Source organism: Mercenaria mercenaria, chromosome 18 (assembly GCF_021730395.1).
Source record: "Mercenaria mercenaria strain notata chromosome 18, MADL_Memer_1, whole genome shotgun sequence".
Lineage (NCBI taxonomy): Eukaryota > Metazoa > Mollusca > Bivalvia > Venerida > Veneridae > Mercenaria > Mercenaria mercenaria.
This window is the reverse complement of record NC_069378.1, coordinates 41,542,625-41,665,593: the sequence shown is the minus strand read 5'-3', so window position 1 is coordinate 41,665,593 and position 122,969 is coordinate 41,542,625. Positions and strand designations below refer to the sequence as shown.

General features: G+C 34.4%; 5 protein-coding genes across 6 annotated transcripts; 3 read left to right on the top strand and 2 right to left on the bottom strand.

Moving 5' to 3' along the window:
* Positions 1–6,634: 6,634 nt before the first annotated feature.
* LOC123539472 (uncharacterized) lies at positions 6,635–13,321 on the top strand. The gene is made up of 3 exons (XM_045324113.2): positions 6,635–7,075; positions 8,748–9,508; positions 12,879–13,321. Exons 1-3 carry the CDS (start codon positions 6,867–6,869, stop codon positions 13,319–13,321), a joined length of 1,413 nt encoding a protein of 470 aa, XP_045180048.2. The 5' UTR covers positions 6,635–6,866.
* Positions 13,322–23,145: 9,824 nt separating this feature from the next.
* On the bottom strand, positions 23,146–39,681 carry LOC128550553 (fucolectin-like). Its single transcript, XM_053529795.1, has 4 exons — positions 39,678–39,681; positions 36,674–36,829; positions 35,114–35,326; positions 23,146–23,375 (listed from the first exon to the last, which is right to left on the bottom strand). Exons 1-4 carry the CDS (start codon positions 39,679–39,681, stop codon positions 23,146–23,148), a joined length of 603 nt encoding a protein of 200 aa, XP_053385770.1.
* Positions 39,682–61,004: 21,323 nt separating this feature from the next.
* On the top strand, positions 61,005–69,769 carry LOC128550763 (kelch-like protein 8). Of its 2 annotated transcripts, XM_053530509.1 has the most exons (4): positions 61,005–61,135; positions 61,507–61,601; positions 64,985–65,366; positions 67,162–69,769. In XM_053530509.1, the coding sequence occupies exons 3-4, from the start codon at positions 65,056–65,058 to the stop codon at positions 68,321–68,323; spliced, it is 1,473 nt and encodes a 490-aa protein (XP_053386484.1). In that variant the 5' UTR covers positions 61,005–61,135; positions 61,507–61,601; positions 64,985–65,055; the 3' UTR covers positions 68,324–69,769. The 2 variants fall into 2 exon arrangements, with proteins under 2 accessions (XP_053386484.1, XP_053386483.1); XM_053530508.1 differs by lacking the exons at positions 61,005–61,135; positions 61,507–61,601 and adding an exon at positions 62,495–62,631.
* Positions 69,770–74,329: 4,560 nt separating this feature from the next.
* On the top strand, positions 74,330–78,947 carry LOC123539289 (lactose-binding lectin l-2-like). The gene is made up of 6 exons (XM_045323857.2): positions 74,330–74,464; positions 74,865–74,965; positions 76,325–76,415; positions 76,869–76,955; positions 78,366–78,492; positions 78,858–78,947. The coding sequence occupies exons 1-6, from the start codon at positions 74,407–74,409 to the stop codon at positions 78,883–78,885; spliced, it is 492 nt and encodes a 163-aa protein (XP_045179792.2). The 5' UTR covers positions 74,330–74,406; the 3' UTR covers positions 78,886–78,947.
* Positions 78,948–101,441: 22,494 nt separating this feature from the next.
* Positions 101,442–103,743, bottom strand: LOC128550857 (glycoprotein 3-alpha-L-fucosyltransferase A-like). The gene is made up of 2 exons (XM_053530776.1): positions 103,636–103,743; positions 101,442–102,523 (listed from the first exon to the last, which is right to left on the bottom strand). Exons 1-2 carry the CDS (start codon positions 103,702–103,704, stop codon positions 101,456–101,458), a joined length of 1,137 nt encoding a protein of 378 aa, XP_053386751.1. The 5' UTR covers positions 103,705–103,743; the 3' UTR covers positions 101,442–101,455.
* Positions 103,744–122,969: the final 19,226 nt, after the last annotated feature.

Genomic DNA, 122,969 nt, shown 5'->3' with positions numbered 1-122,969 from the left:
ATTTTTTGATATATCATATGGATATCGCTAATTCATTTTATGATATCACTGGTTATATTTGGATATCACCAAATGCATTTAAAATTATCACAAAATAATCTATAGATATTTTTAATTTGATTATTTGATATTATTTTATGAAATTCAATTAAATGATATCTTTAATTCTATTTTATGATATTGTTAAAACATTTTTGATATCACAAAATTGATTTAAGATGTCATTACATAACATTGAAAATATCACAAAATAAAACAATTCTGTGATAACAAAACTCCATTGAAAGATTAACATTTAATGAAACATTGGTATTTAAAAATAAAGAATAATTTGGATATCTTAAAACTTATGATGTGATGACTTTCAATAAGTAAAAATCGTAAAATAATACTATTGTGTATCAATTATTGATATCCGTCAATCGATTTCAGTTTATCATGAAATCAAACACAGTTTGAGTTATCCTTGATTACTAATGATCATTTATACTATTTCGTTATTATTTTTATATGATTTGATGGCAAAATATTTTTGAGATATAAAAATGAATTTAGAGTATTAGGATACGTTAAATGAATCATAGTTAGAGATATCCAATATTCTATTTTGTAATTCATCATATAATACCTTTACATCATTTCATAATATCAGAACATTTATTTAATGATATCTTAAAATAAAATTAGGGATATCCTTAAATACACTATGTTCTAAGATATTACCAAATGCATTTAATGGTATAAAAATGAAAAATATTTAATGATAGAGTAAAACGAATTTGAGTAATCACAAATAATTAACAAATAGTAAAATTGCAACCCAAAAGTATCAAAATGAAATGACCGACACTGTAAAGTTCGGAATATGACTGAGATTAAGACACAGGTTTTGTGCACGATTAACCGGTTTAAACTTTTGTCACTGACCGTTTTAAGATGGTGTTAGTCGCTTTTCCCTTACGTCATAATTCTCTAACTGATCCATTGAAATAGAAAATTCGATAACGGTGTCAAAAGTATAAATTTCTGGTGTAAGGAAAAGGACGAACAGCCTTATTTCATTGTGTGCTTATATCATGCGTACATGGTTTGTTAAAACGATTTCGTACACGCTGGAGAAAAAATATTACGAAAATGAAATAGACATAAAAATAGCACGCGTTTGTTGGAGGTAAAAGCACGTGCATGAGTCATGCTCATGCCGGCAGGGGATTCTCCTCACTGGAAATTTTTGAAATTATACAGGAATGGAAAAAAAGTGGCCTCTGATACATTTTAGGTCTAAATTTTGAGGCAAGGGAGTGTTACTCCCCTCATGATAATTAATAATTTTGAAATATAGGTATGAAATGGTGACCTTTGGTGTGTTTCTGAGTCTAAATTCATGTCGTAAAAACTGGGTCTTTACCTATTATGGGTCTTTTTTTGTTCTATTCAAAACATATATAGTAGTAGAGACCCGGCAACTTTTGTATAACTTGTTAGGTCTACAATAAGATTCATTCCGTACCTGTCAGATCTCTGCCTATTTCTTGTGTCTTCTTTCTTTTGTTACCAGCCGTTTATTGGGTCTTCAAAGGACCCAATATATATGTATATCTAAACATATATATACTTACCTTATTATGTGATTCTAAAATACTAAATGTAAATGGAGATTCAAAGCAAAGAATGTGGCTTTCAGAGCAATGGGAATATCTCTTTAAAAACTCTGACTTGGAGCTAGAACTGTTTCAGTGATTAAGAAATCAGTTTTTTAATATGTTGTAATATTTTTTTCAAGCAAAACAAAAGACAGGACTTTTTTTCGAAACAATTCCAGCATCCTCCCTTTGAGAATATTACATGGCCGGCCCAAAAACTGTGCTATATTTAGCTCAGTGTAACATTCAAAATATCATTACATGAAAGTATATTAGCAGTGTCAATACCGGTACTATCAACATCTTTTATAAGATTGATAAAACTCTGTTCAATTTTCTTTAGGTAATGTTAATTTTCTTCCCCATTGTAGTTTGCATATGAACTAGACGTATACAAGAGTAGTTTCTTTCTATTTTTGTAAGTAATCGACAAATTTCCCTGAATTTGTTAACTTAACTGCTATAGATGGTATAGAATTTGACAAGTTTATAGTATCTTATTTTTTTTCAATACGAAATATCCACGCAACTATGAAATGTCCCTTTAGCTTTCAAGTCCACTGTCAATATACTTGATCAGTACCTTTGATATCACTAATGACACACTTCTTTCCATACATTTAGAAAGATAAATTGTAACTATCATATTAATGCTTGATGTTATGGCTTCATTTGATTTATTTCACTACTTGAAATCAATTCTAAAGAGCAACAAAAGTAAACATTAATTTCTAGAATTAAGAAACGAACAAATTTAGTTAAAAAACTGGAAAATAATATCAGAAACAAAATAAATCCCTTATCCTGTCTTATATTTGAAAGACATTTAAATTTGGTTTGATATTCGAGTACTCTATATTCTTATAAACGCTATTTGATCGTTTCATTTAAATTCTACTTTTATGTGTACCGTGAGTTACTAAAGTAGTGTAGAGGTTGTAAAATAAATGTTATGGTGTCTTTGTTCCAAACAATGTTGTGGAAATTTTGGTTTTCTACTAATAAAGTTTGTTTCTAAACTTGTATTAATTTTTGATTTATTAACGTCATATATTAGAATATATTGACAAAATATCCGAGGGTACTAAAAGATTCTATTAGAATATATCACTGTTCATTACAATAAACGTTCACTAAATTATCAGGCCTACAAATTATAATATTCTCTTAATCAGCTTGCTTCAAGTTCTCATGAACAGACTCAACAAAATCGAGTCTGCTATTATTTTGCTTGGTTGCATTCTTTACTTCCGAAAGATTTTCATATAGATTTTATTATTCGTTTGGCAAGGATAGTTTAATTCATCAACTAACACAAACTGTTTTTCTTTGTCCTTTGATAAAAATATTATTATGTTAATAAAAATGGACAACTGATGCATAGGTTTTTCAAAGGTTTGATAATTCAGTGTAGAATAAGTTCACTTTGATCAGTTTGTTTGAATTGTTCAATATGGCCTCTCAAAAAAAAAAAAAAAAAAAAAAAAAAAGAAAAAAAAAGAAAAAAAAAAAAAAAGAAAAAGAGCAATCAAACATTTTTGTAAGTTTTATTTCCTTCCTGTTTTTTTTCAAACACTGACACAACGATTTGAATGGTAGTTGGCATTGAAAACTAAGAAGATGGTTATGTAAACACTTCTATGGATGTTTTTTCAGATAGTAACATTAACATTCTAGAAGTAAAAAAAGATGTCGACAAAAGCTGAAATGGGTAAATCTCCGTTATTGATACAATACCCAACTGTTTTGAAACTTGTCGAATACCTTCTTTATGGACAAAAAGTATTATAAATCCTATACCCAAGTCTAAAACAACAGACTCAAAAGATCCATTGTCATATACAGAGGTATAACACTAGCGGCCAACCATGTATAAAATTTACACCTCCATTCTAAATGAAAGAGTAGTCCACTGGGTTGACACTTAACATCTTTTAACTGAATAACAAAATGGGTTTCGAAAAAGACGAAGTACAGTTGATCATATGTCAAGTCTCACAAATCGTATCGAGGCACGAAAAAAGGATAGAAAATCCACATTCTGTGCGTTCATTGATTTCTGCACAGCATTTGACTCTGTAAATAGATCTCTATTATGGGCAAAACTTAATACCGTAGGTATATCTAGTAAAATGCTTTTGCCAGTTAGATCACTATGAATTAAGTTTCATCATGCGTCCTTGTAAACGGTCACACCACTCATTGGTTTTCTGTAAATTCAGGCTTATGACAAGGATGTTCACTCTCGCCTGTACTCTTTATTATTTTTATAAACGACTAAGCAGTGTCATTTAAACAATTAAAAAGATATTTGTATAGAAAATAAAAATATTAGTATTCATTTGTATGCAGACGATGTCGTTTTGATCGCAGATAATGAGGCAGGCTTACAACAAATGCTGTCAAAACTTAATGATTTATGCACATTAAATGGAATGGCTATAAATGATAGTAAAAGTAATGTTGTGCACTTTCGACCAAATTCTGTTAACAAATCTGATTTTATCTTTAAATGCGGCCAAAACAGCATTGCCTATGTTGATAGATATGTAAACCTAGATATTGTGATAACAGAAAATCATGAATACAATATAACGGCGAAGTTTGTCGCTCAAAGTGCAAGTCGTGCCTTAGGACTTCTAATGGTTAGATTTTAAAAACTGGCGATTTTCCTTATGATGTTCATACGAAGTTCTATACTTCCGTGGTTGTCCCTGTCATTTCATATGGAGCTGCTTTGGGGAACAAACCCTTTCTCTTGTATAAACGCAAAACACAACAGAGCAATGAGATTTTATCTTGGCACAGAAAAATGCACACTTAATGCTGCCTTTGCTGGTGAAATGGGGTAGCAACCAGTTGTAATCGATTGAGCAAATGGAAAAATGTCTGCAACCATTAAAGCTGCTGTCATAGCCAGTCTAATAATAGGTTAAGCAAAAGAATATTTCAATGGGCTTTAAATAAAGGAGACGAAAGATGCAAGAACTGGCTCTTTTTGTTAAAGAAAAACTAAAGAGTTTTAAACTTGGAAAGATTTATTCAACCCTCCTCGTCTGCTTTAGACCTTAAGTGAAGAATCACAACGTCTATCATGGATGTACACATGGATAAAATGGTTTAATGACTTTAACCAAGTTGGTGGTATTAGTGGACAAGGAAATAAAATGTTGAGACTGTATATAGACAATTTAAAACAGTATACAGGGCAGAACATTATTGTAAAATTAGCATGCCTTATTCCCACAGATCTGCACATTCGAAGTTGCTCCAATCCGCAGATATGAAAATTTGCCCGTACAAGACAGAACCTGACCATGTTGTAAAGATTGTGTGGAAAATGGGTTGCATGTCTTAATTTCCAGCCCTTTATACACTAGTTTAATAATAGATTTATTCAACAAAGCTGAACGCCTTTGTAAAAGATTTTCTCTGCTGGAAAATATAGAAAAGCTGAAATTTCTTTTCACAAGTGAGAAACTTACAAGAACATTTTCCAAAACCTGCTATGATATTTTAAAAGATAAAAATAACTTTTAAACAAGTAACTCTATAAATACAGAAGTGTTTAATAATTTTACTTTTTAGCAAAATAGTATCTATTTTGATTCTATTATAAAATCAATCTTGGTGTTCACATGTACAAATAAAGCTCCCCGAAACATATACTTTGATTGGAGCTATATGTATTAACTACCACCATACCACATTCTGTCCTGTCTTTAGTGCAATAGTAATATTTCATACCTGTGAGTGCATTATTTAACAACTAGTTTTACAAAAAATAGCATTTTACTTAAATAGTCGCACAGCATTGAAAATCATTTAAATCGTATTATCTAGATTTATATTAACAAAGTTTTAAATATTTTTTTTTCTTTTACATTAACAATGGACTCACAAAGTTAATCATTTTATCAGCAACGTCTGTAAATTACAGGTTTTATGTAATATGCCAATACCGCTTCGAAGGAATATATATCTAATGACCGTTAAATGGATATTTATAGTAGAGGCAATTTTACGGCATGCCAAACGTTGCTAAATTAAATATGTATGTTATTATTATTGTATGTTTGTTACTGTTATTCAATGTCGTGTCATTCATATTCTAAAATTTGCTATTGTTATTGTATATGTCGTTATTCTTATGGTATGTTCGATATTCTTATGGTAAAAGTCATTATTGTTATTCTATGTTTCGTTATTGATATGTCGTTATTCTTATTGTATGTTCGATATTCTTATGGTAAAAGTCATTATTGATATTCTATATTTCGTTATTGTTATTGTATCTTTGATATTGTTATTCAATGTCTTGTCATTCATATTCTAAGTGTTACCATTGTTATTCTGTATGTCGTTATTCTTATTGTATGTTCGATATTCTTATTGTAAAAGATGTTATTGTTGTTGTATATTAATCATTGTTTTTGTAAGCTTGATATTCTTATTGTATGTGCGATTTCCCGCGATATAAATAGCACAGCGACGCTATACAAATACAACCACATAACATAGAATAAGAATGACACGTTTTGCAAATAGATTCGTCAGATATTGAACAACAATGATGACTTTTACCATAAGAATATCGAACATACAATAAGAATAACGACATATACAATAACAATGGTAACACTTAGAATATGAATGACACGGCATTGATTAACAATATCAAAGATACAATAAGAATAACGAAATATAGAATAACAATAATGATATTTGCCATAAGAATATCGAACATACAATAAGAATAACGACATATATAATAACAATGGTAACACTTAGAATATGAATGACACGACATTGAATAACAATATCAAAGATACAATAACGAAATATAGAATAACAATAATGACTTTCAGAATATGAATGACACGACGTTGAATAACAATAACAAACATACAATAATAATAACATACATATATAATTTAGCAACGTTTGACATGCCATACAATTTACTTCACGTAAAACGTTATCGATTTTCAGATAACTCGAGTTTAGATAAAGTATAGGTACAAGTAGTTTGAAAATATTCTCTTAAAATTTTAAAGGATATTCTGTTATCGTTTAAAACATTTGGAACAATGTTTGTTTTTAGCTTTCTAGCATTTAGTAATTAAAAATACGGGATAACACATAGGGGTTATATTCGGCTCTACGGCTGAAAATTGTATATCATCAATAGTTTTGTTTTCGTGCAGGGGGCTCTTTTTAAATATGGCGGCTGTGAGAAATATGAGGCGTAGTGAAAAACACAAAAATTATGTATGTGCTCTTGTAGCAGTGAACAAAACTGGAGAAGCTTTAGGAAGTGTTACCGAACAGGGACTTCAAACTGTTCATAATCAAATCCAACACAATTTAAGATATCTAAATCTACCTCAATGCGTTCAACAGTGCAGTGTCAACATTCATGATCGAAACAGGTAAACTCATATTCTGTAGATTTATTGATTAAACCGGAAACAAATATATATATTATGAATACTTACGACATGGTGTTCGCTATAAAAGATTTTGACAACAAATCCAAAAATGTTCATGAAATGGTTACAAAAAGATTCAATTTAAGATATTATCAGGGAATTATCATCTTGTGGAGGAAATCAACATGTTACCGTCATTTATTTTCCCTTGAAATTTATATTATTTAGATAGTATAAACACACATTCATAGGTGAAAATGTTTATGACCTGTCAGCAAGTATATGTAGTTGAAAATAAGTTAAACACAAACATCTTCCTTTCGATCATCTATTAGATTTGTAGAAAAATCATTGGGAAGTAGAACGCTACTAAAGATTTGATACCGTATGTGATAAACATCTATCAAATATATATAGTTAAGCGATTAAGAAAAATATTGATAGCGAAAAGTCAGCTTTTTAACTTGGTATCCTGAAACATTCCATTTGGTAATCTAAAAAGTTATTTTGTCTTTTCCAGGCCACATGCCGGTATTAATGTCATCGTTACTTCCTGTTTATTTTTTGGATGAAGGTTATTTACCAACTGATCAAAACTGTACATTTTGATTGGTGGATGAAACATTTCACAGGCTTCTAGAATGGAATAGATAGTATTTTCTTAAGGGATATGCAGGTGCTCTGAACAATACAGTATAATCCGGTGCAAGGCTTTTGTAAAACATCATAAACCTGAATGCTGCGGCAGACTACGACTCTGCCACTCTGATAGAGAGTGATCTCCTGTAAACGATTTAAAGTCAACTCGTCCTAAGCTACATTTTGTTTTGCTTTATAAATGCCCCATCGTATTTTAAAGTGCAGAGTGCATGCACGTTTCGTTGCTTAAAATGTGCATTGGGTAATGCGCCCGTTTGTCATTTTTAAAGCTATTTCTTGTTTACTTTGCAAAGAGAAGATTTCAAATCATTCATTTGAATTTGACAAGTTTTATCAGTGGTCGATTGATCAAATAAATTTATCTAAAAATCAATGGTTGTAAAGTGTGTTTTAGATTAAAATGCGCTGTTGATTAACTCGTTTTCCAGTTGACTACGGAAAAATGCGATGAAAAACTACTGTTCAGTTACAATATATACAATTAAGCTGTCCCTTAATAAGATATTGATTAATATTTTCATTTTGGCCCCTTTCGTTGACGTAACATGCACCAAATGACATTAGTCAAAGTTCTTAGCTGTCCATTTGCGAATGGAAACGGCCGCATTTCTCTGAAACTCCACTGAATTCAAGGGTACAACTCGAAGGACTAAGGTCATACAGGACTCAAGATTTAGCTAGAATAAACAAAATGTGAGCTGTTTGCAAGAGTTTTGAACGTCTGTAAATGTTTCAGGTAATGGCAGTCGTCGATGACTTTTATGTAAAAAACAAAACAAAACAAAGTCTATGCTTCATTTGCTTATTTATATTCGCAATAAATAATCTTTTACAATATAACTAAATTTATTGTATTGGCCTGTCAAAACATTTTTCTGGCTTTCATGTTAATCTTATGTAGGCGTGAACAGAATACAATGAAAGCCGGGAACATGTTTTGACAGGTCAAATAAATTGTACAATACATTGTATTTATATTAATTTAATCTAATAATTGCTGCTTATATTCAAGATGGTGTCCAACATGTAGTAGCTGGCGCCAAGAACTAGAACAATACATCGTACAAGTTCGACGGCGGAATAGAGTACGTTGGTCAGCAATGAAATCGTGGACATGGCCGATAGATAGCCTAAATATAGCCGAAATATTCTCACCTGACTACAATGCAAACAACTTGAAAGACATCTCGACAATACTCAACATTTGGGAAAGGTGTTCAATCTTTCAAAGGCAGGTCCAAGTTGCTGATCCTCTGAGACAATCTCGAAATGAGCTAATACACCAGTACAACGCAAAAATGAAAATTACAAATGCGAAGAAAATTGAAATATTTCAGAACATAAGTAATGTTATCACACATCCAGATATTCAACCTCTAATACCAAACCACAATGATTTAGTACAAACTATCGGTCACCTTGAACAAGGTGATCTATTTCGGTATGAAACCGATATCATGGATGCTTTAAGGGATATTGGAATGCAAAATGCAGACATTTATGCTAGACTTGACAGAAATGCTCTAGGGCTCCATGAAACACATACAAAACTTGAAAAGAATGCTCTAATAATACAAAAATTAACAAAGCATGTCTTTTGGGTAATTGTTATTTCGATTATGATTATGTTTAATCTTTGTGTCTTATCCTTATGTGGGTTTGTCTGGTATCTAAATACTCCAGCATGTGTACCTCTGAAGGACATTGGGATTAAAAGAGACACACATACCAGCGAGTTACCTAAAGCTCCCTATACGTTAGAGTCAACAGAAGGTAAACATTGGTATTATTTGTTATGAAGCATGCAATCTGCTTTCGCACCAACACAACTCAATATGACATATTTCCAACACAACACAATATGACATATTTCCAAACATAAGAAATGTTATAACACGTCCAGACATTCAGCCGCAATACCAAACCATAATGACATAAGGTATTACTACACCTAATGGTGAATATTTCAAAAGTTCAAAACAATGTTACAGCGATATACTGTATCCAGCAAGAGACTCGTATGCAAACTTTAAACAACTTTTACAGTGCCGTTATTTTTTTAGCTCACCTGAACACAAAGTGCTCGGGGTGAGCTATTGTGATCGCTCACCGTCTGGCGTCCGTCCGTCCGTCCGCCCGTCCACACTTTCCTTTAAACAACATCTCATCCTAAACCAACAGGCCAATTTTGATGAAAGTTCACAGGGATGTTCCTTGGATGGTCTTCTTTAAAAATGGTTCAAAGAATTGAATTCCATGCAGAAATCTGGTTGCCATGGCAACCAAAAGGAAAAACTTTAAAAATCTTCTCCAAAACCAGAAGCCCTAGAGCTTAGATATTTGATGTGAAGCATTGCCTAGTGGACCTCTACCAAGTTTGTTCAAATCATGACCCCGGGGTAAAAATTGACCCCGCCTCAGGGGTCACTTGATTTTACATAGGAAAATCTTAAAAAATCTTCTTCTCAAAAACCAGAAGCCCTAGAGCTTAGATATTTGATATGTAGCATTGCCTAATAGACCTCTACTAAACTTGTTCAAATTATGACCCCGGGGTCAAAATTGACCCCACCCCAAGGGTCATTGATTTTACATAGGAAAATCTTCAATTTTTTTTCTAAAAATAAACCAGAAGGCCTAGAGCTTAGATATTTGAAATTTAGCATTGCCTAGTAGATTTCTACATAATTTATTCAAATCATGACCCCCGGGATCAAATTGACCCCACCCCATAGGGTTACTTGATTGTACATAGAAAAATCTTCAAAATTTTCTAAAAAAAACAAGAAGGCTTAGAGCTTAGATATTTGACATGTAGCATTGCCTAGTGGACCTCTACAAAATTTGTTTAAACCATGACCTCCGGGGTCAAAATTGACCATGCCCCAGGGGTCACTTGATTTTACATGGGAAAATATTCACAAATTTTTTAAAAATAAACCAGAAGGCCTACAGCTTAGATATTTCACATGTAGTATAGCCTAGTGGACCTCTACAAAATTTGTTCAAATCATGACCCCCAGGGTCAAAATTGACACCACTCCAGGGGTCACTTAATTTTACAAAGGGACAATCTTCAAAATTTTTCTTAAAATAAACCAGAAGGCCTAGATCTTAGATATTTGACATTTAGCATTGCCTAGTAGACTTCTACAAAATTTGTTCAAGTCATGACCCCCAGGGTCAAATTGACCCCGCCCCATGGGGTTACTTGATTATACATAAAAAAATCTTCAAAATTATCTAAAAAAACCCAGAAAGCCTAGAGCTTAGATATTTGACATGTAGCAGTGCCTAGTGGACCTCTACAAAACTTGTTCAAATCTTGACCCCCAGGGTCAAATTGACCCAGCCCCAGGGGTTACTTGATTGTACATAGGGAAATCTTCATAAATTTGCTAAAAATAAACCAGAAGGCCTAGATCTTAGATATTTGATATGTAACATTGCCTAGTAGACTTCTACAAACTTTGTTCAAATCATGACCCTCGGGGTAAAATTGGCCCTGCCCCAGGGGTTACTTGATTGTACATAGGAAAATCTTCTAAAAATGTTCTAAAAATCATCAGTTTGACATTTGAAACATGTAGCTCATATTACTCTGGTGAGCGATCCAGGGTCATCATGACCCTCTTGTTTTGTTTGTTTTTTTAAAGCTTTAGCAAAAAACTTTGTTCAAGCAGGCATCTTAACTCAGGTGAGCGATATAGGGCCAACATGGCCCTCTTGTTTTATAAATTTTGTATAATTTATGATATTTACTCATGCTCAAATACAGACAAATTTCAATGTGCTAGCAACTATCCGAAATGTTTGCAGACAATTCATTATAACATTAATTTTGAGAAAAGAAACGCTAAATTATTGGTAGTAAGACCAAAGTTGAATTTGGATTATGGTCAGTGAAGTCAAGGTCAAGGTTACTGTAAGATAAAATAGCAGAAAACAACAACCCCAGTTTCCTCTGAATAGCTAAAGTTTCGATTGTTGTATTGAAATTAAACTTGGCATATAAGTTTCGTAAAAACAAACTAAGTATTGGATTCCATATGTGGTCAGTGTGATCAGGTTCAAGGTCTGAAAAAGTGCAACCTGTCTGTCACAAAGTTTGTTCACGCAGCTCAAGTAACATCACTGCTGGATTAACACCAGACTTCACTGAACGGATTATTGCTAATAAATAATATTTAATATTTAGTGATTTTCTCTAAAGTTACGACCCCTAAGTCGTGGTATTTTACATTTCTGCATAGTAAGTGGTGGGAGACATACGAATTTCTTAGAAATCAATCACTAGTTTTATTTTATTTCAGGAATAAGTGTTCTTGTTTTGTCACATTATTGATCTATCAATTTAGCAAGAATGCAACTTTCAAGATTAGTATTTGTGTTTTAATTGTTGGAAATGTTTCAAAGCTTGTAAAACACTATCACTATCTTTATCTAGTTCGGAAAAGCTTATATACAAGAACTGTTTAATACATTTGTACATTGCTATACATAACTTTTGCAGGGAAACATTTATTGAAACTATATTGTCAATGGGTATGAATCTGCGTTTGGCTAGCACACCTTATACCTCAACGGCCGTTCTGAGATACAGTCTTACTTTCTTTCGTCTGTCAATCGTTTAAATAGTTATTTGTTTAAAAAACAATGAAATCTGACAGCATATCTACGGATCGCAGGGTAGTGAGTGTTTTTCCTGGGTAAGGCATACGTCCTCAACGACCGATTTTATAATAAACAATGTGTCTTAAATCATTTGTCCTCCAACTCATGTGAAGTGGACGGGTTAGTATTGGTACAGAATCCAGGAACACTGGTTAGAGTAAATGACCGTGGTTACATGACTGAAATACTTCTGCAAACTGCGTTACCCCACCCCCGCCCCCCAAAAAAACAAATCCCCCCAAAAAATAAAAAAAACAAAGACAAACAAACAAACACACATGATAGATCTGACCAGTACATACTAGTCCGGTATTTTAAGCAAGTGTTGTAAGAAATGAAAACATTAAGCCTCTTAGATTAACATCCTTTTGATTGTAACTAGAATCCGCACGATGAGTGCGGCACTGTGTCAGACTTATCAGAAAACAGGACATAGATATACTGATATTCACGACCTTACATATTTCAGGCTGCCTTCCAGAGAACTTGTCTTATGTCAACTCCGGGAGAGTGTTTCTATTTGAATATATTTCACACCACAAGAATTTTACAGGAAGAAATTGGTTGTTTAAGATAATTGAAGAAGAGCTGCTAAAGATGACAGACGAAAATCATGGACTATTATTACAAGCCGACATGGGCTACGGGAAGTCTGCGCTGATTAAGCAAATAATATGTTCTTCGAAAAACAACCCAGCAAGCAGAATAAGAAGACGTCTCGTGGCTTATCACATTTGTAGATTTGATGTTTTAACATCTAAACAAGCATATATATTCATTTTTCGTTTAATTTCAATGTTTTTATCTCAGATACCAGCTATTGGCGAGAGTATGAGGGCTTGTCTGGAAGTTTTTGACAGAACTTTGTGTGAAAGAGATCCGAATGGATGCTTAGATCAGTGTATTTTCTGAACAAGAACCGGTAATAATAATCATCGACGGATTAGATGAGTGTTACAATTCTTACCGCCATGAAAACGAATTATATGTTCTACTTAGGTACAGGATACATCGTTTTCCGTTTTGGGTAAAGTTTTTGATATCAAGTCGGAATGTATCTGAACTAAAACACTTTAGTAAATACTTATGGTTTCTTAATCTGAACGATGATGATTTAAGAAACACGAATGATATAAAATTATACTTACAGCAAGCGAATACGAACATTTCAGAAAAAGAATTTGTAGAACTTACGATGTCAAATGTTTCAAACTTTTTAATTGCTTCCAGTTTAAATGAATGTTTTCATTTTGAAGAAGGAGAGGTCATTGCTCATTCTTTAGACCATTATTACGACGAACAGTTTCGAAGGTATTTCATTGCGACTTCAAATCCTGGGTTCGGCGCTACAAAACGGATACTTGAAGTGATATGCACCTCATTACACATATTAACGGAAGACGAATTGCAGAACATTTTGTTTAACTCATTAGGTATGTCAATGGAAGCTTATGCAGAGGCTAAAACACGATTAAGAACATTCATTCAAAACACTGGCAACGGAATCTTTCTCAAACATTTTTCCTTGCAAAAATGGCTGATGAATTCGACTAATGAAGATTTTTCAATTAACATAGCAAATGGCCACAGACTACATGCATTACAGATATTCGAAAAAATAGAAAGGAATGATTACAAGTTCGATGTCGTAGATCTAGCCATTCACGTGAGTCATTCTACTGATTTCGGTCTTCGCCATAAGTTTTTGAATCTTTCGAAAATGGAGATTGATTACATACGCTATGACCAATATCCCTTGATAAGTCTAGCTTCGAGAGTAGATGACTATATAAGTACAGACATCCTAGCTTCACATTTCAGGGAGGTTGATCAAAGGGATAAAAATAATTTCACAGCTCTTTTTATAGCCGCTTCTTTGGGTCATATACATACGTTTGAGGCTTTACTTAAACGAGGTGCAAATATATCATTCAGAACTGATTCATTTAGTTGTGTTATAGACTTTGATCGTGCTTTTCAAGTTTCATTTGAATACAAGCTTTGGGGATATGGCGTGTTAGATATCGCTGCTCAAAATGGACACAATAAGCTGGTTCATTATATAATTGCAAATGACGGAAAAATGTTTGATTATCCCATGAGAAAACTGAATGCAGCAAATCTTTTACCGATTCATTTAGCTTGTAAGAGAGGACACTTGGAAGTTGTAAAACTTATCCAGGAAAGTTATCCTTTCATGTTAGACTGGCAGTGTATGTACTATGGGGCAGCCATGGGTGATATAGATTTACAAAATTTTTTAGTCAAAAGCAATGTAACCGATGGATGTCGTCGATGTGAAAATTATCTACACTGGATTCCTGAAAACAAATTACGTGTACAAGGGCAAATTATTGGCAATGACATCAACAAATATGAATATGTTCTCTTTGACGACTGGAATAACATTACTTGCGAATCGGCCTTGCATGTTGCTGTACGGGAGAATAAATCGGAGGTCGTAAAGCTGTTAGCAGGTCAGTTGATAAATGCTGCTAGCTGCTTTGATAGGGGTGGTAGAACTCCCGTCATTGCAGCATTACAATATGGATACAAATCTATCATTGAATATTTTGCCAGTATTGGAGTTCTACAAGGAAATGAAACATGTGGGAATGTTTTTTATTTAAACGATTCTCTAAAACTGCATAGAAATGAAATAGAAAAACTGAGAACTTACTTTTGTGAGAGAGGTCTTCAAATATTACATATTGCAGCCAAATTTGATCATGTTTGGTTCGCAACATTGCTTAAGTCATATAGTTTGGAATCAAGTTGGAATAGAAAGGATAGTGGAGGATGCTATGCCATCTATAAAGCAGCTTGTCATAACAGCCTGAAAATGTTGACATATTTAAATGAAATTTTAGGCGAGAATGTTAACGTTTTGAAGTGTCGAAATGGGTCGATGCCTTTGCATTCAGCAATTTCATGTACATCCGTGTCTACTTTCCAGGTACTGTTTCTTAAGCAAAAAGAATACGTCGGTATATCTGCGTCCTTAAGAAAGTCTATGTTAATGCTTGCTATCAGTAAAGACGTTAATACGGAATTAGCTAAAGATATTGAAACAATGGAAAGGGATACTGCTGCAATATTTTCAATGCTGTTGACAGATAAAAAGGATTTACAATATACAGACATCAGGAACAGAAACATTTTACATATTGCCATTGCTAAAGGGCATTTTCATGTTGTTTCACATATATATTCCAAATACCCAGAAACATCAGTAGCCCTTTTAAATGAAAAAGAAATCAACGGTAAGAAACCATTACTATATAGCATTGATCAATTAGAAATGGTTTCAAATTTTCATGTATATAGAGATTTATTTTTCAATTACAGTTCTTTAAATACGTTAAATTCACCTCTTAACCATATGGGACCTAAGGAATATACAATATTTCTATCAATAGAATTCAAGAATCCTGATTCTTGCGTTCAAATGGTATTTGAAAGATTGATACAAAAGCAGTGTCTACATGCTATGCTTCACTTTTTGACAAAATGCAAATATGACCATTTCGATATTTCAACTGTTATTGTTAAAAAAGATCAATATGGACTTTTAACATTGAGTTACTATACATTATTAGTACAAAGTATAATCCATCAGTTGAAGCCGGATATATTTAAAATGCCAATTATTTGTATGACTTGCGATGAAATTATACATAAATGCAACCTGCATAAAAGAGCACTAGAATATCTTAAAATTACAAAAATGTTATCTAGTTTGCATTTAGACATAATGCATGACATAATACTGGAACTTCTTTTTCCAAGTCGCCTATCAGTTTTAATGAGCAATTGTTATGATGCCATGGGTTTTAATGTGTTGGAATGTGCTATACAAGGAGGCAGTCCCCATTTAGTTGAACACCTTTTAAAAGCAGGTGTTAGCAGTGAAATGGAAAAGGATAAACTGTTATACATGCCACTTAATTCATTAGATTACCGGCAAAATGACACATATTTTGTGTACAGCATTATTACGAATGCCGGGCTTTTTAAATTGACATTTATACAACATAACAAGTTTTTAAGAAACATTGATCCAGATAGAGGATATTCTGAAATGTCGATGAACATTGATATAGTGCTACTTAAGAGGTATGTGGGTTCAAAATTTGAATATTTCACACATGATAACAGAAATATTACGGACGTATTGATATCTGCATTGATCAAAGTGTATCATACTGATCTGAGGAAAGAGCAAATTTGTTTTCCGAAAAGGAGACAATTTTCGCTTATTCATAGATTTGCGTTTGAAGGTTTTCGGAAAAGCATAGCATTAGTTGTCAAGTATTGGGGATCTAGTATTCTTAAATGCAAAAATACCGATGATTTCACGCCTTTATATCTTTTTAAAGTCTTGCATGGTAAATCTGATACTTATTTCATGACAAAGTATGGACTATCATTCATTCCACCGAATAAACGAGCTGAAACTTACTTCTTATTCAAGTTACAATATAAATTTATCTTTTCTGTTAAAAAAAGAAATCAAATCAAGTGTCTTATGAAATATTTTAGGACAGTACCCACCAGTATATACATGATAACTAAAATGTATAAATGCGCCAGTAAATTCTATAGTATTTCCAGAACTAAAATAGTGAAACGAAAAATGAATAAAATAAAATGGGGGATGTCTGTTTTAACGGAGCTAGATGTTTGGTCAAACTTTGAAAGAAAATTTTTACACACATTCGGAAATAATACTTTCCTTTTGTACAATGCTAAAATGTATATTCAAACTATGCTGGCGCAACATCCTTACACACTTCTTATCAAGCAGTATGCATCTTTTATTAACAGTCTTGATCAACAGAATCGTATTTGTGACTTTCTTCGAACGTCGTTGAAGAAACTAATTTTGGTTGAAATGGAAGATAATACGTTATCCGTAAAGGTGTTTAAAAACCAGGATTATGCAAAACAGTATCTCAAAATTATTGAAAAATACCAATGGGGTATGGTAAACTGTACTGAGCTATATTATACGTATTTTGTACAATTTTGGAGGAGAAATCTTACTGACAAGTTCATAAGGCAGACATTTAATTCCCTAAGTTTCGACCTCATGCACATGGCACTAAATCACTCTATATATTTTTCACATATCATAGAAAGGTCACATATATTTAATACTGTCAGTAAAAATGAAAACACATTACTTTTATGGCTCAAATTGTACAAACATTACAATTATATGAATGAGTTAGATACATCTCAGATTTATAGAGAATCATATAGGTACAGGAGTGAAAACTTAGCTACATTCACACAACATGTAAAAACTATTTCACATACTATACAGTTTTTGCTGTGGCAAAGAAATGCAGAAGAAATAGTAGAAAAGTTTCTTAAAAAAATACATAGAAATATGTACTAATATATAAAGAATTCGTATGAAACATTTTGTGCTTTTTTTTGATTTTGAAAATTCTAAGATGATGAGCAATTTTAATTTATTGCGTTAATTAACAAAATGAATTCTAGTACCTGTAATACTAATACTGTTCTGTTTCATTACCGTTTATAGCGTTGCATATAATAATTATGTTTATTATGTCCGTATAATACATGTTTAGTATTTACTGCTTTAAAAACGGCTTCAACAAATTGGAATATAATTTACTTCCAAATAAAGTTGAGAAATCTTCATAAGGCTGTATTTTAATCTTCCTCTATTTATATCTTTTTAATCTGACTCTATCAAAATGATGTAAATTCATGCATAATTCAAAATATGCCAACGGCTATTATTGAGAATCTGGTCGATCTGAAGTAAATATTCCTTTTTATGTTTTATTACCACATTTTTAATAGCGAAATGAATAAAAGGGGGTTCATTGGTTGTAGATTGATTTAATTTACATATTCTGTTCTTTTTATCAGTAAAATGTGTTTTGTTGTGTGATAAGAGGTATGAATAATAATTGAGCACAGATATCTCTGCAATAAATTGTTGTAATCATTTTAATTTTCAGGTCCTTGTAATTGTTACGTTTATTTAATAGCAATATCTTGAAATGTTTAATAGTGTTAGCTAAATGTTAATACAAATTGTATTATTTAACGGCACTAGTTTTAACGTTGACTTTTATCACTTTTAACTTTGTCATAGCATTTGCAATAGATATGAATTAACTCCAAATTGTTTTGTTATCTGCATTGTATCCCCGTAATGAAAGCTTTGATATTTTTCTTTATTATAAACTATACTAAAACTGGAAATAAAAAAAAACGTTTAAAATGGTCATTAGGCCTCAGTTAATAAAATTCATAATGGCGTAGAGCGCCTCACATGCCATAATCATAATGGTTCCGGATAACCAGAACGTCAGCGCGTTCTGACGTTGACGTCATGTAACAACGTCATTATGGCGCGTGAAAGGGTACTGAATCATTTTCAGAACGATTGTCAAATATTGATGACCTTCTAGATAGAAAAATCAATACAAATTATGCTTACACCCTATAAGTTTGTAGAAAAAATATGTAATTTGAAAATACCAAGATGAATATGAAGCGAAGGTATATAATAGAAAGGTCAGTAAACGGTTGGTTGTGCCTTAACACATAATAACACACACCACACAGTTTCATAATGGCTTTTATAATGACCTTCGGGTCAAAGCCTTCGGGCAATTATGAGTCTAGGTGAGCCATTATGGCAAGAAGGCACAACCATTCCGTATACTAACCCTTTGAAAAAAATGATTCATATGTGGTTTCATATTAAACAAATGGCCTTTGTATTAAATATCGAATGTACGAGGTCAGATTCAAAGAGTAGTTTTTTGTGTGATAGTTCGAAGGACCAATTTGACTTAAGTACTTGATCTTCTAAACGAAGATCTGAGAACGCCCCATTCACATACGTCTTCTGTATATTTTGGATTTCCAGTATTGCTATATCTATTTAAACCAATCAGACGTCTTGTTCGAATGTCAAGTAAGTAAGAAACATGTGCAGTCATTCCAGGGCTCGAACCCGGGACCCCTTGCTTACAAAGCAAGTGGTCTACCGACTGAGCTAACCGGCTATCTGACACATTAAAGAAATAATAGAATTGTAAATATCAAAAGTCAAGGCTACAGGAAGATTTGCAAAATGTTGTAAGTCAGAACGAGGCCATGAATAGGTCGTTCTCATATCCTATGCGTATAGTAATAGGAGATGTACTTTAGTCAGATTACTCAAAGGACTTTCTTGTAAATGTTATTAAAGGTGATTAATCACATAATCACGCAACATTATTTGACATTTTTCATGATTCCATTAAAAGATAAACATAACAAAAAAAAAAAAAAACATTATGAAATATTTACTAGAAATTTATCTTTTATGACTTTTTATCAACGTTTGTAATTACCCCATCCCCTTTATACAAATTGTATAAAATATTCGGACTTAAACACATAAACAATTTTTCCACAATAAAGCTCATCGAAAAAGGAACGCACACATATCAAATTGATGCTAGTTTATGTCCATGAACGGTCAATATTCAAGTTAAAGGCGATCGCTACCTTTTTTTTCGGACGGGTCGGTTGTGTTTCTTATCGATGTAGCTCACTGTAGAGTTGGGGTGGTCTTCTGCGCATGCCCGGAGATGATTATCTAATGTCGCATATGGCAAAAATTCTCAACTTATTATATGTTCGCATGCATTTAATGTATAATATGTATAATATACTGACTAAAGGTTAGGGTAAGTATCACCATGGTTACAAAATATATACATTTAAAGTACTTTTAGCTCAAATTGCTTCAATCCGACATATACTGGAGTCTGTTATTTATACAGCGCTCCAACTCTGCATTGAGTCACAGCTGTTTCTTATCCCGTACCGTATCACACCGTACATCCGTATTCGTAAACTATAGGTTTTGTTCGGAGAAAGGCGAAAACTTTCATCGTGTTATGACATCAAAATGCTTCAGAAACACCTTAAAATCCGCTTATTAAAAAATCTGCCGTTTGATAATTTGATGTATCTGTAAGTCATTTGTTCAATCAAGAGCCGCTCGCTTAGCTCAGTAGGTAAGAACGTTGGTGTACGGATCGCGGGACCGTGATCTCGGGCGGGGCGCATGTTCTCCGTGACTATTTGATAAAAGACATTGTGTCTGAAATCATTAGTCATCCACCTCTGATTCATGTGGGGAAGCTGGCAGTTACTTGCGAAGAACAGGTTTGTACTGGTATAGAATCCAGGAACACTGGTTAGGTTAACTGCCCGCCGTTACATGACTGAAATGCTGTTTTAAAACGGCGTTAAACCCAAAACAAACAAACAAATCTGCACAAACACTGAAAGAGTATTTCGTACCTGCGTTAAATGCCCGCCACACCCCACCTCCTTGTAATTTGATTTAAGCGAAATCTAATATGGTGACCAATCAATTTTCTTTTTGTTTTAGATTAGGTAGACATGACCAAAGGTATGTCTAGAGTTTGATTAAATTCTATTATAAATGTGAAACCCGATAAAATAGCAGAAGTACCAACTTAAAACTGTCAAAAATATTCAAAATAGCCCATGAAAATGCACTTTATTTGATGTAAGCATCTAGTTGTTTTTACTTTGTACAGGCAATTACAACAAGTAACAAAAACAACAACATAAATGCAAAGTACAGTAATGAATGTAATTTATGACAATCTTGTATTTAAGCATTTGCGTTATATTTTGTTGCGACGATCCATCTTTATAAAAGTAAAAACAAAATGTTCGTTGCTATAGCAGTCAAATGAGGCAATCAACAAAATCAAATGTCTTTAATTTAAAACGTAGTACTGCCTACCACTAGTATATATTGGCATAATTTGTAACATTGAACAGATAATATTGTTGATAGAGAAACACTATGACTTAGTTACCAACTGCATCATCTCTTAACAGATCGAGGTCTGCCTTCAACTTCATACTAACAAAGGACATTGTATTGCAGTACTTGCATCATTATACTTAGTCTAGTACATTTATCTAAATAAATATGTTAAGTTTGTCCATGTCGTTAATATTGAATGTGCATTCAAATACTACGTATTCTCTGACCTTGCATTTGGTAGTGATATGTTTATGTCTATACTGGAAATCAAGACCGACAAAAGCTTCATGAATGCTTTGAAAGTTTTCCAGCATATCATTCCCTTTTCTAGGAGATGGCAAGTTCTGTGGTAAAGCAACGCGTTCGTACTATTTTCAGTTCGGTACCCGGAAGTATCTAATGAAATAACTAACTTCTTAAATTGTTCAGTTGTAAGAACCTCCTCTGTCACTGAGCTAGCACGGAATACACGTTCTGGTTTTGAGTGACATAATGAAGGATGGTAACAAAACACTGAAATAGTGTCAGTGTTTAGTTTGACCCAGTGTTTCCTTAACTCAATTGTCTCTTTAACTGTAAAGATTTTCAATACAAATTCTCTGTCGTCCCCATCGATAACGGCAACAAACCCTTCTTCTTCTAGGCCTTTCACTTTCACTTTCACGTAATCTCCTATCTCGATATCGCTTTTGAAAACAACATCTTTTTCTCTAATAAGCCAAGAACTTAAGTTTTTTGAGTCTGTTTGACTGTTAATGTCCTGCATCAGAATTTGATCATCTTCATCGATCTGTTGTTCGTTCACTTTAGCCCAAAAACAAAGGTGATCAGACCGGTTTCTAGTCCAATGCCATTTTTTTTCACCGATTCGTTTTCTTGCGCGATCTACTGTTTCCTCGGGCGAATACGTTTTAAGATGTTTACAATCATGCTTCTTTAAGTAGTAGGAAAAATATAGGTAAGAATGCAGGTTAACGTGAAAGACATCCTCACGAATCTCTCTATCTCTTGTCAAGATATTATTCAATGCGTAATGAATGGCCCGAACCGTACAATGTTTGTCATTTTGCTCAGTTCGAATTTCCGTTATGAGGACGACATGCGGAAGACCACAATATATCAGTGAGACTATATCTCCCTTGTGTAGGTCTTTCAGACTAGCTATTGCATTTCTGTTGCATCTATAAGGCGATACTAAATCTTTGATAAATGGTTTATCACTTTTAAATTTGAAGAGGAGCACAAGTAGGAAAAACAGTTTAAGAACTTTTTTAAAAGAAACACATCCACTTTCCATGAAAGGTGTAAGACTAGAAGTACCACAAAACATTGCAAGCTTGTACCATAGCTCACAGCCGTTTACAATGACACATGACTTGCATATCTCATTCAAATAGTATTTCAATGCATAGTAAACATTAACGACCACGCAATAAAGAATATAGGTGTGAAGACGTATATTTCGATTAACATTATCTAAACCTGAAAACAAGTCTGGTAAAGTATTTCTCAGGTGGTGAACTAGTTCATATGGTTTTTTGAACAGCTTGATAAAATAGTTTGCTACCCTACTATCAGGACCGAGTATGTAATTAAGACATACACCAACACGTGGTACCAGTTCTGCAACTTGGAAACTGTTACCGATGTCCAAAACACCCCGATATAACGTTTTCCACCATTGCTTCATGTTATAGTCTTCATCTTTGCCAACAACACACCATGTAGCAAAGTGCTCACAGGTCAAAAGAGGAATTGGTCTGACACAGTTTAATCTTTTCATTCTCGTTTGGGCTGTACATATGTACAAGGTTAACTTCAATTTGTTGGCTTCCCTCATTTCTTCTTATTATGTCTACCACTATAGCATGATGCTTGTAAATCATTTCTTTTCTCTTCTCCTTTTCATCATATGCAAGGAATTTCTTCCCTGAACTGCTATATGTTGCCCACTTTGTAGCTGAGACACTTTTTCAACCCTTATCTGTTCCGCACAATGAACACAACTGCTAGAAATTTTACTGTCATCGTTAGATGTACTATCAATATGGTTAGTGTCCCTCTGCGTGACTTTAGTATTGGTATACCCTTTACTCTCTCTCGATAGTTTGGCTGCAATAAATAAATTGTTAACGTTTCATTATAAAAGATAACAGAAAGTTCAAATGTCAAAAGGCATGAAAAATCATTCTACATATTTCATTTTTTATACTTTTTTTTTGCTTACTCTGACGTCGATATGAACTCCTGAGAAAGATTAAATTTCGGTGATTGTACCCTTCCCTTGTAACTTGGCCTGTTTTGATTTTTAAATATTAAATAAAATGTTTAACAAATAATACAAGTAATTTATTTCTTATTGTTACTATAACTTGTACAGTATAAGATATGTAACATTTAAAATGGTTTATGAAATAACAGTGGTCGTAGAATTCATTTAACTGTGTATGTATACTTAAATATATTTTAGTTGCGCATGCTTTGTTGGTTTTTAGTTCAGATGTCTTTACATGAACTTGATCTCAGATTTGGGAAATAGATTTTAGTTTTGCATGATTGGTTGGCAAATAGAACACGGTTTTTAGTTCAGATGCGTTGTAATGTAACCACTTCGGCCTTCGTGATTAGATAATTACGCGTCTGAACTAAAGAAAAACGTGTTTTACTGAAGTGATTAGATTACTGTGCATCTGAACTAAAAGCGTGTTTTAACTGCTAACAAAGCACGCAAAACTAAAATCTATTTCCAAAATCTGAGATCAAGTTCATGTTAAGACATTGCATTATATGCAAGACCTTACGCAAATATCTAAATATCTAAAAAGACACATTTTCTCATTAAAATATTAAAACGTTTTGGAATATGATACTTATAAAACATTCGCAAAGTAATGTTTTAGAGAAAGGGGGTACAAGACATATCTAAATAGAAACTTAAAGAATCAGTGATGGTTCCTACTTTAGCATCAGCAGAATTTTCTACTGATACTAAACTAATTTCAAACAGGAAAATAAATTGGGTCGTGGTATTTTGTCTATTGTAAATATGTGAGTGAGACACGGTTTACATAATGTTAAAGCGGGAAATACTGGTATTTCCCAGGATGATGGGAAATACAGAGATTTTCGGGAAATACTGGTAACTCTCAGAAAATACTTGGTTAATAACATCAAGGTGCGAAGTCAGTGACAGTATACAATACACTCATTAGTTGGTAAGGATCACAGTTGGTAGGGATCCGTGACAATAATACACAATGCATACGGCACTGGTTAACGATATCACATGATACATACAATTTACAAGCACCTGTTTGTATGATTTCAGTAAATCATTACAAAATTCCACCGCCCTCTACATATATACTTCTTTCTTAACAAATCTGTTTTGCTGTACGTCGTATACCATTTGGCTTATATCACTTAAAATACAGAAAAAATCCGCATGTTATTTTAAGTGGCATGCGCCTATGAGAAAAAAATCAAAATAAAACACGATTTAGTCGATTGTTATTCATATATTAACCTTAAAATGTTTAAAACAATATGAAAGAAAATTTACTTTACCTGTTCATACGCAAGGTAAACTTTTTGAAGATGGTGGCCTCCACAAATAAGACGTGACTCTGACGAGGCCCTCGAATATTTAGATATATAAATTATCAGCAAGCTTATCGGTATTAACATGGGATTCTGCCTTATATGGAGATAATCGGTGTTTTCCAAAGATGACCTGATATACGAGATATGCGATAAAAATAGAACACATAGTATTCAAACATAGTACATAACATCATACGTGAAGAGCGATCTTTAAAGATACCTAATGCATAGCTTTTACTAAAATAGCTTGTCGTCGAGCTGAAGATTTGCCCTGGCAGTTAGGTAGCCCTGGCTCAAGAGATATATCAAGCTAATTCTGGAAATACAAACTGATCTTAGTTGACCATAGATTCTGCTGAAAGTAATAGAAATTTTCTGCATTGACTTATACCATGTTATACTACAGCAAACAGTAACAATGCTATATCATATAATTTATTTATATTGAAAGTAATTATTTCTTTTTGCCGTGGTCTAATCAGAAGAGCGTGTTTCAGCAGCGTTTATCATGCCGTATGTTAGGGTATATCGGGTTTAATAATTTGTACATTCATATTTAAATTATTGTATAATTTTTATCTCATTTTTTGCTAGCTTGCAGACAGACATCATGGCATTAGTTTTAAATGTTTTCTTCCTGTGTTATTTTCACATGTCATCTAATAAAATACAAGTTATCCTGAACGGATTAATTCAGTATTATGTATAAATTTAAAAAAAAGCTGAATGTTTTTTTTTTGAAATATCTCGAGTACACATTATAATTCTGATTAATAGCAGAACGATCTTGGGAAGTTTGTATAGACGTTGTTTTTTTAAGAAATTACTAAAAAAATGTTCTTGTACATACTAAATCAGAGAGGCAAGGGGAGAAAAACACATGAATTTTCATTTAAAGTTGAATGTATTGAAAATAATACTTCTTAGGCACTTTTTTTCTGGTAAACAGCAAGAAACTATTATTTATTTTCTTACACTTGGAAGAATTCTGAAATTTGTTAGCTATCGTCTATACCAAGAAGCACTGTATATCTAATTGTGGCGATTCATAGACCGCCCGCTTAGCTCAATAGGTAAGAGCATTGGTCTACGGATCTCGGAGTCGCGAGTTCGATCCTCGGGCGGGGCGTATGTTCTCCGTGACTATTTGATGAACGACATTGTGTCTGATATCATTAGTCCTCCACCTCTGATTCATGTGGGGAAGTTGGCAGTTACTTGCGGAGAACAGGTTTGTACTGGTTGAAAAACGGCGTTAAACCCAAAACAAACCAAACCAAACCAATCATAAGGACATATTTTAGAACATTTGGACTTTAATACTCTATGTGCACATAGATAACACTTTTGGCTATTTTTGAAATATTGGAAAAGCTATTTATACGGCTTACGCAATATAGCGATATCATAAAGTTGGTTTGTTTGTTTGTTTTGGGTTTATCGCCGTTTTTCAACCAGTACAAACCTGTTCTCCGCAAGTAACTGCCAACTTCAGTCATGTAACGGCGGGCAATTGACCTAACCAGTGTTCCTGGATTCTGTACCAGTAAAAACCTGTTCTCCGCAAGAAACAGCCATCTTCTCCACATCAATTACCAGAAGTGGATGACGAATGATGTCAGACACAATCTCTTTTAACAAATCGTCACGGAGAACATACGCCCCGCCCGGGGATCGAACTCGCGTCCCTGCGATTGGAGCGGACGTGGTTGTTCAGTGGTAACACTGTCTTGCTAAGAAACAAGGGGCCGTGAATTCAAGCCCGTGTTTCTCTAACTATATTTTACTACCATTTGGATAAGTGTTCCGTGAATTGAATTCTTTTCGGTATTTTGCACCAGCATCCTACTAAAATAACCAGCAGTCTTCTTAAGGAGTCGCCCATATGGGTTACCGATGGCGCCTACAGATAAGCTTTCTCTCACGCATGCGCGCGCACGCACGCACGCACGCACGCACGCATCTACATAACTATGCTGTAAAATAGAATAAATACTGATATTACCAACTATTGCCTGTTGCGATTATTGTGTAAACACTGACAGTTATCATGCGCGTGATATACAGTTGTCATATTTGTCCAACATTTCAATTAAACTGATAATATTGAAAAACAAGAGGTAACATTTTATCTTGGCCACCACTTTGAATTGATAGTTGGTATATTTTCGGACCCTTTGTGATTATGAGGTCCATTCTATATTTGTACGATAGAGTTGTACTTGAGCCGGTGTAAGGGGACGCAAAAGCTGTTGCATATTTGAGTCAAAAAAGAAAAGTTTAAACCCACAGGTCGTCCAACACGACAGAAATGAAAATGTTGCAAATTTGGTTTGATTGAGCCTGTTCATGCACGATAGTAGAAACATATAAAAATAAAATTTAGAGACATCCTCAGATGTGTACACGAAACCATCAGTCTCCTTAATCTCCTATCATTTTCTTCCTCGCGTTCTATGCTTCCGTGGGATGTCCTAATGGATTTAACTGACTGCCGCAACTAAAGTCTTGAAGTGCCATGTAGCAATAGTTGCAAAAACGTAACCGCAGTGTTGTTATATTTTCTGGTCTTTTTTGGATCATCAAGTTCATTCAATGAGTGTTTAATAGAGTTTAAATAAGCCGTTGTTTTGGGATGTGAGTGGTATTGCAAATTTCATATTCAATAACAGGCGCCAACAAACAGAGTCTACTTTTATTTCTACGCTTTCAAACTTTCTTCCAATAGCTTTTATTTATTTGTATCTAAGTATGGAGGACGTTGAATAAAGGTCCGGGGAAGTACTCACATATCCACATATATCATGAAAAAGATAAATTAACTTTTATATAATATAGATAATGAAATGTTAAGTTATTGTCAAAAGAAATGATTTTCTTTTTTAAAAGTATTAATGAAAATCTAGTCACCAAGGCAACGTCATGTTATTCGGCCCAATTCGATACATTTCTTAATCTATATTTTAAATAGAACTCGCCATTTACGTATTTTTCATGGTACGTTTTCCTTTAACAGATTTGTGATTACGTGGAATGATGACATCAAATTACAAATGCAAAAAGATTAGAATTGGCAGGTATATTAATGATCTGAAATTTGTGAGTGCATGGTCCTATCAAATACGTCCTAATTTAGCATATTTTAAACCGAAATACTTAGAAAAACAACATTTTTCTGTTCTTACATGTGTCTGTAGTCAAGTATATTTAAATATAACCAAATCACTGAAATTACAGAATAAGAAATGCTTTCTAATACTGTTTTGTAAATAGGAAACGCACAGACAGATGCTTCATAACACCAGGTTTGAGCAGCTAGAGTTCGAGTATTATAGCCCGAGTAGTCAGCCTAATGAATGTGATCGACACCTATACCTAACAATAACATCTTTGGGAGTAATGTTAGACAGAATTTAATAACCCTAAATAATGGTACGATATCACCATGTGACGCTTAGAAAACAACAATAAGACAAGTGTATAAGTCCGTAAGAACCGATCCGTCATTTGAAAACTTATGGGAACTTGGAAATATACAGAACGTTTGTTATTTGGTGACATTACAATAACGTCTTAATTGCGTTGAAGTAAAAACATGTAGTACATGGTTAGCCGTTTATGAAAAATGACTTTTACAGACAACTATATTTTGAAGAGCTCCATCTCAATCTTTCATATATCGAACAAAGGTTTAATGGAGGTGGCTATCAGGCATAAAGACATTTTGAGAATATTTTTTTGTAAAGTGTAAATCCATGTAAATTTTGATTATTGTACAAAGTGATGTTGATAGATAATTATAATTACTTCAGACACTGAATCAAAGTAAACATTTGACTCATAGCAGTGAGTTAGCAGTAACTACACATCACAAATGAATAAAAATGCACACATACTTTGCCGTGGCAATACCAACTGAATGGTATAAGTTGCATTATTTTTGTATTTTGTGTTTCTTGAATATATTTTAAGACTATTTGCCTTGAAGTGGTAGTGGGGAATCTAGAATTGCTGTTTATATATTTGTCTACTAGAATTTATCTGCACACCAAACTCATTCCAGCCAACACACCCCAACCAATACACTCTAACCTAACCGCAATCATTATTTTTACATGTGCAAGTTTCGTATAATTATCGATATCGTATCTTAATATGCCGTCATACTATGTCCCCTGCACACATTACTCACCCCTCACCCACCCAAACCCCACACACCCTCATATTCATACTGTCCCTGTTTTAGAATATTGTGCTTTTTTAATACGTTACCCCAGCACATTATCCGCCCCCTTCCCATTTTGAATTATTTTTTCATACTTTGCATGTTTTAAGATCTTTAGTATATACTGCATATGAAGGAAAAAAGGTAGGTCGAAGCAGTACTTTTCATTCTACCGGCCATTTTCTACCCTACTGTTCAGACAAAAGTGAAATTTGAAGAAAAAAAAAAACTGGTAAAATGGGGGTACATATCAGAACACAAAATGTCTTTACCAGTTTTTTAAAAATGTATTTCCAACAATTATTTTTGTATGTATAAAGAAATCAGCATGAATATTGTTATAATTTTCATATACTACTGGGATTTACTTTCAAAAGACAATATCAATACTCCACCCACTTTTTCCTTATGAAAACAGTACTTGTATCAGTGTAAAGATTGCATAATTTCATTGATTTTTGAAAAAAAAAATCCGTATTTATTCTGACTTAAAACATTACTTCAAAATAAGGAGTGGGTGGGGGTGGCGGGGTGCGGAATCGGGGGTCACTACACATATTAGAGAGATATTCAGTATTTCATCGTAAAAGTACCAACATTTTAAATATTGGGGTTGGATGGGAAATAAGCCACAAGTATAAATTTTTACACTAAAACACACACTAACACAATAGGAACACTGGTGCAAAACATAATTTTGAATAAAAAAAAAATAGTTTCAACCCTTTACACATCGACATTTCATCATAAAATCGAAAAGAAAATGAAAAATTACGTGAATTATATGACTTTGTTTACACTCTGGAATTATGTGCCCTTGATATAACACAACAGTTGTCTGTTGACAGTACGCTCGACTATTCAAAGAATTGATATTTAGTCAACACAGACGAGAATCATGATGGTACATAATTTTGTAAAACTACAAAACAGGGTTATCGAAGCTGCAAAATACTTACCAGCTCATAACAGTTAACAAGTGTGTTAAATTTCAATCCATTCCCATAAGTGGGTACTGAGATACCAGCTTACATACAACAAGAGGGCCAAATGGTCCTAGGTCGCTCACCTTAAAACAGCTTGATCAAATTTTATAAATATTCTGCTTAATATGCATAGGCAAGGTATTTCTTTGATTTGACCATGTGACCTGGTTCTTCGCCCATATTTAAACTCGATCTAGCTTTCTTCAAGACAAACATTCTGCTTAAATTTCATGAAGATGCACTTAAAATGTAGCCCCTATTGCATACACAAGGTTATTATTTGATTTGACCTGGTGACCTTGTTTTTGACCCAACATGACCAATATTTGAAATTTACCTAAATTTCATCAAAGCAAACATTTTCATCAAATTTCATGAGCATCCTTCCTAAAATGTAGCCCCTATTGCATTCATAAAGTTTTTTTTAATTTTACTGGGTGTTCTAGTTCTTAAATCCAGATGATCCATTTTTGAACTCGGCCTAGGTTTCATCAAGACAAATATTCTAATCAAATTTCATTAAAATCCAGTGAAAAAATAAGCTTTTATTGCTAACACAAGGATATTCTTTGATTTGACCGGGTGACCTAGTTTTTGATCCAACGTGACCCATATTTAAATTGACATAGATTTCATCAAAGCAAACATTTTGGTCAAATTTCATGAGCATCCTCCCTAAAATGTAGCCCCTATTGCATTCAAAATGTTTTCCTTTGATTGTACTTGGATGACCTAGTTTTTGACCCCAGTTAATCCCTATTTAAACTCGACCTAGACTTCATCAAGACAAACTTTGTGATCAAATATCATGAATATCCGGTGTCAAATGCAGTCAATATTGTATACACAAGGTGTTTCTTTAATTTGACCGGGCGGCATAGTTCTTGACCACAGATAACCCATATTTGAACATGATTTAGATTTCATTATGGCAACCATTCTGACTAAATTTTATGAATATCCAGTTTGAAATACATATGCACCTATTGCGTACGCAAGATTTTTTCTTTAATTTGGTCGGGTGACCTAGTTTTTGACCAAATGACCCATATTTGAACTTGACCCAGACAAATATTGTGATCTAATTTCATGCAGATCCGGTGTAAAATGCAGTCTCTATTGCATACACAAGGTTTTTCTTTGATTCGACCTAGTTTTTGACCCAATTATTCGCCGTACGTTGCTTAAATCTTGGAAAGAGATCCGCATGAAACACTTGCGCCCTCTTGAATAAATATTGCTGGATGTTACTTAGCAGTAACATTTTCGTCGCATATTAAGAGATGAATATCAACTTATTTCTCTAGTCTGATAAAAGCAAGCAAAGCGCAGCATTTAACAAAGTCACTGTTAAAGAAAATACGTTACCTTTGTAACCTACATGAATTATTATTAATACTTAAAAACGATAGTTCAAGCAGAAATCGAGAAGCGATGAGACGGTTTGTAACCTGAGAATATATCAACATTTTGTTGATAAAATGTTTGAAATCTCCTTTACCTGTAAAAAAATCTTTATAGTTTTGTGCAAGTTTAACAGTTAAATACTCCTAATCTGACAGAATTATTAATCTTGCGTGCCATCATGAAAAGTACTAATGATATCCTAGAAAACTGAAAATCACCTCTCCGAGTTGAAACGGTACGCTGGTAATATTAACATATCATTTAATTCTAATGAAATCAACTGAGCACAGCTCCAAAGTATAGATATCATATTACTAAGTCTGTTTGTGTTTTTCACGCTTCAAGCTATCCTTTTTTGTTTTTAAAAAGAGTTTGTAAAATATTTATTAATTCTGTGAAGTTCAGTTGTTTAGGGCTACTTTCTGAGATTGCTTAACTACTTTCATCTTAACTGATAATTGCTTGCTGTACTAAAACGGATATTAAAGGCAAGACAATTTCTTCAACTAACGCAATAATGTAATGAATTTTTAAACACATGCCCGCTAAGGGAGGGTGGGGGTGGGGAGTGTGATTATTGTTCCATATATGTAAAACCTATATGAAAAACATAGTATGTAGTAAAATTTTAGAAATTGTCTTGTCAAACTGCTGCATCTCCCCCTCTCCCTATACCAATCCCTTGTAACTATTTGACAAATGTTGCTTTGATAACCCTTTATTCGTGTTGATCAATTTATTATTTTTCGTTAAAGAACAGTGCCACTGGTCGCCAGAGGGAGCTGTTACTTTTCCGTTAAAATATATAATTGGAACTTAAAAATATATTCTTATTACAAACATATAGAGCTAATTAAAAAAAAAAAAAAAAACAAAAAAACTTCACACAGACACTCATGACCTTTACCTATTCTTTTTATTCAAATTTACCTTATTCGTCAAAAATGATTGCCAGTAGTCGTTGTCACATTTTTGTGATTTTGTATAAATAGTTGACGCTTAAACATGTTTAAAAGGTCTTCTTGTCTGCAAATACTGTTCTGGTATGATCTTAAAAATAATTATTTCTTGGATGATGCTTGACCAAGATTAATCAAGATCTTTCGATATGTAAAAGAATGGCAGCTGAAATTACCTTCAAACAACATCTGTTCCTAAATCACTGGCACGAATCCGAAATAATTTTACACAAATAATTTCTAAGCGCACTTCTAGCTAGATAGTTTAAATTGTCGAACATGGCAACCAACGGACATGGTCACTTTCGCCCATAGAACTACAGTTGGATCTTAATAATCTTCTAGTCAGAAGCTGCCGTCCCTATATCTAAATAATTCCATACAAAATTCCTTTTGTTTTCTAATATTTTAATATTTTCGATATGTGAAAAAGTATTGCCGCTATGCATATAGTTGGAATTAAGCAAATATTATTGTCTGCTGATTGCAACAACAATATTCTTTGTGAATGTTAAAGTAGGTATGATTTCTCAAAAATATGGCCGCAAAAGCTAAAATTGATAACTGAATCACAACATTTCAGAAAATCAATAATAGTGCGTTTGCGACCAGCATGGATCCTGACCAGCCTTCGCATCCGCGCAGTTTGGTTAGGACCCTTGCTGTTCGCTTTCAAAGCCTATTGCATTTAGAGAAACCGATAGCGAACAGCATAGATCTTGACCTGACTGCGCGGAAGCACTATGTTGGTTTTCTCTTGGAGCGGCTCAATACTTTTCATCACCTTATTTATCTAAACCATTGTTGGGATTACTAAATATTTTCACTGAAATGTTTCTTAGATGACCATCTTCTCACAATGATTATCTGTTAGTAAAATTTTAAATTGTCGTAAAACATGGCTGCTGGACGCCGAGGCTTGCTTTCCCTATATACATGTAGCTTTCTGGGTTTTGCAAATATTCTCTTTAGAATCTTCAGTGCAGTTTTCAAAGTAATTTGCCAGAATGTTTTCCAGATGACTTTCTACAGAAAGCATTAAATATCTGAGTTTTGAATCTCTTGCGAGTGATCTACGGCCATAATGATAATGAAGCGATGAGAGTCAGGCTGACGACTACTATGTAATCTATCATAAATATTTAGTACACAAGATGGTCTAAAGCACAAGACAATTGCAAAACATTGGTTTTATCTATTCTTATACGGTTACAGCAAAGCTAAATGTAGAACAGAGCAAAGCAATGTATTGCTCCTTCGTGTATTGATGTGTTTGTATAACTTTAACATTTTCTTTAAGTATAAGTTTGAAAATTATCACAAAAGAACTTGTCACTCTCTTTCTTTAATATATAGGCAATAAGATGAGAAACAATGTTTTCTTTTTAAAACCAATACAAGTACGGTAGATACTAAAGCTGTCAGTACTATTTTATTAGTATTGTTTACAATGCATATACAATTTGTCCATTTTACATCATATTTCTATTCAGTCAATCACGCTATTGATATCTGTTTTTATTTTAATTTATAAATACATACTATCTAACGATCATACAATTGTATAAGCGAAAGAATGCGTCATTCTCTACCTTTTACGACAGTCATACATACGGCGCGGATAGCTACGTTTAGCTACGTATCGATCCGTACCTGAGCCGTACGGACTGGTACGGATTGATACGGGTTACTACTTTAAGGTACGGCTCAGGTACGGATCGATTCGAGTTACTACGTTTCTTTCCGTGGATAGACGTAGCTATCCGCGCCGTATGTGTGACTGGGGTATTTGATGGATAAGCCATAGATTTCTTTTTAAAACATGTACGGCAAATACTAAACATTGAAACGTTAATGAGTATAGTAGTAGACAGTGCATATAAAAATTATGCGTGTATATATATCAAATATACAAACGAAAATGATGCAGAACAAAATTGAAGCGTCATGAATTCCTGGTCCTTTACATCACATATTTATTCAGTCACACATACATTTTTGACATAGGTTTTGCAATTTTATCAATGCATACTATCTAACAATCATACAATTTTATTACTTTTAGTTTTATGTAACCAAACAAGCACTTTAAATTTCGTAACATTAACATACACCTAAAGACATGTCTCGCTAGCAATGCTCAGTACGAATCATATTTCCCTTTGTGAAAACCAATATCTTAATTCAGTTATACAATGTAAACTGTTCAGTTATTTCACCAGTTGACGGTTGTGCAATAACCATCATGGTACAAACAGTACAATGCACATGTTTACCAAAGCTTTATTTCAACCTTACGTATCCTAACATATTTGCTGCATTCATTCCAAACATTATTTAAGGAATTCTAAGTCTTAGAACGTAATTCATTTTTGGATAAACATTGTTCCAGCTACAGCCTCCTGCGTATTATTGGACGCCAACAGATCACACATACGCGTATCTTCATGATATCTTGCATCCTCACATCCGTCTGTTTTGTGACATATATAAGCGCAGTGTTGGGTCGATGCCGTCCTTGTCGAAGCTTGTATGAATGTCTCTGTACCCATCAAGGAATTTTCTATTATAAAGACTGAAAAAAGATAATTAGTAAAATTAACAAAATAAATTGCAAACCTTACTAATTAATTAACAATTAATATTGCAGTTTATGAAAGTTACACTTACACTTAGCAGCATTGAATGCAAACACCTGAACCTCGCAAAGTGTCAGGTAGTCAACTACAGACAGAATTCTTGTTATCCGAACCCACTGTCCAATGACGGATTCTGCTAGCTGGAACGTATAATCTGAACCAACAACTCCTTTGTGATAACCATATCGTTGATAATTGCTTTTCGTCAGGCCGACATATAGCTCTACATCTCTCAACCTATCCGCTGGAATTCAGAAAGCATATATCAATCAAAAGCACAATAATAAGTATTATCATAATATCGCATTTGAAAGTTTGACAAGACAATGTAATGCCGGAGTTATTATACACAAATCTTTGCTGAAAATGTTTAATATTCTAACAGAACTTTAAATATCATAATGAGAAGTTATAAGAAAAAAATACATTCATTATCTTGAGATTGTCTTAAGGTATCCAATCCACATATTAGCAAGTTCTATATACAAAGCTATCAAAATATATCAAATATTGATGCCTGGTTAGCTCATAAAATTTTGGTATCATTTAAAAGCATATTGTCTACTAATAAAGAAAATATAAATTACATGACAAAAATATACTAAAGAAGTTTTATCTTTTACATTAAAGTGTTCTATGATACTTCATCAGAAATCAAGTTATTACAGTGTAAGGGGCCTCCTTAGCCAAGTGGTCAAGGTCGCTTACTTCTAATCACTTACCCCTCACCGATATGGGTTCGAGTCTCACTAGGGGCACTGAATTCTTCATGTGAAGAAGCCATCCAGCTAGCTTACAGAAGGTCGGTGGTCCTTCCAAGGTGCCCGCTCATGATGAAATGATGCACGAAGGAGCATATCAAAGCTGGGAAGTCGCCATATGGCCTATAATTGTGTCGGTGCAACGTTAAACCAAACAAAGCGAAGTATTACAGTATAAAAATACACCATTTCGAAGTCACAAAACATGACCCTAGTGATTCGTACATATCATGTATGGTCATATTATTCACTGATTCTTGTTCAGGAGACAAAACTCTTTCAAATGATACCCAAAAAATATGGGGTCACCAGGCATCAAAATGATACCTATTTGTGGATCGGATACTTTAATGTCTTTTTAATAAAAAATATTGTTCAAGAATGGTATCGTGTCCATTGTTTTCTAAACATTGTCGTAGTTTTATTGAAAACTTTGATGTTTTTTTTTTAATTTGTTAATCCAATTGAGTATTTTACAATTGCAAAACGAGTGGTAAAATGAAAAAGTAAATATAAAAAATATAAAGACGTTTTGATATTGAACAGAACTGTTTTTTTCTTTGACTTTAAAAACGAAGTCAAATAATATTAACGACCGAAAACACGCAAGTTCTTAGACACAACGTTGTTATTTTATTTTTAATGCATTTGTATTTGAGTTTACTTGATGTTTCGCTTATGGCAGTGCTAGGTGTTTGAGGAGTGTTTTACTTTCGTTTACACTCTTGCACAGATTAGCAAACATGTGCAAAATAATACAAATGGAAGAAAATTACATATCCAATCCTGGCGGTTGAAGATGGTCACGTGGTCAATGAAATATTTTCTACCCAAATCAACCTCCCAGTAGGCATTTGCAGTGTTATGTGTGTGAGTGCATGAACCACTGTAAAGGGAGTATGACAAGCCCCCATCCACAGCTCTGCTGGCATCGAAACCCTCGAAAATGTTGGTCTGGTAAGATTTCTGTTGAAGTGCAACATTCTCTAATACAAAAATATATAGATGGTTAAAATGACGATAAAACAAAAAAAAAAAAAAAAAAAAAATACTCTAGAGTCACAGTAATAAGTCAACATTATTACTGATTTATATTCGATATGAAATTGAATAAAATATATTGCAAATACATTCAATGAAACATAATGTTACCTAATACAGTTAACTCAACTGCTCCAAAACTAAATGTTTGTATTATAACAAACAAAGCCTTTGAAAAGAGCATTATGTCCACAATATGCACTATGAGTAGCAGATTTGAGAAAATTCACAATATCACACGTTATCATCAAAGTGAAGAAATGGTGAATAACGTCAAAAATACAATGAACGCTTGATCACCTTATTGTAACACTCGATTCCAGACTAATTAGAAGACAATCCTTCCGTTACCTTATGAATATTTACTGTTAATCTACATGAAAGCAAATCAATCACCCAAAGTTGAAAAAAAAGTTTGTGCAATTAAACATTAATATAGGCATGCGCTTGGGAATCGCTTGATCAGTAAGATCTAATTGTCAACATTTTTTTCCCAGAAGAAATAATAATGGTTGCAAGATCGTAAATTTATCCCACATCATATGGATTTTCAAGACACTATATCCGATTCCTCACATACTTTAGAGCAATACTTCATAGGTCAAATAACAATTAAGAGACATTCGCAGATGTATTAATAGGCGGTGTACATTTTATTTGTTTAGAATCTTTCAATATTCAATAATACACAGAATTCAAATCTATGAAAAGTGGCATATGGTCCCTAGTTAATATAATGTGTGCCTTGAACGAGAAAGCAATAGTCAGAAAAATATCAGTGAAAGGATCTGAGGTGATGGAGCCTGCATATCACAGAAACAACCAAAAGATAAAATTATAATGCAGGAATGCAGTTACCATATCAAGGCGATGATTACACATTACCAAAAGCTATTTAATGGGGAGTAATGGAACCACCTTGCCAAAATGTTGAAGCTGAATATATAACTTTGCACTAGCACAACATAAATGTCATGCTGAACGATATGAAAAGATTAAAGCATAACAGCTCTGGCTAAATGTACGGGGAGACTTTTTACGCCCCCATCCCACACACAACAAAGCTGCTGTGGTAATGAATTAGTAAAAGTCATATCACTACCCAGTTTAATCTCTTTGACGTTCACGTAACGAAACAATTGGTGTTGGATCGCGTCACGTTACATCGTATTAGCAAAATGTTTAGAAAATGAAATGTACACGCAATGCACAAAGACGTCATACGGTTTTCATGATGTTCCAAGCGGCACGTCTCTAAATGCCTTAAAAGACTTACATAAAAGCATTGTACGTCTAAAAATAGTGGAGTCTTTCTTCTTTTTTCTTATTTGAAAGGTAAAATAGTGATCTTTATGAATATTTTGTGATCTTATTGTCAGTTAAATACAATTTTTGTCATAAAACGACCCTAGTACTTTCTCGTTAGATAAATGATATGATATCTTTGCTAAAAGCTACTATAAAAGTTCGGAGTAAGATTTATACTTTCCGCAAAACATGCAAATGTCGTCAAATACACATCACAATAGTTATACTGATCACTGCGCATAACTCTAATGAATTAAAACATTTTAATGGTGTGTATAATCATGTCAAATTATTCAACCTATTGTTTAATCCATAAAATAACCTCTCCCATTAAGATCATTCACCTGTTAGTAAGGAATTTCTATTGGAGTTACAAGATATTTTACGTAAAAATGTAATATCATTTCGTAAAAACATATTATTTAGTAAAAACGTAATATTATTTCGTTAAAACGTAAACATATCCGGTGGAAATATTTCACATTGGGCGACAAAACTGCGGTGTGGAAGTTAGAGGTCAAGCTTAAGAGGAGGTAAATATATTCGATCATTTTGAAATATTTTATTTGTTTAGAATCTTTCAATATTCAAAACTGCGACAGTCAAGACCATTTCTTAGGGCGGTCAAAGTCAGCTGTGCCATGATTATGAGACTTGGTATGGATATTAACCAAATATACGTTATTCATTGTTGTCTTGAGACAATCTGCACTTTTGTCCGAAGTACATAATACATGTACGTGGTCGCATTCATGTACATTTACGCCGAAAAGGTCAAGTAGAGATTTCAGCTTACTTCGACGCGTACTGCTGACCGCGCACTGCCGACCTACTATAGGCGTTTTATCAAACTGTATACAAGAATGTTATGCATAACTGAATAGTGGCATATTTAGCATCCAGTTCTAATGCCGTAATACTGTTTCTATTTAAAACGCTATCATTTTTTTTGTCGCAATGCTAGTGAGCTAATATTTCACGTCTCTTAAAATCATATATCATTTACTTTTAAATATCTCTTGCATATCTCAAGCAAGGGTCTCTTAAAATTAGCTCGAAAGTAAAAAAGCGCGAGTCATAAAAATACCACGTACTTTGAACTGATAATGTTCTATCCAAATTATACAAATATTTACTCATCAAAGTACGTTAATATCTCCATTTGCAGATCTTGCAATTTCTTTTCGTGCTGCAGTGTCTCGGATTTTGTTTCCATTTGAATAATTTGCATCATGCATTTACATATCTTATTTACCTGACTATACGTACCGGTTTTGAAGTTAAAATGTTGTCAATATTGAACGTCTACGTAGCGTCACAAATAGCGGTATATAGTCAACTAAACATCGCTTTAAAGTACCTGGATAACTCTCCCTGGACCTAAATTCGCAGTTGTAAGTAAGTAAAGGTACCACACGCGGTGCGTTACAATATAATGGAGGAGAACTCATGTAACCGTGTCATCATGTTTGCTGGAGTAATTACCCATTTTATACCCATATATCAATTATGCTTTTAACACTTTTGTGGCCTATTTACAGTCTATAAATAGCATAGAACTTATTATTTAAGTCTGTAAATAGCCTTAAACAACCCAATTAACCATAGATACCGACACTTCTGAGACAACAAATCGCATATTCGCATCTGAAAAGATCAGTAGTTATTTCCTATATTAAGCAGTTAATTTTTAATGTCGATGACCAAATAATGAATTGGATCTCTATTATACACATTCAATTTTATACGTCTTTCACTTCTTAGTTTAAATTTTGTAGTTTATGCTCATTTCGTTCTATCGTTTTCGGATGGGCGGATCTGCCCCATTGCAGCAAATACTTTAATTCAAGACGGGTGGCTCAACTACTGATAATCAGATATCATCTTCCTTAAACACGGAAAGCCACGACATAAATAAAAAGCGCCATCCAGTCACACCTTTTTATACGATCATTTACACATACACGCACAGCCTGTTACGGTCAGAACCTTCATTCGTAGATACATATATTCATACATATATGATACTTTTGCCTCTGCTCCTTCGTATCTCTGTAAACATACACCCACATCCTGGACCCAACAGTACAATTTCATCCGACAGTCTTTTTGTTATTCATCTAATATTCAAAGTCTCTATCCTAAAATTGACATTATCGAAATAGAAGCACAGCCTTATGATATAGTTATCTTCACAGAATTCTGGCTATCTCCTGCAATATCAAAATGACGATCTTCTAAATACTTATTTTCAAACACTGTTTTGCGGTATTCGTAATGCTCGCACAGGTGGGGAGGCGTCACTACCTATATTCGAGATGGCCTTCTCGTCAAACATCGTGGCGATCTTTCAGTTTCTGGATTATAGGCACTCTGGCTTGAAATAAATTTCAGACATCGTGTCATCTTTGTAGGAGGTATCTATTGATTCAAATAATCAACAATGGCTTCTTCTGGAACAGTCTATAGACCAAGCTTTTAACCAATCTTGTGATAATATCCTAGTTACTGGTGATTATAACATCAATATCCTAAACACTAAGGTAAACAGGATATCAAATATCATTTTCACATACCACATCGAACAACTAATATCATCACCAACCAAGTTTACAGAAAACTCATCCTCCTTATCGATCTCATTTTTGTTAAAAATAAAAATGAAGTGCTATCAAGTTTTGTTGCCGATCCAGTCATTCCTGACATGACTCGATTCCAATGCCTTATTGTTGCTGTCTTTAAACTAGACAAGCCCACACACATTACATTCAAAAGAAAAAGTATAGTTGTATGACAAAGCTAACTATGATCAATACAATACAGTACTGCACAATGCTAACTGGGACACCATAATAGAAAACACTGACCATAACAAAGTCACTGAATACATCACACACACAATTTTAACTGCAAACTGAACAACAATCAATTCCAACTAAAACAGTCACAATAAGACTTTCCTTGGCTAAATAATACAATAAAAAAGGCTATTAGGAAACATGTTACATAAAACAGAAAAGCGACTAAACACTTAACAAGCTTGGACAAACTTTAAAACAATACGCAACGAAGTAAAAAACAAATAAGAATAGCAAAACAAAAACTACCAATACAAACTCATTGAACAAGTAAACTCAAACACAATATTGGCGAAACTCTTGTTCAAAACTGCTAAGAAACTAACAAACAAACAACAGCTTAGACAATTCTAACACTACAAGACCAAAATACACAAACATCAACAGACCAAATAAAGAACATTTTAACCGTTTCATTTGCTCAAAAACCACCGTAGGTGACAAAAACGAATCTTTGACACCATCCCCATCCTCTACTACTACTACAATTACCCTATCAAATATTTATATAACACCAACAGACGTTTCTAATGCTATATCCCTCATTGATCCTAATCTGAATAGTGTGGTCCTGATCTCATTAGCCCCAAAAACAAAGTAAAGCGGAACTTTGTGAACCTCTTTCACAGTTCTTCAACAAGTTATTGATGAATGCCTTCTTCCCTTCATCCTGGAAACTAGCAAATGTTACACTAGTTTTTAAAATATCAGATCCCTCTTAACGTTCGAACTATCGACCAATGCCCCTTCTTAGCTGCATAGGCAAAACTTATAACCTTTGTAACCTGCAACAAAATTTCCCAAAGACCTGACTGCAAGCTACTTATATAGAATGGTCGAATCGTTCAGAATGTATATATTAGAAATTGCTGTTGTGCAAAAATGTTTAATGGGTGTCCCTAATTCTCTAGATCATTTCGCTATTTTAAACATGGCCGGCTGTAACAGAACTTTTAAAAATCACCTTTTTAGGAACTGATAAGTTGATTTCAATTTAATTGTACGGAAAGTCCCTAAAATATATCCGAAGTCAGATTCGGGTTCGGCATGCATCGGATTAATTCGCAAATGTATACTACCCACATTTAAGCTGTCCGTTTGGAAGATATTCCATAGTAATGACCTGTCAGACAAAAAATCTCTTAGAAGATACATGACCCCTACTTTTCTTGGTATTTTTTGTGGATTATATGTCATTGTGGAACATCTCAACTACCATGCATTCTTTTTGATACAAATTGGCGGGCTAAAGATATATTGATAAAACAGTAGAGTGGTTAAAAGCGGACTAAATTAGCAATTTGTCCACCATGTTTATGACGTAGGTTGTTTGATCTATTTGTAGCTTTCGTTGTCCTTTGAAATAAAATCTTTTCACACATGAAAAGCTAAGTTTATCAATGAAAAGATTTAGGCAAATATTAAAACCTATTATATTTAACAGAGATGGGTAATTTGATTTTACTCTTTAACGACATGATAGGGAGTCGTTGCTTTTGTATAGTAAAACATGAAATTTGATATAAAATTTTAGCGATACACTCTTTGATATTGCAATTTTATATTCCTAACCCAATAAATGATTTACATAATGCAATCAAATTGCTGACTTGAACACTGAATGGTTTTTTGTTTTTTTTTTACTAAAAACAGTTTAGAACGGCGATTCTAATGCATTTGATATCTACCAAATGTGTTAGTTTTTTTCTATTTTGAAATACTAGTGTCTATCGTAGCATGTGTGAATGAGATTAAATCATGCGTACATGGTGACGGTATATAAGTTCTGTTATATGTTCCAGTGTTTATAAGTATTTCAGTGTTAATTGTACATGTACTTGCTTTTTTTTTCAGAAAGCCTTATGTGAAATTAAATGTACAAGGTATTTTATATATTTCTAAGGGTGTTGCCGTTTTTAAACAGATTATAATTCATGTCATTAAAATATTCATAATAACACCCAAGATCTCCATTTAGACTCCTTTGAAGAACACGAATTAGACCTCTATATAGCCATGCGAATGTTAGTCGACCGGGCGGACATGTGACAGATTTTTTTTTAAAAAGTAAGGAGTTCTGCCGATCAACATGACTTCCAAATTAAAACGTCGATCAAAGTATCGGGCGGTCAGTCATATAGATACAGAATAAAAGATATATAGCGTTGCTATTATCTATTGGGAAGCGGGTGATCGAACCTGCAAAGCCCGTTACCGCAGTCCAGTTTTAAACAACACAGTCTTTCACAGGGAACCCTAGATCCTGTCTTGATGTTTTCGCATTTCATTTAGCCTGATGAACGTTGAACTTGACTATGTAATATGGAAATCTATTTCAAAACAGTGAAGTAAAAAGTATTTGTACTCGTTTCTACTCGTAGTCGAAGCTATGAGGATGAAAGTCGAACGACCGATGGTGAAAGTCAAAACCACTATAATGAACACGAAACAACGATGGTGAAAATGCGTTTCGTGTTTCATCATCGTAATTTCTTAGTTTCGACTTTCACCATCGTAGTTCGTGTTTTTGCCATCATGAATTCGACTTCCACAATCGCGGTTTCGACTTTCGATGTATGCAGTTCAGGAATAAATTTCTCGATGGAACAAACGAACACCGTAAGTTCAACTGCTGACTCGTCTCAGTATTTTGTTAAAACTGTTCTTTTTGTATTTATCCTAAATTTGTTCATACCTTCATTTACACGCATCTTCTTTGTAGCACGTATGTACTTAAATAATAAACATTAAGCCTTTATTATAACACAAACATAAAGTATAGATATTCCAAAGTCATCCTCGCACAGCAAAGTATACAACAAACTATTGTATTGTGTTTGTAGTTTTTAAAAAATAAAAAAAGAACGAAGAAAACGTTTCTTATAAATTTGTACATGCAATTCTGTTGTTAAACATTGCTGTCGATGTGCCGCTCCAAGGAATTGTTTACTGTGTATATATCTTAAATCTAGTATCTTAACATTGTCCTGAAAAAAGACATGTATGTAAATCTCATGAGACTGGAATAATACCGTTTTATTGGAGAAAAAATAGTGTAAGCTCTTTTCAAAGAGTCTAGAACCGCTGATACAAGAGACCCTCTTCAATATCGAGCCATTAGATACTATGCATAAACTGTATGCAGGTGTTTGTATTAACAGATTGTCACGCTGGTCGGCGTTAAAATTAATACTTCTAGGTTCTAAAATTGTGGCTAAACAGAATCTCTTTCGAAAACATGATAGTAGAATAGATTACATTTCTACTCAGTAACTCACAAATATAGATGTTCATAAAGAATTACGTAAATCAACATACAGTTTCGTCGTCGATTTTAGACGTATTTATAGATTGTTACTGTGACAGAGGTTGTAACATGTTATCAGCAAAAAGAGTCTTTTTAACAGTTTGTTAAAAACTTTTGTGGTTGTCAACAATATAGGAAATACACGACAGAACAATAAGACTGTAATTGTTCTGTGAAATATATACACCAAAAGCAGCAATAGAACTCTTTGTCTTCTTATAAGCAGAACATAAGTCTTGGTGCACAATATCGTTAGTAAAATGTTTAATTCAGCTTTTTGACAAGTCATCTTCTTTACCATGCCACTTGGGATACTCGATGATATGCTTCAACCTGTATGTATCAATGCATTAGATGTGTTTCCTCGACGTGATGGACAGCATTTAGAAAACTATCTGTGGTAGAGTTTATCATACGCGGCCATACTCAGGTCACTTTAGTGAGCCAGAACGTCGGTGTAGAAGTACGGACAGGCTTGAAGCATGTCCGGTTCATCCTAGATGATTGATCGTTTGACGTGTGAGGTTAAGATGTTCAAAGTTTATTGTAAACATTTTGAATTGTGCCGTTGAAATTGTTTTTCTATAACTTTTGATAAAAGTCCAATATAAACAGTTGAAGCTTTCTTTATGTCGCAAGGATAGCGATCAGGATTAATTATTTATTGTGTTTAGGGATTCTTATGTGTGCATGCGTTATAGAATTTCATAATGCGAAGTCGAAATGAAAAATTGCACCTCAAACACCAAACGCCACTACACAGCGTGTGTTACACGTCTACGAAACCCTAGCGCCACCACAAAAGTGGTGATAAGGGAAAGAGCTATCGACATTTCCGTGGTGCATCTATCACCGTTTTAAAAATGTAAACATGTGAGTAAAATTTATATTTTACGTTACAGTTTCGTTGAAATAAATTATTTTAAAGATAGGAGAATGTAGTTACCCGTAAAAGCATTATTACTACTGGTTGACTGTAATTTCGTTAAGATATAAATCGTGGTGCTAAGAGCTTTATTTTATTTGGGTTTTACGGCGCAACAACACAGACTGTCAGTATAGGTTATATGGCACCAAACAGGACTACAAATTTTGGTTTCACATCTCATTTACATCGAAATAAAAACATGAGGTATGGAATCAAAATCCACACCCTATAAACGACTGTATTCTCCTCTTTCTCTTGCGAGTGATCAAAACAATAAACTGACAGCTAAAAGTTGAAAAACAGCATTTCAAAATGACTGATTTGCTTTGAAGGTATTTATATTTACATTTTATCGGAAGCTAAACATTTTTTGTTTCTGTATATAATGTGTTAGTCTGGTGACAGGTAGAATTATAGCAAAAAACTCGATTGATCACTGATTTTGTCCAGAAATTGTACATTGTCGGCGTCAAAAGTACTTATTTTCTTGCTTGAAGAATGACCTACATCATGTAAATTCCACTGTTTCATGAATAAAGAAACAATACTAGTTTGGTAAAATAAAATCAAATCATTGATAAATTCTCCAGTTTGTTTACAACCGTAAATGAAAGAAGATTCGGTGTTATTTTCTGACTGTATGCACGCTTGCTTAATTACTGTACAAGTGCTTGCGAGTTTGGTAAAAAACTGTATGCCTGTTTGTGAGTGACTTCTTTATAAAATATCGGCGTTTCCTATGCTCCTGTAGTATTTCTTCATATTTAGCACCCGCAAACAATGTTTGAAGGAGGGTGGTATAAAGCAGTCACCATGCGGTCTGTCTGTTCGGTCTGTTTGTATATGTGTCCTCATATATTTGGTTGTGCAATTACTTCAATGCTATTGCACCTACCTCTCTCAAAGTTTACATACAAACATCAGCCATATGTTGTTAATGTCCATCTTATTATTTTCCTTTTTCTTTTTAAAATGACACTTAAAGGTGAAACATGGTCTGTTTTTCGTGTCAGTGCCATAACTTCTTTATGCATTAAGGGATTTTGAAATAACTTTGCACAAATGTTCACCATCATGAGACCGTAATGCGACGATGTGTCGCATACAAGACTATATTTTCTAGAACTTCAAACCGTTGAAACCAATATATATTCGCAACTGCAATTAATAAGGTGTGGAAATATGAACAGTGAATGGAGTGATTTGGAATGAACGGCGCCAGATTGAATCCACTAATCCTTTGTGGGTCGCTTTCTTGACAGTGTCGCACAGTAAACAGCTCTATTTTAGTTTTGTCTTTGTATTTGCCATAAACACATGAACTTTAACACGAAACTTGTCTTATTTTACTGAAAATACATTCTGCGAATGATATAAGTCCCCATTTTACAAGCAGAAGTGCCATTAGAGGATAAAATGAGGGTTTATTACCTCACCTGAGCAAGACGTGTTCAAGGTGAGCTCTTGTGATCACCCTGTGTCCGTCGTTGTCGTCCGTCGTCAAAAATTTGACTGTTAACACTGAGAGGTCACACTTTTGGTCAAGTCTTAAGGAAACTTGGTCAGAATGTTACCCTCAATAGCATCTTGGACGAGTTCGATATTGGGTCATCTAGGCTCAAAAACTAGGTCACCAGGTCAAATCAAAGGGAAAGTTTGTTAAAAGTCTAGAGATCACAGTTTGGTCCAATGTTATTGTAACTTGGTCTGAATATTACCCACGATAAAATCTTGGACCAGTTCGACATTGGGTCATATGGGTTCAAAAACTAGGTCACCAGGTCAAATCAAAGGAAAACCTAGTTAACACTTTAGAGGCCACATTTATGATCATTTATTAATGAAATATTTTTTCAAAATGTGCTTTTGGTAATATCTAGGTCGAGTTCAAATCTGGGTCAGATGGGTCAAAAACCTGGTCACCAAGTCAAATCATAGGAAAAGCAAGTTAACACTCTAGAGGCCACATCTATGACCATATCGTAATGAAACTTAATATTAATCTTGATAATCTATAACTGACTTTAAATATGAGTCAAGTGGGGTCAAATACTAGGTCACCAGATAAAATCAAAGGAAAAGCCTGTTAACTCTCTATCGGCCATAAATATGGCAATATCTCTAATGCCTACCCACGACTACCCGCTGTGATTTGATAATCAGTTCCCATACATTTTTACTTACCAAATAACATACAGTTTTCGATATAAATGTCGGAATTTGCCGATCATACTGAAACCAAGACGTGGTACAACTCACGCCATTTCTAAAACAACGGAAGTGGATTGAGCAAGGCCTAGCAATGAAAACCACCAAATCCGTAAGGACAGACTCCCGGCGTGTGTGCGTTATCACTATCAAATGTGAATTATTTCTAACATGAGAAATAGCGGTAAATCTTGAGAGGTAGTAAACACGACGGCTGTATTTGTAACGATAACATGTTTATTTTATTATTGAGGAAGGGGGAATCGGGTAGTTAAACTATTAGGCCATTCAACTATTTTGTACTACTTTTGAATGTTGTTGACTGATTTACCATGAAGTAAACTCTGAATTACTAATAAGGACTTAATCGACTTTTCCGATACTATTTATACGTCCATTCGCAGGATACTTGTGGGTGAAATATTGTTTTTAAAATCAGAGGATCATTTTGTTGCAGACGGACAGACAGATGAGGGTTAACCTATAGTCCTCTCCTGTCTCATCTCATCGTTATTTTGAAATCGTAAGGCAACATTTCTTCGTGTGATTTCCATAGGGAATCGACGGTTAATTTCTTGCAAGACATAGTACGGACCCTGTATATACATTCAGTTTCTAATTCGTATTTTATGATAGTATAAGTGAGTAAAACCAACACTGAACACTTGCATGTAAACGACGCTAAAGCATTCAATTAATTATTTATTTAAGTAGGATAGCGAGTCACAGTCACTCCACCCCACCCCACCCCAATGGATTAGTACAAGCATCGCATGGGGGGTTCGACATTAAGTGACATTATAAACATGACAACTGATCAAAAGAAACAATTTTGTATGCATATTTTTTATTTCATTTACGCCTTTTTAAGGACATAAATCGCCTATTTTACTCGCAAGATGGAATACAGTATCATTCACAAATACGCATTCAGATCAAATATCAAAATTTGCAAGTCGGCATACAGTAAATGTTTTTTTACCGACTAGATAAAAATTAATTTTATTCAAAAACGCAACAGAAACGAAACATTTTATTTACATATATTTATGGAGTATGCATACTTATTACAGAAAACATCATGGAATCAATTTGGCGTGATATTCATCAGTTTCGTGACTTGGTCGAGTGAATTTCCACGCAATAAGTGTGATCAGTCAACATTTTTTAAACATTACCTGTCAGTTTCATCTATTATATCACCATATACACATATTTATGTTAGACTTATCGTTTAACTTAAATACACATACAGTGTAAAGCCAAATAATGAATTTGAAGATGATTCTTACCTTTTGTGTGTCCGTTTATTGTTTTGATCACTCGCAAAAGGAAGAGGGGAAATACAGCCGTTTATAGTGTGTGAAATTTGTATACCTGCTGGAATCACAGAGTTACAGCAAAACCAAGTGTTAAGACCCTATAAGTCGCCTCTTACGATCATGCAAGGGTAAGGCAGTAGTTCCAATTCTTTTCATACACAGATCGTCCCAGAACCACATGAGACGGTGCTAAGAGCTTTTCTGCTGATTCCGACGTTTGTAAATTTTGACATCTGTATGCATTTCAGCTAAATTACGATGCATAGACACACTATATGAACGTTATCGCGCTTGCAAATTGTCTACACACACAGACATACACTAATGTTAATAAAATGTTCTGTAAATGACATACACCAGCATTTTTAAAAGTGGTGGTGCTTTCACATCAATGATGGCGCTATACAGTAGTGGTGGCGCTGTGGCAGACGGTTAGCGTTAGAACGTCTGACAACAAATAAGTAATTGTATTCATAACAAATGAGGTATGATTACATGGATTGTTATTTACCTTTTTAAATCTAATGTCTTAAAGTACTTTTGGAGCATGTGTGTGAATAATGTGTGTGAATAATGATTGGACGACTATTTGTTTAATCAAATTATACAATTTTTATATATTCAAGTATTACACAGACACTGTTTATCCGTTGCAGATAGGAGGTCTTGGGCGAAAAGGGAAAAGTGGATCTCTCCTAAAAACATAAATGAAGGACAATATCTTGCCAAGCCTTTTTCTCCGAAGAGATTAATTCAAATAAACACAATCATCTGACTGAAGGCAATTCTACAACAAGAACACATACTCCTCCAAAATACCGTTACTCAAAAAATGGCTTAATTTGTTCACCGATCAAATAATAAGTCATAAAACTGATATCACATTCCAAGTAAAACAAAACTTTTGACAAGTCAGTCGAATTAAAATCAAGAAACATTTAAGACATGTGGTAGATGTTGATGAAAAAATACTTCACACACAGACTCAAAGTAAACATTCATTGAACTTTTATAAAACACCACAAATGAATAAAACTTCACTCACTACTTTGCCATGATAATACCAACTGAATGGCATATGTTGCATAATTTCTGTGTTTTGTCTTTCTTGAATATATTTTGATATTACTTGCCTTGAAGTGGTAATGGGGAATATAGAAATGTTGTTTATACATTTGTGTGTCCGTCTATTTATCTGCACACCCAACACACTCCAACCCACCCATAAGCATGTTTTACATGTTTAGATTTCATATGACTATCAACAGTGTCTCTTAGTATCCCGTAATATGTCACCTGCACATATTACTCCCCCCTCCCCCATCCAAACCCCACCCACCCTCACATGCATCCAAGTGTTTTGATATTGTGCTTTCTTATTCTATTATCCCCGCACATTACCCCTCCCTATTTTTGTGTCTTGTGGTTCTAAACATTTTCACTTAACTGTGTATGGTTTCTTACTCAACCAAATTCCATCAACCGAACATTCCACACTTAATGGTCGATGTAACTCATTGCAGACTTGGAGCGGTCTTCTGCGCATGTCCGAAAGTGATTATCAATTGTAGCGCACAGCAAAAATATTCATATTTTTGCATGTCCGCATGCATTTAGTGTACAATATGCATAAAACCCTGACTAAAGGTTAGGGTTAGTATCACCATGGTAACAAAATATATATTTAAAATATTTTCGTTCAAATTTTGTTAATCCGGTATTTATCGGAGTCTGTAATTTAAACCGGCGCTCCAAGTCTGCATTGAGTCACAGTCCTTAATGACAAACCCACGTTGAGAATGTGCTCTTTAAAAAAAACACCTTTTTTATCTTTTGCGGTGCTGACTCTAATTCAACAATTTACTTGGAACTACTTTTTCATAACTCCGTTCAATATTTTACTTTTTAATAATTAAAAAGTCAAAAGAGTCAAATAAACCCAGATAGACATCTTTAACCACGAAGAAGTGTGCGAACAGATTAAATTTGGGGATAAGACCAGATAAATTCCAATAAATAGGTAATCTCGGGATAAAGATTACCGAAATAACATTTCTGTTCTCTCAACTTGACAAACCTTTAAACCATTGTGTGTTGAAAAGAGGAAATTAAACGTGCACATATCGTAATTTCAATTTTCATTTACAATACTAATTATAACCAATTCTCAAAGACAACGGAGTGCTCAGTTTTACAGATTTTCAGGTTATATAAGAATACTAAATACCTAACATTTTAGAATCTCGATATAAGCTTCTCTATGAGTGATGTTTCAATTCGCTAAATATTTGTAAATTTTCGTCTTTCATTTTAAAAAGTGTTATAAGATAATAACAATTTCGTTTCAATAAATTTCTATTCCAAAAAATGATTTTACAATGACTTAAACTTTGTATACACGAAACTGCTACGTGATCAATATGAAATTTGAAACCTTTTTTTATTTAGGAGTATACCAATCGTTGCCGCTAGTCTACAAAGCGGCCTTATGTGCTGAATGCCTTATGTGCTGAACCATGATCGACTTAAATCAGATAAAACTTGATTTACTTATTAATAAATATTGAAGTATCTGCTACCTTTCTCAATTCATTATTGCGAATATCGCTGTTAGCAATAGAAAAATAAACAATTTACTGAACAGTTTTTGACAGAATTCAAAGGGATAAGTAAACACAAGTAAGTATCATTTTATTTCTCATTATTTTAGATATTAATTTGACATAGAACATAATATGGTTATGTTACAAGCGGTGTTTTCTTTTGTTCAAACAATTTAATTACTATACGCAAGATCAACAGCTAATGATTTTAAGGAGTGCCAGTAACTTGGCGTAAATTACATGTATTAACCGACCTCACTGGTAAGTATAACAAGACATACCTTTAAAAAGACATAATTGGCGGGGAATTAATATTTTGAAAATGTTGCAATATAGATAAAGAAGTTTAACAAAGTTTTTCTTTTATAATATGCATGCTTTCTAGCGCTGTCCTCTTTAATCATGTAAAGTTTCAATAAAATCACTATAACTGTTTTCAAACACTTTGATTTTAGCAATGGAAAGTAGTATATATATAAATATATAAACGTAGGAGATAGCATTACTTGCGGAGAACAGGTTTGTACTGGTACAGAATAAAGGAACACTGGTTAGGTTAACTGCCCTCCGTTACATGACTGAAATGGCGTTAAACTCAAAACAAACAAACAAACTAAGTCCTACGTGCAAGATAGTAAGGCGTACGTAAGACAAATTTAAATCTCTACTGGCACCAGGACGCTGCCATATGTCCTGTCCCCCTGTTTTTACTGGAATTTACAACTTTATTGTCTAAATTTAGCATAAATAGCTACGTCGAAGAAAGAGTTGTTAGCAAGCATTGTAGATGTAAATATTTGTATATACTGCTGCATTAATTCGAATAGATGAGGGAAAAGTTGGTGTTGCGCATGCAAGTACAGGAAACAAATGATTAAAATGGCAGTAGCCAATTTCATATTGTGGCCCGGGTACATTTTTTATGCTCCCCGAGGAGGGCAGCATGTAGTCGCCACCTTCTCCGTCCGCCGTCCGTCTGTCCGTCCATCACACTTCTTATTTGAAATGTTGAAGATACCAAGTTGTAACTGAATACTATGACAGAGCTGATTTAGAGGAAGTGCAACGACATAGAGCTGTAACACTAGGCGGTCCTATTTTTCAATTATCTCCCTTTTTTGAAGACCTTGTCTGGGGTATAACTCGAATACTGTGTAAGATATTGACTTGATACTTTGTCAGTATGAGGGAGTGTAGTGACAATGAACCATAACTCTTGATAGCTCCATTTTTGAATTATCTTCCCTTTTTAGAAAATCTTGTTCGGGGCATAACTCGAATTGACTTGATTCTTTACAGATTCATAGAGGTCAGTGAGAATAGTCTGTGGCGAATTGTAATCATGTGGATTTCTTTCCTATATTTTGAAAAGTTATGATTTTATGACAGCTTATTTGATACCTTTTAAGAATTCCATTGGTAACATTTTTCGGCCATCAATGTGGCAGCCATTTTGTATTTCAAAATGGCTGCTATATTTCAGTAAGTGTATCCGTACGTATTCAATCTAGCCTTCAAACGAACCTGTTTTTTTCTAGCTAAGACATGGAAATTTATATTTGTAAACTCCTTTAAAGATTTAATCAAGTATTGATTTTTTATATATGAAAAGCATAATTTTCAAATGCAGTTATAGGTAGAAAATCGTCTTTTTTATACATCTAATTCTTAAATCGTAAAATGCGGTCATTTTTAAAAAGAAATAGTATATTTATCCAAATACATGCTTATGACGACATTCATCTTAATTATATTATCAATTAGTTAAAGACATTGTATTTATAAATCAAAATGGACAGGGTGTAGCAAAAGCCCCTGTTGCAATGAATACCTGTTATAATGCAAGAAAACACAAATATGAGGATGAAATTAGAGTGACTGTTGTTATCTGATTTTCCTTTCATTTAAACATCATCACACAAACTAGAATATTCTTTACATTTAAGAGTACAGTTTTTTTCCAAAATCTAATACGGGAAGCCTGCTACAAATAAAATATGATAGTGTCATTAATTGGGATACTGTTGTAGAAGGCAACATGAATTTGCATTAGCAGTTTTAAATTACTGTATGTATAATAGCTAGATATGACTTGAATAAACTGTCTGCAGCATTACACAAGCAAGCATTGTTAATAGTTAAATTTCATTATATGAACTTGTTGGTGTAACATGTGTGCATCTAAATTTGGATATAGATAAACATATCCGTATGAAATATGACGCATTTAACCCCACCCATTTCCCTCACACACTCACTGTATTTGATAACTTTCATTCTAACTGTAAATAATTTATAGTCTCAGATATCTATATGAATTAGAAATCCATTGTGCTACGGAAGGTTTCAGTCAAACTGTGAATAAATGCATGCCGTTTAACTACAAAATGTTATATTTTTTTCACACACAGAAACATTTGATACGCCTATCTTCGTGATTTGATATTTAATCCAATATCTTAAGACAAGTGAGTATTAACAAGCGCAAAAATGGAACTTTAGTATCGCAATCACCCAATGAATGAAACAACGGAATCGGCAGGCTGAAAATGTCACATGATGAAGTGCTACGTACATGTAGTACACTCGCTCTTCACTTTCCCTGACATTGCTCACAGTTGTATTTTTAATATTGTACAGGTATCAACTCAATTTTGTGTATTTTTTCAAATTTATTGTCCCCTGTCCCTACCAAACAGTTGGGTCCATTAGAATTGGGACAGGGATGGGTATAATAATTGGAGAGTTGGTATAACGGGTTGCTTCTTGCCTGTAATTATAGAAAGAAATTATTTATATAAAAAACTTCTTCAGCTAGAATAGGAAAGAGGGTTGCTTTAATCAAAACAACAAGTTCTTAAAGTAAAGAAAGTTTACATCATGGTTTGCGTCCGTAAGGATAGGAAAATGCGCATCAAATTTATCTATTCAGGGATTTGCACACTTCTTTGGTTTTAAACATATCTAACTTAAGTAAATTCATGAATGATTTACAATAACAGTGGTAACGGAATTGGACAGAAAGCTAATTAGCTTACGGTTGTCCTTTCTCCGACACTTCTTTAATATGCTAGACTTGTGTTCTGCACGCCCGCTTAGCTCAGTAGGGAGAGCACACATTTACGGATCGCGGGGTCGCGAGTTCGACCCCCGGGCGAGGCGTATGTTCTCCAAAACGATTTGATAAAAGACATTGAGTCTGAAATCAATTGTCCTCTACCTCTGATTCATATTCGTTTGTTGACAGTTCTTTGCGGAGAACAGGTTTGTATAGTGGTACAGCATCCAGGAACACTGGTTAGGTTAACTGCCCGCCGTTACATAACTGAAATACTGTTGAAAAACGACGTTAAACCCAAAACACATAAACAAACAAACAAAGACCTGTGTCCTTTGGCTGTACACACTTCAAATTCTTTGATATTGCACGGGTTTTGTTTATTTTGTAAAAAAAGGAAATAATCCCTTTTTTTAATTTTAAAAAAAAACCTTTTTACTAAGATTTTCGAAACAAAAAAGCAGAATTTTTAAAAATTTTAACCTACCATAAACCCCGGGAAAAAATTTAACATTAAAAACTCATAAAATAGCAAAAACATTTTTTCAAAAGACCCGGGGTTTTGGGAAAAATTCAGTTATTCAAATAAGGGGGGTTTAACTTTTGTCTTTGAAATTCATAACTATTTAAAATGTCAGCGAATACAAAAAAACCCACTTGTTCAGGGAAATTTTAAATTTTTGGGTATCAATTGCAGTGTATAAAGGCTTTTTAAAGGCAAAACCATTTTTAAAAAAGGGGAAGTTTTACGATACAAAAAGGGCGGCATGCAATAAAAATTTGTTCAAACTTCCCTTGGGTTAAAAAACGCCCATTGCAGGGAAGAATGAAAAATTTTTTACCTTTACCTTAAAAATTTTGGGCTTTTCTTTTCATTAATTGAAAAAAATTTTGTAAAAAAATTTTCCTTTTAACTGGTGTTTAATCAAATTTTTAAAAAATTTCCATTCCCGCTTCTTTGGGATTATTCCCTTTGTGCCATCCTCGCTAGCCCTCAATTGGAAATTTCTAATTTTTATTTCATAAAAGAAAAACCGTTTTTAAAACATGTATATTGTTACATTTGAAAGGGTGCAAAAATATCTAAAATTTTAAAGTTTAAAAAGAAAATCCTTTAAAGCAAAAAATACAACCAAGAAAAATGAAAGAAAAATGGGTTTTGGTTGGGTTTCTTTTTCGTAAAGGGGTTTTTGGGCCATGTAACACCGTGAGGGGCCTCCCCCCAACAATTCTATTATATATAGATATGCTTTTTTTAAAAAAAGCAAATGCCCTCCCCCGGAAAAAAGAAAAAAAAAAGGGGGAGGACCCAAAGAAACCATAAAAATTTGGCTAAGCGATTGAAAACAATAGGATTTTCTAAGCATTTTTTTTTGGGAAAAGTTTTTCAATTTTCCGGGGCCCCCTGTGGTCAAGGGAGGGGAAAACAAAACTACAAAAAAGGGGCCAATCACCTGGGTGTAAAGGGTTTCGGTGTCAAGTGGTTCTCAATTTGTAATGGGAAAATTTTTTTCCATGCCCTGGGGCCATCGGCGCTCGCTTTGACCTAAATTTAAAATAAAAAGGGGGTCTCAAATTGGCCCTTCCCAATTTTAAAGGTTTTCAGGGGTTAATTTGTTCCAAAATGGACCCCCCGAAAAGGGTTTTCATGTTTCAGGGCCCTTGAGCTAAACCCTTTCCCTACTAAACCCCAAAAAATCATTAGGATCACTGTTCTGGTCTTTAAGACGTTATTTGAAGATTACAGCTAGAATAAATTGTAACCACACACAAACACACACACACCACACAAAGCTTACACATCAGGACAAAACGAACAACACAAACACACACACACACACACTCAAAACCAACACATAAGGACAAGACGAACAATAAGCATACACACACGCGCGCACACAAAGTCAACACACAAGGACAAAACGAACAAAACAAAGGAACACAGTGGGGCACCGCCTTCGAACGGTCAGTGGCAAAAACACCACTGGGGAGCTTAAACCGGTTAATGGTGCGCACCCAACCTCACTCTTACCCCCACCATGTTCCAAAGACATGGGACAGTGTAAATAAAAGTAATCCCCTCCAGGTGAATCTCTAACACATGTAATGGAAACAAAAAGGCATGGCATGTAAAACACAAAACTGCTCGTGTATAAATATATAAAAAGCAAACCTTAAGAACCAAAAACGTATGTACTCAATGCCTTTTCAGAAGACAGAGCAACAAGAGAAACACCCTTAAGGGCCCGACGAAACAGGAAAGAAGACAAATATCAAAACAGTTCAGTCCTGGTAGGATTTAAAAACTGCTCATCATAGAGTCCTCCCCCTCTTCCGTCAGACGCAATCAAAGAGGGAAGCGTACTGTCCAATTGTAAACGGGTTGAACACTAAACATGCGGTATGTCTCAAAACAGTTGGGTTGTAACCTCTTTTAATAAAACGTTTGATAATCTTTTCAAATACATTTGGAAAATTACCATGACCCAAGATCTTACGAAGTTTGTAAACCACATCCCCATAAAAAACGGGTTTAGAAATACCTTCTCGCAGAAGTGTCTTTAAATTACTATTGAATTTTAAAACTAAATCAGAATTACGATAATAAAATTTAGTAAAATATTTACGCAATTTGTAATAACGGTAGCCTTGCTGAAGAAGTTTACTTGTAATATATTGATTACGTTCATTGAAATGCTTGACATGACTACACGCTCTGGCAAACCGAATTAATTGAGAAATATATACCCCATAAGATGTAGCCTGAGGTACATCCCCATCCAAATGGGGAAAATTTACAATACTAAAATTAAAATCATCCCTCTTGTCATAAATTTTGGTATGCATAATATTGTCATAAATAGAGAGATGTAAATCTAAAAATGAAGCATCAGTATCCGAATTGTTAGTTTTAATTAAGTGAAGCTCCCTAGGATAAATAGTACCCACCAAATGACCAAAAAACGGATTATCCATATTAAGAATATCATCCAGATAGCGTGATGTATTATTAAATGCAGTTATAATATCTGCTTGCGCATCTGGAGAAAGGCTCAACATAAAGTCTCTTTCATAACAATATAAAAACAAATCTGCGACAAGGGGTGCACAATTTGTTCCCATGGGAAAACCAACAACTTGTCTAAAAACTGCATTCCCAAACCTGATGTAAATGTTGTTCAATAAAAAGGAAAGGGCTTTACAAACTTCGTCACAGGTCCACATAGTATAATGTTTAATAATATTGCTAGTAAAAAAAGCTTTATCAAAATTGCAAGCGATAAATGTAGCATTCTCTCTGGCAAAAGTCTTTTGAATTAGGGCAGTTAATTTGTCATTTATTAAGTTATGTGGTAAAGTGGTATACAAAGTAGAAAAATCGTATGTACTGACTGTAGATACCTTGTAATTATTAACTTTCAACTTATCCAGGATTTCGCCAGAATTTTTAATCGACCAAAATAAGTGTTAACCAGAGTTTTCGTATACTTTATCGCAGTATCTTTCCACGTGGGCTTTTACAGCAGTTAGACATGATGTTAATAGTTTTGAAATATTTGTAGTTGTACAAGAGCTTGAATTAGCGATAAAGCGAGCTTTATATGGTTGTTTATGCAATTTAGGAATCCAGTACATGGTCGGTAGTTTAATTTGTTGATCGTCTATACGAACTTTTAAATTAGAAACATCAGTGATGTGATCAGTAACCAACTTGTTTTCAACAGAAGGACTCAATGTATAAGTTTTAGTGCTATTTAGTTCGTTTTGTAAAACATTAATATAATGCAGGCGTCAAATGATGATAATATTGTTGGCCGCCTTGTCTGCCAGGCTTAGACATACTTAGAATGAAATTCTTGGATTTCCTTTTTCAAATGTCTTAAAGTAAACTTTGGTTTTGGTGGAAGTAGGTGTACATTAGTTTGATAAAATTTTATTCGAGAATCAACAATGTTAAAAATATTTCGTTTCCAAGACGTTAATGCATTGGGATCAGCGTTCTCACGACGACACCATTTAACACAGAAGGTTTCAATGGATTCTGCAATGTGACCACGACAAGCATTAAAATCAATAGTTGAAGAAATTCTATATTTAGGTCCTTTAAAAAATAAATTACGAATACGTTTGTCTTTAATAATATAAAATTACCAGTGATGACATGACCTGCATCAGAATACAAAAATTTTGAGTTTTTACATTCGCAGTAAGAAGGAGTATTTGTTTGAACATCTAAGTCGGAAACAATTTTATTGAAATTGAAAATAACATTTCTTACAGGTGTTTTATATTTATAACAGATAATAGGCACTTCGGAGTTTCTGAAATATTTAGGCACAGAATCAATGACACGTTTATCCCGAAATATACTAGGTACATCGATGAAGTCAATACCTTTGTTCATGAAATATATTTTAAGAAAATGTCTCTCATGGTCAGATTGGATGTCAATATGTGGACGGAGAACATGTTGTGTGTAACTTTGAATAAGATATGATACAGTGTAAAACGGATCTGTTTGAATAACATACTGGTCCGCTTCCTCGTCCAGCTTTTTAAGAGACTGTACAGATAAAGATGAAAGACGAGAAAGCATTGAATGTCTACCAGAGTTTGAAAGAATTAAATCGAGGTCAGCAACAGATATATTGACTTTAGATTTGCGTTTAACATTACCATTTCGTCTAATTCCATGAGACCTGGATTTACGTTTCCTAATATTTAAAATAGAAAAGATATCGATATTAGGGTTTTTAGAGATATTACCGTCCTGATGAGTATTATCATTTAAGCCCAACGGAAACGGTGACTGTAAATTTTTAATCCATTTGAATTCTGCTACATGTCTGGCTTTAATTTTAAAACTAGATGTGGAATTAATATCATATACGATTTGCTCTACTGGTTGCATTGTTACCTGATCAAATGTATGGCCAGATTTACGAAAGTGTTGGTATAAAAATGTAGTAAACTTGTTCCGACTACGCATTTTGTATGAATGTTCACGGAAACGAATTTTTAAAGAACGCCCCGTTTGGCCAACATATTGAATACCACAATTGGATGCGTTTCAAATCAGTACATATATCATGTGGGACGCATTTCAATCAACGTCAGAATTAAGTACCACATTAAAAGTTCTGCCGTTAACGTTTGAGGTAATTGTAGACCTGTGCGATAAATGATTGCAACAACCGCACCTCTTAGAATTGCATTTGTTAATAGAACGGTACTCTCTACATCTCTGTGGAAAATTTGTATGTTTAATTTTATATTTTTTTTCAGTATAGTAGAAGTTAAAGGTGATAGACAAATACGTAGATTATTACGAAAAACAGCTGGATAGTTTAAACTAGTACATGGAATATAAACTGATTGAACAGAATGTAGCTTAAGTGGAGAAAGACTGATCGATGGTGTATGTCTTAAAAAGTACTGTTATCGTTAGGCAGATGAACAGAAGATGCAGAATGTAACCGAAGAGGTGAAAGAATTAATTTCGGTACTCTATTATATATACTCATGAATTGTAATAATTGTAATACCATTCTGTGAAAAGTGGCGTTCGGATAGATCAGTCATCAGTTTCAATTCGTTAAGTGAAAATGTTAAGCGCCAGTTAAAAAGGCACTGGAGGTCCCAGAATATAAAAGGACGGGATAACTAGCATGGACCCGAATGTCAGTGAACACAAAACCTTCAACGCGGTATAAGATAATTTGTAGCGATTTTGATAAAAGCATCAATAAGATTTTATTAAGCTGAAAAAGAAAGAAAAACGTTCGAGAAGTCAGACAAATAGTTGATTCGGATTCAGAGAATAATATAGAACTGAGATCGGTTAAAAATCTTTCAAATTGATTGTGATGGTGTGAAACATTTTTATTTAATAGTGGCATCTAGGGTCAAAACCCTCACATTTTATATGACTTTAATAGTTGGGCAAACTTTTACATTTTTGCAGTTCAATTTTGTTACATCTCTCGATTATTATCTTTTACCGGTTTTCCTGATATATACAGATATATAGTTTTATGTACAATCTGTGTTGTTCAGAGACAATCGATCTTCCAGCACTTTCACTCCTTTGATTAAGTGTGTATAAAATAAGTCTTAACTTCCTTAATTCCTTAATTGCTAACAGAATTTATATCAATGTTTTAGTATATTTAACAAGATTTAGGAACGTTGTCAAAACAATACGATGAAATGATATTTAAATACCATTTTTTCCAGTGACATTAAATTTTCTTTAAAGAAATTTGAAGACAGACTTTGTTAAAAAATTCAAAAGATCCACTATATTGCATTCTTTTAAAATGCCTACAACAATGTTGGACACGCTAAGCATTTTGAAGGTAAATTACTTAGGTTAGAATTTTATCTGAATTTGCCAAAACCAAGAAATGCATGGTAGTTTGGCATTTAAATATTAACAAAAACTTCTTACAATGCCTTCTTGATAAAAATCTTAAGTTTTGATCTATTCCAAAGCATTCCATCTAAAAACAAATATCTATATCGAGTGACGATATTATTTCTTCGTACGTCACCAGCATTGATATGTCCAGGATGTAAAGTTAGGAACTTAAAAAAATAAACTAGTGTAGTCTGAAAGGACTTACTAATACTCGAAATAAAGGCAAAGACTGTGCTAAGTATGTTTTGTTAATTGCATATTACGGTAATTGTTTAGTTAATTATTGTAGGCAATATCTTGCGAATGTTGGCAGTCATATGTTTAAATACTTAAATGTAAATACCATTTTAATTCAATCTGTTCTGCATATATGATGAATTTAAGCACCGTTTTACATTTAAAACATTTAATTACTTCACTGAACTGAACACTGTGTACAAGATGAATAGCACTGTGTCACAATACATTTACATTTAATCACGCCATTTCTGTAAAATACGTTAAAAATTTTGTATGTCCTAAAATGATAATCTTATAAAGTAAAACCATTCTGGTGGTGGTGTGACTAAGCTTTAGTAATATTTCTATCAATAATATTTCTGCTTGCAGGACTGGTCACTGGACCTAATTGCCAAGACAGCTTGGTGAGATATAACAATTCATGTTTCTGGTTTTCACGAAACCACGCATCATCCTTCACCGAGGTAAGAGAAATGAACTAACTCAAGCATTTGTGATAGTGTATAATTATTATAATATATTTTAAGAATTAAATGATTTTTTTTGCGTTAAGACGTGTACAAATAAATCTACAGAAGTAAAGAAGGCAACCAAGCAAACTTTAAAAACCACTCGGTCACGGAGACCCCTACTCGATCATTTGAATATTGAGGTCCAAATATTTCATAATGTGGACTTGCTTCTGAGGAGGAAATCATATTATACACCTACAAAATCTCTCGATATTCGTCCTGCTCCAAACAAAATGAAAAGCTTCACAATGATCGCAACCCCTTTCTGGTTTGTATTCGAGTACACGGCATTCAAGCTTCTGCAAAGGGACAATGCTCAATAGGCCGTTTCACGCCAGCAAATAAAACAAAATGTCAAAACATGAAGAATGCTTGTTGTACACAACTTTTACAACTACACTTTTATATTAACTATCCTCGCTGATGCTGCAAAGCTAACGTTTTTCGAAATACTAAACTTCGGATGTAAGGAAAATGTAACGTTGTTGTTAAAGACGTTTTCAATCTTTTTTGTATCAGGTTATTATTTCCATCTCATGAAATTTAAAAGAAAAACATATTTCAGTATACCATTCGATGAAAATATATAAAAAAAAAACAAAAAAAAAAAAAACAAAAAAAAATAATTTAATGTAACTTCAATGAATAGAGCGAATTGAATGGACCGACTATTCACAGGCAAATCTGACAATGTAATTCTTTTAATAGATGATAAGCATACATTAAAGTGTTATGTGATCAATAAGAAATTTGAAACCCACTGTGATATATGTGTTGATCACTACAAATCGTTGCCGCAAATCGACAAGACGATCTTGCAAGGTTGATTAACTTAAATCAATAAATGAGATAAAACTCGTTCTACTTACTGATTTATATACTTTAATTTCATTCCTGCATGTATCGCCTTTAGCAACATACTAAACAGTTTTTAGAAGATTTATCGGACAGGATTCAAGGGAAATATTAAACTTAAACACATGTCAGTATGATTTTATTTTGTCATTATTTTAGGTATTAGTTTGACCAAATGATTATTTTGACAGGGGTAGTTTTATGTTCAAACCAGTGAGATGTACAGTAACAAGACAAATAAAAATTGATTTTAGAACCTTTTCAATAATATTGTGTTACGTATTGTGTCTGTAAATTTATAGATACATCTACGTACAATTAGAATAGGAATATATATATATATAGAGAGAGAGAGGGTGATAAGGGATATTGTTGACCTGAGAAAAGTAATTAAACCCGAGACCGGAAGGCGGACAATATCCCATTTCAGCCAAGCAGGTCTGTATTATTTGTAAGTATAGTAAAAAGGAGTAGGTATCAAGGATTGTACATGTAAATGTTAGAGAAGTATTTGTTTAATCATCTGCCTCAATATTCAAAAAGGTGGGGGAAAGTTTGGTAGGTTAGTATAGTCAAAGAGCTGGTATGGTGTGTTTCGCATGTAAATATAGGACAAATTGATATTTATATGAAACAGTTGCGTCAATTATAATATGAAAAGGGACTGGTATAACTTGTAAGCATAGTAAAGACAGTTGGTATTACATGGTGCGTCTGCTTGTTGCGTCTGCATGTAATTATTAGAAGAAATGATTTACATCAAAAGCTCAGTCAGTTGGGATAGAAAAGTGGGTTGCTGTGATTGAAGCAACAGGCCGTAATAGAAAACAGAGTTGGTATCAATGGTTGCGCATGTAAAGACAGGAAAATGTGAATTAAACTTATCTGTTCAGAGCGATTTGCACATGTATTTGATACATAACATTAAGACGTATGGTCAGCAACTGTACCCCGTTACATGCCAATTCCTTGTTACAATAGTTTTATTCGCTTGGCAAAAGAAGCAACAATGCAAATTAAATTTTGAACAAAAATATATATTCTATAGCTGACAAACAGATTATAAAGATAGCCTAAGATATTGATATCGGTTCAAACATTCAGAATGTCAAAACTTGAATTAATTGCTTAATTTGTCAAATACTTAATAGATAACTGTGGTCGAGGAATGTCACAGATAAAAAGATTGAGGTTTTGATGACTCGGATATTTAAATGAACTGGATATCTTTTGAAAACAGTTATCTTTGAAATGTTAAATGACAGCGCAAAACATTTGTACACTTGTCCATGGATAAACTTAAGTATCTTAAATTGTTATCAATAACCGTATTAAAGGCCTTTGATGCATAACATTTATTTAAAGAAGATACGGAATACTTTAATGTCGCATGCGACAGAAATTTGATAAAACGTGTCTTCGTGACAACGCAACTGCATGTAAACTGTTACAAATAAATCTGTAATTCAACTTTATCTGAATAGAAATTGCTTTCTATTTCATTTATTGCGTAACAGTTAGAGTACAATTCCATATTAAAACTCGTTTGTGGTGTTTGATTAAAATGTCAACTTTTTGTAAACTTGTGTTTACATTTCTCTCTTATACATCAGTTTGAAAAATCTTTAAATTGACATATAAGTCTAATCGCTCAATAGATCATATATAGTTCAGCCTGCCTTGCGGCCACCTGTTTCAAACAACCAATTGCCTTAAGCATCCAATCAGGTAACTTTCCAAATGGATATTTTGTTCTAATTTCAACTTGTTTTAAGCAGCCAGATTGCGTTGATTCCTTGACTGTCTGCTTACTACAGGTTTAACTGAAGTTGACATATACTCAGTTCCAAAAGAAAGTGTGCACTTTTTAAGTTTAAATATTTCAAAAAATTCCCCGACGTTTTTGTTTCATTTTTTCATACACTAACTCTCAGGTATAACTCAAAATCTAAAATGCACACCAATTTGTTTACGAACTGATTTAAATTTTGGTACCAAACATTATAAGTGTTCATGAAAATAACCGAGAAAAAATAACAGAAAACTAAGGGCACACTTTCTTTTGGAACTGAGTGTATGCAAACAAAATGACTTAATATAACCTATAAGAAGATCTTTTGGAAGCAGAGAGCGGAACCAAGAAAAATTATTTTTCTGTGTATGAGAAATGACATATGCAACGCCACTGACGGCCCCCATCCCTAGCACCGGCTTGCTTAAACGAAATTCCATTGTACATAAATATTAAATGAATTCCATTGTTCCAAAGGACCAGAAAATCTAATAAAACTTACATTTAATTCTTCATAGTTTTTTTCAGAAACATTTAGGAACTGTTTCATAGGTGTTTGAGCATACATACTATTCTTACGACATTTTGTAGAAGAATTCCATTACCAAAAAGTCTTATAATAGTCCGTTTGGGCATCTTTATTATAATGTATAAAGTTACATCAATCATGAAATTGATTTAATTTCAGAATCTTTGTTCAAGCACCGATAACTTAAGTTAAATATCTACCAGAGACAGGGAAATAAGGAAATTGAGAAGATGGAGGAATCATCGAGTCCAAACAATTTGACAGAACATAAAGCAAATGATAACACATTGTACTGGCAGACTGAACAGAAGCTCGGGACATGTATGCTTCATTTATATATCAACAATATGTGGACAGATGTAACGTTCAGATGTCAAGACCATGAGGAAGATGACAAAGCGGACAGAATTCGTGCGCACAAAATAGTCCTTGCAGCAAGAAGTCCGTTTTTTCAGGGAATGTTTTTTGGTCAGTGTTCAGAGAGCAAAGCAGAATTCGATCTACTTACCACTCAGTCAAAGATATTGGATTTAGTGTTGCGGTAATCATTATGGTCATTTGATTTAGAAATCTTTTCTTGAAAATTGCTTCCTGGTATAAGGAATAGCATTCAATATATACTCAGTTAGAAAAGAAAGTGTGCATGACTCTCTCTTGTAATTTGTAACCAATCTGCCGATGTTTGTCAGATTTTCAGCACTAATACAATTTACTTGCACTCAGTTGAGGTCATTTTGACCTTTTCATTGTCCTGTAAATTGGCGTTATTTCTTGTTATGCCAACGTGGACGTTCCTTCCAACAAGAAAACACATACTATTACAAACTTTATCACAAATAGCGATGCTCCGCCTTAGCAAACAAAAGAAACTGTAGGGGCTGTACTGCTGGCGTCTTGAACTTCCGTTCATGACATTGCACGGCAGTTGAATTGTCATAAGAATACACTTTCAAGCCTCAATATTCAATTCAACAACTTAGAGACATTTCTGACAGGTCCACGTCAGGTAGACCGGTGGTAACAACGGCTAGGCAAGACAGTTAATCTTTACGCAGTTACGTCAAGTTTCTAAACGGCGTCGAGTACTGCAGTTCAGCTTGGTGTCAGCATGTAAACAGTATTGAACCGTTTGCGGGCCGACGGAGTTCCGAATAGACCAAGGTGACCGTTTGTTTGAAGTATCATAACCGGACGTAATCGCAGGTTACGCCTGCTTGTGACGTTGCGTCATATACGCTTGACACGTGCGCTGTGGGTAAGAGAGCTTTTAGCGACGACTAAAACTTCTTTTAAAATTTTGCAGACAGATGGACTCGTGTTTACTATTGAAGAAAAATTAAGGAGGTCTGCTAATAACTATCTTGAACGTGACCGTTTTGTTAGTGGTAGTATCATGCATGGTCCGGAGGTGCCATGTAGTTGCCCATTTTTTTTGCAGTACAAATCGTTCATGTTTTGCCATGGCCCGCGTATTCGCCAGATTGTAATCCCTCTAAAGCATGATGTTGAAAATGCACAGAATAGAATGTAGATATGTACTGTACAAGATTACAGATGACGTCATCAGACGTTACGTCAGGTCAATGCAGTCTCGCTTATTAGCGATTTTACGTCGAAGAGGCGATCACACTAGATATTAAGATATTAGCTAGTTTTAGGAAAAAATCGCTGTGTTAAACCTATCCTACGGCTTTCTTGTTACTTTCTGTCAAAGCTACGACTTTCAAAATTGAGCTCTATCTTACGTTCTTCTGCAAAATACATAAAAATATCAATGCCATCATATGTACCATAAAATAAACTTTAATGTGGTACCAAAATATGCGTATGTGTAAACTTTGTATTTTCTTAAATGGTTGTCTAAACCCTTTGAACACTTTCTTTTTGACTGAGCATAGGGAGCTTTGGTAATTATGTATGTTATTTGACAAAAATAGCGACAAACTCTCTCTTGTAATTTATAGAAACTATAACTATTTCTTTGGTATGCAAGTTTATATAGATGTACACTGCCTAACATCCACTTTGCTTAATTCATATTCACTTATATAATATGGGAGTGGAGTAGAAAGAAATTTCACCCTTGAATATCTACTCACGTACCTTTACTGCTTCACTCGGTGGTATAAGAAATGTGTGCAGAATAATACGCGTCAACGGTAATTATTCATGGGTTTTAAATCGTTTCGCAATAAAATGTCAACATTAAAAAAGGCAAAATACCGTTCTTGTACATTACTACTATAGAAAGTAGTACATTATTACATTTTATTAGAGTGTTATATGGTCTTTACACTAATGTCTTAAACAATCAAATGAACCTCTTTTTATCACAGGTATATTTACAGTGATGAGACTACTCTGGAGGAAACTACCGCACCAAAAGTCATGGAGCTGGCACATTTGTACCAAATTTCATGTTTAGTAAACTACTGCGCAAGATTTTTGACTACTTGTTTACGACCTGACAACGCTTGCGAACTATTAGAATTAGCGTTGTTGTATAACCTAACCGAGTTAAGGGACGCTGCATGTGTTTCTATTGATGACAACGCTAAACAAGTACTAGATTCAGATGGTTTCCTTCGAATCTCGAATACCTGCTTGACCTACATTCTGAAAGGTGATACTTTTTTCGAGGATGAGACATATGTATTTAACAAAGCTATTGAATGGACTGAGCGTCAGTGTGCACACAATGATCTGACAGCCAATGGGAAAACCATACGTAATACCCTTGGTGAAGCATTTTATTACTTGCGACTTCCGGCGCTTGAGAATCTGGAGTTTTTGAAATGTGTGAAGGGCAAAGGTTTCTACACAATGCAAGAAATGGAAAATATCATTGAAAATATAAATAATAAAGAAGGCGACGCGGTTCCATGTCACCGTGTTTGTAAACGAGTGAAACGAAGAATATATGTGATTGTTCCACCAGTTCCAGATAATGACGGATTGGGAAAATCATTCGAAAACGAAATAGAATGTACGCTTATAGCCAAAGTTTCGAGAGATTGTGCAATTCGTGGGCTTTCCTTGCAAAACATTGAACCACTTTTATTGGAAGATGAAAATAAAGGTACATATCGATCTGCTAAATACTCTTACAAAAAAGACACAACTGTTGAAATCACTTTAGAGTGTATGTTCTATATAGAAGATATCAAGTTTGAGAAAACATTTCATGTGAATCAACAGAAGAACATGTCAGTAGAGTTATCGGAATCACTCCTGTTACCAAAGAGAGATACTCCTTACACACTGAAATTTAAAATGAAATATTCTTCTGAGCGTTCTAGCATTCATTTAGAAGCTATCTGTGATCCAAGTTTTAATAACACGGGTCAAGGAGCAGTTTACACAGGTGCCTTTTCAAACAAGCTTGCAAGTCATACATGCATTAACTTTCACTACAGTTCAAATCATGTTAATTGCATTAAAAGTGTTTGGATAGATAATTTTCCCAATAGGAAGACTGAGGGTCCACGTATTTGTTGATTCTAGTTAATACTGAAGGAGGCGATACTGTAGAAAAAATATGACATGGCAGTAGTGATATTTTTTGATATGATCACCTAAAAGGAGTAGAACCTAACGTGTGTAATAGGTGTTAATATAATCTTAGAAAAATACAACTCACAACAATCTTATTTGATGTTTCATTGGATGAAACCGATTTTATATGCATTACAACCTTCATCAATTATAACATTCTTATTTGTCTTCGTCTGTCGGGTGTAGTATCCAGTCAGTTTTAGTGTACAGCTTGTTCGTCTATATATATTTCGTTTTATTGTTACTGAGCTTTGACACAATGTCATCTTTGATTTGAAAGTTTTGACCTTACACACATTTTTATAATGGGAGTTTATGAGAACATCATAATTTTGAAAACATTTTCGCGAATAGAATTTTATGCAATGTAGATTTTAATGAAACTTTTCACAGTCGTAAATACATGGTGAAATAACATGTAATGGTATGTGTGCTAGTTTCTGAGATAACTGTCCATGACTAAATAGATCCGCGCATTCAAGCTGATTTTAAGACTTTTTTTTGAATTATTGAACACGTCATATTATAACTTTAGAAAGATAGTACCTTTGCCGTTTAAATAATTTACTCACCGGTTGCCAATAATTCATTCCGTACGCCGAATCCAGGCTTTATTTAACAAATAATTAAGGCCTTCGAGTGGTTTATCGTCTGATTTACCACGGTTCAGAGTTCAGATGCGTAGGAATTGAACCACGAGGGCGTTAGCCCGAGTGGTTAAATACTGAAGCATCTGAACGATGAACAGTGGTAAATTAGACGATAAATCACAAGAAGCCATTGATTGTTTTCATTCTGACATGATCATTGCTATATTTTAATAAATATTATGCTGAACTTCAATTACACGAGGAGTAATGTATCGGACGTCATGCGGCAATTTGACGCCATAATTGACGTCATAATGCTCGCTTACCGGTCCGCGCGTCAACCGTTGTTTATCGCAGAATATACAGAGCTTGATCTTTCTTTCTTCAACTGGAAATCAAATCATGTTAGAATCTACGTTATAAATGACGTTACGCCATTACTTCTGGTTGAACTGTTTAATCAAACTGGATTACACATGTGAATGTGCACGAGCAATATCGATTTCACATTTACTCTTGTTGGTTATTTTGATTCAAAAATCAAATCTACGGAACTAAGGTTTTGTAATAGAGGATATTTCAATTGTAGGGTTAGACTTAGCTTTCAGAACCTGGCAATATTTCAATACACAAAATCGCTTTGCAACTTTCTAGTTATTGTTTATGTTATGTTCCTTCTTATATGAATAAACCTGTGCAGTCCTAGAATTGTAGTTGTTGATGTTTTATGTTTGAATGAGTTTCAAGTAATTCCGGTACAATTCAGGTCATATGTCAATTCCCAAGGCTCAGTGGTAACTCTGGGAAGAACCGAAATATCAATCCGGAGATTGATAGGCGGGCACATGCATTATTTTATAACCTAACTTCATTCAATTTGGTGAAAGGCGAGTAATTCGGAGTTAATCAAAGGTTTTAGACTCGGCTTGAAAAATGGTTACCTAAAGACCAGGTTTAAAATAGTAAGAGTGGTTGCTGTAATCGAACAACAGGTTATGGTAGTAAAGAAAGTTGGTACATGTAATACGGGGAAAACTCCCGTAAGAATAGGAAAATGCGAAACAAACTTTTCTGACACGTGTTTGATATATAACGTTAAGACGCATGTTCTGCAGTTATACTCCGTTACGCGCAAACTCTTTGATATTGCACACGTATTGTTGCATGCCAAAAAGCAATAATGCCAATTAAGTTTTGAACAAAAATGTCTAGAATATTCTATACCTATACAAAGAATAATTAAAGATAACCTAAGATAAACCCTAAACAAAATTGGTTTAGTCATTCAGAATGCCAATACTTCAGAAAACAGTAATTATGTTTAATAGTGATAGTCGACGAAAGTCCCCATCTGGAATAAATGGAACAAACTTATTTCTAACCGAGCACACAGCAGGTGTCATATTTACCTCCCCAGCATCCAGTCAAGGCCGATACTGCTGAAAACAGTACCAATTTAAGTAAATCACCAAGCACTGAACACAAGTCGGAGTATCATCTGCGACCGGGAATCGAACCGAACCGCTGGCGTTGTAGTCAAACAAGCTAACTAATGCGCCACTGATTTCCTGATTTCAGGAATGTTATAGATATTATAACTTAGTCCAGAAGTTTAGATAACTTGTTATTTAAATAACTTTGTAATTTCATTTGTTCACGTACATTAGATGCGGTTTGTGGTAACCTAAAGACAAGTTTAAAAAAGAAGTGGAAACAACTTTAGCATTTGTTTTTGACGAGTTGACAAATGAAAACATGTTCAAAGTCAATCGTCCGCTTAAAGTATGTGAAACATCCTGGCCTTAGCGTAACTGGTCTTGAAAAATAAGAAAAAAAAAACAAAACAAAACAAAAAAAAAAAACATACAATCGAATGCTTGTATAAGGCTTTGACACATTGTTGCTACTTGCCGCTAAATATTTAGTTTAAGACAAAAGATTTATTTTTATTTTACGGGCAAATGATACAATAACTAAAACTTTGCCAAATAGTAACGCATTGCGAAACTATTCTGCTCGTAATTCGCATGATGTGTTATAAAAGAAGCAGGCGGATTTACTGAGAATTTTCGCTATTAAGTACATCTAAAATTTTGCAAATTTTCTGCTTAAAGTTTCTTTTGCTGCCAAGTTTTGCAACGATAATTTCTTCAGCTAAAACTGGCCTTCATAATCCTTTATGCTACTTATATCATAGTATTATAAAATCGGAATAGTAGTTTACATATTGTTTGTTGTGCCCTGGCCACTTCTATACAATAGCACAAAGAGGTGGGTGAACGATATGCACTTTGTTTTGTTCAGCTTTTAAATAGATGGGTGTACATGTATGCTAAATAAATTTCACTGATTTATACTTCTACTAAAAATCCCTTAGCATCACAAATTGAGTTTTGTTTAGTGTTGTAGATTTGTTTATATATATTTATATATTTGTTTATTTGCATTTTCATGGAGGGCAATATTGGAAACAAGTTGAGTGTACACTATGGACTCTTAAAATGTCACCTTAAAATAAAGTTACTTTGTTCATTGAACTGTCTTCATTATCATAATATTTTATATCTTACATATATCTTACATGCACTTCGGTTCCGAAAATTCTAAGTTTTACCTGCGAAATATTTGACAAGCTAGAAAGCATAGCGAATGGACTTTTAAAGATTAACTTTCCATGTAAGAGTATGAAAATGTAGTAAATGAGCTTCTTTCAGTTTATTAGCACAATATTCATCAAAAAGTTGGATTACAGTGCCATAGAAATAGTATCGGTGCAATTCAAATTCAAGAAACATAAAAAAACGACTTGCAACCGACTACTGTTATTGAGTCCATCACTTGGATTATCCCAAACGTCAGTTTACCGACACAAAGACAGTCGTCAGCCAAGTAAGGACTTTCTCTCGAAACGTTTAACACTGTTTTTTTCCTGAAATCGCAGAGCAAATTTGCGGAACATTGCAGAATTCATCACTTCAACATTTCACAAGTCAACAAAAAGGGCAAGTTCCTGGAAGCTATATAGAGAATATGCAGTCATATAATAGCAAACGATAAAAGGTAACAATTATTTCTTTGGCCAAAACCGTTAATAAAACATTCGATGAGGCTATGATCCTTTAAGGTGAAACATAAAGGCAATGAACGGTATGCAATATCAGAAAAAGTGACAATTATCGCAAGAAACGGAAGACCGTTAAGCTTGATTAGTTCGCATGGGACGGAGTATTGTTTCAATGCAATACTGTAACTGAGATTGGATTTGTCAACAAACGAACTTCATGCAGTCCCTTTCCGGAATTCAATACATATATAAGTAAATTGACAATGGTTTTGTAGAATAATATCAATGTTTATAAAGAATTTGTCTCACAAAATTTCAGATTTTGTAATGTTTCGTTTATTTTATGTAATAGTGACAGACGCCAGTCTATTTTAGAGATTTTCTAAGAGAACTGATTGTAATATCATCATGATACTGGACATTAGATATAGACTGGCCTTATTCACAATTTTTAAAATAAAATAATATGTCATAGTCCAGGAGATTATATTTGATAGTACAAACCAATTTTTAAACATCTGGAAATAAATCTTGTAGTTTTAGTAAGGCAGTCCCTGTAGTCTATGATAATGCAGAATCCTGGAAGCAGACTATAAAATTAAAAAAAAAAACTATCGAAGATACTGAGCTCCTAAACTATTAATACATCTTTTGTCTATGTCTTAGCTTTGAAGCCTGATTTATTATTGTAACGTATCTCAAAGCGAACATTTGTTTCAATATAATACAGATCAGATAACACCTCCCGTATAGGTATGTCATTGGCTTTTTTGTTGAAAAAAAAATTGAATGGTCAAATGGTTATTTTTTAACAGTCCTTAATAATAGGTAAGGTTAATCGAATACTGTCCAATTATAATCCTTCTCACAAGTCCTCGACATAATCTTAGAATTGCTTTGTATGTTACGTATCAACATATTGACATTGAAATGACTTGATATACATTGTAACCGACACCCGTCACTCTATGCTCTTGTTTACAAGTTCAAATCTGGTGCTAAAATTCCTGGTAAATACATTTTATTTACATAAATTATATATTAAATAGCCGCGTTGTTCTTGAAAGTAAGTGAACAACAAAAGAAGAAATGTTTTGAGTGCAAAGTCGATTACAAATTGAAATTGTCATACGGCCATTTACAATGCTTGTAGGTATATGCTGTCCCATCCCTCTCTTCAACATTGACTTTAAGCGAAAGAACGACCTACGTTCTTGAAACAGTTATGAGATAAAAATGCAAACACGACCTCAATATTTACAATTAGCCGTTCACGACCCCCCCCCCCCCACCCCTCCACCCAAAAAAACAAAAAAACAACAACATTTAATTCTCCGCATTTGAGGCAAAACTTACTGGAAAGACTCTAGCCTGTTTTAAATTTGATATAACTTTTCAATATCAAAGCAATGATTAAAGTACAATAATACTATACAGATTGATTCATGTATATTAATCTTCTGAAACACCTTGAAAAACGATACTAAACCCTGAGTCATAAAAATTACATTTAGTAAATAAAAAATTCAAATATACTAACCAAGATTAATAAAAAAATACAAATGAGGAAGAATAACCGCGATCATTTTTCTTGGGGATGGATATAAAAGTCCGAATTTTGGATGCAAAATGGTGGTTGACGAGTTTGTAATCGACTTTAATATGTAAGTTGTGAATTTTGTTTGGCTTTCAATACAGTGCTATTTACACCTGCACAGGCGGTAACGATAACGGTACAAGCATAACAAAAGAAACTATGATATTGGATCAGATTCAGTTAATAAAGATAATTGAACATCGGAATATTTAAATACAAATAATTACCATATAATGATGCAGTGTTTGTAAAGTCATTGACTATATTGCAATATATTTTCTTTCAACGAGTTAGCTTACTATTAGTGTATTACAGATATATAAAATGGATTTGGATCTCAATAATAGCTGTAGCTGTAATGATGCAGTCGTAACAGAATAAAAAATATAAGCAGCCAGACTTGAACTCGAATTCGGGGCCTCTGAAAACCATTTCGAGATTTACTCTCGTTGATACTCCGCATGTCCATCCGTCAGACTAATGTCCAAGATTTATGGTCATTGATAGTCAGTTGTGGTACAATAAATGAGACAGATTTAACTCAAAAGAGATTTAAAAAGATTCTTTCTCTTTGCTTGACATGAATTTGACTATCACTACTTCTGTGGTTATTTCTTAAAGAATAAAAGTTGACGACAGTACTAAAGAATTTTCACTGATAAATAGAATATGAACTTAATGAAAAGTAAAATGACCTCTTTATCGGCGTTGAAACGGGAATGTTCACAGATAAGTTAGGGACGTCTATGTATATGTATTAATATAACAGAGAAAAATGGTCAATACTAAAACAATGGTTGTGCTACAAGTTGTTATTTCTTTCATATATTACGGTAAGGCTTTATTTGATTACATTATTCAAAATTGTTTAATCACGATTATATATACAGCATTTCTTGTAAGAAAACACAAATCATTCTGCATATACGGTAATGTATAATATATTAGCAAATAAATAAAATAAAATATAGAACTAGAAAAATATAGATTGTCAAACGTTTTCTCATGATGCCGGAATCGTATGTATGACGTCATTCCGACTGCATGGCTTTTAAAATGTTAAATAAAACGTAACAAATGCGTTGCGTATAATTACAAACGCTTCAGAAATCTTGACTGCATACAACATTTTAGAGATGATGTAAATGGTATTCTGTAATATTTCCAGTAACATATTGAAAAATTTAGATTTTGTTAAAAATGCATTCTTACCTTTGATTTTGTCGACCGTAGGAGTGGTCACAGGAACAAATTGCAAAGATGGCTGGATGGCATATCACAATTCATGTTACTTGTTTGCACGAAACCACGCGTCGACCTTCACTGAGGCCGAGGTAAAATAAATAAAAAAACATTCTGCCATTCTATCATTTCATTCTTATTTATCGCAACATTTTTTTTGTATAATGAAAGGTCTAATGGTTAATCGCTATTTTTGGAAATTAAATTGAAGGAAAAACAAAAATGATCCGTGAGAAATATGTAAGAACTAAACGATGCCCCCACCTTACCGTTATTTTTCATGACCTACACCATCAAGCCGAGACTGCTATTACTTTGTCGATTGTTTTTTATTCTTCTGCGCTATCTTCTTATAAATTTGTTAAACATGGTAAAAATGTAATATAGACTAGATTCCTGCATGTATGTGATCGTTCTAGTCTAAAATTTCTCGTCACTTTTGCTCTCAATACGATTGCCAAACGATGTTTTACTGATGAATTACAGGGAATGAACATGTAACAAGAACAAGAAAGGAGAGAGTTTCAAATAAGCTTCAAATAAGCTTAGCTTTCTGCTCAATCCGCAATGCCTTAATAATGTAGCTTTTGGTATATATTGTAAACCAAGAATAAGAACGACTAACACACTACTTATTTAAATGAAATAAGTAATTTTTCAAATTTCCGTATGTCTTCGGTCAAAATACTTGCCGGCCAATTTAAAAGTATCAAAAAGAAATGTTGTCGCGGTTGTATCATACATGTAATTGAAAAACATTACTATACTAACTAAGCAATATCGGTCCTACAGTTAACGTAAAACTTTGGACAGTTTCTGCCGAATAATGGTTGCCAAGATCACAAACATGTATGGGTTTGCCAATATTGGCCTGATATACAAATAGTTACTTGGATATTTTTCGACATATAGTTTAACCCGTCATTATAATCAAATCTGCTTCAAATTGTTGATTATTTGTACGGAAGATATAATTGAGCCGCGCCATGAGAAAACCAACATAGATGGTTTGCGACCAGCATGGATCCAGACCAGCCTGCGCATCTGCGCAGTCTGGTCAGGATCCATGCTGTTCACTTTTAAAGCCTATTGGAATTGGAGAAACTGCTAGCGAACAGCATGGATCCTGACCAGACTGCGCGGATGCGCAGGCTGGTCTGGATCCATGCTGGTCGCAAACCCACTATGTTGGTTTTCTCATGGCACGGCTCATATGTACGTATACAGTTGAACCTTGTTCGCTCGAATTCGAAGGGACAGGCAAATGTTTTTCGAGTTATCGGCATTTCGAGCCATAAAATATATACATAATATAGATAATTTGCCGGACCTGACGATGAGTTCGGGTGGTGTACGATATTATCTGAGTTCAAGCGAACAAAGTTTGACCGTAAATGTGTAAAAAGTTTAGCCCTTCAGTATTGTACACACTCCAAACATAATTATTCAAGCATTACTGTCGGCAACACGGAGGTAATCTCGTTACCATAGAGACAAAAGCTGAAAATCTTTTTATCAGAGACTATCTACGCGGTCTGAAAGGTAACTGATTTGCAATATTACGAACTTTAAGGTTTAGGCTGTTTTCAAAGGTATGCAAGCTGAGCCTACACAATAGGTTTATGAAGTATTGAAAAATGTTTCAAAATATTTTTTTGGTCTTTCTATAAATTTCATGAGATTTTTAACACATGTTCAGCTAGGTTTATTAGTTTAGTTATTAGAATAAATTCAGAGTCCTAATCCTAACTATGTAACAGCTTTGATTCTCTGGGTATTTATTGTAGAATTTTGGAATATACCAAACATTTTATTACGTACTTTTCGACAAATATATGTATATATTTGAGTTTTACTTTTGATCAAGAAGGAAGATATTCTACAGATGAGTTTGATAGAAACAAAAATACTTACCATTTTACATAACATACAGCATATCATGTTGTTTTTGCAATAAAACAATTCTATCATTTAGCATAACAACATCTTTTCTAGACGAGCACCACTGGTTAGGTCTAACTGACGAGATGGTAGAAGGAATTTGGAAATGGTATTCCACAAACACAGATGCGACATACACAGGTTAGGGATACTTGATTCTCTACGACGCGTCTGTATCATATTAATCAAGAACAACACCTACAAAAATTGAAAACAGTAATTACCAACTGATTGATTGAATTTACCATCAATGAGAGCATAGAGTCAAAATAATAATATTACGGACTTATTGTTCATTGTGCAAAGATTGCAGAAGTTTATGCTTAAATAATTTAGACGAACATGCATATCACGTTTGTTCCGAAATACAAGAAAATGTTAATACCATGTATTTGGATCTACACACATCAAGTGCACAAATCAAAGCTTGTCTTATCATGGCATTTTAAATTAGATCATTTGTTACATTTTCAGTTAATTTCAATCGTTGAATAATGTGTAAAAATACAAAACATTCAGTATAATACTTCTTATGAATACCTTCAGCGAAGCTCCCTTTTTCAAAGCTTCCGTACTAAACTCCTTAACATTTGTTTGCATGTAAACATTAGCGGTTGGTTATGACCTAGCTACTTCGAATTCATGCACTATTTATGTACTTTTAAGTAGTCAGTATTAAGCGTTGTCATTACGTTTGAGATGATGTGACAAAAGACCTAAACATACTGCATCAAATTCTATTGTACGTATTATAACTGATTCAGGAATATAGCGTGTTTTTTTTTGTATTTGAAATTAAAATAGAATTACGACTTATAAAGTTTCGAGTTGTTTTTAATGCAATTTTCATAAAAGCTTATCGGTCAAAGCTCAGGACTTAGTAAGAAATTTTGCCAATAACTGAAATTACCTAGAGACATTTTGAAGTTTTGATGAATGTTTTTTTAATATATACTTAACATGTATTAGACGACTCATTTATCTAGTTTCATATCCTTAAAATACTTAATTTATCATTGACCACATGTTGGGTAAAAAAATAGGATTGTAAAAATTATGCTATATTTTCATAATTACCACTTGTTTGAAATCATTGCACATGTGCTATAGTTAGTCCATTCCGGAAGTACGATAAAGACAAAAGTATACGAAAAACAATCAGAAGGATTAATATGTCTGTTGGTAATTACCAACCGACTGCACATGTACCCGCCCTGTTGTTGATTGAGATATACACAATGAGAATATATAATGTTGTACAATGTTTATATCATGCATATTTATTCAGTGGCATTCCTGTTATTCACGGCAGTGGTTCACTGCTTTAAAATCACTGGGTCTTATAAAGACAGTGACTATTAGTGTTTTTTAACATAAACATTTTCCCGCTTCTATTATGAACTACAATTAAGCAAGACAGTGTAGTGAAGATGTAACTGTCGCAAAATTGAAATACAGTCAGCGGTTTTATATCTTGTTTTCTTTCCAGTAAAAATATTTCAGGATGTAAATGAAATCTATTGTAATTCAAGTGTAAGCGTTTGATTTTAGACTGGAATCCGGGCGAACCAAACTCGGCCGGAGGCGAAGAAGACTGTGCGATTCTCGCCTACAATCAGGACTACAGATGGCTTGATGTATCATGCATCAGTTCATGGGAACCGATATGCGAGATTGAGTAATTCCTCTTCTCATACTTTGATTCGATAACATCCTCAAGTTATGGAGGAAAGTGCCCCAAAGACAGAAATAGTTCAGTATTATAAGACACATAGGGAGGACTACCTTGAATTTTGCTACAATTTGGAAAAGTTTGATGCCACGAGATTAGATTACAGGATCAACGCATTTCAGATAAAAACCAAAACGCTTTTTATTCGAAATTTATATCATTTAAACAAACATCTTCAATTTTGACATATACTGAACGGACGAATTTATCTAACAAATATTTGAATTTCATACATATATGTACATTAATTAGTATGCATAAAATTACCGAATCCGTTTGAATTATTTAAAGTTTTTTCTTCTTTTCTTTAGGTCTGGGGAAGTGGATATAGTTGGTTAGAGTGAATCAATTAGTTTCAACTTTTTTAACACTGTAAAAGTAATAAATGTTTGATAGCATTAGTTCATGTACTTCTTGCGGGGACCCTCGCCAACAAGTACCCAGATGAAAGCTTGCCAAACATGTATTATAAAGTACGGAAGCCCTGGAGGGACACTTGACCACATGGCTACCATAATTCCAAGTTCCCTACTTCTAACTTCCGCAATCCTGACTACTTACTTCCTGACTTCCGACTGATTTTCTACTTCCAAACTTCTTACTTCCAACATCCTCATGTCTAATTTCTCACTTTCTGACTTCCGACTTCCAGCTTCCACACTCCTTACTTCTTAGTATAGAAGTAGGAAGTTGGAAAGTTGGAAGTCAGAAATTTTGAAGTTTGAAGCCAGAAGTTAGGAAGTTAGAAGTCAGATGTGCAGAAGTTGGAAATCAGAAGCTGGAAGTTGGAATAGAAATGAGAATTTAGAAAGGTAGATATTAAAAGTCAGAAATCAGGAAGTTATAACTTAGAAGTTGAAGTTGGAAGTAAAAAGTGTGGCAATTACACGTCAGAAATCAGGAAGTTAGAGACTAGAAGTGGGGAAGTTTGATGTAAGAAGTATGGAAGTTGGAAGTCATAAGTCAGAAGGCAAAAGGTAAGAAGTAAAAAGTGTGGAAACTGTTAGGACGAAGTTCGCAAGTTATGCATTAGAGGTGTAGGAATTGGAAGTCAATAGCAAGAAGCAATGCAGTTAGAAATTGGAAGTGATAAAGATAGAAGTAAGAAGTTGGCAAGGCAAGGTGGAAGTCGGAAGTCAGAAGTCATGTAGTTAGAAGCCAGAAATGCGAAAGTTAGAAGTTGTAAGTAAGAAGTCGAGAACTTCCAAGAGATAAGTTCTGAAGTCAGAAGTTCAAAGTAGGAAAATACGGAAGTAAAATGTCCCTCCAAGGCTTCCATAATAAGGGTGAAGGCAAGTTCGTAGTTTTTTAAAGTTACTTGGTATATTTTTGTAAATAATAGTGTACGAATCCTATTTTTAATTGTGACATATCAAACTTATGTATGCCATAATTGACAAAGTAGACCTATACTATGCTGTGTTAGTATTCATTATACGGACACCGAGTTACTTTCCCTTACCTGTACGATAGAGACTGCCAGTACGTATAAATTAGGCTGTATGATTGCACTTAAAATTGATAAGTCACACTTGATGGAGCAACTGACTTCAAAAACCGTTGTCGTTACAAGCTGGCCAACTCTGTGCCCTTAGAATAATCTCTGACGTTAAAATTATTCTTTCTTACTGAGGCGACTCTCTGGCTGAACGCGCTCCACGGATTACACTATACTAAACCCGAAGATGGAAAAGTGGCGTTGTTGAAACATGCCAATCATCTTATTTGTCACAAACGTAAACATATGTCGTTACTCGGATGCATGGTCAATATGTGAAAACAAACTCCATTGTGACCCTCTCATTGTGCGCAACAAATTCACAAATATCGCCCTCACGAGGTTTAGGACATATACAATGTACTATTAAATTACAGCTATGAATTACTTGATCAATGACCACAAAGTGTGTTGTGTAAGAGGACGTAGACTCATAGCGCATCAAATCACTGCATTAGGAAGTTAAACAGAAAAAATAGAGCGAATACTGAGTATGTCAGTAAATCAGAATGGCCTTGTCATTGCGTCCAATCCTGGGGTTCCAGACACTGATGACCAATATTTAAAACAGACATTGCAACCAAAAATTTACATGCTGATCATTATATATTTAAATAGATGTGCCTTAGAAGGAATATTGCTATGCCTTAACTAGTCTTGTATATCGTAGCAAACTATTTTATATTTTAAAAACTGAAGCATACTGAACAATTTTAGATTAAAAATTATTTGAACTAAGGATGCTTCATTTTATTTTATCGACTCTTTTGTTAAAAGGTCCAAAAACAAATTTAATTGCCCAAGAAAAAAGCTTAAAATTTTCTATATGTTTACTTACACTATTTATTTTAACCTAAGGTATATTTTGTGCAAAGTATATCAAAGGCCTATAAAACTATATCTTTATTTTAACATTATTAAAGTCAAAAAAGCCAATTTTATCCTTTTTTTAGATATGGGCATTCATACTGGAGAGTGCCAAAAATGATCTGCTTGTATTCGTGCATTTATAATCAAACTTAAATCTTTCGCGTGATGGCCTTAAAATGTGACCAACTACACAGTGCCTCTACATCCTAGTGGTAGAGCATATGCTTCGATTGCGGGATGTCGTAGGTTCGTTCCCTGGCTAGGTCATACCAAATGGTTCCAGCAGTCCCTTGCTAGGCGGTTAACATAATACCCCCCTTTCACCTTTCATACATTCGTGACGATGAATTCGATCAGAAATGAAATGTAGAGAGCAATGAATATAATTTGAAAAAACTTGTTTACAATCGACATGAAATAAATTAGTCAAACTGAGTCTGTTATCATAATGCATGGTTGCATTTTATTCTTACAAAGTTCTTCTCATATATTTGATTAATTATCTAAGTGTCAAGCGGCAGTCGTAAAAAACCTTTCCGTACTTGACTTCGGTAATATTATGTTTTCCGGTGCTTTATTACTATGGGGTCAGTTCAGGGTATCCGTACAATAGAATTCCATACCAGCCAGGTCTATCGAGAGTATGGAATGATATGGAATGATATTTAGGTAAATATTACACAATGCTTGCTGACTGATACAATTTACTCACTGACACTCCCATTGTGCTTACTCGTATAGTAATCATGCATGCTGGCACCTTTAACATGCTTGTTGACAATGATACCACGCTTGTTGACAATGATACCATGCTTGCTGACAATGATACTGTGCGTGCTGGAAGTTACAACTTCTTTGCTGCTTAGACCCTGATGTCTATATCATAATTTCATTTGGCGAAATGACAGTGCCGTGTACCGCGTATTAGAATATTTCAACATGCCGGGACTGTATATAAGCAACATTGCACAGTTACAATGCTCACAGAAGACACGATGTGACCACACAATATGAAAGATGCAATCAGCCACTAAGCAAGTTGAAAGTAAGAATAATGCAAAGTGCAACATTGCATGTCACATTTTGATACCAGGGGGCGCAAGTTCGTAGTTTTCACGAAAGGTAACGGGACTATCCGGCCTATAACGGATATAATTAGCTCACAGGCACTTGGTTGCACTGATGGTATGTCGAAAATTCGCTTTTTAAAGAATCTTAAAAATTTGGTCTGAGGATAGATATAAAGAGAAGGTATTGCACTCCGCCATTATCGGCCATTATCGGCCATTATCGGCAACGGAACTACGGTCGACTGGTTTTGCAAACGGTAGTAAGCCACTAATTTATCGTGGCGTGGTAACTAGAACTACCTAACTTATTTCATGCGTTAATATTACATATTAACTCTGTATTACTCAGATCAATGGAACAGACTGTAAAACGAACTGGAGTACATGCCGCTTTTTGCCTACAGAGCCAGAACCATAACACAGACACGTCGACAAAGATTGTACAAGAATTATCATTACAATTTTTCACAGAATTCATGATGGACCTCCAGAAATTTATAATTTTAACATGACATCACCGTACGTTAGGGGTTCTAAGTGACCAATCAGAGAGCTGCATTTTCGAGTACCTGCCAGTTTCCACTTGGGTATAACGAAGTATATTTACAATGAAAATAAAGTGACTAGAAATAAATATCACACTATTTTAGATATCAAATTAAGATTTTTCACTGCACATGCTTCAGATGATGCTACAAACAACAAAACTTTGAAGTTTTGTTCAAATATTATATGGATTTAATACCTTTATTTTAGTTTAAAGTTTGAGATTTTACAAAGGGGTCTACGATAAAGTCCGAGTGAAATGTAATAATCACCAAAGTGGAAATAAGTATCATTGCGCAATGTTTTGGACATGATAAAATTATGAATGGTAATAACTGATTTGGTCTATTGCTGTACAGTTATTTTTTCTTGTCTAATGACATGGTATTTTTCAAACATCTGATGTTGTTGGAGGAATACATAAGGTGTGCCTGCAGGTATAACTTCATTAGACACCTGGGAAGAATCACCAACCTTCCATGTACCAGGATAAATTCTTCAAGCGAAAGATTTCTACACCAAAGCAGGACTTATAATCCACACTGACGAAGAGCATGTAAATGTAACTCCTCAGTTATGATGATAGTCTGTGTAAATATTTACTTACCAGCACTATGTAGGGTTATGGAATAACCTTTTTGACATTTCACTGGTTTAAGACCACAAACACTATAATAATCTATTTCATTTTCAAATTTAAAATTATCAATCCGTATTTAAACAAATCACCACTTTATCTTAGACAAAACTGAATTCAAAAACTTAAAATTCTATAGCCTTCTGAACATTGCCTCCATAATATCTGAAATTTCCATCAATAAAATGGATATTCTTAAATTGCTAGCTAATCTAAAACCAGACAAAGCTGCAGGACCAGACCATTTTTGTCAAGTTGTCCTCCAGGAACTTAATGATGAAATTGTTGATGTTCTACTGGTAATCTTCCATAATCTTTCTCCTCAGGCACTGTTCCCACAAAATGGAGATAAGATTTTGCTTGCCCTCTATTCAAGAAGGGCATGACTTGGCAAATTATCTGTTATATCATTCACTGTGTAAAACACTGGAACACATCTATGCCTCCGACGTCTCTGTCCACCTTTCTAAACGTAACATTCTTTATGACCTCCAACATGGCGTTTCTGAAGGAGATATTGTAAAACTCAACCAATTGAGTTAATAGGTGAGCTGATTAACAGCATTTCCAGTCGTAAACAAACTGACTTAATTGTACTCGACTTCAGTAAGACTTTTGTTAAGATCATGGTGTCTGTCCACAAGTCATCAAGTGGTATTATGCATTTCTACATGATAGAAAGTCAATTTGTAGTTTTTGAGGGCGAAATTCCAAAGAAGTACCAATGGCATCTGGGTTTCCACAAGGTTCCATTCTTAGACCTCAGTATTTTCTATTTTATATTAGCGATCTCACATTTTCAATCAAGTCTCAAATCCGACACTTTGCCGACGATAATGTAGTATACACATACCTTATTATGATATCAATTCTGTGGATGGAAACAAAATCCTCCAAAAAAATCTTAACAAGCTAGAACAATGGGAAAATAAGTGGGACTTGGAGTTTAATCCTTCTAAATTAGGCACTACATGTCACAAAAATCAAAGCTGTCATCAAAACCAAATATTTACTCCATGGCTATATTTTATAGTTAATTGTCAGTGCAAAATAGTGTGACAGATGTAAAATATCACTTAAATATCTTTAAATGCTAATAAACGCTTAATTTCATAATCATCGCAACAACAAACGAAAACGTCAAAACATAAGCATACAAATACTTGTCCGTCCACAGCTAGAATATGCATATACCATCTTGCACCCAAGTAATACTATGGAATAACCTTGACCTTGTAGAATAACCTGACCACAAAGTTTCAGATGTACTGTGGAATAATCTTGACCACCCTGACCTTGAAGCTTTCAAAGTGGTTGTAGCAACTATAAAGTACATGTACCAGACCAGAGTGCTATGGGTTTTTTTATCTTTTAATGCTTGTTCTTTTTTAATCACACTTACCATGCTAACATTCCTTTAGCCTTTTCATTTTAGCTGATGTCGGACCAATAAGTCTTTTAGAACTCTTTTTCAACATAGCAAGTCGACGTGTATCCCATGTCTCTATTAGACGAGAGATGACTTAACATTATGAGAGAGAGAGAGAGAGAGAGAGAGAGAGAGAGAGAGAGAGATTTTTTAAAACCTGCCTGCAGCCACTTATGAAGTATATACCTACCTTTCATACAGAAATACATTTTCAATTTTTATAAATTAAATATCTGACATGTGCATTGTGAATAAGTTCTTTTTCTATAGTATAATGTTGTGAGCTTGTTTTTGACCTTGTGTAACCAATTTATGTTTATTACATAGTTAAAAAAAAAAAGACAACAGTCATGATCAACGCTCAAAAGCCGGAAATAATTTAGTGGTTAAAAACCTTTTCATTACCCGTCATACACCGGTCATACACTTCCGTTGCCTCGTCAGGCATGCCTTATATGTAATAATATACCAAAACCTAAAGTTTTAACTTTTTTAATAAAAGGGATTCACTTACAGTAAATAATGTTTTTGAATACAGGGAGCACTGGTGCACGTATTAAAACCAACAAACAGTAGGTACAGGCCAATATAAGAAAAATACTATCAGTGCAACCAAGTGCCTGTGAATTAGTTCTTAACTAAACTATTTGCTATCAGTTATTGATTATTAGCAATCTGAAAAATTCTGTCCTTAACAGCCAGTTTAATTTGTGAAATCTCAGAAATTTCAAACTGTAAGTCTTCCATTTATATAACACGTCACTTGTAAATAAACGCAACATTAAAAATAAATAAAGTGAAGACAAATGGCGATTTGCAAAAAGGGGAAGTAACTATTGTTAGATCTCTATACATATTCGTATATCCTCGATAATCTTTCCGGCAAATAATTATTCAAAGTACGGAAAAACACAGCCACTTGAAAATAGCGCCCCCTGTTATCAAAATGTGACATATACTTTTGAAATGACATTATGCTTACTCCTATTTTGCCTAGTGCCTGATTACATTTTCCTTACTGGCTGATCACTTCGTGAATTTTGTTCTTGGATGCATTACAGATTAACCAGTATAACCATAGCATGTTGAAATATTCCAATACGGTACACGGCACTGTCATTTTGCCAAATGAAGTTATGATATAGACATCAGGGTCTAAGCAGCAAAGAAGTTGTAACTTCCAGCACGCATGGTATCATTGTCAGCAAGCATGGTATCATTGTCAACAAGCGTGGTAAAGGTGCCAGCATGCATGATTACTATACCAGTAAGCACAATGGGAGTGTCAGTGAGTAAATTGTAACAGTCAGCAAGCATTGTGTAATATTTACCTAAATATCATTCCATACGAGAGTGTGGCACATTATACCTCTCTTGTAAATATTCTGTCAAACTGAGTTTGGTATTATTTTGCTTGGTTGTGTCATATGCTTCCATATGACATTCGCATATATTTTTGTCATCGCCATAAGCGGCATAGCTACGGTCCTCGATTCCTGATAAGCTCTTGTAAAATGTAAAAAGATGCGTTTAGTTTTTACTACGATTTCTATCAAGTACACTGTTGTGAAATGCACTCGGGAAAATAACAATCTAAGAATTTAGCTGTGTTAGACTTTCTGCCATCACTTTATTCTTGAATTCCTGGGTATTCTATCATCAGTAGCATTCAATATTTCAAACATTTAAAATATTCAATAACAACAAAAGAACATAGAAAATCTCGCCTGCCTAAGAAACGTTAAATGACTGACCAAATAAACACAACTGAAACTGAAACAATCTAGCCAAACACTATCTGCCCTGGCCATTCTTGTGATGTAGAATACCAAACATACACTAACTATGCTAGAACAACCAAGCCGTGCCCAGTATACTGCTAACTTTTGAATATTTTATTCTAAGTCACAGTCGCCGCCACATGTGCAAAGTGCAGTGCACTTAAGGTTCGCCTTATTGCATTTGCATCTCCCTCTACATTCCTTTAAACAACCGCACCAACTTAACTCAGAGCATGTAAATTGCACCTGAGGTAACAATGTCCATACTGGTTCCCATTTTCCATTGCCATATTTCCATCCCCATTGTAATGGACTTGGTAGCTTTGGCTGCTTTTCTAAAGCTTGACTTCAAACGTGTCCAGCCTGAAAACTTGCTCTCAAGACATGCTGCTGAAGCGCAGCCTGTGTGGGAGGTATATCTTGCAATGACCTTGACCAACGAGAAAACAGATATTCTGTTGCCTCATTTACAGTTGCAATAGGGATCATTCGGTCGCAGTAGAGGACAATAAATCTTTCCATCGAATCCATGAACTGTTCTTCCAACCGTGATGAAACTGACGAGAGAGAATAAAATGCACCAGTAACTTCCGGAAACACACACAAAGTGTCCCATGCTCTCTTTTTTCCTTTGCCATAGAAAAACGACACCACGTTACATACAGTGATGGCGTGAAACATTCGAACGGCTACCGACTTGGTTGGACCCAAAGATCGTGCTATCTCATGAGCTGCTATATACCTGAAATATTTTCCAACACCAAATGCAATCCACACCTTTGGCAACTGCAGATCGTTTAGAAACGACACTATAATAACAACAACATCAGTATCAGCAGTTCTGTTTATGATGTTATTGTGCCTTGATCTTATAGTGTCAAACAAATGGACCATTATTCTAGTATCGGCCTCCTCATATGTACATGGCTCAAGTCTGTCAGTTACCTGATCACTTCTGGACCACAAGACTCGCTTGCCCTGAGTGCCGTAAACAGCTCTGTTTCCCGAAGAGAACGCGGCTACAATTTCCTCTGAGAGTAGTAAAAATAACTCTTCTTTGTCTTCGTCTACTCTGAGAAACGACCGCTAATTGCCAGGTACTTAGTGGACAGCAGGACGTTGCGCATTGTATCGTGACCACGTTTATCTCTTGCAACGGCTTTCAAACTGTTTTCGAAGTATCTGTCCGACACAATGTCATTTTTTAAAAATCTTTTTTAGTTTCTCTGTAAATGTAGGGCATAAATCTATTATCTATGTACTCCATAAAAGTGCTTGAGTCAAGTGGCTGCGCCATCAAATATTTGAGCTGTTGCGTTTTCAAAGTCTTTTCCTGCATAGCTAACTAATTCCTCTAAGCACTGTTGTAAGTCTGATTTTGTACCGGCCCTCATTTCTTCAAGATTTGAAATAGAAGGTGGCCATGGCTGGTTTTCGTGCTTGAAAAACTGACCAAGATCACCGTCCCTAGCCTGACAAGCGATGTACAATCTTGAAAACAGGTTACAGTCCTCTTTCAAAACAGTCATTTGCGTCTTCCTTTGGCTTGATGTTTTCTGTCTAGAAAATATAGCAAATTTGTTTTTTTATTTAGGGGGTCCTGAATTGACTTTTTGTTGTCTTCAAGGCGTTCTTTGATAAATAATTTACATTGTTCAGTTCCTATCTGACGCATACTCCTCATAGTGTTTACAATTTCAGGATCCATTATGTCTCTGCTGTCTATTGTCATGAATTCGCCACTATTTTCAGTAAAAAGATTGTCTATGTCTTCAAATGTGTTTATAAGGTCTCGAATTTCCTGAAGAAATGTATTCTGAAATTCTGTTCTCTGCTCCTGATGAACATTTGATTCAGAACCCTAGTCAATGTTTTCAAAGTCATTTATTATTCTAAAAATTTCCGGTCCAGCCACCACCCATGGTCTAAGAGCAGATGGGTTATGTAGCAAACCTACAGCGCCGCCATCACCTTTTATTTGAGCATTCATTTGTTCATGTGCCTGGTCAAGTGCAATAGCCGAAAACGAACGACAAGATCGTCATGCAACGAAATTTCCAGAACAAAACTCTTGATACAACGATGGGCGAGTTTGCTGCAAATGTGTCATGTCACGAAGATGTATACTCAACCATCGCAAATAATTGACGTGATCCAGTGTAAAAGACCACGGTAAAAGTTCTGAGATTGCTTCAGTGTATTTGTCAAAGCAACCATCTCTGATTGAACCTACAAACTTAAAAAGTGTTAATTCGAGTTGAGTTCTAAAGGCAGAGCCAAATAAAAGAACTGCGGCTGTTTCTCTGACATGTTCGCAACCCAAGTCCGGTAATCTAAAGACTCAGACAAATCAGAATGTGTTTGTGTGTAACTTGCATATGCTTTGCGCTGCAGAATTGATTACGTGGATGCTGTTACTTGGTGTGCATGTCTTGTTCGTGTCACGTGTGAAGCTTTGAGGAAAGAGTCAGCTATACCGCTAGACGCAATACCAGCAGTAACTATAGCATCTGTCAAACCACTTCCCTGGAGCATATCACCTAACAGTTTGAGAGCATTCATTTCAATATGAAACCCATCAAACAAGATCAAAAATGTGTCTTCCCCATGTGTTTCAGGACAGTTCCACTGAATCTTTTTAGCGATGGCATAGAGGGCTTGATCCATGACAATAACAGGTACTTGACCTTCATTTAAATATTGTATAACCGTAAAGACTACGTTCATTGCATGTTTAATCATGGCAACAGAATATGCTGTTTCGTGAAATAGAGGTAAGAGATCAATAAGAGTTTTAGGCCGTCTAAGAAGTGACGTTTTTACGGCACAGTATGCTGACCATGAAACAACATCATCCACATTGATGCGTTCTTTTTTATTCATATCTAGAACGTGTTCCAACCAGTTTTGTTCTGAAGTAAAATCCGGTTGTTTGCCAATGATACTATCGCCTTTAATACATCCGATGTTCGGAACAACTGGATCATTATTTTTCAACGCTGCTGGAAGTACAACTGTGTACGAATCAGGCAGTTGCGATATTGTTTTCGGTAAATCTAGAGTATCTATCGTTGGAGTATTTCTTACAACACCTTGGTCGTGAACTGAAGTATGTTGCATTAGCGTAATAGCCGTACCGTGAAAGGAATCCTTCGATGTCGTAAAACTTGGGTTGTGGTCAATATTATCTACGGCAGCTGTGCTACAGCAGCTGTGGTAAAGAGTTGCTTACGAAGTCTTGGTGGGGCAACTACATCATCTTGTTCATACTGTGCACATTGTTTGCAATATCCGTTGAGATATCAAGCATTCTGTTGTATAAAAATACATAGGCCCATTTTGTGAAATATGTCAATCAGGATTCTTTTTCTAGTTTCTGCATGGATTGTCAGTGCCAAATATATAGACAACGGCGTCTCTCGTTCCTTTGTATGCCTCAAACCCTTAATCTCACTTTTCTTATTTATCTTAATGTGTTAAAAAATCAATAACTGAGAAAGAGATGAATCTGCACATCTGTTTCTGTTCTTCTCATCAAGATCTTCTTGGATTTTAGGGCCATAAAGTATAGCATTCATGAGAGTAAGAACTGACAAAGGTGTAGCATCCTCCTGACACCCAACACCAAAATTTCCGTCGAAGGTTTCACATTTGCTTAAAATATCTTTGCGTATTATCTTGGCAACATGCATGAGATGCAAGGCATCTGAATCATGATCTTTTTTCTGATACGGCTTTTAGGACATCACTTACATCATCGTCAAAAGCAAGCATAATTTCACGACCATTTTTGTATGCCTTAATGTCAGGAATAGCCCAAATAATGCGATCTTTCAGGCGAGTGGTATGGACCTGAACGGCAGGTATTCAAAGTTTTTCTAAAATTGAAGCATATTTTTTCCCAAGATCGGACATCGCTTGCCCTGCTAGTTTCAATATAGCCGACTAATTCAGCAAATGTTATTGCTTTGAGTGATTTTCGTTTGTGCTTGTATCAGTGTCCTCATATGTTTTAACTTTTTCTGCTTTTCTGTAAAATCTAGAAAGGCATTTATTGTGATACTGAACACCTACTGCAATCATATCGCTACCTGAAAGTTTAGACAACAATTTTCCATCTCCAATATCAGCGGCATACTTTCGTACTTTGCAGTCAAAATCGAGAGTAGTAGCCTTATGGAGTGTATCGGAGCCATCATTAGAGTCACAGAACAAATAAGTATTTCGGTCATAATTAGCAGCAACACTACCTAAAGACCTTCTGGTTTTCACGGAACTTTGAACGTCACATTCTGATCTTCGATTCCTTAGTGTTTTAAGCCTGAGATTGCTTATTTTATTTCTGCATGTTTTGTGCCACGATGCACTATGAGAAACTAATGTTTGAGTTATATCATTATCTTGGAGCAGCTTGGCAAGGTTCACAGTAAATGGAAATGCCTTTAAATCATTAAATTGTGCAATATTTTCTATAACATATTCGAGCCGCGCCATGGGAAAACCAACATAGTGGGTATGCGACCAGCATGGATCCAGACCAGCCTGCGCATCCGCGCAGTCTGGTCAGGATCCATGCTGTTCGCTAATAGTTTCTCCAATTCCAATAGGCTTTAAAAGCGAACAGCATGGAGCCTGACCAGACTGCGCGGATGCGCAGGCTGGTCTGGATCCATGCTGGTCGCAAACCCACTATGTTGGTTTTCTCATGGCACGGCTCATTTATACCCAGCACCGAAATCATTGTCGTTTTGAATATGCCGGACACTGAAGCGGCTCAGAAGTTTTCTCTTGTCATAACATGCACAATTTCCAGTTAATATTCAAGCCTACGTCTGTCTGTGATGCTCCCGCCACAGCTTCTGTGGTATCAATAAATTTATGTGTCTTTATTAGCCATATTTTCCCAGACGTAATATAAATCACACTGCTAAAATGATAAATGCCTTGGGCTTGTAAGTACAAAATAACGGGCCAAAATATTGTAACAGAGCCGGCCTGCTCTGCGTCTACCAAACTAAAAAAAAAGTATTCGGCACTATGTCTTACTGAAAATGAAAAATATCTACCTTAAGCTTTCAATTACCAAATAACGGGTCAAAATATAACAGCAGAGCCAACCTTCTCTGCGTCTACCAAACGGCTAAAAGGGAAAATGATGTATTCGGGACTACATTGAAAATTAGAGATACGTTTTAACTATTTGAATTATTTCTAGGATTTTCGGGTAACACAAGATGACTGATACATTAGCTGTCTGTGTAAAATGTGTTTTACACAAGAGAACGACTGCACCTGAAAGAAAACGATTTTATTCAAGCGATGGAAGCCATATCACCCGCTCCTTGCTGACCTAGCTTAACCTCACGTGACCAGACTTAATTTAGATCCAGGTTCCCAGAAAAGACAAGAGATGGTGAATTACAAGGCAGTATCAAACCAAAGTTTTGAAATTATTTCTGATCGCAGTGATGAGAGTGGTCTCATTGAAAAGCTAAGACCTTTTTCCTTAAGGTTCCAAATTTGCAGTTTCATATCATGTTTACTTTTTTTTAATTACGACCGGACAGACATGTAACATTTTTAATTGCGCGACCATTTGTGTTTACTATGCGGTTTGGCATTTTGAAGCTAAAATCACGTCTTTCTCCAATTTTGTAAACTGTGACAAATTTGCCACAAAACATGGGTTTGCCTACAGAAAGAGACCAGCAACATGATTTTCTATTAAGAAATGAATAAGATATTTACGTTTCATTTTCACGGCCATTTCAGACTAATTCCGTCATTTGTTTACTGTGGAATGTCTACCAAACCAAATGTTTCAGAACAAAATCTTTGCATGCATTTATTAGGTTAAGGAACTGGCTTTATTGTACTAAAACAGATATTTTTCATCCATGCATTAGCAAAATACGAGGTCTGAAAGTTTGCAACACTGCGCAACGGCGCAGACTCTTATGTTGACAAAACCGTCTGTCACTTCTGAGCTAAAACCACAAATTTCAACATTTTTGTAAATTATAGCAAATTAACCTCAAAACAAGAAAGGGGGTTGGCTGTAGAATGAGACCAACAACATGAATTTCCGTTAAGAAATGAATAAGATATTTACGTTTCAAAATTTTTCGTGGCCATTTTGGGACATTCCGTTGTTTTTTCATAGTAAAAAATATGCTAAACCAAATTTTCCAGAATGAATTCTTTGCATGCATTCATTGCGCTAGGGAACTGACTTTCTTATACTAAACCTGATATTTTTTCCATTCATGCGTTAGCAAAATACGAGGTTTCAAAGTTTGACAGAAGTCGTGTAATTTCTGCAGACATATCGTTGCCTGAAAAAAAATCAAAATGAAGTGTTCTTTTTCTACTACGCACGTATCAAATCAAAAACATTGCTATTCACTGACACAAAATACACTTACCTTATCATTCCCACTGGCACCAGAACAGAAAGAAAATGCCTCTGTACATGTTATACCTTACCCCTAGGTATTCTATAAGAACCATGGTCATGAAGGGGAAAATATACTAGCCCGTTTCAATCGTACATTTCTTAACTTAAACGCGCAGTTCGGTGAATGGGTACCTAGTATATTGAACAAGCGATAATTTATCTTCCATCGTGCACCAGTCACATTGTCTCAATATTCCATATTGCTGAGATTATCAACATATTTCATGCTTTCGTCAACGTTCCAGAAAAAACTTGCGTGACCTTCCCTAATGAACATCCGGTCTAGAGGTCACGGCAGTGTGCACATGTTTAGAGAACTGTAAACAAACAAAAACAGAATTTTAAAAAATCACAATTTTACACTAAATCTCGAAATGATGAATGAAATTCATCTTGTATATGACCTTTAATTTGAAATCGTACGTTGGTCTGCATCTGTTCTGCTTATTTTATTCGTTTTGCACATTTATGCTGCATTTTCACATTTTAGCGAACACGTGTAGTAAAATGAGGATTGACATATTTTTCACAACAGCCAATCAGAATGTTTTTTTTTTAATCTAGAACGGAACTTCACCAGGGAAGTTCAAGCAAGTTTTTTTTGTGTAACGTTGAAATAACTATAAACTACGCGTTGTTTTCCTAAGATAAGAAGTATTGGAGAAATGTGACCGGTTCACAATGAAAGATAAATTACCACTTGTTTGATATCCATAGTACACATTTACCGAACTGCGTGTTTAGGTATGAAATGCGCGATTGAAATGGGTTAGTATATTTTTCCCTTCATGACCATGGTTCTTATAGAATACCTAGGGGTAAGGTATAACGTTTACAGAGGCATTTTCTTTCTGTTCTGGTGCCAGTGATCATTCCTTAGTAAATATTCCATCCAGTTATTCCATAAAAGGCAAAAAAGCGGGAGAACTGTTTACTGCATATGTTTTTTTTTTGTATATTGTACGCGGTAGATTGTTTTAGGAGGTCAAACGAAATTTTAAACAAATGTTACATATGCTGGAACTACAATTTTTTTTTATTTAAGTTCCAACACCAGATTTACTCGTCAGACTGTCTCTGTTCATATTCTTTTTAGAAGTGTAATATTAAACAGGAAAATCATCCGCGTAGTTTTCTACATAATTGTTTAGAAAAAACAGTCTTGATTTTGTATTTGTAGTCTTGTTATGTGTATAGTAGTCGCAACCTGACCGCGATGGTTACCCTTAGGCTGATTATTCATATCGATTATTTCATTGTAGAAATAAGGGTTGCTTAGGGTAACCGTGTATATTTATATGGAATTAGTTTGTTCACAGTGCAGTATCAAAGTATGTATACTTATATTTGATCAGTCAAAACTGTCCAATACACTTATTTATATTCACACAACTTTATATTTCCATTTTCTCGTGCAGTTCGTGTTTTACCTACACTCCGTTTCAATAATATGTTGTGCCTTATTATGTATTATGATACGTGGGTCAACCATCAGGGTCAAGTTGCGTCCACTGTATGTATAGTTATATTTGATCAGTTAAAACTTTCCAATACACTAATTTATATTTACACAAATTTATATGTCTATTTTCCCGTGCAGCTCGTGTTTTTTTATGCAAAGAGATGAACCGTCTGTCTTACGTACATTCCTTTTCAATAACAGGTTGTGCCTCATTTTGCATTATAATACAAAGGTCAACCACCGGGGTCAAGTTGCGTCCACTATACGTCGCTTGCAAAGCAGGAGCGCAGGTTTGTATTCAAATACTAACCTAGTAGTCAGGTTAGTATTTAGTTACCAACCTGCGCTCGTGCGTTTTTCAGGTTGATACGCTCAATAATAACCCAATCCAAACAAAGGAGGCATGCGGTAATTCCACGAGAAGCGGCGTATGGTCCCCAAATAAAATACTGTGAAATCATTTAATTTCGTCGGCACGAAAGGACATCGGACATTATGCTAGGGATTTTGCCCTAAGTTCAATGCTATTTCTTGACTTCAGTAGCTGATAGTTTTATATAACAGCTTCAAATACGGATAAATAAGTTATATTCCTATCAAACTGTCACAAAAAAATAGTTTTATTTCATATTCGTTTTCTTGAAATTCGAACAGTTTGTAACTAAGGGTCATATTTTTGAAAAATTTAAAGTGTGCATTTTTAGTTAAAATAAGCATTGGTATTTAAGGTATGTCTACTATGAAATATTTTAACACAATAAATAAACTGATACCATGCAGTTTATCAGTTTTATTGACATTTTTGAAAATAAACGAAACGGAAAAAATAAAAGTGGAACAAAATTTTTGGTCCCTAACTGTACTTCAGTTGAGTGCCCATGATAACACTGATGCATTGACCATATCCTATTGTTTGTTTTCTATACATCTATTGCTATACTGTATTTATACACATGTACAATACTGACCGGGCATTATGTGGAGGATTATTATTGAATACATGCAGTGGTGTAGCTGGCCATACATTGGCGTAGTTGGCCTTTTTCAGTTGAAACGGAGGGGTGCAGGAGACTGTCTATTCCTCTGTGGGTTCAGGGATGCCTTCCTTTTAGCATTTTATATCAGTGGAACAGAACTTCACTAGCTAGTATCAACATTTATATAGATATTCTTGGGGTGTCTGTGTTAGTTCTTTGAGGTCCTTACTAGTATTTCGGTTGGCTTCGAAATAAGTTTCAGACGTGTGAGCGAATTGATGTTAATTCTGGGGGTGTCAGTGTTAGTTCTGGGCGAGTCAGTATTAGTTCTATGGGTGTCAGTGTAAGTTCTGTAAGCAACTGGGTTAGTTAATGAGATGGTGTCTGGTGTAGTTCTGTCAGGGTATAGGATGCTGGATCGAATAAAAGCAAATGTTGCTGTGAAAATGCATTCTATGTTCGCTTCAACTGTGTCCTACAAAAGGTAAAAATTTGCACCTAAGTGGCACTATTCCCATAGAAGTTTGTCTGTATTTCTTTGTCATGTTTACGTTGAAGACACATATGTAATATGTGGAAGCCACCTGCTTCGTTCTTGACTTACGACAGATGCAGTTGTCTCAATCCTGATGACACTCAATCGACGGACTTAGACTGTCAACAGATAACAGATCTGATTGAAAAATTCATAAGATATACATGTACTTATAGCGATCTGTCTGCTTTCTAGCTTGACCTTGACCTTCTATGTCCGCTATTTATTTAGTTTAGTGTTTTCTGTGCTTGAAATATTTACAAAAATGAATAAAGCTGTAGATATGTAAGGTTTAGGAAACACATGCAATAAGTGTCAAATATTTATGTGAAAATTTATTTGCTGACACCCTGTACATATTTTTTTTTTCAATTTTAAACACTTTCCCACCTGTGACCAAGTGCCATTTTTTGCAGCATACGTATATAATAATTATTTACAAAGGCGTGTGAACTATTTTGTTGCGTCACTGGGGGGAAAGATGTTTAAAACGTAAAAATGATTTATGTTCATATTTTAAAAGAAAAGAGAATGAGAAATATCTACAAAGTCTTCTTTTTTGTTCATAAACTTGTAAAATGAAGTCGCATTTATCAAGAAATGGTCTTCAACTATCGTAACTATGCAATTTCAGAAGTCTATCCTTATGTCACTTTTTCCTTAATCGGATAGGCAATCTGAATAGGAAAATGTCCGAGGTCCTTTCGTGGTTTTGACCAAAACGGCTGTTTCGTGGGGACGTAAATTCGTGGATTTTCGATTTTTGAAAAAAAAATAAAAATATCATTATTTCCACAGGAATAAATCTACTAGTACTTCTGTCCTTACATGTGAAACCTACACGTGTACGCGTGTCAAACAGCGCTACCATGGTTACCGAATTTGCAATCGACGCCGCGGGAGATTAGCGAGTGATCATGTGCCAATTCACGACTGCGTTATCTATAATTATACGACCCCTAATTTGCAAAACTTTTTAAAACTGTGAAATATTTAATGAGAAAAGTCGGCACCTTGCACAATCACATTCATAATCGAAACAAATATAAAGTTGATAATTTGATTGTGTTTAGAACAAGAACTACTTATTGCACTGCAATTTAAAACACGCTATAATACATTTAAATAGTGCTAGTATAACCATAATAATTCTTACATAAACTATTATAAACTGGTCCGACTTTTTTTCAAAATGCATATGGGAAAATTAGACCCATCGTGAAAATCGCCACAAAAGCCGATGATACGTTTGGCCAGGTAAATCGGCTGTCGAGACTATTCGCTAGTTTTCGGCCTACTCCGTATTTCAGGCCGATGTCTAACCCTTCTTCGCGAATGTACCGTTACATTAATACTTTTGATCATATGGATTTAGGAATATTGTTAGGTCTAATTTACAGTGATTGCAAAGATAGATTAGAAATAGAAATCTAAATGGCTATTGGTGGTTTAATCAGAATATCATTTATAACGGTATTCACAACAAACACATTATTATAAAACCAAACAATGACTTTCCAAAAGTAATTTATACTTTCTTACAATCAGATGGAAACTCGCTTTTATAATACTTTCTTTGATTTCATGATTATGAAATAAAGATTTTAAGTAGTTTTTATGTAATCAAATAACTGCACATTTATTATTATGTGGTGAGCGGTGTCCAACTAGCTTAGAATTTTATGCCAGCTCGAAGATCGAAATTCAACTTCATAATTTATCGAATTTTGATCTATACCTGAAGATCGAAAAACATCAAATTGCAAAATAGCTTTTAATTTCGGGCCAGCTCAAGATCGAAATTTATAATATTCCAAAAGCCAAATTTCGATCCCGTATTGAATGAACAGCCTGTTCCAAGATTGATATTGAAATGAAAAAGTCAAATATCGAGCAAGCAGTTAGTGTCGAGCCATCTCGAAAATCGTACTTCAAATTTTGAAAAGCTGAATTTCAGTATAATACTGAAACTGCGATCTGCTCAAGATTCAAAGATTAAAAATCGTGCAAGATCGGATATATCGAAATTCAAGTTTTTATGCCCCCGGCATCTACTGATGCGGGAGGCATATAGTGATTGTCCTGTCCGTCCGTTCGTTCGTCCGTCCGTCCGTCCGTACGAGGTTAACCAAATGGGACCGTTTCGTCTAGCATCAATACCCCTTACTAGAATGACTTGATACTAATGCAGATGTAACCTGTGACCATTCCTCATCTTCAGACATCACCTGACCTCCGTTTGACCTTGACCTTGAACTTGACCTCGTTTTGGATTTATGTTGCTTTGTATCGACAAGGATGCCACCGGGGACATCAAGCGTTTATTGAACACAGCTCCTTGTAAAAAATCTAAATAGATTATTCTCGGTATTATATTTCAAGCATGCTAGAATTTTCGACGCAATCGAATTTAAAACTGGTATTGAATGTGAAACTATCTTTAAACAGCCAGCTTCCGGGAAAACCCAGTACTGGTGTCATATGAGAAGTCATGGTCGTGACCCCTTTCACGGATGCTCGAACCCACGACCCCTGGACGACCGCTCCCTTCAAAATATTTGAATTTCGGTCATCCTGCTGGATCTAATTTCAAATTCGACGAATTCTTTTTATTTTAATTTCGATTTCCGAGTCTATGCGAAATTCAATGTAAGCGAAATTCAACATCATCCTTTCAAAATCCTCAAGCTGTTTAAAATTGACTATTGGCTGTAAACAAATCATATTATGGAGCGTCCACTAATTTATAAATCCGTACATGTGTGCTGTTTAGCGGGTGAGAAGGTATCAGTCTTTACCGTTAAGGAGCTTAAATTCCGTAAGAATTGACGGAAACATACGAGAATGTTCGAGTCTTTCCAATAAGGAAAAAAAACCTATACTCATATGCAAAATGCTTTAAAAAGACCATTTTCTTCTTCACCTAGAAAACTGAAATTAGTATGAAACAATAGCTAAATGAATATAGATTACTAAGTCGTTTGCAAAGGTCTTTAAGCACACATAAGAATCTATTTATTCTTTGTTAAACAGAAGAAATTTCAGCAAATTATCCATATTTTACTATATTTCTAATTGTAGATAGACAGACATAAAGTATACGCAAAAAAGACCATTTTCTTTTAAATTCATTTTTAAAATAAAATATTCATAAGAAAGACAATGCATTGAATGTTATCACATCGTTTGCAAAACTAAAATACCTATAATACTTTTTCCATGAATTTAAATAAAGTAAAGGGCTCCTTCTTTGCGCTATATAAAATATTTTCGCTCGTCTGAAAAATCGATGGGTCTAATTTTCCCATATGGAATGCGCGTCTGCATCTAAAATTACAAGCTGTTGAACTTGTGCATGTGTTATTTCCTGCCGAGAAACGTGTAGTGTGAATTAGGTATTAATGCATCCAAAGTCGTAGTATTTTACTACATGTAAGTAAAATTAAAGGCTAGGTTATAAACATTGCAAAGCGGGGCCGAAAAAATCATATAACAGCCGTATTATAGTGCAGGTGGCACGTGACGCTACGTCAAACTTCTATACTTAGTATCTACTTTCACTTTGACAAACTTGTCATAAACAAACCATGGGTACATTTCTAAATGAAATAGTCGGTTTTGTTCCCACGCATACCTATGTTTATCGTTGATGGAGTCTCCATAAACTACACGAAAGCTGCAGGTTAGTACTGCGGCATGCATACAACTACGGATCAGATCGAACGGCTATGGGTTTTATTTTTGGCGACTTTGCGTACAATTAAAAATTATCGTGGGCATAATTTATTCGTTGGGACTTAAATTCGTGGTACGAAATTAATCCCCCACGAATAATAATAATTTCACAGTAATGGGTTTGCCCTAAACGACAAAAGAATGAGCAGAACTAAACAAACAGGAATTTAGAAAGGATATCTGAGTTTATGGAGCTTGCATATCACAGGAACTGCCAAAAGACAAAATTAAAAAGCAGGCACCATATCCATTGGGTGATTATACAATACCCAAAGCTATGAAGGCGGGAGTATTGGAACCACCCAGGCCGAAATGTTCAAGCTTAGAAACTAAACAGTACCAATAACACGACATAAAAGTCGTGCTAAACGATCTGAGAAGATTGAAATATAACAACGCTGATTAAAGTCTTAGTGCTTATATGTTCTACGGATAGTGTAATCCGAAGTAAACATTCATTTTTTGTTTGTTTGTACATTGTTTAAATTATGCTTTACAGCAGCATTTTGGCTGACAAAATGTATTTTCAGAGAATAAGTGCTGCATGTTCGATGAAGTTTGAATAAATGATTATGCTTTAATTAGTGAATTTGTTTGTGGAAGAAAAAGTTACAGAAAGCAATTGTTTTTCTATCTGTTTTTATTTTACAAACACCCTAGTCAGTTATCATAAATTATTATGATCACCGTTTTATTGAAATCCTTTGCAAACTTTTCTATGTGCTCTAAGTAGATTTTCCATTTCCCGCCAGCTAATCCAATATTCTCTGGGAACCCAATAGTTAGGAAGCCATCGCATTTTCCTAATTTCTCCAAGTCCGCCCGCTTAGCTCAGTAGGGAGAGCGTTGGTCTACGGATCGCGGGGTCGCGAATTCGTCCCCGGGCGGGGCGAATGTTCTTCGTGACGATTTGATCAAAGACATTGTGTCTGAAATCATTCGTCCTCCACCTCTGATAATTCATGTGGGGATGTTGGCAGTTACTTGCGGAGGCAAGTTTGTACTGGTACTGAATCCAGGAACACTGGTTAGGTTAACTGCCCGCCATTACATGACTGAAATACTGTTGAAAAACGGCGTTAAACCCAAAACAAACAAACACAAATAATTTCTCCAAGCATTCCTTGAACCATTCCAATCTTTGCTCTGGCGTATCATAGTACGGTGAAATTTGTTTGTTTTTTGCGAAACTGGAAACATTTTCCGTATTCCCACTGTACTAACAAACAAACAACGTGGAGGCCAGAATTGCCAAATGCCACCAGTTATCGTGCGAGTCATATCACTCTTCCTTTTGTCTTCAAAATACCGTTGGAAAAACAAACTCATTAATTAGTTTTTCATTTATTTAGTTGAATAAAAATAAGACGGTCGGCATACGCCGATTTCGACTGCTCCTAATAGAAGAATGAAATAAAGACAGTGGGGCGCGGTACTTGGAGCTGTCAGTGACAAAAACACCACTGTGCATAGTTATGTCTTTTTCAATTTTAGCTGTCGATCAAGGCGGTTCCCCATTGTGTTCGTAGAAAGAGATAACAGAAATACATTCATTTCACGTTGAAACGTTCATTTATCCCATTGATCATTGTACATCTCTGGTGAAGGTTTTTCGACAACATCCGCAGCAGTAACAACAATCACACTATAGATCCTTCTATACCAATGGTGAAGGTTTCTTTCTGCAACAACAGCAGCAGAAGCAACATCAAGTACAAACACTGGTTATCAATATCACCAGCATCATTTTCACTTTGTTTGTTTTGAAGTAAAGGTATTACAAATACAAGTCTACGTCATTACAGAATATCATTCGAAATATTTCGGAGAAATGCGTGATTCTTTCAAGAATAAGAATAGCTACTAGAATGCAATACTACATTATATTCTTCAAAAAAGGGTAAATATGTAATCACTTAATATCTGTAACATCTTTCGATTGCAGGCAAGTGCGAGGTCCAAATGCCCACTTTTGAATATCCTTTATAGTTTTTCTATATTTGTTCTTGAAATTCATTCTTTCACATATATTACACATCGCTCTTTGATAGACCTTCAAATACCCTGGAGAATAGTACTGACTCTTTTTCTGTAGAAGGTCAGCATATTTATCAACACTAAGGTTCTTCAAGAAGTTTCCAAGATCCTTAACAGTCTTAAAATCATCTGTTGCTATGTATGTTCCTTCAGGAAAAAGTTGTTTTGCTTCACCAGGGCTACCACCACGTGTCAACATAATTATATCATAATCGAAGTTTTCGTAAAACTTTTCTGTAAAATATTGATGGCATAAAGCATTCTCAAACGCTAGATAAAATCTGAAAGTTGTATTTAGAAGCTGAAAACAGTTTCCGTCATGTTTATAGCGAGTTCCGCAGGTCCATCTTTTACCGCAATGTCCCAGAACCTTTACATCAATATACTTCTGTAACATTTTGACGTATTCTTGTCGTTTAGAATGCGTTTGGCAGTGTGATGCTATCATCAATAGTGTTAGGTTTTTATTTTTAGCTATGGTTTTAAAGTCCTTTTTAATCTCGTGTTTGTGTCTTAGTATTTCTCCATAAGGTAGAAATATGTCTGCATTATCCTTGTTGTACGTCATTGTCCAGTTAAATAAGTATTCTTTATTTCTATACCACCAGTTACCATTTGCACCGTATGAAAAAGGAGATTCATGAGCTTCAAAAATCCAAACTTGACCATCTGGACGAGTAAAATCAAGTTTCCTTGGCATCTTTTGACCATCAAATATAACTGCTTGGCTAATATTTGCATCTATTTTGTTAAAAGTCATATTGCAATTGCGGTACTTGCATTTGGAAAATCCACAAAACATGACGTCTTTGCGATAAACTCGTATAAAGGCAGGAGGATTATACCAGAGTATTTGAAACGTCCTGTTGCTTGAGGATATGTTTTCAGTGTCTTGAAAGTTCTGGTCGTTTGAAGCTGTGTTTCCCCACATCTTCACTTCCACCTGAAATTCAGACATAATCGTTCGACATAACAAGTTGCTAAGGTTTTAAATATACACAAATGTTACTCTTAATTGTTCAAACTGTTTTTGAAATAGTAAAAACTATTCCAAGCTTTGTAGTTATGTTCCTTTAGCTGAGTTTGTGTGTTTACATCACTTAATGTTGAAACTGATAAAAGGTTGGCAAAAAATACTCTCTTTTACATTTCAATTTTCAATGTCGAAGAAAAGGCTCTTTTATATCATATTCAAACACCCTGTTCTAGCTTGTTTTATGTGTAGGATTGTTCAGGTACAATCTTTCTGTTGAGATTATCATTTTAGTAATTATTTCATTTTACTTAAACAAGAACTATGAACAAAGAAGAACAACTTAACTAGGAAACTTAAAGAAGTAAAAAGGAATGCAAGCTACATGGGAATATCGGTAACGCATTTTCACTACGCTGTAATTCGTACTTTTTATTTCTTTAAAAGACACGTGGAATGTGATCCTTTTCTAACTTGCACCGTGGCGTACAGATTTTCTGCTCGATGTGTATCCCCGTGGCGTGCAGAAATTGCTTTCCCCGTTGCGTACAGTCCTTTGTTTACGCGTTGCGCCGCGACGTACAGCATGCCAAATTAAAAACCTTTGAAACATCTATTTTAGCGGGTGTTGGCCAGAAAATGATGGACATGCACCAGCAGCTAGACAGTCTTCACACATGTGGACAGGTAATTTTATGGATGCATTCATTTTAGCCGAAAAATCGTCACTTTTATTTCGTTTCCTCGCTTCGTTTTTCGAATCCTCAACACGTCGTGTTCAGTTCAACATTAAAGGAAGAGGCTGTGGTTCGATCAAAAAAGATGACGTGCCGTTGATTTGCCGTTTCAAGCTCTTTCGCTTCATTTATTATCTATTGTAGAGGGCGTCATATTTTAAAAGTTCAGACCAAAATCAAACGACGCTTACCTTTCAACATTTCACGTCCGCCATCTTGAAAACACCGCGGATTTTCGGCGTACAGAGTTTCCATACAGTGACTACTGATAATTGCAATTGCGAAGCTCTTTGTTTATGAAAGAGTACCTATATTGTGATATAGAGACATGTAAACACTACTTACCTGTATGGGTTTGAACATGTATGATTGTCTACACATTAGTAGGAAGACGCCAGTGGACACACACAACATAACCTGAATTTAGAAAGATATGGAGTTCAGTGATTGTTACTATATCATTACTATCTATACATAAGCAGTTTATTTTGATGTTAAATCAAATTATAATTTAATATACCACTAGGTTACAGTTGAATCTGCCTGTAAAGACAACACTTTGAAATGTAAAAGAGTTTGGTAATTGGTGTTCGGTCGACAATGTCAACGATGATTCATTATTTTGTTACTAATCGCAGATACAAGAAACAAAAGGCAACACCCCCACAAAAGAAGAAGGAAAAAAAACCCAACAAAACACCAGAGATTTAATAGATTGGTGTGAACATAATGAGTGCATCAAAACAACATAGACAATTGTAAAACAGAGAGAGCAAAGAGAAATAAGAAAGTGATGCATTGTCTTGGTGAGCAGAGTCGGATAAATTCTATAGGGATCAGAGGTGTGCACCATATTTCACTTTTAAACCTGCAGTGCTAAAAAATCAAAGGACTGTGTACACATAATGCATACCCGCCAGATGAACTTAACACGAACGTAACGGTAACACAATACCCGACACGTAAAACGTAGCAAACATCCATGTACATAGATCATAAATCAAAAGACGTAACGACCAATACCGTCTTTAAAATTCTTGATATACTGAACAAATTAGACATATTCCATCGAGCACACCACACATGTCCAGATAATATCTGTTCCGCGAAATGGTTAAACTTCGACAAACTCGATCTTAGAACGATCTGTCCTAAAACACCCAACTAACTATAAAACGAAAAAACATGAACGCTAACAGCAAACACACGGCTAACAACAACAAAAAACAGCTTGGCGGAAGCCCTAATGCCGAGTTTCTGTCGTAACAACTGCGAAGAAATTTACTGGAGAAACGATACAAGTGTGATGCGAAAAAACTATCCAGAAGGTTAGAATGAATATTATTCATACAGCTGTTGATATTATAACGTGAAACACTCAGAATAATGGCGACAGTTTGCAGTGATCGTACTAAGCTATTACATATCGCAATGCGCTACTAAAGTCTGTCTCACTTTATTTTCAACCTCTGATTATTTATTTATACCGTAAGTAAATTAGTCAAAAATGACATCGTTGAAATCATAAGGTTGATATCTTTTGGTTTTTCATTTTTTGAAGGAGCATAATTTTGAATCGTACAGGTTTTCTTGAACTGTGTTTTTGGAAAAAAATCAGTTAAAATATATATTGATTCATATGCATATTTATTTATATAAATATAAGTTATTTACCTGAAATTCTCCGAAATTTATGACTTGGAAAACTATCATTGAAATGGACATCGATTACAAAACAAGAGGGTTGTAATTTCCCTAGATCGCTCACCTGAGTTATATGATCTGCATGTTTCAAATGTCAAACCGATGCTAAAATATTAAGAAAGTAGGTCAGTAGGTCACATTTATGGTCACTGACAGCCAGTTTTAAGATTGACGTGCATAGCTGTACGTGTCATCCAAATTTTAAGGCTGTATCTTCAAAAAAAATTCAGTAGGTCACATTCATGATCACTGAAAGTCAGTTTTAAGATTGGTGTGCTAAACTGTACAAATCATAAAAATTTCAAGGCTGTATTTTAAACTAAGAACCCTAGGGACAGGGCCTCTTTTTACCCCAGGGTAATGATTTTAACATTCTTGGAAAAGGACCACAAGGCAGTGCTACATACCAAATGTCAAAGGCCTAGGTCTTGTGGTTTCAGACAAGAAGATCTTTATTTTTCCCTACACAAGTCTATGTAAACCATGTGACCCCAATGGTGGGCCATATTTGACCCTAGGAGTATAATTTAAACAGTCTTAATAAAGGACCACAAGTTAATGTCATATACAAAATATCAAAGCCCTACGCCATGTAGTTTTGAACAAGGACATTTTCAAAGTTTTTCCCATATATAAGTATATATGAAACATGTGACCCCGGGGCGGGACCATATCTGACCCGAGGGAAATAATTTGAACGATCTTGGTAGAGGACAACTAGATAATGCTATATACCAATTATCAAAGCCTTAGACCCTGTGGCTTTGGACAAGAATATTTTCAAATTTCTCCGCGTATAAATCTATGTGAATCATGTAACCATCCCGCAGGGCGTGGCCATATTTGATCCTAGGAGGATAATTTGAACAAACGTGGAAGAGGACCATTAGATAATGTCAAATACCAAATATCAAAGCCCTAGATACTGTGGTTTTGGACAAGAAGATTTTAAAAAATTATTTTGGTTGCCATGGCAACCAAAGTTCTATATGGAATTCAATCCTTTAAACATTTTAATGAAGGTCTTGCTAGGAACATCACTGTGACGTTCCATCAAGTTGGACTGGTGGTTTAGGCTTGGAGGTGTTGTCGGACGAAGGACAGAACAACGCACAAAAAAAAAAAAACAACTTCAGAATAGGTACTCCTTGGTAATTGCGTTCAGAAATAAACAGCACTTAATTTCCGTAGCGAAAAACATTCAGTCCCAGGAGAAAACCTGACGATTATTGCAAAAAAAATCAAGAAATTCACAAGGGTGACCTCAATAATTTACAAAACAATCTTTATATCCTTTGATTCCGTTCCATTATTTCATACGCGCCCAAAGTTGTTGTCCAAAATGAGATGTTATAGACTTCAGTGTGTAAGTACCACTTCATATTTCATTGCAAAATACCTTTCTAATCTCTGTGTTCTCCAATAAAAAATTCAGTGAGTGACAAACAAACATATCTGTAAGTTACATGATTAGAGTTTGAAACCTCTTAAATTCATGGATGTCACATCGACATAATTAAAGGTCATATGTTGACGACTTGCGCAGGTCAGCTGGATACATTCGTGACATGAAAGGATGAAAGAAAGCGGAGAAGGTCATTACATGTACAAGGACAAATTTATCCTCTTTATGTGCTGTTTAAGAAATGATATATCTCATTTTTTGACTTCTCAATAAATAAATTATTTATTTGGAGTTCAGATGCGATTGAATAATGTCATGTGGGTGCAGCCCGGGTAATATAAGGCTGTTTACTACAGAAACAAATGTAAGCCTCCGCAAGTCTATCACACAGTAACGTGTTTACTTTAACGCTAAAGCGTTTCAGTATGTATAACTTTGCATTCTGTCGAAATCGACATGTTCTTATCACACGCTAGGCAAAAATGGCGGCGTAAGAATTTACTGTCTCGAAAACAGAAATTGAAAGAAGCGAAAAGGAGTAAATTCAGCGGATTGTATTTAACGAACTGTATGTCAGGATACTAGTTATATGACCCAGGGAAGTGCCTACGCCTTTAGTATCTTGAACAATGAAATGGGTCCTATCCCTAAGGTGACTACGTCTTAGACTAGCTGACAAACGCAATAGAATGTCTTTTGCTAAAACGTAAAGCTGGTGAGACCAAATATCTCATAATATATAGAATTCTCCTCTGGCTACCTTGCCTAAATGATTCGTGTACCAATTATTCTTAAATGATTTTAATTATGAGCTAGAGAATTTCAGGGATCAGGCAAATCACTAAATGTTTCAAACTAACAAGTTTCTATTAGCTAAAACTCCCATAGGCTAGAGACACTTGACTGGTCTTTTTTTTGAATTTCCCCGTCAGACAATGTCTTTGAATCAACAACTACGAGTCCTATCGATAGATGTGGGCCCTTGTCCTTCTCAACTCTGTACGATTGCCCTGACTCCTGGATTCTCAGCGCCTATATGCTATCATAATGTAGGTATATCCCCGATGCCTTGGTTGTACTTCGCCAATAACGCTGAACCGTCTCTAAGCTGGAACTCTCACACTATCTCAGTTGATTACCAAACTCTAGGTTCTGTCTCAGTTTTCCCGAGTTCAGCCTATATTTGCTATCGTCTTAGCATTAAATTTCCCTTTTAAAGGTAAAACTCCTATGCGCTGGCCTATAGTTTTGAAACCCTTTTATCAAATTTGTTACTCTTCTTTAGTTATGAACTTCCAAAGTCTTCTTTTTAATAATTTATCCACCTGACAGGGTAACTGCAATAGTCTCCTTATCAAGATACTGGGATAAATTATTAGTTGAATCTTCCATGTGTCTTTTTCAACCGCTGGATACCGAATGAACTCTCTGTCATTCATCTACCTATTTATACCTCAGCAGACGTGAGCTTTGATTGGTGCTATTTATAGAACGTGTTCTGATTGGTCCAAATTTATACATAGTATTTCACAACGAGTACTTGGTATGAATAATAAATATCTGGTTCCATTTAACTTTTGTATATGACATAATGTGTGATGCTGGGATTCAGCTATCCACATAATGAACTCAAATCAGCCACAAATGACCCAAATCCTATTATTAACAGTAATTCATCAATAATTATAGCAATGATAGCATGAAAGGAGAGTCATGCACTATCTGTACTTATGTGTAACATCATGAATATATCAAACATACACATTATTCTGACACTGTAGTTTTCTTATTAAAAGTTAACACCCTATTTTCGTTTTGGTTTTCTTAATTGGCAATATAGTTCTTTATGGAAATAAAAGTCTTTGAAAGTCTAATATGCTAGAAAATGCGAAATCCTGCTCTGAAATCATTTTTGTATAAAAATAAAGAACAGCCGGATTTAGTGATGTTCAGCCTATAACAAACAATAATCTATTCGAGAGCCATCTAGATATATTATTTCGATTCTAACACATTTCCATTGATTTTTAAGTACATTCTTGACGTCACCCATCAAATATTTGCTTCTTTTCAAGCGAGCCGTTAATAATCATTTGTTAGTAAGTAAACTGAATCTGCAGTCTTGAACAAGTTATAAAGGGAAGATTTCATGTATTTATTTATTTATTTTATTTATCTATCTTTTTATTTTTTATCTATTTGTTTATTTACTCATATTTCTATTTTTTTATTTATACAAGCAATTCCCTGAGTAAAGGTCGAATGAATTTTTCTATTTAGTATTATCTTGATATGGGTTCACGAGGGCCGGGCTGCGGAAAAATGCATCTTTTGTAATGACTTTATTGATGACATATGTGATGTCTTTAAACATAATGAACACTATCAACTATAAAATGATATCGGGAAGCTCATATTCTTAGATATTATGGTACGGCATTGTTGATACGATAAGTCTATTACATTTTCTGTAAAGCATCAATACTGTACACGTAACATTAAGCTTAACCTAAAGGGGAGTTTTACAACAGCTGGAAATTAAAAAGTCTGCTGAAATGAAATAGATTAGATTTATTTTAACTATAGCAACTAAAATGTATGTGGTGTACAATTATTACGGCCACTTAAAGATAAAAGACGAAAAAAATCCGTATTTTTTATAGCGAACTATATTTAAAATTTTCATACCGTACAGACGTCTTCGCTCATAAAAATTCTTCATTATTCAGGAGGGAAACTCCTCTAAATGAATTTTATCGTGTCTAGCAATTCTGATTTTATAAAATTTTCAAAATCGATTGGTGGGTTAAAGCAAATATAATATAAATATAAAACTTTTAATGGCTTGTATTCTTTTTATATGCAATAACTTTTTAAACAGAAGGCATTCAAATTTGTTATATTCGTACACCTTTTGTGTTCTTAATGTTATTTTTATTATATTTCAAGTGCCCTCATTCATTTTTATAATTCAGCGTTGATGTATGTTTATATACATACGTTATTTTTCTTCCGATCGTAAAATGTAATAGATATTTAAAAATAATTCAAATTATCTGAATAAAAAATGGAATACTAACCAACGGGGTCCTTTTAAATACCAATGGTCTACATCCATCCATTTGTGTGGTTAATTTTGAACATATGTTTTTACTCCGTTTGATGAAATTATAACTTAAAATTCTGTACTTATATGCATTATTAAGATACAATGAAATTAAAATGCACAAACGTCATACAAAATACGTATTTGATAACATATCACTCAAGCTTCGTTTTGGTACGAAGCAAACTATCGCACTAAGATAAAGCTGACTGCTTTTTACCAAAGTTTTATGGATGCATTACAAAGTAATACTATTGGAAAAAGGAGATCACCCATTCCTAAATATGTTAAAGACAGATCTTCGTATCGTATTCCTAATTTTTCCTTGTACAGTCCATACCTGCGTTCTTAACATACTCTTATCAATTTTGAAAAATTAGATTAAAAGTTGTTTCTTTTAATTCAGTGTCAGTCTATAGCAAAAACTACATTATATTGGACTAAAACTTCCGCAAGGCACCCTTCATCAAACGTATTTAGGTAACCAAGTTGAACTAAGTTGAAATCAATTGAAATTGTGTCCCATGTTTGACTGAGCATCTTAATGCTATTTGTAGTTATTGCCCTAAACTGTTTTAATTGCAATCAAATGACTTATTATTTCAAAACTACATACCTTGTACATATTCTATTTGATTCATTGTTTAAATTGTTGCCCAGTGCACGCATTTTAAGACATGAACTTTGTGTGTGATAAAGCTTTATTTCGGATACACGATGTTTTTCATTATATGTATATCATAGAATGGTATAATATATAAAAACCACTGGGAGACTACGTCTTGTTTTTGAAATATCAACATATCTGAATGGTGTATCAATAAACAGTTAGAATCGTTGCACTTAATAAATGGTAAATTTCATATGATAAATAATCATGTATCTCTTCAGTAAGAAATTTAACCATTTTTATCTATATTGTAGTGTATACCATTTACTGTGACTTTTCACAAATATTTGTCAAACTGTGATGCATCTGTATGATAAATGTATTAAAGTGATTACATCAGTCAAAGAAATGAAATTATCTTTAAGAGAAATTTGGAATAATTGCTAATGATACCATCCCTCCAATTATAAATAAAAGAAAAAAAAATATCTTAAATTTTACAGCATACCCTTTTAACTAAAAAAGGTCAAAAAGTCAACATTTTGATTGATAAACAATGCTTGTATTTATATACTATATATACTACATTTAGATATACATTTAGATTTTTTATTATGCAATAAAAAGCGTTTCTTAAATCATATTTGATACCACAAATCACGTCGTTGTCGTATTCCATTTAAAAATGAGTGTAAAATTACAGTGACCGCTTCGGAAGCGTAGCGGCGGCAGAGCGTCCGCTTCGAGTTCGGGAGGTCGTGGGTTTGATCCCTGGCCGCGTAGTACCAAAGACGTAAAAATGCACAGTCGTGATTACTTACATCCCCTAACTTGTTCAGTCTGACACTTGCCGAACAACCAAACAAAATATACTTTAATGTTATTTTTCTCTTTTTATATTTTGAAATAATGTGCTATATAAAAATATAATTATAGGGACATGACAAACAAGTCCACATTAACACACAGATTCCGAAGAAATGTTTTCTTATAGTTTTCAATGTAAATTTGAGTATGTTTTGCATATAAGTTTAGTTCGACTGAAGTATTTTATCGGTTTTCTGATTATACAACAAGAGATTATCCGAAATGCCACGTATATATGCTGCAATTCCACCGAAATAGCTTCGAGTTAAGACCAGTGTGTCACAGAGCGATAGAATAAACTGTTCAAAACGAACAGTGTAAAATCCGTCACACGCTTCTTCCTTAGACTTTTTCAGGTTTCTTAGACTGTCATCGTGGACAATTTTGCGATTCATGTTAATACATAATTTGATATTTGCTTCAGCAAGTCTTCGTACTTCAGAATCAGTTGCAATATAAATAGCATATTTTCTGTCAACATTAAATCTTTTCAAAAAGTTAAATATCAAAGTTTCATTTGGAGTTCCTTAAGGAATTTGTTATCTCTTGGAACACTGGGATTCTTACCTTTGCGGATATGGCTACTTGCTTAAGTTTTGCCATGTACCCTGTCCTGAAAAGCTTCAAGATAAACCCAAGATTTTTTGATTGGGGTTGAAAAAAGTGTCAGTACTCTGTAAATTTGTTTCCTTTTTTTTGAAGTATTCAGTAACCAATTCAACCGTGTATCAGTTTGCTTGTGGGGTCTTATTTGGTCAATAACATGCACAAAATCGCACAATTACAACTTGTGCCCATTTCCTATCAAAATCAACGTCCTGAATTTGCTTAAAAAATTGTCTACTTTCTACCGAATGACTGAATGCAATAAAGTTCTGCTTTAGAAGAGTTCTAAGCTAATTTCCACATATTGACCAGTTGTAAACAGCAGAAAGTTTTCTAGATTGTAAGGGTTTGTCATATTGATAAAAAAGTCTTATTTGTTAGTAATGCTAGTAGAACGGCTGATACAATGCCTTTCTGACGGTCATCCCAGCCCCGACCTAAACTTGAATGATCACATGTATATACAAGATATCTACGATTTTTGCATTGGTTGACACTATGAACTCTTATATTCTCTATGTTTTCTTCTGTCAAAGAACGACCGCTTGTATAGGCTATATTTCCCGTAACAATGTATTTGTTCCACACACTGTCTTCAACATGTTGTATGGGTAGCTTTTACAGGCCTTTTATGCTGTGCGTGCCGTCTACTGTCTGATAAATCTCCGCATTTTTGTTAACCAGAACGAAAATTAGTATAAACATACCCACTAAGGCCTACATGACAAAAAAAAGAGAAGAATTTTCAGAGAATGTGTTATCTTACATGCATTTAAAAATGTTGAATATTTTTGTTTGTTTCAAATGTACCATCTATATTATCTTAGTTAGGTGTGTAAATGTAGTATCTGACTATCATAAGTTAAAGTAATCTGTATTTTGTAATGCAAATGTCTTTTTATTTTCATGGTTTTTTATACTTCTAACCAAGTTTCACCCATATTGCCTGCGTATACTAGTAAAAATAAACTTGACACCTCTCACCTTGAAGTTTCTATAAATGATACTTTGTTATATTTCAATAGTTCCCTTACAAAGGATATATAAATCTTTAATGGGACAGAAGAATATGTATACTATTCACGTGTTTTTAATGATGACAAAGACCAAGTCTCGTGAAGATTTCATGAATATGCTGTTTTTTTTTTTATTTCAGTTTAAATAAATTTTACATTGGATGCCACATGCTTACTTGCAAAGCATGTTTTTTGATTAAAGTATTGTTTAGTTTTGCTGTCTTTGCATAAGATTATTTTTCTTTTCATTTTTCTGACAGGTTAATGGAAAAAACATCTTCCTTTCATGGAAGAAGAAAATGCCCGTTTAAATAAATTTAAAACTAATGCTGTGACATATGCTTTTTCTACTTCTATATGTCTTAGAAACTAATGTTCTTCAAGCTTACAGAGTATGAAAAAATATAATAGTAGAAAAAAGTCCTATATCCTTACAGAGACAGATATCAATCAAAAACGAAAATTGGCAGTTAAAACATCCAGCTGCACGGAGCACAAATGATTTGCTATGTTTCTATATATTTGAATTTACAAACCTGTCCAGGCAAATGGGGTTCATAATACATACAGGGTGACAATAAATAACTATAGATATATGTCAGGGAAGAACTCGTTGTACGTCAGTCAATTTTTGTAACAGAGATGTCATTTTGGTATTTATTGAAAGATGGCGGAATCAATTTTGTTTTCTAATTAGGAAAAGTATTTCCACGTTTCCTCATGGTAACGTTTATGACAGTATGAATGAAGTAAAACTTTCCTAGGAATTCCTAAATGGCCGACCAGATAGATATTTTTAAAATTCTGCTTTGAAAAATAAAATACCTCTCCTGAAATGTGGAAAGGTTTTAAAACTGTATCTATTTAGTGGAAAGTTAAGAGATTAGTGTTGAAATTTGAATCACCAAGACATGAGGGTAGTTAATTCTAATGCAAGACATAAAATAAAATGTACGTTTATACCCTTGCATAATAACATTTCCAACATAGATATTTTTATATAAACCGTATTAAATTTGTTATCCTTCCATAGATCAATGTCTTGTATGATTTTGATTTACATGCATCAGAAAGTTCTGAATAAATTCATCTTGTCCGATACTCTTCGTATTCATTTGTTTCACAAGGTGGACAAAATCGGCTTTTATACCCGATTGCAATGTCTTTGACTTGCACAACTATTCTGTTGTTACACATTGTTATTTTGTGTGCTCGAAATCCTAATGAAATTTCTAGTCTGATTTTTAAATGGTTCCCATTGTCGCTGTCTTCCATTTTATCCTTTAATAGCTATATTAAATATAAATAAAACTTGATAAACTTTATCTATTTTATTAAGCGACGGTATGGAAGACGATATCTAAAGTGTATTAAAACTGCATATAAAAATCCTCTTTTGGAGAATCAAGTGACCGTATTGAGAGGCGAAATTGGTCCTTTTTGGGGCGACATTTTCATGTTGGGTATATATATGCGTGCAGGGGTAGTATAAATGAATAGGTGAATGTTAAAATACCGGAATAACTAGACTTAGATGTGGCGTGAAAACTGTGTGACATTAGTACCTACCCTTGAATATGATTTATAGTTTCTTCTTGAAAGCAATTATTAGGAAGAAACTGTTACAAGATTATTTTTCAAGTTTGAAAACGCATTCAGTATGCACCAATGTCAACACTTCAGAAAACTAACAATAGTTTATGCCAGTTATAAAATCAAATTTGGATAATCGATCTTATGTTTTATCACTTTTTTGATGCAAAAATATAGTGTCATTAAATATTCATAAATAATGTGCATTGTAAGTGCTAGGAACGAAATGCCCTGCACGTAAACAAGTACCCTTGTGAGTTGTCATACAACAATGTCATGGCAGTATTTCGTAAATGTATCAACTTTAAACGCCCTATAAAATTATCAAACGTTCGTCACGTCTAGCGTTTTATGATTTTCTATACACAATGTAGTTCTTCATACTGCAAGTATTTTTTTTTTGTCTGATTTTTAACGTTACATCTTCTTTAATTGTTTTTGCCGCGGAATGAATCATTCAGGGATTAAAATGTATTCAAACAATATATATGCATGTAAGAAAACGAAGTAATGACTTATGGTGTTCTTACGTAAGCCTTAATTGAATGTTAGATATTTCTGTTTGTAGAATACATGGTGTATTGAAACTGTTTCGATGGCTTTAGTTACTTGTTCTGTCGAAATATACGATTGTTAGATTGGTTATTTTCTGCTACACATTAAGAGTCGACCAATTCCAAAGCGTTTAGTTCTATCCTTGAAAAGGATCTTCTTACATAATTCACTATATGAGCAGTCTTAAAGGGAAAAGTGGCGGTCGTAATAGGTACTTTGACTCAGTATTGATATATTTTCTGTTTCTTAACGAAACTTGGGCTCCTTCAGTACTTCATACTAGAACTTCTCGTACAACACTATAAAAACTATATTTTATGAAGTATTTGAAGGTCTGTGTCTTCCTTTATTAAATTCAAACATTTTGTACATTTTGGAAATGTCTGAGAGAATGACTACAAAATTAAGATATAGTTCACTAAAAGGAATACCAAATCTTACCATTCTTTAATTTTCTAAGAAACCTCATACGTCTTAAAGCCAAATTGCATTTAATACAGTATTCACAAATAATAAGACTCTGTCTGGCCGTGATATAATGAAACTAGCAAAACCCATTGCGCCACTACCATCGGTTATTAACAAGTACTAGTATACTGAAAGTTAAGAAATTATTGTTTAGAATGTTCTAGCTTAAATAGTTATGTTTGAATACTTTTAGTAAGTAACATAATATATTACTTAGTATTGACTCAAGTAAAACAAAATACTTGATATTCAAACCAACTTTTGCCATTTGAACTTGACTTATTGATTCAATTAATGAGAAGAAGGTATGTTACGTACGCTCATGTTTTCTTAATCGTAAAGTTGATATATAAATTATTCCTTAGATGCTTTGTAACGTTCCTTAAAGACATTAGCGTGAGGAAAAGCAATCATGACTTTTTTAATCAAACGTATCATCAATTAATTACTAAGGTGAAAAAATACCTTAAATAATTCATTGGTATTAGATCCGTCAACTATACAGATTCCGTGATGACATGCTATGCTACGTGATACTAATTCATTTAATTAGCTTAAAAAAACAACAACATTGGCATCAAATCCTTTCATTTCGATTTGTTTTGATAGATATATGTTTTATACATGTATTCTGAATTTCATTACGGACATTATAGAATTTGACAAACATGCGTGTAAGGAAACTTAGAGTTTTCATTATTTTAGCATGTTTTCTGATTTTTTGGACAATATTTTCAGAAGGCAAAACATTTCTTAGCTCTGTAGGGAGAGCGTTGGTCTATGGATCGCGGCGTCTTGAGTTCGATCCCTGGGCGGGGCTTATGTTTTCTGTGAGGATTTGATAAAAGACATTATGTCTGAAATCATTCGTCCTCCACCTCTGACTCATGTGGGGAAATCCATGAGAGCCGAATACAACATCTCAGATAAAGCTGCTGTTATAATGACTCTTTAATTATATACCTTGTACTTTTTATATAAGTGGCAAATCAGGTATTTTTCTCAAAGTGCCAGTAGACAGAGCGGAATTTCATAATTCTATTTCTAATCACGTATAACGGCATTTGGGCACACAACAGACTTATTTTTGGTTTTTTAAAAAAATATTGACAAAATTTGCGCACATGGGGTGATATTTACACTAAATCTGGTGCAGATCAAATCCCGTATTTGTATGATTTAGACATGAAATCACGATGGATTTGTTAAATCCGTGGTATTTTAGATCAAATAGTGCTTATTTTACCTTCTGTGCATCAAAACACTTGCTGAACTAATGTAAAACACTCGGAAAATGCGAAAACTTGCATATGAGGTGACATTTTTGGCCAAAAATCGGACATGAGATGGCCTTAGAAAACACGAATTTCTCGACTTTAACTCATGACTTGTAAATGGAACTGCACAGGTTGTCTTTAATGAAGGTTTTCTGAGAAATAAATGCAAAAATTGACAAAAATTAAATAAAATAATTCCCCTTATAGGTTATATTGCAGTAATTCGGTCAAAAATGTGCTTCCGAAAGAAGACCCTAATAAACAGATCCTATTTTTTTTCCCATTTTTTGTGCATTTGCGTGAAAATCGCGGGCCAAATGGGTATTATTTCACTCGTAGAATGAATTTTACATAAACTAGGACACTTTTCATGCTAATATTTGCATGTTTTCGAGTTATTTACTTGAAAACGAAAGTAGGGTGTTTGTTCTGCGGACCACTTTCTGAAATGCGCAATATGAGGGTACCTGAGTTCAGTTGACTTGCATTTCACTGCATACTATTCAACACCCCTTTTTCTTTTCGTTTTTAGAAGCATATGTATGGTTATCCTGTGGAAAATAGGTCTACGACGGAGTGAAAATCTAGAAACTGTAACAAAATAGTTCTGAAGTAGCTGAATTTTATATGAAACGAAGAACAATTTCTTTTATTGGTATATAGCCTTTTATATTTTAGCAGAAGTCGACTAAATGCACCTCTGTATCATGTAGCTATTTTTGCTACCTCACCAATGGACAAATACATACTTTGCAATCACTGATTGCCACCCGTTCAAAAACGTGAAAGCATTGATTGCTACCCGTTCGAAACCGTTATCGTTTCGAAGCCTAATTTTTATAGGAATAATAGACCAAAAAGTACAAATTATGATCACTTTTAAAATTTAAAATTAAATTTCAATATAAATATCATTGATGAATGCTTTCAATGTACTTAACGTTTGATCTCAGCAGAGTTTCCAGCCATTGGTTGCTAACCGTTAAACGCTGTCAATTTAAGTCATAATAATTACCATCGCTCCTCCTTCACCCTAAGCATCGCATATAAACGTATGTAGCGTCCAATTAATAAATGTGGCATGCGCCTTCGTATGTCTACGGTTCTAGTAGATTTTTTTTTTTTCATATAAGATAGAAGAACAAAGAGTATTCACTGAAAATTTACTGACTGAAGAGCCAAAAGTTGCAGACCATGATCAGCCTGCACATCCGTGCAGCCTGATCTGGGTCTACACTGGTCGCAAGGGCAGAATCACTTGCCGCCAGCAGACTAAAGGTTAATTTAGAAACGATTGAACTATTTAAGATTGATTCAGTTAAATCTTGCAAATCTAATTAAACAAGTCGTTATTCTGAAGCAGTGTAGCTCTTAGATACAAAGACTGCTGCGTTTGGTAGCAAACACATTTTATATTTTCTTTTTTGCATATATTCTTTGTAAATCAACTTTTATTTCTACCTATATGGAACTTGATGAGGCTATAGACCGAAATAAAGAAATAAGTGAGATGAGTCGACCGACAGAGAAATTAAACAAGAGGGCCAAGATGGCCCTAGGTCGCTCACCTAAGAAACACTCCATAACAGTGTAAAACATGTTTGACCTAGTGATTTCATGGAAACAAATATTCTGACCAATTTTCATTAAGATTGGACCAAAAAATTGGTCTCTTGCGATAAAACAAGCATTTTCTTAGATATGACCTAGTTTTTGACCCTAGATGACCCTTTTTTCAAACTCGACTAGATTTTTTTCAAAGGGATCATTCTGGCCCCCAAATTCATGAAGATCAACTGGAAAAAAATACAGCCTCTATCATACAGAAGTTTTTTCTTTGATTTGCCCAAGTGACCTAGTTTTGACTCAGATGACCCTATTTAAATTCGACTAGTTTCATTAAAGGGAATCAACTGACCAAATTTCAAAAAACAAATTTAAAAAAAGTCTCTATGAATACACAAGTTTTTCTTTATTTGCTAGTGACTAGTTTTGACTCAATTAAACCCCTATTCAAAACGACCTAGATTCTCAAGGCATCCTCTGACCAAACTTCTGAGATCAATTGAAAAATACATCTTATTGCTACACAATTTTTTCTTCGATTTGACTTAGTGACCCAGTTTTTGACCCAGATGACCCATTTTTGAACTCATCCTAGATTTTATCAGAGGTAATCATTTGGCCCAAATTTCATGAAGATCAGTTGAAAAATACAGCCTCTATTGCATACACAGGTTTTTCTTTGATTGACCTAGTGACCTAGTTTTGACCCCAGATGACCCATTTTCGAACTTGGTCTAAATTTCATCAAGGTATTTATTCTGACCAAAATTCATGAAAATCAATTGAAAAATCGCCTCTATCGCATACACAGGTTTTTACGTGATTGACCTAGTGACTAGTTTTTTACCCCAGATGACCCATTTTCGAAATTGGTCTAAATTTCATCAAGGTAAACATTCTGACCAAAATTCATGAAGATCAATTGAAAAATACCCCCTCTATCGCATACACAAGGTTTTTCTTTGATTTGACCTAGTGACTAGTTTTTGACCCGAGATGACCATTTTCAAATCGGCCTAGATTTCATCAAGGAAATCATTCTGACCAAAATTCATGAAGATCAATTGAAAAATTTAAACCTCTATCGCATACACAAGGTTTTTCTTTGATTTGGGCCCAGTGACCTAGTTTTTGACCGAGTGATCCTTTTCGAACTCGGCCTAGATTTCATCAAGGCAATCATTCTGACCAAAATTCATGAAGATCAATTGAAAATTTCCGCCTCTTGCATACACAAGGTTTTTCTTTGATTTGACCTAGTGCCCAGTTTTTGACCCAGATGACCATTTTTGAAAATCAGCCTAGATTTTCAAGGTTATTTATTTGGATCAATATTCATGAAGAAGAATTGAAAAATCAGCCCCTATCGCATACACAAGGTTTTTCTTTGATTTGACCTAGTGGGCCTAGTTTTTGACCCCAGATGACCCATTTCAAACTCGGCTTAGATTTTATCAAGATTATCATTTGACCAATATTCATGAAGATTAATTGAAAATACCGCTCTATCGCATACACAAGGTTTTTCTTTGATTTGAAATAGTGGACCTAGGGTTTTTGACCGAGATGACCCCATTTTTGAACTCGGCCTAGATTTCATCAAAGTTATCATTCTGACCAATATTCATGGGAAAATTAAAAGAAAAAATACAGCCTCTATCGCATACACAGGTTTTTTCTTTGATTTGACCTGTGACCTGTTTTTGACCGAGATGACCATTTTCGAACTCAAACCCAGATTTCATCAAGGTTTTTCATTTGACCAATAAATTTATTTAAGATTAATTGAAAAATACAGCCTCTATCGCCATACACAAGCTAAATGTTGACAGACGACAGACGACAGACGACAGACGACGGACGACAGACGCCGGACATCGAGCGATCAGAAAAACTCACCTGAGCATTGCTCAAGTGAGCTAAAAACCCGCAGATCACTGCAGCGAACGCTTTAATGCAATTGATGCTAATGACATTAATAACTTTACGCCCAATACCTCTTATCTTTACTATTAGGTAAGTTAGCCAAGACGAACATAAAGTAGTATGATGTATATTTTGTTTCGGTAAAATTAACTTTAAAGTTAAATCTTGCACGATTAGATAGCTGATGTTTTCAAAGAAGAAAACATAAATCGCACCATTTACCGTATTTAAATAGAAATTAGCAAAACTCATTCATTAAGCTTGATTATTCGAAACATAGTAAGATCTTTTCTACTCAACCGAATCGCTGCCTCGTCGCCGCCGTTGGCGTTACACATTGGTTAAAGTTTTGCGTGCAAGATTATATCCTAGTAACTGTTGTATGTTATTAGATCAAAACTTCACATAAGGCTTTATAATCATCAAACGTACTGCAATGATTAAGGTAGATAACACATTGTTAAATTAAATACAAAATATGGCTTTTTTCGAATACGAAAAAAATTAAGTTTTGCGTGCAAATAACCATCAGTCTGTATCTCAAAAAACAGCAAAGTGTACTGAATTTTAAACACAGTGCTTTTCCAGTCGACAAACCCTTTCTGACTAACTAACTTAAGATTTATAAACTCCTGTTGTATTTAAAACAAAATACTGGCCTTTTTTTACCTAGTTGATTCGGTTAAAATTTTGTGCGCAATTTACTATTAAGCTATATATCCCAGTAATGATTGCAACTTCGCACAAGACATCCATCTCATCAAAAGTGCTAACATACCAAAGCTACAGAAGACTTGTTTATACATGTACTTAATTCAAATTATGGTCCGTATTTGACTTAGAAAGTTTGGTTGAAGTTTTGCATGAAAGATTGTACTATTGCCATAATAAAATTTCAATGTGTAATAAATTGTAATGAAATGATTCAGTTACGTAAGTCTTGACAAGTTAAGGGCCTTGTAAAACTTACAGGTTGTTGAAAAGTCTAGCGCCTTGTCTTATTAACAACTCTCGTTAGTTAGGCTATAACCAAATTCCAACTCAACTCTATTAGTGAAATATACATTCTTATTGTCTAACTTAATATTTAGGGGAATGAAATTCATCTTCGATTTGTGAAGCGCAGAAGATACCTTCAAATTTCATTTATGAAAGATAGTGACCCTGTTCGTAACAAAAACTTGCATACAAAATGGCGTGGCAAGTAATTTGAAATATGTTGAGAATAGAAAGATGCTCTTCTGTGCAATTGAGAAAAGACAGGAAGTACATTCTGGAAACGAATTTTGCATATACCCGGGGGTTGGCGGAATGTTTTTAATCCTACTCATATTGGCTTAGGAGAAGCGTACACTGAGAAAGGAGGGTATCGGTCAATGAGTTGTAAAATTTTGACAAGTATTGTTGAAGTTTTTAGCCATGGGAAAAGTGTTTTGTTTGTGAGGGACCCTTATCAAGACTGTTCTCAGGTTGGCTTGACAAATTCTTTACATATCTCACGATGTAATTGACAATATCACAATGGCTCTGGATAAAACAGTTATTCATTGCGTTTCATTGCTATATGTCAGGAACCAGTATGACTAAATACCGGAAAGGGCCCTTACCGAGGAAAGAGCCTAACATGATCGGAAAGGGCCTACTATATGTTTATTCTATATTACATGGAAAAATGACGTTACGCTATGATTCTCGTTTTATTCAACGTCTTGAACTACCTCAACAGAAAGTAAAATTAGGTAAAGTAACAAAACAAGGCATTGCTTTAAAAGCGCCGACAATCACGAGAAAATGTCCTTGTGTTTGTCTGATAAATGATAAAATGGAAATTCGTCTATTGTTGATATCAACCGTTTTTTTTAATGGAATGATAAGGTAGTAAGTAATTTGCACCAAGCAACAATATGAGCGCTTGCATTTTCTCCTTTCCGTGAGAAAAATAAATGGGTAACATGGTTCAGCTTTGCCTTTTTTTAACTAGGTAGATACACCGAGAATATCTAAAATGGAAATATGTACGATAAGAAATGTGTAGGGAGAATAATCTGAGATATTAGAGAGTTTGAGATTTCAACCTTCACCTTCCCCTTCAACGTCTCTCATATATATTTGGGGTAAAACGTCACGGATATGCGCGTAAAGACGTTGCTACTAAAGTCTTCCATGTAATATCAAGTAGGCCTATGACTTCTCTTCATTACCATGTGAAATAAAAAGCTTAATTTCAGGATTTCTGCTTATTAAGTTATTCGATTATACATATGTATAATTATACATATGTATAATTAGACTAAATTTGATGCGAAACACTATCAACAAGTATGAGAATAATGAAGTTTTGTATGGCTAATGATTTTAACTATATACATTGAATTGAACCTGGAAGTATGAAGTTATCAACTGATTTTGAGAAACTTTGAGATTTTATTCAAACTTTAACTTCTACGGCATATTTGTGTCCCCAGGCGGTATCGATTATACCAGATGGGCCTTTTTGTCGTATGAAGGAAAGTTTTGAACGTCCGGAGATGTGATATCACGAAAGTCAAAACTTCAGTCTTTTTGCATCTACTCTGTCCACATACTCTGCATCAAAGACTGAAATCTGGATGGAGGCACATGGCATGACAGTCATTTTACTTGAAAAATGAATACTAACGCGCGATTATCATTTGGTGGAACATTTTATTTTCACTTCCAAATAAAATCAATCCGTTTCTGTCTGACACTTAATCCGACAATTGCGTTTTAATTATAAACATAAAAATTATAAACATAAAATGGTACTAGTAAGTCGGAATATTCTTCTGAAGTATCAGACAATTTCAGATCTATGATATCATAATGCGAGAAGTTTCCTGTTAGCCAGAGCCTGGCAAAGGGGCATTGTGGGTCAATCCCCTCTTTGATTCTTACATTTTACAAAGAAAATCGGTCTTGAAACTCTTGTGTGACCCCCCCCCCCCCACAACTCCCCCCA

Bases quoted from the DNA above. Each gene is read 5' to 3' on its own strand.
- LOC123539472 (XM_045324113.2), top strand. From the start codon at position 6,867: ATGGCGGCTGTGAGAAATATGAGGCGTAGTGAAAAACACAAAAATTAT. The intron at 7,076-8,747 runs GTAAACTCATAT...CTTATATTCAAG, and splicing joins AACATTCATGATCGAAACAG to ATGGTGTCCAACATGTAGTA. The intron at 9,509-12,878 runs GTAAACATTGGT...TACATATTTCAG, and splicing joins TACGTTAGAGTCAACAGAAG to GCTGCCTTCCAGAGAACTTG.
- LOC128550553 (XM_053529795.1), bottom strand. The intron at 35,327-36,673 runs GTAGAAAATATT...TCTGAATTCCAG, and splicing joins CTACTGGGAGGTTGATTTGG to CGGATAGGTTGAGAGATGTA. The intron at 23,376-35,113 runs GTAAGTGTAACT...TATTTATTGCAG, and splicing joins TGCATTCAATGCTGCTAAGT to CCAAACTATCGAGAGAGAGT.
- LOC128550763 (XM_053530509.1), top strand. From the start codon at position 65,056: ATGGAGGAATCATCGAGTCCAAACAATTTGACAGAACATAAAGCAAAT. The intron at 65,367-67,161 runs GTAATCATTATG...TTTTTATCACAG, and splicing joins ATATTGGATTTAGTGTTGCG to GTATATTTACAGTGATGAGA.
- LOC123539289 (XM_045323857.2), top strand. From the start codon at position 74,407: ATGGTCAATACTAAAACAATGGTTGTGCTACAAGTTGTTATTTCTTTC. The intron at 76,416-76,868 runs GTAACTGATTTG...CATCTTTTCTAG, and splicing joins CTATCTACGCGGTCTGAAAG to ACGAGCACCACTGGTTAGGT. The intron at 78,493-78,857 runs GTAATTCCTCTT...TCTTTTCTTTAG, and splicing joins GAACCGATATGCGAGATTGA to GTCTGGGGAAGTGGATATAG.
- LOC128550857 (XM_053530776.1), bottom strand. From the start codon at position 103,704: ATGTTGTGTGTGTCCACTGGCGTCTTCCTACTAATGTGTAGACAATCA. The intron at 102,524-103,635 runs GTAAGTAGTGTT...TCTGAATTTCAG, and splicing joins ACATGTTCAAACCCATACAG to GTGGAAGTGAAGATGTGGGG.